Here is a 144,179-nt window from a genome sequence, read left to right as displayed (position 1 = left end):
AAAATTATGAAACAAGATACGATGTATATGATGAAAGGCAAGCAGACTTTAAACGCTCCGTTCAAACTGTAAAGGGAAATCCTTATTGCACGTTTTACTAGTTTTGACATTTGAAGACGCTATATTTTCACACAATTTAAACGAAATGCATAGTGCCGACGCTGATTGTTGTTGTGCATCAAGGTAGAAATGAATTTTGCGTCCGTTAAAGCAAGATTTGATCTTGCGACCTGCGCCGTTTCAGCTGTTGTCCAGAGACAGGCGTTCTGTCACCCGGGCAGTTTTGCTGGGTTTGAGCAAAGAGCCGCATCGTTTGTAATGCACCATCCACTTATTGGGCTCCAGAAGTTCGTAAGCTATCACCTTTGGCTGTTTTTTTGGTGAGCTTGAGCCTGTAAGCAAAATGTTAAACAATAGTAAAAATAATATTTTTGCTAAAACCTATAAGCGCCAGTTTTTACATTCTCCGACAATCTTTATCTGCATTTTTGTCATAAAAATAATAATTAAAAAAGATAAGTAGGCTATTTTTTCTATTAAAGTCAAATAACTTTTTGGAACTTTTCTCTTTAAAAACTTAAAACGCGATGAATCATTCAAAGTGGCAATTGCTTTCATCAAATAAAAGCAACTTACGCCCATTGTGTTAAACAGCAGTAATTTTTGATCGGTGTTCCGTGGAACGTTAGTCAAAATATTTAATTTCTGGCGAAACACTTGACGATCTTTCTTATAATGCTGTAGTGTTGCGCGGAACACTGGTTGAAAATCACTGCGCTAGAAGACGTGTCAAAAAATTATAGGTTTTTGAATTTGCTTGAAGGTCAATGTGCTTGCCCGATTTAAAAATGTTTTGGGCGAAAACCTGAACATGCACTATAAAAGTCCTGAACATGTAGGCCTACTATTATAGTCCAACTTAGCTTACGAATCGTATAGACCAGGGGTCGGAAACCTTTTTACCTAAGGGAGCCATAAAAGCGGAATCATTTTGATAAGAGTCATATAACATGTTTTAACATCGAGTTTATGTTGAAACAAAATGGTGTTTTGATCAGGACTGTTTGTTATGTTCTCATTTAGAAGACAGGGCATATAAGCGCAAAAAAGTGCATTGGCCAAGTGTACGAAACTTTAATTACAGAATGTCATGATACTAACATGACCTTTGGAACAATAATAGATTCAATCTAACGTACTAACAGCTACCAATAGACAAATAGGATTCGCGCAAAGCGCTGAAAAAATTGCTTCTCGTCTTGTTTAAAAAATGAAAAGTACAGATTGGAAAGGGGCCATGACGGCGTGCAGTTTTATTCGCATCATGCTAGAATGATAGTTTCGATTTATTTGCCGGCAAAATTCCCTCATTAAAAGAGCCATATGGCATCACCAAAAGAGCCATATGTAGCTCGCGAGCCATAGGTTCCCGGCCGCTGGTATAGGTAATTGTCTCACCAGCTGACGTTGTGCTTTCAATGTTGGACGACGATTGGTAGCCAGGGTTCACAATACCGTGAGAAAGGTCTTCGAACGCTTCGCCATCTGACGAATCTGATTCGTCCGAATTGTTGTCGTACTGGGTCGAGTGTAGGTTGTCCATTGATGGGAATTCACGGACTGGAACGAATTAGCAAAAGCTTTTAACAAATACTGAAATTAAAGTCATTTACCTTGAAGTTTTTATTTTTCTAAACGATAACCCAAGTTAGGGATGCCCAAACCATATGCCTATGTCACGTTTTCTGCGGCTATTACGTTTGTATTGTATTTCAGATTTTAGGAATGTAGTGTGACTCGCCAAGTCAATACGGCTAGGTCGCCAATATGCAAAAGTCTATAGTAATGAATAAAATCCTTAAAATATTGGTACTTTAACAGCCATATTGTCGTATGAGTTGTTACGTTGGATTTAATTACTTTGCTTTTAGTTCTAAACCTTTTACGTTGGCGTTAATCCTTTTTGTTCATTGGATATGTTAAGTATTTAGGCGACTCATGGCACCTTCAGCCTAAATTAACTACGAATAAGAAAGATAGAAAAATACTTTTATTCCTTTTTTTCCGATTACCACGATATTAGGGGGGAAAAACTATCCAATTGGAAAAATGTTTATTTCTTTGTGCATGGCCCTTATTACCGACTTTGCTTTCGGTATAACGCTAGGTGACTAATATTTTATTCTCGAAGCATCACGAATATTTTTCACTCTTCCGAAGTTATATTTAAAAAAACTTACAAGTTGATTTGCTACGATCATACTTTTTACCATATTAGCTATAAAAAGCGGTTTTAGCAAAAATACGGGGGACGGTAAAACATAATTTGTAATACTGAAGGCCACAGCTTAATTGCTTCTTACATTTTATAAAGTAAACGCCAGGAGGCTAGTTTGCATTTTATCATACCAACTTTTGAGTTATATACAATTAAAACTTTCTACAGCTCAGGAAAACAGTCCTGTCGACCGTCTCAAAGACATAAAAAGCACATGTGTTTTGTATATAACGCAATTGCATTTCCGAGAGAAGGGATATCACTTTTAAATCTCCACATATTTCCAGTTGTACACAGACTAATTTAGGGCTACCTTAATGACAAAAACAACAAACTGAAAATAATCCTTGTGAAATATAACTAACACTAATTAGCTTAACTATAGGCTACATATAGCTGTGCTTAAGTGTAATTCACAAGCATGTAACAACCTAAAAAAACAATCACACAGCCACCTGACACAGTACCTTTGAACTGCGTGTAACAGGCTGTCATTAGACAAATTATGAAGTTACAAAAGCTGATACAATCAAAACTCTGAAGTTGTAATGCTGAAATTATTATTAGGTTATAAATATATCGTTAAAGATAATTCACCGAATATATCGTTAAATATAATTTTGTTTTGCTGCAAACATAAAAAAAAGTGCAATTATCTTGAAATTCTGACATCACACTTGAACTCAGCAACATATAATTTACCAAGAAATAGTTGTTAATATTGTGAAAAAATTCTGTTGATCAGTGTTATTGATAGCAATAACTATTTAAGGATATAGTTCATCATAAAAGTGCAAAACTGTTATGCTAAAATTTATAAGCTGTAAGTTATTCATACTGTAATTAATGTAATTTACCGTGCGTAAATATTGGATTTGTCAAAAGGAAATACAAACTTTAATTACCAAAACCAAAAGTGTAAATTCACGCAATGAGTTTAGATTTGTGTACAAACTTAGGGATACACTTTTCAAGATTAAAATTATACGTGGTTAGTACCTTCCTCTATTGAACTAGCAAACTCTGGCGAATCCAAATCGGCACTTGGAATCGGTCGTAACGTTGTACCCTTTTGAGGCAAAATATTTAGGTTGCGCATGAGCGACGTTAGCGCTTCCGGATAGGTTCCTATGACGACAGGCAGCGTGAGAAAAATGTCGTCGTAGACTGAAGGAAGGCAGATGATGCACTGTCAAGATAAAAATTAACAAGTTTTTTATTACATCGAAATATTACGTCATAAGGCCGGTTGTCATTCAATTCTTCTAATCAAACTTCCATCATTGGACATTTTACTGGATAAATGTATGTTTTTACAATTATTTTAGTTATCCATAAATATAGGCTACGTAATACCTAAATAAGGAGTTAATGTAATAAATTTGCAGGTGCTGTGAAACATAGGCCTAATGGTTTGCATTATTAAAGGGTTAAAATTATATATTAAATTTTCCGACTATCTTAGGTGTAGCTTAAAACAATCTTTTAATATAAAGTTGGATTAAATTGGTGAATTGGGTGCAAAAAGATTACACTGACACTGGTCCAAAATAAAATTATTTGCTGTTTACAAAAAGAGACTTATTTCGATTAACTTTTAAATGTTGATCTTCCGACAATTATTTATTCTGTACCGACGTTTCGATAACCTATCCAGGTAATCTTCATCAGGGCATATAAACTTGTAACCTTGCAGAGGTATATATATATATACTGTTTTTTCGTCTTTTTTCTTCACTGAATATATACCTCTGCAAGGTTACAAGTTTATATGCCCTGATGAGGATTACCTGGATAGGTTATCGAAACGTCGGTACAGCATAAATAATTGTCGGAAGAACCCTCTTTATAATTAATATAATGCCTGGCAGCAACAGTATATTCTTTTAAATGCTGATTTCGAAAGTGGCCTTATACGTTTTCTATAACGTAATTTTTTTACAAAATGTAACTTATTTATTGTATGATAAAAAGGAAACAGTTAGGCCTACAGTAGATAGTCTCACAGGTCAGAATACATCAATTTAAGAGAAGTGCAGTAGACATAAATTATGTTCCAAGTTTACAAGGTAATTTGAAAAAAAAAACAGTTGCCTATCACCTTGCGATTATAGCTACAACTGAACGCTCTTGGGTCACCTAATTTTGTACTTATGATAGGTACTAAGCCTAGGGGCCGGGGGTTGCAGTATAAAATAGGATCAATGCTTTTTATGTCTATATGGCAGCGGTGTACAATCTTGATGACGTCAGAAAGTTACGTCAGAACCTTACGCCATGACATACTTAAACCTAAAAATGCAAATTGTTCTCTACTGAACTCGTGCGCGAATCTGAAACTAAAATCTAGTCCAAAAAATATAATAAAAAAAAAAATCGTTTATCATTGGTTAAAATAGGCAATTCTTTTCAGTTGTAAGAATGGACATTATGCACATAAAAAGAGTCGCATATTGTTATAAATACCGGCTTTTACATTCTAATTTGTCAAAAAATTGGACTTCTTAGATTTTGCTAGTCACGCGGCGCAATAGCTAGCCTTTGATATGAACGGATTTCCTTTAAACGAACCCAAAACATAATAAAGACAAATAAAAAGTATTATAGTTTGTGGGTCAATGCCAGGTGTCCCCCCGGATTCTCGCCTGCTCACATGACTCTTAGCCAGTCTGATGACCCACAATTTGAGGCTGATGTCTGCCTGGCTCATAACATAAACCCAGCCTAATTTCAGTTTAAAATTCCAATTTCATGGGGTGGAGATAAGTTTGTATCAATATTTTTTGTTGATAAGTTTGCATCAACGTACGGCTGCCAACATATGTATTTTCCTAAACACGTTCAGTCGTTCACGGCCGCCAAAGTTAAAATCAACGGCCGCAGTGTAGCGTACATGGTTACGCTGACGCCCTTTTTCGATCGACGCATCTACGAATAAAGCATCGACCGCTTCACTGGTAACCCCGCGACATCAAAACGTTCTTTTTGAAGTAGAAGATGGAAGCTGAACACGCCGTTTCGATCAAGCTTCCTACGTTCTGGCCAACACAAACATGTGTTTGGCTACAGCAAGTAGAGGCGCAGTTTGCTCCTAAAAAAATTGTCGAAGATAAAACTAAATTCTATTAGAAAGTTTCTGCGCTCGACCAAGGAACTGTAGCACATTTAATTGACCTGCTGGAGCGCCGGCCGAAGGCAAGTAATCGACGCAATTAAGCAACGCTTGCTGCAGTCATGTACGCTTTCAAAGCAGGAACGAGCAGCGCAGCTTATAAACATGCCTCCCTTGGGCGACAAGAAACCCTAAGTTTTCATGGATGAGATGCTTGCCCTACTCGGAGACCACCGTTCTTTTCTTTTTGAACATTTGTTTTTGCAGCACATGCCTGGGATATCCGGATAGTATTGGCTCACGAGGATACCACAGATCTTCGTTGATTGGCTCTGAAGGCAGACGTTTTATGGCTTTCTCGCAGTCACAACAACGATTTTGCTGTGAGCAAGGTGCAACACGGTAAGCAATTTCGCAATAACGGCAATCAAACTACTTGTATATTTCTACCATAGGCCCTTTGGAGCAGACGCACGTCTATGCAGCCCACCGTGTTCTTTTCAGGGAAACGACAAGGCCGGCTGCCTGTGATAGCGAAGGCACCGGCAATACTTTCAGTCTTTTTTTCTCTTTGGGACCGGGTTTCTGCTCGTAACTATTTAGTGGACACTGGAGGTCAAGTAAGTGCCTTTCTACCTAACGGTGGCGAACGACGCACAAACCCGAAAGGTTTAAGGCTGCGAATGGTAGCTTAATAGCCACTTACGGTTACAAAATGGTTACACTCCACATCCCGGCTGGAGTTTTTAAATGGAGATTTGTGTTGGCAGACGTTTCCCGCCCACTGCGCGGTGCAGACTTTCTTCGCGCTAACCGCTTGTTAGTCGACATTGAAAGGAAACGTCTTGTACACCATAAATATGCTGTTGCTACCAGGCATAGTATATTTAAAATAGGTTTGTCTGGCATATATTTCTTCAACCAACGTTTCGGCTTACTACACGGCAAGCCTTCGTCAGGGACTGACACACACAGCCAACAGGTCTTGGATACCAGTCGCGCAACCTCCGCCAAAGTTAAAATCAACGGCCGCAGGTTGTCGCCCTTGGTTTATGAGATAGTTGAGGTTCAAGAAAATAATTTATTCATAAGGAAAAGCATCTGTAACCAAGCATTTGCAGATTTATGAAAGTTTTGCTACCACCTTTCACATTAGGCTGTGAAGCAATATGTAAAACTCCTAGATAAGCAAGGGTCGTTTTCGAGAACAATTGCCTGAAACTTCGTGCTTTGAGGACCCGAGGAATGAAAAGTTAAGACCAGGAATATTTGTTGGGTAAAAGTGAGACGGCTAATGAAAAACAAGGTAGTTTAACACCATGAATCAAGTAGAAAAGCAGGTTTAATGGCCTTTTTTCAGGTTGTGGGAAACTTTTTGGTTAGTACACAATCAAAGAGTGTAAAAGTGCACCTTCTGCAGAGACATTTGGATTACTTTCCAGAAAACCAGATGTTATTCACGAAGATTTTGTTGAACGTTTCCACTGAGATATAGAAACTATGAACATTATACAATGTAGGCCGGCAATTTGTAATGCAATTAACTGACCAACCAACCCATAAAAGGTTGATCACAAAAGGCCGCAGAGCAGCACCGAAGGAGAGACCAGAGGAGGCATTCCAAAGAAGAAGGCAAACTATTAAAATACAATAGGAATTCGGCTTAACAGATAGAGCTACTGCTAGACAGTTTTATAGAGGTATTCGCTACACCCAAATGAAACAATTAATATGATGGCCAATACTGTTGGTGTCCAAAGAAAGATGAGGATACATATGAACATTCTCAAAAGTCAGAAAAAGAGAAAGTTATTTTCATACAATAATGTTGATTTGAGTGTTGTCATCCGTATACAAAACTATGCATATGTGCTGTTAATATTTTTATGGCTTTTTAAACATAGGCATATTAACAAAAGTCATATAATTGTAAATGTGAATAAAATTAATGCTATACTTATTGGTTCCTACATTTAAAATATTGAATTGCGTTTTGCTAAATAAATAAAGTGATAGAAAAATTCCGATGTCGTTTTCGGTATAAAAAACCCAAAGCAAACCACAACAAGGCATTTGGAGAGGTGTTATAGATTCAGTTAATTTCAAATGGTGTCTAACGACAACATAGTTTTTACCCCAAATAAAAAAGACTGGTCAACAAATATAGGCTACTGTTGTACCATAGATGTTAAGAAAAGTAATCTAGCTTTCTTAGGCACTATTAACAGTTAAGGAACGACTGTAAGTTTACATAAAAATAAGTTGTAATATGACTTCATTTTACTTATATTTAAGAATCATTTATCCCTATTTGGTTATAGTTTACTTGACTGTCTACTCGCTTTTTATAGAAATCATTGTTATTTGGTAGCTCAAAATCTGTAGATCTTAAAATGCGATCCGCGTTTATATTCATTAACTGATTAACTTTACAATAATAGTGAGCACTGAATTAAAAAGTGGCGTCATTATTGTGCCTTATTTCCTTTAATTGTTTTTTTTTCAAAGATATATCGCGCTCTGTATTATTTAAAAAAACGTAATTTGGGAGCCGCCAGGTGAAACAATTCGTCACCAATTGTTAAAAACATCGGACTCAGCAAAAGTGAATTACCACGTAACATTTTCGGATTTGTCCAGCTACCTGTATTTCGTACTTTACCGACAGGATGTCCTTGCCAGTATCGTAAGTGGGCGTTGTGGCCGGAATCGACATCTTCTTCATAGGCATTGTGTAGGGGCTGCTACTGGAAGGTATGATGATTTGGTGCAGGTTAAGTTCTTGCACCACCACTCTCTGATAGGAGTAGCCGGCGGCGCACATTATCGACACCAGCTGGAGAAGCTTAAGGTTGATTCCCGATATTTCGGATCCGCTGAAAAATGAATTTGTCCACCAGCTGTTATATACGGAAATTATTATTATTTCAGGCTACATTTACACTTGTGTGCTGTTCTAAGAAAAAGTGCCGGTACGCACGTTTTTTACAATGAAAGGCATGTCGGTACCCTATGACCCAACCGATTTTTAACATCCTTTCTACTATGAATCTATAAAGAATTCTAACACTAAGTTTAGTGTGCTAGAAATTATTAGTGTGTTCAAGAATTTCGAATAGAGGATCTAGTACAGTGGTTCTTACCCTTTTTTCTTTCGTGGCCCATTTACGTTGCAAAAACATTCTGGGACCCAATAGAATTTTTACGAAAGAAAAAGCTTTAAAATAGGTTTAGAACAAAACACAGCAGAACATATTTCAAAACAGATTATTTATTCAACCGTGCATTAGTGAGATACTTGCGGCTGAACAATAAATTTACATTCCATTTTAATTCCTCCCTAAGCCATTATTCCTGTGAAATTAAATATGATGACACAAATGAAATAAATTTAGATTTTTAAATTGGTCTGTGGCCCACCTTAAATGTTCTTATGGCCCACTGGTTGGAGACTTATATATAGGATTCATTTATCTCCAATTAGGTTGGGTAAAAAAATCCTTTGTTGATTAATACGGCATAGCGTATTGCAGTGTTAATGCTAATGGACTTTAAGAGCTTCTCTTTAATATAGTTATTTCGGATTGTTAAAAAGGGATATCTTGTACTATAAAACAAATTAGCAAATGTTATTTATGTCCCCAAACTTCAACACGGTCATGGTTGATAGTGAATGATTGAAAATGTGATGATGATATTTTGTTTACTTAATTGCTTGTGGTTGAGCTCGTTGACGTAGTATAGAACCCAGCACTAAGTGTAACGCGTGCCTGCGATGAGCTAGCGGAAGAGCGCCCATTGAAGACAAATGTCTCATTAGCGCCGTCTATCTACTAACGAGGCGCGTCAGCGTTATGAAAATGTCGAAAATAAGGGCGGTCGTTGTGTTGCTTGTCCAGCTTGTTCGACACAAACTGTTCAAAATATCGAAACAGCTGCTTATATGTGTTAATTGGGTCTACATATTGTTGTGTACAAACCAGGAGTGCCCACCCAATAGGATGATAAGCGTAGAAACCCGTATATTAAACCATTTAGTCTTTGCAAATGGCCGTATGTTTTTTGGTCCTACTTCAACCTAATGGAACACGGTTGTGCGAAAGCTTGTCAAGATTTCAATACAATTTGTCTTCACATGGTGCCACCTTTAACATTTTAGGTTAAAATGAAAACAAAAACTATTTTCAAGACTACCTAGACTGCTAATTGCCCCCCTAAGGGGTGCGAATGTCGTCAGTAAAAACATGGTTTTGGAAGTAGGTCAAGGAGGCATCACTGCAAAAGTAAAAAAAACGCACTCCTTTGATATAAGCTCACCTGTTATTGACGACCGCCATTTGAATTGCCACCTCCTCGCCAGGATAGTAACCCCGCTTGTTCAGCGCTATTCCGACCTCCACCAAGGGAAAGAAACAGCAGCAGCACATCATCGGTCTCACAGCGTGGTTCAGTTTGATTTGACCCTTTTACAAATAAGCAGCGTGACAGTTAACCGACATTCAACCAAATTTCGTCTTTAATTGCCGGTGTTGTTGTTTTTTGGCATTGGCGGACAAGCGATTTTCTTGGCTTACCTTTTGTTGTCATTTTCTAATTGCAATTGGAAATTTTTTTAATCACTTTTAGTTACTCAGGGTTAAACAAACGTTTAAGCTTGCGACGCATTACAAATCTAGTAGTTTAATAAATAGCCCCATTGGGTGGCTAACGTGTCGAGTATTTTGCCACTCCAGAGTACGCGAATTGTTCTGTTGTTGGGTCCATAACACAGTGAGTTTGAAAAAAAAACGGGGTGGATCAAAAAGGCAATATCCCCATACTGTTTTATATTATTGGCTGACTTTATCATGCAAATACTACTTTTTTATCGGTTATCAAAGATATTTTTTGTTTGTTCCAAGGATATCTATATTTAGCCCCAAAACGCTATTATGGTATATTAAATCGCTTCTGCTAAACTAGACTACGAACACAAACAATACGTGAAACGCTAAAGTTCGCTCAATAACGTTATATAGACCTTATAAAGATTATATGGACTCGGTCCCATAGCTTTTTTACTTGCTTGTTGAGGCCATTGCACTATTTTGAGTTGTGCAGGCCTGCTATACAATATGTGCTTTGGGAAGTATGATACCAACGGATGCAGAGCGTTTTTGAATCATTTAGGCCCAAAACGCAACTTTTTTGTTCTCCATCGTCCGGCTTCATATGATTAGGAAAGTGATTTGCGAACAAATAAAAATCCCTTTAACATTAATTTAGATATTGATTAACCATCTGAAACATCTTAGTTCTTCAGTTTTAAGTATCTGCCGTCCCGCTAGAGAGCATATGCCAATTAGTAAAACGGTTTCTCTTGGGAACACCGAGTCCCATGTTAACGATGATGTATAGCGATTAAAACGTTAAAGACGGCCAAGACCCAATGAAATCACGTTCAGTGCTGGCAGTTATTATTGACATCTTCCTAATTACCGTTTCATAAAGCACAAAGGATATAAGATTCTCTCATACATTAAGGTTACTCATATACAAGATGTAGCTTTTACTGGATACAGGATTACATTAAAACAACTCCACACAATAGGTTTGTCTCTCTGAAATAGCACTTCTATGTTGTTGTTTTTTTGTCAAATAAACGCAGGGCGCGAACTATTAAAATTAAAGTACACCTCTATTCCTTTAGGTTTTATTAGAAAATGCTAATGTCTTCTAAACTTATGAAGTAGTTCTTTAGAATTTGTATTATATAGTCCCTAAAGTTAAAGCTAAGGGTTTATAAGCGATAATTGCCGAACTAAGCCTAACAAACAAAGTGTGCCGAAACAACGTAAAAAATAAAAACGTGGTTATCACAATGGCAAAACCCAATGGTCGTTATTCCTGATGTAGGTAACAGTATTCTTCTGGCATGGTTTCCCAAACAAAAAAAACAGGCCTAAAAATAAACGTTAAGAACTTTTCGTTACTATTTTTATCCGACAATATTATAAATTTAAAGTAAACTGTGTTCTATTTGTTGTAAATAGCTAAAGCGAAACCTATAGACACTTGGCATTTTTTAACCGTGTACACTTGGGCAGGTCAACTACAAACTACAGTATTGCTTTTGGGGTAATTCGCTGCAAACCACATTACCATGTGCGCTTGTGTTAATTCCTGCACTGGAATGACATTAAAAGGCTTTTCGGTGCTCAACGTGATCACGCCGTCCTCCCAGTTTCGTTTAAGCGTTGCTTCCACCTTAAACAAAAATAAAATAGTCATACACTTGAACCTTCAGATAAAGTAGTTCAATTGGGATTGAAACGTTTACCCTATACACGAACAACGCCAATATCCCTGGTTTGCTAGTTTTATACAAGCGAAAACTTTAAGGATAGAAAAAAGTATTAGTTTAACTAAAAGTAGAATCATAATAAACAAATAGTTCGTTGTTTACAAACAGTCGAAAGACCGTCTTAATGCTTTTTACTTCATGTTCGTTACGGTAATTATTAGGCACAAAACATCTTGTTTATTAAAATAAAATGTTCGGATTCTGTTGTGGCACCGGCACGCCGTCTTTAAAATGCACCCGCAATTTTCCAATAGTTACAATCCATTCTATACCAGAACTTCTAAAGCAGGGGTTCTTCAACTTTTTTTACAGCGGACCCCCAATTTTTTTACGCATTGCATGGACCACGGTAGGCAATAAATGTTCAAAACTGACGTCTTAAATTGACGTCACAATCAAAAAGACTACAAAAGTAGGCTGATTTTTCATAAATGTCCGTCACAATACAAATAGACTTTCTAAAATATGCTGATGATTGAAGTAAAATAAAGTCTAAACAGATTCAGTGCTTATACGTTTTATTTTCAACTCTTTTTTTTTTTTGAAAAATTGATAATACTTCCTAAATATACACTAATATTTGTTTTGACCTTCATGTTGCCCGTAAAATTAGTTCACGGACCTACAAGGGATCTATGGACCCCAGTTTAAGTACCCCTGTTAAGTGACGCAATTTATCCTCTGCTGTTCCCCCTATTAACCAATTGCTTTGACTTGAATACTCACCGAGTAGCGAATCTGGGCGTAACTCGCTGCACCTTTGTGCGAGGGAGGGATCGGGCTGGGCAGTCGATGTTTGAAGGGAATGCGCCTTTCTCGGTCGCTCACCTCAGCCTCGTCGTCTAAGAATTTTGAAAGTTGTTTAAACATACAGTATATAAGACTCAGATGGCGACTTTTTAGGTGTTCATTGAGCACATGATTAATTGCGAGGTCATTAGTTAACCTATAAGTCGATAAAATTTAGACTACGATAATAATAATCAGTTCGTCGACACGTAAATACAAATATTTTTCAACTCAATGGAAGCAATATCATTATCGCTGAAAAAGGCAAAATATAACGCTTTATTTGGAAAGTGGTGCACTGTTCAGGCCGCATTCAGTAGCTACAACTCCTGATTTTTGGTTTCAGAGTTTTTAAATTCGGAAACCGTTTGTTCTCACCATTTCAAAGGCAAAATTAGTATGTCAAAAAAAACTACGATTGTTTGGAATAAATTAGATCTTCGAGTACAAACATAGTTTTGACCTTATTTCAGGATTCTCAGGCTTTTCGACTGTTAAACAATTCGCCTCTTAATGAAGTACACTTGATTTACAAACGTTTTATGTGAGGGTAAAAACTTAGGCAAAATTTGCACAATAACCCGATTGGTACCTATATTCGCACCCTGTCCGTATATTTCGTTTTTTCCTTTACTTGAATCAGCAATCACTCAATACTTCGGACACGCGACGCGGAAACATGCGATGCTTTTTTTTGAAAATTCAGACAATGCACCAGCAGCCTTTATGCGTTAATGCCTTAATTCCCACCGTTTTGGTTAAGGACTTGCGCCGTTCTGAAAACCTGGAAAGTCGCCTGCTGACTATTTTTCGTCATCAGGTCAACACGGCCTCTCCACTCCAACTCGATACCTGAGGCAGAGATTTGATAACTGTTTTACAATAATAAGTCAGGAAGGCTGCGATTAGAATGTACATTACACTTATAAAAAATAATATTATGGTAAATAATATATTTTTTTAAGCGATGAAAAGATTATGGTAATTAGTGTACTCTTACAATTGTTGGACATTATGATCATATCTCCAATCTTGTTATACGTATCGTAGTTTTAATTTAGGCCTCATTCGGTTAGACCAGCGTTCCCTAAACTTTTTCAAGAAGCACATAAATTAACTACATCTTAAATACACTAATATTTCAATTAGAACTTCATGGACCCCCTAAAACTATTTCACGGACCCCCAAGAACCCCTGATATAGAGTTACCTACCGTCAGTTCTGTCGGAATTTTGTGAAATGACCACCACGTGACCTGTGACGCAATCGCCCGGTCGAAAAATGGCACTTTTCTGTGCAAAGTGTATTTCAATTGGCATGATGAACTGATCTTTTACAAAGTTGTAGTAAGCTCAAGGCAGGGTGTCGTTGTTTCGTACAGTATCACTGCGATTTATGGGACAAGTTTACATACTCATAAGAATCTTAGTTTCGATCTTAGCCCACTTAACCATGATAAAAAATTCGTCATTCGTACCTAAAATTGAGTAATAAAAGTATTATTCAGCAACTGCGTACAATGTTTTGTAAATTACACAAAACCAGCCGCGACTTTTAATTCAAGATCGACAAAAGTCTGTTGTCTCTTCCGCATAAAATGTCATTTCCTATCAATTTGCCTGCAAATATTTTTCTCCCAAAAAGCATATAAAAGCAATCGATAAAAAGCAACAGTTGAACAGCACCACCAGCTACTTAACTTTTTGATGTCAAAAGTACTAAACAAACACATTAATCAAAACTAATAACGCAACCTGACTGTATGGCTTACGAGGACACCCATCCGCATAAAAGCCTGCAGTTTAAAGCGGGACATTCACACGCGACAAATAACTATAGCTGCACATAACAGGCACAAACAGCTGTTTTAAAGAACAGAAAACACATACGCCCCGCATATAAATGAAGCTACTTTAGAATGGTCACGACCCGACTGCCGCTAACTCGTAAACAAAAAAAGTGCAACTTCCGCCCATTATGACATCAGTTCCTTGCCAATTTTATCAAACGATTGCTTGGTCAGAGCTGTCACACACTTCTTCAGTATTAAGGAGTGGACCCGGCAAACTCGATCTTATATTAATAAGGTTTGATGGTAGTTAAAACTAAGCGTCCACAAACAATAAATCGCGTCGAAATTCCGTGAATGTTCTTGACGTGATTTGCGGATGGGCCACGGTTTTGATTTTGAAAATTAATTCTAAATTGCTGCATTTTTTATTAAAGATTTTCGCTTTATTGTAAACCCCAGAAAAGCTGCAACAAGTTTCCTCACTTCTTTACTAGCATTTAAACAACTTACGAAACAGACTGTATGACGTATCTGCGTGTAGATAAAAACAACGAGTGAAGTTCGTGACACTGTAACAGAAATGAAGTCACCGGATATTTCTGGTCGAATCGTGACTTTATTCTTAGTGAAATGGGTAGATAAAAAACGATGCTGGGTGCTAACTTATTGTAATAGTTGACGTAAAAAATATTTTGTGCCATAATAGGAAAAAATCTGAAAACAACAAAGCGAACTTTACGACGTTTTTGATGGTTTGTTCGGGCTTTGAATTCTGCAGACATTTAAAAAACTGGTATGTTTGTGAGATTATTTTTACATGTACTACTCAAAAAATGAGATTTTCTCCGAAGAAAGGTGTATACCGGCATTTTGTTCGGCGCACGAAACACCGCGCGACGCCGCTGGTATTTTCACATCATTCAATTGGCGAGCCACGGTAGCGCACGTCGATAAATTTCCGGAAAACGCTCTGGAGGCGTGCGAACACGTTAGCTGCTCTTTTCTTGCTTAAGCGACTTGGAGCAGGCTTGTGTGCTGGCTTCTCGAACGCCAGATGCTCCAGCTGATAGGTTATACGTGTGTTGCGACGCCTTTAAAAGGCTAAGTTAGTTTAGTCGAGGTTGGATCGCACAGCTATATCTAATTGTACAAGGCTGTTTTATTTTTACTGTACTAATAACAACCTTTCGAAAGAAGTATGGGTATTAAAAGAGTTGGAATTTTGATGGCGAATCAAACTGTTCACTGAAGTTCTAGTGGTTCTAGTGGTGTGAAAGAGAAACACGCAAAAATCTGTTAAAGCAAAAAGTGAAGAACTTGTGTCAGCATAGTGGCTATATTGATAGCCGGGATTGGTATAGCAATTATAGAAAAACTAGTTGTGCCCAAATTTATTCGCCTCACAATGGCATTTAGTGTCAAACATTCAGATATGCAGTGCAAAACTAGAAAAAATGCTTCGCATTTGCTGATTGAAATAAAATGCTTCACATTTGCTGATTGAAAGCTCATTGTCCCAACGTTTTTGGCCTTTCATACAAAGAGGGTCAATGTTCAAGTTTTGTGGATGTCGAAAATGGTGCAGTTCCTTTATAACTCTAGTTGCATTACAGTTTGCAGTATATTGTACAGTGTTGGATATATTATTCACGTTTCAAGCCGTTATTTGCCAAATTCAACCTTATCTAAAATAACGTTTTTTTGTTTCGCGACATACAACAAAGCGTTGCCCAATTGTATTTTCCATGTATTTTTACATAATACTTGTCAGTGCATTTTTTAAGGTAAAGGTAACCCTGTCCCTGTTAGATAAAAATGTACACCAGTTGATATGACAAAAGGCTTTGTTTCCTATTTAGAGAATCTCCTATTCACAAGGTAATCCCGTGGTTAGTGATTCAATATATTTTGCCATTAAATAAGATGCGCAACGAAGGTAGTGGTTGAACCATTTTGGAAAGCAATCAACCTGCGTAGGTTAACCATTGATATAATCGTGTCCTGAACCACGCGTTTCCAGTTATCTTTTTATTGCATTGATTTCTGTTCACTTTTTAGTGTGACCTGAGTTCTGTGAACTGAAAAAGCTCATTGATTCAGTTGGATAATACCGACCGATTTTGTCAATGTTATACAGATTTGGATTTGAGCTTAATGTTTAGTTCACGTCATTTTGTCGTTATGGGTAGTAATGATTGGAATATGGTAAAAAGGCTACGCAAGGTCGTTCTGTTAAAACATGGTCACGTGTTTTATTTAGACATTGCGTCACTGCTATTTCAGTATTTGCGCAAAATATCACGTTCTAAACGCCAAAACAACGAGAAAAAAACGTTTAAATCAGCAACCACGTGTAACGCGTTTAAAATGCGCCACAGCTGTGCTTCTACATTAGATTGCACCTTTTAAAATACAGGGAAAATCTACAACATGATAGTTCATGTAATAACAAAATAGAAGTGGAGAGTCAGTTGTATCAAAAGCAGCGTATGGTATAGCAGTCCACATTAACCTCGACTTTCTTTACTGTGCTTCAAGTGCCAGGGGATAAATTGAAATATGGTGTTTTGGGGTATGACTTAAAAAATAATATAGCATTTTATCTTGACAGCGAAGACAATGCTAGCCTTTAGTTGTTTTCTTTATCATACATTTGGAAAATTTCTTGTGTTTTTCTTGTGTTGTTGTGTCATTAAGTTGTTGCAGGACATATTTTTTCACATCGATTATTATGTTCGTATTGGGCTAACTGTTTCTAAGGCCATTTAAGGTAGTATAAGGAAAGAAAAATTTTCAGGACAAAGCTAAAATGGCCAAACCACGAGCCGAAATCGCCAACAGCAGCGGGTTGCCTTGTTAACACTGCACAGAACAGAAATTAAGTTGCGCCAAAAGCAATCGCCAATCTTAAAGCGAGGTGGCGAGCGCCGTCAGAAAACTTCGTTGTCTGCCGCTTCCTGGAAATTTCCAGTCGTGCCTGAATTCAATCAGCAACAGGGCTGCAGCGAAAAATGAATAACAACCGGCCAATACAAAAGGCATGCAGCAAACCAACGTGCTTTGGCTGCTCTGTGCATTTTAGTTACACCGCCTTTAAAATGCTGCCCAATGTCCATTGCACTCACCACATTCCAACAACATTTCGAAAGGGTTGTCACGTTGCATTTTACTAAAATGCTGCTCTGACGATGCGCAGTCCAGTATATACATTTGGAAAGACAGTTTACCACTGGTGTATATTAGGGGAAAATACGGAAATAAATAGCAATATATCGGGGTATATGTTCTGTTTTGGTTCACGTCGTTAAAAATTCTTATCAAAGTCGAATCGCAGTAAGCAAACTTATCAGTAGCATTAAGAGGAATCAAGTCATTAAATCTAATGTATGCTTTACTTATTTATTCTCTTTTTTTGGGGGGGGGAGGGTCTAAACTTTTTACTTTTTTCACTACGAAATTAATGCTGTTCGGTTTACGTTGGCACCTTTCTGCATAATTGCCATAAATGTGAAACGTGGCGATACGCGAAAGGTCTGAAACGTGCAGTGGTATACAGTTGCGTCAGCTGACTTCCCCGGTACGTTTAATGCGCCTATAGTTGTGCCCTAATACAGTAAGCTTTGAAGAGTGGCGCTACGCGGACTTCGGCACCCGAACGACAATATAGAAGCAATTGTGTCCATGATTGCACACAAACAGACCAGTCAGATCGAAAAAGGCATAAACTGTCGGTCATGATGGTATTTGTTGCATTAAATTTTTAGCCGGCGTCTTTTTTTCTTTTGATTTCGGTCGCTGAAGGCTGTTTGTCCTGTAAAATGTGTTCCCATAAAGTGGTAAAAAATTATTTCGAGGTAGAAAAAATGAAGTTTGGCAATCGATACAATCTGGTTGTGGAATGTAAAGGCGTAAAACTGATTAAAACAGGAAGCGAGTCGATTTCCAGCAATCCACTACAAAGGGCCTATGCCCTATAAAACTGATGCTAAAACCAAAACAAAGGCCCGAGAAGTAGAAGATTATTGTTTGTAAAACACAAACAATAACATCAGACCCCGAACATTTTCCCGCCTTATAAAACGCGAAGATGTAACCAGAGCTGGAAATAGGTTCGTTTATAAACTTTATAACGTGTTGCATTTATAGGGCAATAAAAAGAGGGCTACTGCCTAGATTTACGGTCGGTTTTGAAGCGCCGTACAAACCGGCAAAGGGATGAAAAATGCTCAGTGCTTTAGTAAGAAGCAGCTCCTGTGTGAACGAGCCTAACCCGTAACAATTAAGCCCGGTGATTCACAACTACCGGTAAAACGTTGCGAGAGAACGCGCCGAAGTCGTGTGAGCGATACGAAGTCACGCGCTCCGAATGGCGCTGGATATTGTCAGAGTTCTGGCGGATACAGGGGCCGGGCGAAGCGGTGACGCTGACTGTTATAAATGTTCTGTTTCCCGCAAGACGTGCGAAACAGCAGCGTACCATGCACGTGCTGTAAACGTTTACGCGCTTGCTGTTTCGAGGGACGGCTTTGTTTACCCAAATTGCATTGCAGGTGTAACAGGCAGTTATAGACTTTTAGACCACGCTTATTTGTAGCTATAAAGCAAATAATAAGAGGGCGAAAAGAGCCGAAAGTATTTGGCCGCGAAATCTGACCTATCGTATTTTGACTGGTGAAAGATCAAGCATAAAGTATCACTGGTTTGACGTTGCGTGTTTGCTGTCCATTTCTTGCCATACTGTGGAGCTTTGTTCAAGTCATTGCTATGCGCACTTTTGATTACGCGAACACGCAAAGAACTATATTAACATGCTTCCATGTGATTGGCGTAACGGTGAACAACTATATTAATCGCAGGACCTGCTTAAAGTTTATCAGTATACGGATAGTCAGTTTTAAGATGTCATCATCGTTAGCGTATTTAACGTATGGTTTTGCTGAACGCGTCATTCAGTGATGTATACAGCACAAATCGAGGATGTTGTATGGTTCACACCAAAAAGAGTAGATTTAAATTTCTTAAAGTTTCTTCTCTTAAATGCCCTTCGTGTTAACTCCGCGAACAAATTTAATAATATTGCTTAGATTCTTTGTGAAATATTGTTTATTGATGTACGTGAATGTGGCTCTGTCCTGGGACTTTTTAAACATTGTCGAGTACCGTACTCCTGCTTTTAATGGACGCTGCCTTATTAGCAATACAAGTATTTGAAGATGTATCCGACTTGCGGGCGCGATCTCTTTTAAAAGCCAACTGATTGCTGCCGCAAAATACAGGAAATCGAGGATGCTTGCTCTGATAGCAGTCGTTTGTTTCGCACATGGCTAGTGGGTGCATTGGTTTGTTGGTGTACTGCTTGAAAGATAGGCAAAGTGTTGTTTTTGTTTTGAGAGAGGTGACAAATGGAGATCTTATTGTGCCGGGATTTCGTTTTTTAGGCTTCTGCTTTTCAAAGCAATATCATCATTAATTGACGCATCATATGGTTACAAGTATTTCCGTGGCACCTACGGTAATTTAAAAAGTAGAGCTGCATACCATTGTTTGTGACAGCGGAACAGCCTTTCTTTAAATCAGGAAAAGTTTAGAAATGCAAAATGCGCACCATCAGACAGTTAACATCCAAACCCCAAGGTTTTACACGAGTTTACAACTAAAATGTGTTCAGTTACCCCTGATGTTAAACTTTTACAGCAAAGTTTTTTATTAATTAATGGCATCCTTTAAATGTCCTGATTGGGGCGACTTGTTCGTTTAAAAATTTACGTCATAGGCCAATGTTAAGCATATATTTTTAACATTCGAAGAATCAATGACATTTTTGGGGAAGCTTTTGTTATTATTTCTCGCATCCCTCACAGTGCACACTTCTTTACAAATATATTAACAAATCGGCTTATTTTTGCGACAAAGACATGAACAATTATTTGCCAACATTAAGGGCAATGTAAAGTAAAAATTTTCGTGATATTTTTAAAGCAGATACGTGCAGCTGCTGTATGCTAGTTGACCATTCGGTACAGTCGACCTGTCACGATCAACTTTAAGCTAAAATAAGTAAATGCTCATGCCACAAGGGACGTGTACGTACTATAGAAGGAAGATTACCACACCTAAGTGTGTGTTGCATATATACTGTTGCACGAACTTATATAATTTGTTCAAGAAGCTTGTGAAAAGAAATATGACAACGATGAACGTATTTCCCCGCGCAAGACGATTAGTCATTAACTTGTCTTTTACTTCCTGAGTGGTTTTGTATAAACAGTTCCGCATGTATTAAGATTTTGCCATTGAGGGGTTTGTACAGCAGACATGGCCATAACTACCCAAAGGGCATTAGGTGAACCGCACCGTGGCCCAAAAACAAAGGACACTTATGGTACCCAAAAAGTTGACAAAAAGGGCAGTATCATTGTAATTACTGAAAAAGTAACATCCTCAAAACTATGATGTTTCGAAAAGTCGTCCAACAGTTTGTTAGAGTTACATTGATGCGTTGTTTATACCTTTATACAGAAGTAAAAATTGGGTCTTATGGGAGAGTTTGTATCTTAGACCGTTGTGGCCCTGTCAACAGGACTTGTCTAAATCACTGGAAATCGACTAATGATCAGAAAACACACGAATTAAATTTTGAGGTGTTTGAAGCAGAAATTATCCTTCATAGACTATTTGTGTGTGCTTATTTTGCATTGTTGTTCAGCACTATATTAAGCTATACCGCTTGTTCGTTTTTCAGGTAAATAGAATGACAATGTACGCGATTATTCGTCCATTGCTGTGACCAGAAAAATGTTCGTGTAAAAAAGTCAACCGCTCGGCAAAAATCTTGCAAACAAGACTAAACATGGCGCTGCTAGGAAATTTGACAAACCTCACGTCAGAAGTGCTGAACACTGCTCTGAATAACGGACCCCTCTTTGGACTTTCTGGTAATACGTCAATGTCGAACGTTACGAATACCACGTCGCCTTTCCCCAAATGGAATCAACGCCATTTGATCGGCATGTCGTTGGCCGTCGGAGGCAATCTGTTGATTAGTGTATCTCTCAGCGTTCAAAAGACCGCCCATAACAGGTATACCATGACCCCGGATTCTTCTACTGAGGAAATACTAATTTTTAATTTGGCACCAAAACATGGCGTAGTAAAAATGAAATAAAAGCGAGGTGTGTCTAATCTCACTCGTGTCTGAATAAAGACACTTTTTATTGGATATAGCTTGGCATAACGTTAACTTTAAAGAAGCCATATTTTTTAGTTTTTTTTATTGTATAGCCATATTACAAAAATACCAACGAGTTCAAAAAAATATGTTTATTACTATAAATCTGTGCTTCGAAGTTTAATTTCGGTGTTATCTTTAAGTAATGCGTCCCATACAGCAAATTACGGTCCCTAATCGTACTACATGCGATTTCAGATTAGGCACGGAAAGCCACTGGGCGTATTGCCTAGACAAGTGGTGGTGGCTAGGCATGATGCTCATGGTGCTGGGAGAAATGGGCAACTTCATGGCCTACGGCTTTGCACCCGCGTCCCTGGTAGCGCCCCTGGGCAGCGTGGCCGTCCTGGCCAACGCCATCATTGCGGTCGTTTTCCTTAAAGAGCCCCTCACCACCCCAAGCATGATGGGAGTAACACTTGTAATAGTAAGTTTTTTGTGATTTTTGTTTTATTTTTGGCAAATAAATTATCTAAAACTATACTTCAACTTGTTTAAGTAGACTGGCAAATTACTGTGACTCGGCCGAATCGCCCCTACTAAAAACGCTCATCTTTCGTTTCTGCATAACACAAGATTTATGCAAGGTTCACTTGAATCCAAACATTGAGTGTTAACTTATATATCAAAAAATGACATTATATATGGATGTTCTTCAACGTGGTAAAGGGGTAATGAGCGGAAAATTGCCATATTGCATCTAACATCTGTTCATAATATAAACAATTGACCATAGCTTGCGAGGACAGCATCTCCATAGTTTGCAGAAGATTACAAATCTTAAGAATTATTATTAGATACATCAACGTTAACTGTACGTTCAACACTCGTAAAGTACTGGCAATTTCCATAGGCATTTCAAGTAACTATCTGACCCAATCGTCTGATTTTCGCGTTAGTATGTATTCTTTATACGCTAGCCTATACATATACATTGGTCGAATGCAATAAAACAGCTGAACAAAATTGCTTCAATATTTTAACGGTTTTCTGGGTGTCTCGCAAATAAAGTTACTTCGATAGGCATTAGTATGTGAATTTTTAATGCCGTTTTCTTGCTTTACCCGTATAGGTCGGCTCTATAACTTTGGTGAGCTTCTCGGTAAAGGGAAAACCACCGCTCTCATCGAACACTTTTGTGCAGTACTTGGGCGCCTGGACGTTTCTACTCTATCTGGGCATTGAGGCTGTCATACTAGCAGTGCTGCTTTATTTTAAGTAAGTCAGTTGTGCATTATCTGGATGAAACATACAACCATAACCATAACCTCAAAGCTAGATGAATCTAAAAGCCAAAAAGGTCAAGAAAATCGACACCATCTTGATCAAAACGTTTCGATACGTATTTGTATCATCATCAGTTATTGTGGACTAAAATGTATCCAAATTTCACTTACAAAAGGTGGAACGTTCACACATTAACTGATGATAATACAAGTACTTATCGAAACGTCTTTATCAAGATGATTTCGATTTACTCGACCGTTTTGGCTTTTAGATTCATTATCAAACTACATTACAGATCCGCGCATAGTGTATGTACTTGAACCTAGAGTTGTCCAAATATATCGCATCGGGCGTGATACCTTAGGCCAAACGATAGTATCGGTAGTCGCCCGATACCAAAATTGCATCGATACTTATCCCATTCCAAATTTGGTGTGCAAACTATCGTTTGCGATCCAATATAATGTATCATACCATAAAAGGAATATATTTTGCAGGAAATAGCAATTAATAATTGAAGGTAACTATGAGCTTTAAATTAAATAGCCAAGCTAAATAGCCTGCAAACAATAATTTTGCACATTTTAGTTTTATTTACTTAGCTCAATGTTTACAATAATGATTTTATTTGACATCGGGTCGGACCGCCGTACTTTTTGCCTAAAGTATCACCTATTGCTATCGAAATAAAACGCATCGCACATATTTTCTCAAATATTTCAAACTCGGCCTTTCGCTTTTCTCCTTGTTTCAGGTAACTCTTTTTACAGAAACTTTCTATTACCCCTGTTTAACATAAAATTAATGTTTACTCGCGTAACGCTTGCATTCAGTGCTGTAAAACGTACCTACCGCCTAATATTTAACGCCTTAAATAGTGGTTTGTATAGCGATGCTGTTGAGAATACTCGTATTAGGCGCACATACCTTTCCCCATTTTTATAACGACAGCAGGAAATATATAAGAATTAGGCCTCGGTATACAGGGTACGTCTTTTTTATCGACAGATAAACCACAAATTTGGCTTCCGCAGAAGGCAGTAAACCTTAACAAAAAACAGTAATTTTCTCGATTAAATTTAAAAAATAAAATCATAACAGTTTTTCTCAGTTAATCAGGTGATATGCAAGAAAAAGCGAAATACACTCGATTGGTTATTATGAAGTATTGTTTCGTGTTTAACATTCAGTTCGGTTCGCTGTATTTAAGTTCACAAAGGTCTAAACCAGATCATGGCTTTCGAATTAGGTCGACTTTTTGACGAAAACAGAAAATTAACCACGAACGTCGTCATTCAATTTGGGTTTCGATCCAACTCGTACGTCGTTACAAAGGATCTGTTTTCTTCTAATAGAAAATCGATAGGCAGTGATAATGCGACCTTTTGGAATCCATCGCTTAGCGCACTGGCGGTTTCTCATACTGAATTGGAATCAAGTGACGTGTTGCGGTTAACGAATGCACAATATCAAAATGCGAGAGGAAAGTCCTAATTAGGTAGGGGCGCTCCAATAAAGTCTCCTAAACCCTAAAGATCACAAGAATTATTCTTCTCTGTTGAGCCAGCCTGGAGATTTTCCCTCTATCAAGTTTATTTGCTTGTTTGTCTGAATCGATTAACCGATTCTAGTAGGACAAAAGGGACAACCTTTCTGTTTACATTAAATACAATGTTTGACAATGAGAGTCAACCCCAGTCCACGTACAGACCTCGCTGAACGATCTGTTTACTCACGTAAAACCTGCCAATTGGTTGCCCTGTATCCTCCCTTAAGCAGGAAGCAATATCTCAGCGCTATTGACTATATGTCACGAGGCCTTTACTATACGCATCACGCTGTAACTAGCCTGATTGGATATAAACTGTTTATAAGACATTAGGATATCAGGCCACCAAGCAATGTAGCCTATCCACTATGGTACATCCGCTTCAACTAAAACTGTCGTATCTTGACAACGTTAGGACACATCGGCGTGGGTTTTTGTCATATTATATTATTATTGCTGTACAAGTGTTTCCTTTGACCCTGAAAAGTGTTATCTGTCCACAAAGCGTTAATACCAAATGTTTCCTACATAAAAAACATACTAAAGTCAATCCAAGGGCATATTTTATACAGAGGTGATTTTTTATTACTTTGTTCTGACAGCGCATCTCTTGTCAAATGAAAACATAAACGGTAAATGTTAGAAAAGATACATTGGCATGATTGTGAATCGTTTTCCACTGAACGAAAGTCCAGGGCTATTTTGCTAGCAAAAATATAACGACCGCATATCGCGATCGATTCTATATCGATATCTTGTTTCGCAGGTATGTACGCGGCAACGAACACATGGTGGTGCTCTTGCTTCTGGTGGGAATTATCGCCTCTGTTACGGTCATCGCTTCTAAGGCTCTGTCCAGCCTTATTTCGGAAAGCTTTTTCCAGGGCAAGGCCCAAGTGCTGAACGCCGTGTTCTGGGTTTGCCTCGTTATCCTACCGATAACCACTGCTACACAAATTAAATTTCTAAACCGGGTAAGTGCGAGACTCTTTGCGACATTCTACCTAAACCTTTTTCTTAAATGTTTGTTCTATTACCTGTTATATTAAGTTGCAAGGGTCCCAAAGTGTAACCATGCTTCTAAACTATATCTAAAATAGTTACCATTAATTGCATTAACAACAAAACATCATACAGAGACTGAACTGAATCAATGGGCATCAACATGCAATTATACAAATACTAACTTTAGTCAACACATACCAGCTTAATCATTTTGTCCATGGTGACTCTTTGGGTAAATAACTTCGTTTTAAGGGGTGTTCTAAGGCTTTGTGGCATAAACTGTACTCACTGATTATAAAATGTTTTGCCACGAAAAAAACATAACCTGTTAAAGTTAAAATAATAAAAACAAGCTGCAAGCACTTTTTTCCGAAATAACATTGTTTCTCCATTTTCCACTTTTACTGATCCTAGCTCAATCCACAGCACCCCGTTCAGCACAGGGCGTTTTAGACTTTACCTAAATTTAAATGACTGTCTAATAACGAGGCTGTACATCCGACAATAGACATTTCCATACACGATCGCAAAGACCAGGTATCAACGTCATGGCACGACGAGTCTAATTTCTCGCCATAACATACCAGCACAAGTTGGCAGAATCGAAAAAGCAAACGTTCAGGGATGGGTCTTACGTAATTAGGGCTAAAGACCCATTGTGTTTTTTGTAACGCGGTCCCTCTTTTTTTTCTATTACGCTATACAACATTGAACTCCCCAAGCCAACATTAAACTTCGTCGTTGTATCTGAAATGTGTTTTATTAAAACGTCTGTAGAACCGTTTTCGTGTCGGCTAAAGGTAATATTTGAGTCAATCTATTGACGTGATATGGGATCAACACTAACAAAATACACCAAGATGGCACCTGCTGTTTTTTCTATTCAATTTTTGCTTTAGTAAAAAAACAAAAAAATCTTTGTTTACGTACGTTTATCGTTGGAGTGGCATTTTGCTTGGGTATATTAACGCTTTTTCACTGATGTACATTTGTCGCAATTTTCTGACTGTATTTCCGCAAATTTTATCAAAACTTTTCACAGTTTTAGAACCCTGGACAAGTTAAAAAACTTCCGGGAATAAATGCGCGCGTAAATTTCGTCAAATTTAACTTTCTCCCGGCCAGAAATAAAAACGTGCATTGGCTGTCCAAATCGCAGGCCATGCAGCTGTACGACGTCTCAGACGTGGTGCCGGTCAACTTTATCTTTTTCACTGTGAGCGCGATCCTGGCGGGCGCTATGTTCTATAAGGAGTTTAACGGCGTCGCTTTCGACCGGATCTTTATGTTCATCTTCGGCTGTATTCTCTCCTTTATCGGCGTCTACATCATTGCACATCAGTGAGTAAACGAGTGATTGCGACTTTCTTTAACGAGTCTTTCTTTAACAGATTGGAGCCCCTGGAGTCCTCAGTGACGTAACAGATTAGAAATAGAACTATTGCCGAAACCTTTTTTTCACACGTATAGCTACCAAATATTGTAAAAATTTTATGTTCCGGAATTTTAAAAGACTTTGAACTGCGAGGAAACTTGACATTGGTAAAAGGTCGACATATGTTTCGATTTTAGTTCAAACCCGCCCTGATTTTATACTGTTTTTCTTGGTTTTAAATGCACTGATTGTTATTTCTGTTTCCGTAAAATTTCTACAGAAAAATTATAAAAATGTGTGTACCGAAAGGTTGAAAATATAATATTTTTACGGCTAATGTCTGGGGTTTGGGTTACTGATTTTTGTATTTTAGCAACTCAGAAATCAAATTTTGTAAATTTTTAAACGTAGGTTCGTCATTTTATTACCAAAAGGGAAAATATTCAGATATAAAGCCTACAATATGATACAACAACTGCACTGTAAAACAAATCTCCCGCTTTTGCGAATATATCTAAAATTCTTCTTTATTTGCGCGTGCACACTTTGCACAATGTTCGTTTAAAAGTTTAAACCTAATTTATCCAAAACTAGGGGAGAGTACAAAACCTCATCCGACGAAGATGGTCGAAAGCGAACCGAGACAAATGACAGTGGACTGGCGATGGACGCCTCTTCTACTAGTAGCAGCACAAGCAGCAGCTCCAACTTCAATTCCGACATCGTGTCGTTGAGCGACGACGATGACGCCGCACTGACACCGAGCGGCAAGCCGCGTTTTCGAAATTTGTCGCCGGGTGGCACTAGTGAGCGTTCCAGGCTGGCCAATTTCAGTAGCACGATGGTGCCCACCACGTCTTGTAGCCAGGCGTCGATTTTGAAAGACTTGGTAGCTGATTTAAAGTCTACCGAAACCATTCACCGGGTGCAGCCAAATCTATCGGAAAACGAAGATGCCCCGCCCTGATTTTTAAGTAAATTAGGCCCTCAAAGAGATGTTCTGCTCAAACTTCACATCTGTCTGTTTACCTGTTTAGTATTTTGAGGTTATCGCAGAATATGGCAAGCAAAAGCTGCACGCATGCTAACAAATGTTTCTGTAGCGTATAAGCAATGCGTTGCATTGTATTGTGTTTTCGACATCAATTAGGGAAATTACCGAATGCCTTCAATTTATATATGTCTGCTGTTCTTCAAAAACGTCCTTCAACTAGAATATTACTTGTAACACGTAACACACAACGACAAATATGTCTGCCATAAAACCCTTTTTTCTGTGCCACATCAAACTGCGCGTTCTCATTCGTGCGCGCCATTTTATGCCTTAGGACCTGAGAAGACATCGCCCTTATAGCTGTCTGCACCCTTGGAGACCGTTTTTTTGCTTAATACTTGACTACTCCATAACTCAAAAAAATGAAAAAAAAATACCAACTTTGTCAGCCCTGTTTTAATTGTTTCATGCTTCTACACGCATTTGTTGGGAGAAACGTGAACTTTTTACAGTATAGAGTTAGCTCCACCAGGCAACATATCAATAGATACAAATCGCTTCTCATGACAACTTAAACTGGTAGAATGATGCACTGCAGGCGTTTGGGACTGAAAGTAAACGTTTTGTACTAATTTTGACCTGTATCAAAATCAAAATTCCCATGGCATGGTTCTCTGTAGGTCCATCGCAATTCTTACTCAAATGAAAACAAACTTCATAGGACATTTTACATATGAACGGCAACATGTCAGCAGATTTATTACGTTGCTGCAGTGAAGAACTATCTATTTTTTGGCCTATTACGACTAAACAAAAGACCCAGCGTTAGATTTTTTCTGGACGCTACAGCCCTAGCAAAATCACACCAGCAGCAGCACCATTGGTGATAAGTATTGCAAAAAGAAAATTTACCATTGGTCCATAGGCTACTATATGTTTTGAACCGCGGTGCTCAAGATATTTGGTACCAGTGCTTCTCGTCCATAGTAAAGGTACGAATTGTATTTCTATTTGCAGTGCAATACGCCTGTTTTTCTTTGCCGGGCCGCATTGGCCTCCTTATTACCCATTGCTAAGATTTTTTGTATACACGTGTCCAAACAAAAAGGTTGATGGAACATGATTCGAAATTTCAATTAAAACACTATACACGTTTCTCCATGCGTTTCCACCACTGTTTTCTTTTGGTGCCATTAGAATAAAAGTATGACGTAGAGTACAACTTTAAAAAAGTGAATTGGGATTTTGAAATAGTTTTCTTTAGTAAGCAAATCAAAAAAATATATATACCCTGTGTCTTCTTTTGTTTATTTTTCACGCAAGAAACTTACGTTTAGGACCTCAAAAAGGCGTATCGCTGCACAAAAATGCTGTCATAAATAAGCCTTCCTTCTACATACATAGATGGTATTTAAATATTTCGTTTATAACTGTTTAACGCAATCAAAATGAAACATTGACTAAACAGTACTAATATTTAAGTGTATTTTTCAAATAATTATGTTTGTTCTTAAGCCTGTCTAACTAAAACGTCACATTCACAAATGCTTACATCTAATCTCAGCATGACGCTATATTTAAGTTTCTTCAACCTAAGCGTCAGTTTTGCTATTTTAAAACAGAAATTCTGCCGTTCTGTTCTCCCTCTGTCTACTATACCTGTTTCCACGTCACTACTTTTTATGCTTTTCAAAATCGCCAAAATAAAGCGGTTTCCAAAAATACCATCTGTTATGTGGAAAAAGTAATAACTTTTAAAACCCAATATTATCACTCTTTTCCAAAAAAAACTGCCGACAAGTGTAGAAAACTGACACTTTTTTGACCAAACGTTCCCTGCTTTTAAGTCAACAGAAAAATACTTCTCACATACACTTTTTGCGATTTAAAGTTACAATTCTACATCAAAGAGGAACACATTTAACTGCTGTTGCTGGCCAAACTTAGCAACTGCCAAGAAACGCTAATTGGTTGCCAAGTTTGTTAACGCGAGATTCAAAGACCTAATCTTTTTCAGTTCCGTTTCGTGTCGTTTTACGCTAAATGTTGCGTAACGGCATAACTTTTGTTGTTCAATTATATGCGTCCAATTGTGGATAAACTATTTATGGGCAACATCACTAGGTTACCCCCGATTTTAAGTAGCGGATGCTTGTCGTTATAGGTGGTAGGGGTAGTTGTTTTTTTGCGAGCAGTCTACTTATTACCACGTCAAAAATGCCTTAGTATCTGTAGCCTTTATTGCGGAGGTCAATGCGTTCTTTCGCAAAGTTGCATAGCTGGTTAGGCTTCGTGCCTAATTTTGTTTATTAAAATTGTAAATTTAAAATATATCTCTTCTCGCGATTAGAAAAACTCGTAGATTGGTACAATGCAGGCGTTTGGACCAATGTTGACCAGTATCAAAATTCAAAATCTAGGCTTCGTATCTAATTTTCTTTATTAAACTAGTTAAAATCAAAATATAAACTTGTTGGGACATTGATAAATTGCTTAGTTGCGTATTTGTAATACAACGGCAGATATTTAACTATCCAATATGCCATTAAGCTACATCTGTTTATAACTATAACTTGTCGTTCAAGTTGCAGAAATTTGTTTATTCCAACTATTATAACCGAGTGAATTTCACCGCAAAGAATGGTGTCCTGGGCAAACAGTTAAAATCAATTCAAACCGCAACAAAATAAGTGCACCAAAGTTTATTCGAAGTCGCGTTTTTAGCGTTTCGCGAAAAGGCACATAAGGGTGAACACTGAACAAAGCAAAGATCAACAAACACTCACAATTTATTGCAACTTCAGAAAATCGGGATATCAAGCATTTTTTTGTATTTACAGAACAATATTTTTTATTTTTCTCCATGTAAGGGCTTCTGCTTAAGAGTGTACTAGTTCAGCTCTGGGTAAAGGCTGTAAGAATTAATTTTTCGCTCTATGTAGGCGTGATAAACATAGTACGAAAGCGACAGGAAAGCGGGAATAAATACAGATGCAAAACAAAGGCAACGCATACGCGCGAATATAGATCTTATTTACACTTGACAACACCAATAACAACAAGTATACAGAAAGCCCTTTTTCGGAAAGAAATTTTGCCGTCGTACCGTATTATTATAAAGTCCAAATAAACGAAGCTGCATTTTTGCATCTCGCTTCTGTGCATTTCGGCGGTTCAGGCCGCCGGTTTCGACAGCGCGCTCCAGCGGCGCGGAGCGCTGCTGTATGTCGCCGCACGGTGGTGGCTAGGCCAAACTGCATCTGCTAAGCCTAACTGCACGAACAGGTGTCGGAACGCTGAAACTCGCCGGATATCTTGGGCACGTACTGTGGGCAAGTCTCGCTGCACTCGGAGAAGTGGTTCATCAGGCATGGATGGTAGGTACCGGACGTGAACATGCGCCCGTCCGACTCGCCCGGCGTCTTGACCCACGCGTATGCGTCCAGGCCGTCCGTCTCGGTGGTGACGCAGAGCGCACTTGACGTGGCGGTGCCGTCGGCAGTGTAGTCGTAGTTGGTGCCGGTGTTGACGCCCGTGCCGGCCGCGCCGCCGTACGAGTAGAAACTGTCGCCGGTGCCCGTGTTTACTGTGGGGAAAAGCGTTAGTATTAGTTTCGTTGCTAATCAACCCAAAAGTTGTAAGCTTGGGATTGATTACTCTCCCACAAACTACGACGTGTAATCGCGCGGTTGTGGGGTGGCCCTTTGTACACTACTTTTCGTGTGACAAGTTTGCACTTTTTAAATCTCATTAAATGACTGTAGGTTACACCTAATGTACGAATACGGCTTCATTGAAGTATCAAATCAACGTTTCTCTACAACCAGTTGCGATTTGGAAAGTATAGAGAGATACGTACCAAAAAAGGTAGTTGGGACATTTAAGTCCGACAACCTTTGGCTAGCAGTTTAACCAATTTAGTCAGAACTTGAATTTTAGTCAGAGTTTCTAGTGGCTTACCTGCGCCGGCTGCTGGACCTTCTCCCAACACTGGCTCGTTTCCTGTGTTGCCGCTTTGCAGAACCCATCGCTTTCGCCTGGCCGCTGGGACAGCTGGAAATAAAATGCAAATTTATTCAGTCGCTCTTTCGCTGGCATTTGATGCTGCGCGTAAAATTCGTGTTAGTTTTCAACGACGAAAAAGAAAAGTTTGCTTTTTGCTTAACTTTACGTGGGCATTAACGTACCGAGGTTTGATCTATTGGATAAAAAAATGTTTTTTGGTTTTTAACAAGCCTGTAAACGCGCGAAGTATACTAGCTGTTATATTTTAAAACTCTTGTACGGCCTGAAATTTGAGGCGGGAACAGATTTGTTAATAGCTGACATGCTACTTTAAAACGTTACAAGCAGCATAATGTCTAATGGGTTATATGTATAATATAGGGCTATAAATTCCCAAACATAACCGCTATTATTACAAAAATCGATTTCAATATTTTCTGTCTTACAAGTTAGAACTTTCGAAATCAGATTTTCGTTTTTTTTTTTTCTAGCAAAAACTGGACTGTAAAACAAAAGAGTGAGCAAATAAAAGCATACCTTCGGTTGGAGTTTCAACTGGTTTCACGGCGCCGGCTCCCGTTAAGATGCTCTGCGCTGTCAGGGTCTTGGTGTTCGCTCCGACCTCCCAAGCCGGGTGACTGCCGTTGATGACAAAGGGTGGGTCGTAGGTGCACAGGTTGATCTGTTCAAGGGACCTGCAGCAACCAAGGAGAGCTGTCAGTTTCAGCGCATTGACTTGCATTATTGGTTAGAAAAAGGCGTTAGAGTTAGATGATTCGCGATTAACTGTTTGCTCCTGCCACCGTATTAAGCCTTTCTCTGTTTCCTACAATACCGAGACCCACTGAATAAGAATGGGTTTGAGGGTTTTTATTTAAAGCCCATACAAAAACCTATGAATATATACATTTTATTTTCTATACAAAAACCTATCAATATATTTCTATCTCGACCCTGTCTGTTTAATGATAAAATAAACTAAAAAACGTAAATAGTTCGCAAGATCGGATTCTCGAAATAGATTTCATTAAAATAAAAACGTTGTGTGAAAAAACGATTAAAAAGTGGTAGCTCACTTTTAAGGGTTGGGATGGTTAAAGAACCTTGTGTAAGAACAACGATACACGTTTTAAAGAAAGTAGCCTCGACAGAATTTAACGGCTACTCAAACACTGGTCTCACCTCTCCGAAAACTTGCCGCCGTTACGCGACGTGTCAATGATGTAATGCAGCCCGGTCTGACAGTGAATCTCCTCGGCCAGGTTCTTATTGAAAGTGCTGTTCACGAACGAACCGACGTTGATCGAGAAGCCGCGGATGTCGGGCGGCATGCTCTTCATGACGCCTATCACGTGGTCCAGGTTGACCTGCCACTGTAGGTACATGGCGTTGCCAGCGTCCACGTAAACCCACGACTTTGGAAACATGTTCACCACGTCGGCGACGCGCTGCGAGAAGGCAACCTGCGGAAGACATTCATATATTGTTGAAAAAGTTGCGTTATGGGAATGTATTACAAATACTAAAACATACTCTGGCGATTTTAATATTCTAAGATGATTTTGCTTGGGAACTGTTAATCAGTTGTATAACTTCCTAGTGCTGTTAGATTTGTACCACATGCTGTACCATTATACAATTTAAACATTGTTAACGTGATATGCTTACACATTTTTTGTACTTGTGTTGGCAGCAAATTTACAAAGCATGTTACTATTCAATTTCAGAATTCAGGCTATAAGCCGTTACCTGATAATCAGTGTTGTGGTAGTCCGTTTTTGAGTTAAACGTGTGCATGAGCAAGGACGGTTCCATGACAATTAACGAAGGAACGTCCGACAGATGCTCGGCGTAGTTCAACATCTTTTTGTCGTATTCCTCCCAAGTATCTGTCAAATGTCACAAAACTTGTAAATTTTTGTGTTTATATATCCATAAAATGTAGGTCTGATAACTTTTCGATTTAAAATTGACAGAAACTTTGTTTTAATATTTTAATTATTTGGGAAACTGGATATTTTGGTATATTTTAATCGTTGTCGATGGCAAATTTACTTACAGAGCATACAGTATAAATACACAATATGCCGATAAACGCAAAGTTTATACCTCACATTAGGTTTCTTTTTTTTCTCTATTAAGATGTAAGTTAAAAAAACGGTTTAACCGGTTTGGGCCACAGTACTAAAAAATCTGACCTACATTCTAACTAAGGTAGCATGCACAGCAGTAACTCCAGTTCGTTATATTATAGTATATGTCGCGATTTTTACCGGTCCTGTAACTTAAGTTACAAGTAAGCTACTGCACTCACCAATTCTGTGCTCGGGCATGTAATGACCAGCTTCTGAGTCGAGGGCAAGTCCTTGCGAGGGATGCATGAAAAATACGATGATTGGCACTTCGTCCTTCTCGCAAGCGGTCCTCTTGATTTGCTGCATCGTGTAGAAATCGTCCTTAAGCCCCAGCAGCCAGAAAGAGTTCCTGCTTACTTGAAGCTTGGAAACCGCGTCCATTGTCTTCACCATAGCCAAAGGACTTGAGCCTGTAGGGAGTAAAGTGTTAAAGAGATCTTGCTAAAATACTATTTTTAGCCTATAAACGTACCAATCAATGAGTATTTGAGTTCGACTTTTCAGAATTGGTGTATAAGTTTGATAACAATATGTACGGATCTGTAATGTAGCTTGATAATGAATTGCAAAGCCAAAAACGTCGAGTAGATCGACAGCTTCCTGATTAAGATGTGACATTAACTGAAAATGATACAAGTTCGTATCGAAACGTCCTAAATAAGATGATGTCGATATACTCGACCTTTTTGGTGTATAAGTGCGCATACATTAAGTTTCTGCTGTGCTTGTCTCTTGCGTTTTATTTATTGTTCTACATATTTGATCCTACGTATCCTAGTAGTTATAGGCCTCACCTAATACTCCTGTATATTCGTGGGGGCAGATAAAGTTTTCCGTCAAGTTTCTTGTGGTGAAAGCCTGTACCATGATCAGGGCAGCGCAAACCAGACGCAGCAGCAGCTGTACGTTTCTGAAGCAAGCGACGATCAGGCCCGGGATTCGAACCCGGTACCAGCAGTAGATTACCACGATCAGGTACGGGGTCATGTTGATCAGGGCCCAGGACATACCGATCATGTACATGTAGTAAAAGTAGAACTTCACGTCCTTGGCAATGGCGGCTGTGAAAAAAATCAGTGGTAAAACAAGGCGTCTCAGGGTACTAAGAGTTCAAGGATACAAGATTTAGAAATCACTTCGATGTGCTGACAAGAAGTAGTGACCACGTCTAATAAACTAACCTAATTTAATACTGTTCATTTGAAAGCAGATTTAGTACAGAAATTAAACAAGCTGTTCCACGCAATATACTACTAGGTGCCATTCGTTTCGCAATAAAGGTAAAAAATGTCTTATCGGACGAACAAAAACAGCAAAATTAAGCAATTTCGGATGCTTGTCCTTAACGATGGTAACAGAATTAAATAATGTCAGCTACTCACCTTGGACGATGGCGTAAACAATGGTGACCAACATGATGAAGAACATAATGAAATGCATGTAACAGGCACGCACGTCCTCTTTCTGAAAACCAACGTTGGAACCTTCTTCGTCCTCGTCTGTCTTCTTCTTGGTCGTTTTGAATGTCAGCTCGCCTGAAATAATTTTAATTTTATTTGTGTTTCTAACCGAATTTAACCGACACAAATTAACGATAAATCAACAATGTATGATGTGCACTGTACATTATATACGGAGTTTCAGTAATTGAAAAAAACGCCCTCCTAAACCAATTCTTATTAACTTGACCAGTCATTTTTGCCCAGAAAATAAGCGACTTATACTAATTATATAAAAAGTATAAGCCTAAGACAGATTTACAATACTAACTCATTGAGAACACGTTCTATTACAGCCGTTAACCAAACTGACATACTGTGGATATGAAAAGCGTACACGGGTACATAGTTTATTCCTTCGGCATATTTGCAAATCAGTAGTAATAGGAATTTGCTGTCTTACCTTTTCCTTTTAGCAGCTTCGTTCCCACGATACGGCGCACACCATTGAAGTAGGTGAACCAGAGGTTGGTGGAGGCCAGCTCACCGTTCCACATGTCACGAATGCCGAAGCCGGGAGGTGGGAAGAGCAACAGAACGTTGCCCAACAGGTAGTAGATGAAGAAGGCGAACGCGAACTCGAGTCCAATTTCCGACACGGGCCAGAGACCGAAGAAGATAGCCCAGGCCGGCACCAATTGGAAGAAGGGAATCGAGATGGAAGCGCAGAAGTAGTTGAAGCCGCACGAACTGTAGAAGATGCGCTGCGACAGCGACAGACCGGACTGCATGAGCGGGAATTCGTCGAGGAAGATCTGCAAGTTGCCTTTGCACCAACGAGAACGCTGCTTGAAAATCTCGGTGATCTCGTGGGGCGATTGGCCAATGGCGAGTACTTCGTGATGGTAAGCCACACCCCAGCCCATGGTACAGAGCCTGAGGGATAGTAGGGTGTCCTCGGTGAGACAGCCCACCGGGAAGTAGCCCACGTCCTTTAGGGCGTCGGCGCGCACCACGAAGTTGGTTCCGCAACAGTTGACGGCGCTCCAGCGATCCAGACTCGGCTCGATACGATGGAAGAAGGAGACGTTCAAGTGGTCCCACACATCTTCTTCCGGGTTCACGTTGTAGAAGAACTGCGGCGTTTGCACGAGGGCCAGCGGCCGGGTACGCTTCTCCGAGAACACGGGCAACACACGCAGCAGGTAGTTTCTCCTGTGAAGGCGAAAATGAAGTTTATGCTTTTTTTTTATGGATAGTAAAACGTTAGAAAATGATTGGAGATTGATGTCACATATGGTCAACAAAATTGCCATACTTTGTCTCTAAAAAGCGTCTTCATATATTATGAGATAGGATATACCTTGCTGTATTTTAAGTATCGCCGTTCTAACCCAACGCTATCCCCGTGCACAGCATATTAAACAAAATTACCCAATAGTCTCACCCCACAATGACAGTCAAAAAGATAGAATACCGTCTAGTGGAGATGTTTGATTGTGATTTACCTAGGCATAAAGTCGGCATCGAAGATGATTACGCACTCTTGCTCGGGGTAGGCGTCGTCGAAGATGTAATGTAGGGTATGGTTGATGTTTCCGGCCTTAGCGTGGTGAGGCACACCAGGCAGTTTGGGTCGGGCCACGTAATGCAGGTACACGCATCTGGATAAAAAACAGAAGAGTTGTCATTGCTGTAATTTTATTACGCAGCACACATATTTGTCAAGTTGACTCAGTTTGGAGAAATGAAAAGTTCGACATTTGCCTCAAATAAATTAAATTCTTGAACCAAATCTGTTTCCCAAGTAAACTTTTTGATCTATTGTATTTAAAACATGGAAAAAACCGTAGTTATCGAAACCTTGTCCATCGATTACTACGGGAGCTACTTTATATATTTCTGTAAATTTACTTTTATATGTTTTAAGACTAACATTGGACTTATAGACATATAAATTTGAAAACAACGTGTAAAAATTTCACAAACATAAAATATAGTAAAACAATACCACTTTGAAACTATTTTCATCACGGAAGACTTTTTTTTTCGTAAAATAAAACATTTTCATGCATTAAAAGCACACACATGGTATTCTAAAATGACGTGCTATCACCAAACAAATCTCACCTCTTTGTTCGTTTCGAGAGGACCCAGTTTTCAAGCATTTCTCTTCTTCCGTCATCCAGCACATAGACGTGAACGTGGAAAGACGGAGGAAGATCCATGTGAATAATCTCGTGCACTGTTCCGGCTACCACTTCAAGCGGTTCCTGCGTAGCGACAACGAAAAGCGGCCGTTCGATTAAACTTAAGTATTCAAACGAACAATTAGTAAGGATAGATTGTAAAAACTGTTTTAGAACAATTCGTAAAGCTTAGGATGGATTGTAAAAACTGTTAGATACTTAAAACGGTTAGTGAATTTGGATTCGCCAATTTTTCTTTTCATGAATTCAAAACTTATTAAATGTCTGTATAAATTCTAGAAAGTATTTCTACTCGTTACCCTTTTGTTTTGTAGCCTATAGATTGATCTAAGTTAAAAACAAAAAGTTTCCTCTACATTTTATTGTATGTATAGGAGTTTTTTATGTATAGGACCCCTTCATACACAATAAATTTTCTCATGATTTAAACTTGTTTCCTGGTGTTATTTTAACTGTATTTTTTCTCAAAACAGGGTACAATTGCTTGATCAATTACCTTGTAAGTTGGAACCATGATACGGGCGGTATGGAACTTGGGGTTTTCGAATGCATCTTGTGGGGGAGGGTCACGTGAAATCCAACGCCACAGACACAAACCCTGTTAACAAAATGTTTCAATTTGTACGTCCTATATCGGGAAATTTATAGACTAAATAACACTCACATCTTCTAAATATAACACGTTGAATTTTTAAGGTTGAAACTGTTTATGTAAGAAGCTCAATTAACAATTTAGATTTGTTATGAAAAAAATCCTTTTATCGGAATTGTAGGCTTGCAATTATTCACAGTTCACTATATTTCTTATTAACTTTTAACAGGTTTGCATTTTTTTAGTTGCATGAATCGCTTTACAAATTAATAGCTCGGTATCCTCCCAAGTATGTGGCCTTTCATAAATGCTAACACGCCGTCAAAATATAAAAAACAAGCCAGGTTAAAGTTCACCAGTGGAGCATTTACTTGGAAATCTCGTAATCCGAAGATATAAACCAAACAGAGCTGAGTCACAGCTAAAACCCATATACGTGTTTTGTAGCCTGGGGCGCTTATATGGAAGCGCAATTAGTTGGCCGAAATGTCAGCCGCTATAATTTCGGCACGTCTACTTCCAGTTTGTTATGCAATGTTGAAGAAAATTTAACGCGTTACAAGGGCGGCGTAACGTGGCTTGTACAACAGCATTGCACAAATAACGAGTAAATGCTTTATACAAAGTGGGTGATAATTATGTTTAATCTCTGCTAAACAACTCCGATTAACTTACGCTTCAGCCTCTATATACAAATTATATACTATACTAAAATTAAAGGCGACTTGGTCTATAAATATTAACTGTTGCGATCGGCAAAAATATAAAAAATCAAATATTTTTTTTTGAAATCATAATTACGAAGAAAATAGAAAAACGGTTCATAAAAGATTTTTACCTGGAGAATGAGCGATGGGGCGGTGATGATTTCCAAGATGGCGACAACAATACAATAGATCCGATTCAATCCGGGCGCGTCCAGCGTAAACTGGATTCGCACGTAGACGTAGGCGAGAAACGACATAATGTACACCACGTAGACCACCTGGTACATATAGTTGTTGGTCTTGTGCGTGATCTTGGGGACAGGAATCGAGGTTTCCGGAGCTGGGGTGTCGTCGTCGATAAACTGCGTAAAGCACGAAGATGTTAAAACTCGTGCAAAACTTCGACTATATGATAAACGTCGAAGGAAAGTTTTTAACAGAGGTAATACGTTGTTTCTTGTCAAATTTCGACTGTATACTCGCAGTGGCTATTTGTTTTTTGTTGACCGTTTTCCAACATTTGTATTTGAATATACGTTTTGATTGAGCTTTTTGTTAACAATAAGTTTTTTAATGCAGCAAATTAAACTGCATTGTGATCTGTATATGGCAAGTTCATGGACGTATGTTAAAGTTTCCTTAAGAAATCGCCCACTTTAGTTTACAAATCCTAACAATTAGCATCAGGTTTATCACCTCTTTTGAACTTACTGGATCCGTCTGGATACCAAAACCTAAAAAGGTTATACTCCGTAAACAATTTTTCGAAATTTTGGTAGCCGAGGAGCATTCAAATCGCTAACCACTATATAAATGACACAATGTAACTCCCACTTCATCAAATTCGTCCCAAAACTCCTCGTATACCCGAGAAGCATTCAAATCGCTAGTCCCTATTTAAATGACGCAAAATAACTCTCACCTCTTCAAAGTCGTCCCAAAACTCTTCGTCGTCTGATCCGAGATCGTCTGCCATCATCTTGTTCCTCGGCACCGCGTCCCGGTACACCGGAGGCGGAGCGGCCATCTCCATCTTTTCCTGCGGCATCATGCCGTCCATCCTGGCGAACGATTCCTGATCCTCGTTGGGATGCATTGCCATCGGAGGATTGTAGTCGTGGCGATCCGAGCGCTGGTCGTGGCGTCTTCTGGGAGCTGGAGGCGCCGATGGTGTGACGATGGCTGGATAAGATTGAAGGTCGTTAAAATGGTTTGCGCGTTAGGAATTATTAACACAAATAGGTCGAATTGCGAAAATGATGCGTTAACTCAGTGATTCGTAACCTTTTGTACCTTACGGCACCCCTAAAAAATAACAAATAGAATTTCGGCACCCCGACTGGAATTTTTGTTGAGTATTTTACTGAAATGTCACTATAAATGGAACTGGCAAAACACAATCAACTTTAAACATGTTGGAAAATGTCATCTGATATAATGGTCTCTAATCGTAAACAAATAGTTGTACCAATTGAGCAAAAATCAGGTTTTTAAATATTCTCAAATATCTATCGGCACCCTTGAGCTGTAGAAATGGCACACCAGGGCGCCGCGGCATCCCGGTTAGGAACCACTGCGTTAACTCATTGTGACATACTGAATATCTCTCTGAACAACATTTAAATAAATTTAATGACTATGTTATAAAATGACTGCTACTTTGGCCAACGAACGTTGTTGTGCGCTGAACCGTACTTAAAGTTAATCCACTGCACATAACTGCGTAAAATGCTAACTGCACTAAAATCGCCGGGGCCGAGAGTACTTTTAAGACGGGCACAAATACCAAGGGAGAAATTACAAACTCACAAGCGTTGTTAACTGCTTCGGCGTGCGCCCTGGTCATCGGCCGGATGGTCAAGTTTCGCGGACCGATACCGCTGTCGCTGCTGTCGTAGTATTCCTCCTGGCTGGCGTCCCACTCCCCTCCACGACGCCCCTGAAACGTGCGACACGCCGATATTTAAGTGACGGCAGAGGGTAAAAATAAACGCTCGATGAGTGGACCTTGTGACCAAAAATACTACTTCGACGTGTTAAGACGAAACACCTTTCATAGAACAAGTAGTGGTCAATTTGTGCAAACCAAATTTTCAAGTATTTTAGGTTGTTTCAGGAGAATGTTTATTTAAATTCAAATTGTCTTACCCTTCCGGAAGGTGCTTGTTGCTGACGCATTTCTCCAACCTGGCCTTGAACGTGATTGACGGCGCTATAAACCTAAACAACAGAAACGATTCTTTAAACGATTCAAAACACGAATAATGTACCTATAACTTTGCAGTCTATTTATTTGAACTAAAATCTTGGCACCTTTAATGACCTCTATTCTGTTGAACAATCTGGAAAAGTTGTGCAAACAGAGACAGATATAAAAAAAAAAAAAAAAATTGAATACAGTTTTTGACAATACAGATCTTGACAAAAAGAAAATCTCATTAAGGAATGTAACAAAACTGGGAAAATACAACATAGAGCCTTGTGCAGTTATCATCAACGCTATAGTTAATTGTTCATACCTGCTTCTGGCATTCTTCGAGTCTCTTGCTGAAGTAATCGGCCATCTCTTCCATATTGTGCGACGACGCGCCCTGGCTTTCCAAGTTCTCCAATCCTTTCGACAGCTGGAACTTAAGGCTGTCCAGTTCGTCGCGCACTGCCGAGATGCTGCTCTCCGTTTGGTTGGACGACTCAGTCTAAAAACATAGAAGTTGTGACTCTAAAGCGCTGCAATGCTGTTTTCCAGAGTGTGGCATTTGGATTAAGTTAAGCTTAGCGGGTCGCCAATGTCTTACAGACTTAAAGTTTCTTCCAGAGAAAACAACAGGGTATTTTTTACCGACAAAATATGTATTGACAAGTCGAAAATCTTTAAATTCGTCACTTTCAAAAGTGACAAAACCCACATTAAAGTACCACGCATACCTTTTCATAGGGTAATGCTATGGAGATGTTAAGATAGAGTTACTTAAAATTGCATTATTTCAGGGAAATGACACACTTTTCATTTAATGACCGTTTTTTTCTCAAAAATTATTTGTTAAGCTTAAAAGACATAGCGAAACCTCACAACATCCTTAAAGGCTCTTATCATTAAAACAACCCACATGCACATTCATAAGTTATGGCCAAACTCAGCTCGGGCGAAAACTGACCGGTCTAAATGATCTGCTGTTCGTCGGAGTGATGGTGGATGCATCCGACGAGATTCCAGCGGCACGGTTGCTGGGACGAACTGCCCTGGAAGAAGGCTCTCTTCCTCTCCTGTTGTAAGATCCCCCTCCCGGAGGACCCCTGTTGTAGCTGTACATTGACGAGTCGTCGGTGACCGACTGTAAAACAGCGATAAAAGATTTTACTAAGGTTAGTTAAAGGGATATTGGTATCTCGTTTTGCACTTATATACACGTTGGTATATTGTTATTCTCGTTTTGCGCTTATATACACGTTGGGAGAACGTAATTCTGTCCGCCAAACATTGACCGGTAAAATAGTGGTTTTGTTTTCGAAGCAATAGTTCCTCTTTCAGTAAGTCTTAAATTATTCTATATGACCTTAAAAAACGTACATCACACTAGAAACTGTGTTTATTACAAGTTGTATATAAAAGGTGTCAGTTTCTAAAGTTATAGCAGAAGAATAGTCAAAGAATAGTCTAATATTAGCATAATTCTAAAATATATGTGAACGAGGAAACCATCCAATTACATTCAAACGCTAAACAAAAACTGTTGGATATAACTGTCATTTAAATTAACGAAAACAGCTATACAAATCAAAGAGCATGCAATCATGGACACATACATACATACACATCTAACAATTGCTATCTATAAATCGACTGGTTGTTCTTACCCTATCGCGTCTACCATCTTGCAGCTCACTTAGAGCATGATCCGCTTGTCTTTGTACGTCGTCAAGTTTTCTGCACAATCGATAAAGAATGTGTCAGCACAAGGTTATTGTTACTTCTTGTTTAGTTCTAAGCTTTAAATGGCAATGCTGGGTTGGCCATTTTTCTTTTCGATACAGCTATTTTAACCAGTTTTGCTGTAGTTAATTAGCCACAAACGATTAAAAGAGCTTACTTGTTGAAGTACTCTGCCAGCTCATCGATATCAGTTGGGCGATTATCGCCGCCAGTCAAGGTTGTGTTCGTGTCTTCAGAGTACCCCGAGTGTAGTCTGCTCATATCGGCGCTCTAAATAACATTGAAAGTTTCGTGTTACCCTTTGCATTTTAAACTAGCTGCTGTGCAAGTTATTCTCTGCTGGTACAGTTTTGGTACAATATAGTAGGCCTACACTAGTAGTCATAACAAATCTGTAAGTGGCTCTCTCTTGTGCTTTTGCAATGCTATTCAAATTACCGCTTCAGAGTTACTATTTTTACAATGACTACCCCCTTAATGTGTTTGTCTATAACACATTCCAATTGCTGAGTAATTAACGGACACACTCCACGCTATTCCTAAACATAATTATAAAAACAAGTGAAAATGATTTTAGACACGTTATCATCCTGCACACGCAGATTCAAGATAAAAAATAACAGGTCGTTTTACCTCCATTGGATCAGGGTAATACTGCCCCGTAAAGTTCGAAGAAGACGCATCCCGCTTCATGTACTTTTCCTGCAGAGATAAATTGATCTCATTAGATTAGGGTTTAGGCAATCCAAGGGCATTAGTATACCAGCTTAAAAAATGTTCAAGAAAATTGAAGTACATATCCATTTTTTTACCGGCTTTGGTGGTCTCGGTGGGTATCTTCCGTCGTGGTCATCTTGAGAATCTATTAACCGAAAAATGATTTAAAACAACGGAAAGTTAATAACTATTTTGAACCCACTTTAAGGAGATTACAATATTGTGTTAAACACACAACTCCGATAAAGGGATGTCAACCTCACCATGCATAATCGGTAGTAAGGAGTGCGCTAGGTTGCAATATAGAAAACAACCTATGCTAGCCTAGGATTTTTAAGGGCGAGTTTTTCTTTATCGCTAGTTCTAGTTACAAAGAGCAGTAGTTAATTTGCATGTTGCTCTGATCGGGGTTGAATACTCAAAGACAATAAAGTTTGCCAAATTGACACCACCCAAAACATAGCTCCTATACTAGTAAAGGGGCATATCGCCGTTTTTATCTTACCGAAACTGTCGGCGGAACTGTACACGCTCGAACCGTCGGAGCCCATTCTGTGTTGATCCTCGCTGGAAAGCGTTCGTCTTGTTGAATCGCTGATCTGAAAGCAAATAATATTTTTGGATTTTTTTTTAGATTTAAAAGATTTCAAAAAATTATAATGCCCTTATGTGAAATATACAATGCAACCTTAACAAACTGCCGTCGTACAAAATGGCACATATGATAACCAGAGTGTCATTTGATAAATACAACTCTAATTTAGGTACAAAATGGAAGTGAAAGTTTTTGGTTTTTATTATTCCGTTTTTATACGAAATAAAATGTTTTTCATGGTGTTTTTTCAACTGGGAAAATTTGCGACAAACCAACAGCAACCCAAAGATATGCCACGCAATATGGGAGGGTGTCAGGAGAAGAAAATCAGATTACTGGATTAAAGTTTAGCGTTTCTAAAATATGTCCTGCGGGCAGCAAAAAGTGATTTAGTCTCATTAATGCGTGGTAAACTTTTGGGCGTGCTCATTTATTGAGAATCTGGATTTACTAAGGCGCAACTGCTATTGTGATTTAATGGTATTCGCATATTTTACTGTCGGTTCTAGACCTGTAATATAAATTGAGTGAAGCTCTTGTTTAATTTTCTATTAGGTAGCAACCGGCTTTCTTTTGTTTTGCGTTTTGGCGTTTGCAAAATGTGATAAGCTTTTTCAAACCTTGCTTATTTAGTTTGCACTGTGCGTTGTCCTATAAAAGCGGTTTACTTGGAAGACCTTCATTTTTATTTAATAGTTGTAGCTTTCATTTTTTTGTAACTGTTTAAGTTTTTTGTAGGCGTATTTAGCTCTTTATTGTTTTCTTAGCTGGACGGTTTTATTAGCATAATATTCATTGCAAAGTCTACTTAATGTAGCAAAAAGGTTTGTTTGCTTGACGCCTTTATAAACGATTAATAAACGATTCAGATTCGCAAAAGGTACGCCATGCATTTACGAGCCTTTTCAATTTGATTTACGGCAAACGTGTTCCGCTTTTCGCGTAGGGTAATTAAAGGCGGGCCATGAACTGGTACCCGGGGCGTTCCCAGCATAGATCAACGTCAAAATCGATTCACTGCTCCAACGTGGCCGTTATAAACCGTCGTGTTTCTCGCTGCTGTGTCAGGATCGGAAAAGACGGGGGCAGGAGTGTCTTTATGACGTGTCGCGGGGCCGAAATATCACGTCACGCCTTGATGTGAACTAATCGGTGATTATGCGCTGTTTCGTCGGCAATTAACTGCCGTCGGTTTCTCTTGAAGTTTTATTTTGCCTCGTGTACGGCGGATATTTGTATCTTGTTTACGACGAAGAGTCAATAAACGTGTTTATCAGATGAAACTTATTATAACATTAAACATATACTTGACGCCCATGTACCTAAATCACCGTTACTTACACGAGACATTGCTTTGACTATTTTTTCCCTTATAATCGCATCTAAGTTTTTTTTGTATAAATTAGTCAAAATTAACATTAAAAAAATCGGTTTGGTGATTCTTTTGCAAAGTTGTCACACTTTGCATTTTCTTTTAACTTTACATTTAGTTTATTATGGTTACCAAATTAGCAAAACGAAACCAAACAATCACTACAACAAAATATTTCATTCTAATATTTTCCGTCCCTTGTTTATTTAAGTCAATAAGTTTTCCTCCTTTTTATTTAAACAAAAATGCCCATTTCACTTACTGTATAAGGCGGTGGCTGATTCCTGGCGTCCAGTGTCCTCCTGCGATCGCGACTCCTCTGTCTTCCGGGAGCGTGATGGTTGGCTCCCATCGATATCGTTCTCCTCTTGCCCTCCGGAATCGGAGCTGGTGGCTGTGAGCTGGCGAATGAAGACCCGGAAGTCGTGTGTCGTGGATAAGCGCTGCTCGGCAACGTACTGACATTGCGAGATCGACTGTGATGCAACAAACAGCACTGTTATGTCACAAACAACTTTTAAAAAGTAAACAAAGTAAAATTATCGATACATAGTAGTATCGATCATCGTTTCCATATTTCAGCAGCAATATAAAACTTTGATCCATTGTAATTTATTGTAATTGATGCAATTAATTACAGTTTTAATGTAATTGAAACATTTAAGTTTAAGAGATGAATTGTAATTGCAATTGAACTAAATTAATGTAATCAATCCAACTCTGGTATCGATTTGTAACTTTGGATGTCTTACATTTCTCCTTGGTGAAGACGGTTGTTTTTATGTGCGCGACAAATGAAACAAACCATAGTTTTCCTCAGCATATTTAAATTGTTCCAATTGCAGTTTAAACATTTCTATAGTAATTACTAATAACACCTTGAGTTCGTTATGATTTTAATTTGATGTATTGGTAAGCCTCGTGATTTAATTCTTTGCGTACAATTAGAGTGCAAAGGCAATCACTTTGTCATGAGGAAATTTGTTCATATATTTAACCGCGATGTCTTACCTTCCTGAAGTGTCGCTGTCGTCAAAGTTAAAATGCCCTGGACCAAAATCGTCAGAGTTGGCCTGCAACAATAAGGTACCATTTAGTTTTTGCACATGTATATGAAATAAATGAAAAACTGCAAGTAATGGGTGGTTGCGTCATACCTAAAGAATATTTGAGAACTATAGTGATTTTTAAACCCAACAACTTCTAATAGAAAGCGGTTTTCTCTAGCATGCTATGTTGGATACGCATTTAGAGAAATCAGTAATTTGGTAATTGGGCTTACATTTTCTATTTTGATGCGCAAGTTTGTCCTATCAATATTTATTGGCCGACGCGTTTACGTAACAGCAAGGCTAGAGAGGTTGCGTAAGCCGTTTTTCTCCTAGCGTTTTTTTTTTTGGATGGAGACGCACCCGCGACGCGCGTGATCCCTCTCTGATTAGCCGAGGGCGTAAGAAATGCTATTGTGACGTCAAAACCGGTCGAACGGCATCGGGCGTCCGACAACGATGAACTTGAACGCTATGAGAGAAAATTTCGTGAACACTATCGTTAGAAGGGCGCTTCCATTTGGCGTCGTTTCACGAAAACAAGTGTCTCGAGTCTCTTTTTGTCACAATCTTATCATAACAAAATTTGACGGATGGATGTTTACATCAGTTTGAAAATCGTTTAAGGGATACCCAAGTGTTTGGTAAACTTTCCCACGCAATGCGTCGTATTCATACATCCCTATTTATTCTTTAGTTTTTTGTAATGTCGACGTTGGGCACAGGTTCTGTGAAAGACCAATACCGCATAACCTGCCTTTAGGTAAAAACACAAGTTGTTTTAACAGTATTAATCTCATTCCCGCTTTTATACACTTTTTCTAAACAATTTTAAGATTCTTTAAACTAGAAGCATTTTAAGTCAATTTTATCGTCTAAGATGATTTTTACGAAGGCTGTGTTTGTTTATAATATATTTCAGACATAACCAGCTGTGTTACCAAGGTTAAAGTAACTTTAATGGATATTAGATTAGCCTTATTAACTCCCTATAGTTTTGGACCAGCTAAAACCATGGCAATTCGTTATAGCTATACTCGTTCAATATTGCGATTGGGTTTGAGTGGAAAGGCTACTTACAAAGGACGAAGATGTATATCTGGATGGCTTTGGTGGGAATGCACTTCTTGGCAAACTTCTGCTCTCGTTCTTTCCAACAGATCGCTTGTAAGCGCCAGGAAGCTGTAAATGCGGAAAAACAAAGTTTATAACCCCCGTTATTTGTGATCGCCCTTGTGTGTATTTTCATGAGAAAAGTCCCGTTTCTTATTCGTGACAAATTAAACTATAATACCACAATGCTTTGGTCGACTACTCAATTAAAAGCAGACAAAATTATCTTATTGCGAAAAAGGTCTACAAGGTAGTTAAAACGTTAAAATAATTTAATGTCGCCAAAAGTTATTTTTTTAATTCTTTACACTTAAGTTTAATAACATTCTCATTTATCTGAAAACAACTATAAGTCACTCACATCCTGGTCTCTGCCGGAATGACTCATTTCTTTTTGGTTAAGAAAAAACAAAAAAAACACTAAAACAGTGCAAGACGCTTTTCTGAAAGAATTGTCGATTTTGCGTCGACTTTCTTTCGCGTCTTGGTCTAATAGATGATCAATTAAACAGCGTCAGTTATACGCTTTGCTTTGTATTTTTAGTATTCCAGGCAAATACACAATGCGCCTAAGTTGATTCTAAGTGGGTAAATATTTTATAGTTTAGTGTGGTTTGTAATTCAGAAGTTAACTATTTTGATTTAAAATACACGAAGTGACAAAAAACAATTACAATGAACCTAAATAGTTTTCTCGGATAATAGGACTAACTCTAAAAAAATCTGACTTGTTTGACATTAAATACTATGGAATAACTTAACCCTGCACTAAAATTCGTTGAATGGCGTCTTATTCTAACAAAACTGTCTGTGTTTAATACTGGCACTGCCTATTCATACCCTTTCTCTAAATCTATGTTTGGCTATATTCTTCTATTGATTCATCCTAAAGCTGCAACATGTAGTAACGCTATACGGTTTTTCACCGAGTCTACTGGTCAGCCCAAATGACATTTACCGGCCATCCGCTCTTTAACGCTGTTGTCGCTACACCTGTCCAACATTAACTGGACCTGAGAAGTTCGCCAGCCTTGTTAATCAGCCCGACTTGCGCGACCACATTCTGACGTACGACAGTCGTTTGGCAAGTCTCAGCCAGCAGTGATATGCTCCCGGGGAAAACGGCGGCGCTTCTACTTCTCTTGATCGCGAGACGTCGAACCAAAAATGAGCTGGTAACGTGGCCCCGGGCGTTGGAAGACGATACAAACGGCCGACCGTGCGTTGTCCGGCATATAGGATGGAAAAGTCGCACAAGCAGTTTGTCGAATTTGGGCACGCACTGTCGCACTTACTATCGTTGCCCAGTCTTACGTGAACTGGACAACATGCCAGTAAACGCTAATTGCCTTCCACAAAACGGCGATAGCTGGCAAACCTCGCAATTAAACTGCGGAGTTATTATACTTTTACGTTGAAACACTCGATCGGTTTCCTTTATGTGTTGTATAACACATTTTACATCTCCAACGTAGCCTAACAGCAATAAATTTTCATATCGAATAAATCGTTTGTATTACTTGGTACAATTTATCCCTAAAATAGCAGTCTTAAAAAAAGTAAAATTGGTAAGCTGTAGGCCTACTATTTTGCAAAATTAATAATTTTATTTGTTTTGCAAAAGGTTATCGTTTGATGTAGTGCAAAGATCAATCTGAACCTTTTTTACCGATACAGCGTAGGGCCTAAAAAATATTTTACCCAAACGCAATTCCAGATCAGCTTACTTTCATCACTGCAGCCAACACAACCAAAATTATACTCAGAAAAACAGACAAAAAACATGGAAGTAACGCCCCTTTTTTCCGTATATGATATTTACCCGTCCGTGTTCGTAAAAACAATTCATTTACCCTACCGTACAATGCATTATACTCTAACCCAGGGTTTCTCAACCGTGGCCCTTTGCCCCCCTGGGGGCCACGGAGCGGTGTTTGGGGGCCCACAGGCATAACTCTCTAGCTAGGTCGTATTGTTGTGAAACCCAACTACCCAATTGTCATTATTTTCCAAATTTTCCAGTTAACTTAAATTTGTGTTGTTTTTATTTCGAATCCAAATTTTAATCGAATCCCATCTGTCGTTTATATCGGGTGAGGCTAATATTCAACGAGGTGATACGCCACAGCGTAATTGTCAAGTTATATAGTAACACATTACTGGAAGTGGTAGCTTGTATATGTTGCAGCATATTATTTGACTGTCTAATTAACGTATCATATTTGTTGTCGTAATATGCGTCTAATTACTTATTTTTGCGAAGCTTTCTAATCTGGCAAAACGAAATTCAGAAATCGTCTTGACGTATGTTCGCTTGTCTTAATACAAAACAGAGCTGAAGAAAAAAAGTTGGCGGAGTAGAAGAAAAAGCTTTGAAATGACTTAAAATAAATTAATTTAAAGTGAAATGACTTCATGATTTATTAAATTAATAAGAAGTAAATGCTTTTATTTGTTAGACTTCGTTTAATGGCTCCATTGGTTCTTAACATGGAGTATAGTAAAACAAGTGAAAACACATTAAATACAATGCTAGTATTTTTAAAGCAAGGGGCCACGAGGGTTGAGAGCTTTTCAAAGGGGGCCACGGAGCATAAAAGGTTAAGAACCACTCCTCTAACCTAACTATTTTTTAAATGAATATTAAATTCATATTATAGCCAATTTATTTTAAATTATTTGCCAATTACTACTCCTCTGGAATATTGTATTGCAATCATTCTGCGACACCTGGCCGGTTTCTTACATAAAGTCGCGTTGCAATTTACCCGTATCAAACATTTTTATGCTTTCCACAATTCAATACATTTTTCAAACGAACGTAAAATCTCGGTTTGATTTACTCAACAGTAGTTGCAATTGCATTAAGGGGTAGCCTTGTGATGGCTTGTAAGTTGTTTCTAAATATCTATGACTTTTTTTTGTAAAAATACATATATGCTTGAAGTTGGCTGACTAAATAGGCCGATCCTCTATTGAAAAATGGCGGAATCTGAAATCTAAACCGACTCAACTGAAGGGCACTCAATTGTTTGAAGTTACCCTGATGCCATGAGAGGGCCATGAATTTTTTCCAGATATGACGTCACAAAAGTATGTCATTGCGTGAAGTCATAATTCAGGTAAAAATAACATCGGTTGTCCGAACAAACGAACTCGTACAAAATAACATTATTCAGGTTGTTAAACAAATCATTCCGCGTAACGCGAAAAACAGACCTTTTTGAAGCACGAAAAAGTAATAAGATTAGCCTCTACAGTTGGCCAGTCCTAGTGTGACCCGGTATGAAGAATATTGCTGAAAGACACTACCATGTCTATTGTCTACACATTAGTCAGGTTCACTATGTTCAATTTTATGGTTTCGTTGGATTTTTGTGGAGATTTGCAAACCTATACATTTTGGAAAGCTTAGGACATCAGGAATCCGAAAATCGATGTTCCCATTTGCACAAATGTTCCGAAGGCGGCCATTTCGGATATTCAAGATGGCCGCCAACAAAAACCTATTTTTCGCAATATCTCGGCACACGGGCAACCTAGAGTGTTGATTTCAAGACTTTTACCTACATTTTTGGGGTCAAGGAATCATTTGAGATCATTTAAAATAATGTACAAGCACCCAGATGTCTCTTGTGATGATTTTTAAAAACTTCATACCATCCAAACACTATCACCGTCACTGAAAAACTGTTTCTCACAATATTCCAAAAACAATGATTTTAATACTGTGTTATTTTATCATTCATATCTACGATATTGGGGATACAGAGTCACCTTAGATCACCCAAAATGATGCAAAGACACCTGGCGAGTCTCTAAGATGACTCTCTCAGGATTGGTTATATAAGTACAGATCTTAAGGAGATTGTTAACAAATACTATTTACACTGAATGACGCACCAGCAAATAAAAACAAAATCACACTGTCCATTTAAGATCTATTTTCAGGTGTGGAGACATATGAAATTCTGTTTTAACTTCCAGCTGAGATTTAATACCAGATGGACCATCATGGAATAAATGATCTACTTGTTTTAGATCATTATTGTACATAAGGAGCCAGTGTAAGTTTCCATAATTTCAGGTTGTGAGACAAATCAACGGCTGAAAGTTAACAATATGTATTACAAGATAAATAACTAATATAAGGATATTTCATTTAGTGTTATTGATACTTACCCTGGTCATAATAATGGTACAAATTCATCAGATGAGATGTAGATTGAAAGCTACTCATCTCCCTTTTTATATTTGCAGGTTTTAAGTCAAGATGAGTGAAATTCCTGCACGGCATTCATACAATCCACCTGGATCCACCAACTGGCAGCAGTGCGTGATCTGTCAAACATTTTCAACTAAAAATGGAACGCTTGTGAAACAGTCCAAACTGGACTCATTTGATTGCTTGCTAGAAGCAGTTCGTGATAGGGCAAACTTCCATGATGGAGAGTATGTTCAAATAGACAGGCGGTTAAAGGATGAAACAAGTGACAGCTTAAAAGCTAACAAGGCAGTTTGGCATCGTCTTCGCTATTCAAATACAACATGCAAAGTAAAGATAGAACGTGCCAAAGAACGCCATGAGTACAATATGTCAGTTGGAAGCTACTCGGAGAAAAAACGTGGACAGAAGAGAAAAAGCATAGATATGGATGAGGCATCAACGTCCACCTCCACAAGTCCATTCACACGCTCTGCAACAGCTCCGTTCAATAAGGAACATTGCTTTTTTTGCCAGGAAAATAATGAACAACAATTATACACTTTAAGAACAGAGAACTGTGGGAAAGCACTACGTGAAGCTGTGGAACTTTCAGAAGATCCCATCTTGCAGACTAGATTAAACACATCCATCTCGCCATCTGATGCACACGCGATAGATGTCCAGTATCACAAGCGATGTTGGACCAAAAAGGTATTCCATGTTCTGCGAGTCAAAGGTAGCAAGGACTACGCAGAAAAAGGCTATCCATTACAAACATCCTGTTTGATTGAATTGATAAGCCTCATCGACAGCCAAACCCAAAATAAAGCATACCTATCCATGCAAGATATAGAAACAACATACATGAACATGCTCGGTGGACCAGATGCGTTAGCCAATCATTTCCCAGCATACAGTCGACGATGGCTTAAAGATAGAATCCTTTTGGAATTGCCCCATGTAACTTCTGTTCGACAAAAGGACAGAAGGAAATCCTCTATTCTATATTCACCAGATGCATGCGAGTCTGATATGGTTCAATCTGTTATAACAGAAAATGATATGGATGACTTGAGCATCATCTACCAATCAGCAAAGGTGCTGCGGAGATGCATTGACAAATTTGATCCCAAGGAAAAAACATCTAGTTCCATACAAGTGACCAGCGATGAGGGTGATGTTCCAGCAGAGTTGTATGCCATGATCAGATGGATTATGATAGGGTCGGCAGAGGCATTGGAGACAGAAAAAAGAACAACTGTCGTCAACAGAGCAGTGCTCACTGTGAACCAAACCCTTATGCATGGCTTCAAATCCGAAAAGCAGGTGAAATACAAGCCCAAACATGATGCAAAGGTGCTCCTGCCGTTCTAACAACCTGACCTGCACTGACTTATGTTTGTGCAGCTCTCAGTGTGACAATGATGAGGACTGTCAGCCAGGTGGTTGCTCTGACGATAGTGATGATGACATTTGAGTAATGGTCGGTGTGGTGCTCATAATTATGTTTATCATATGGAGTGTTGTAAGTTCAATAAATGTAATTTCAATTGAAATTTGTTGTCTTCTAGTTCATTAGTTGTTCACCTAAATCACCACAGCCTGCAGTCTGATGATGTTCATGAATAGAGTTGTAGTCAAGTCGACAGACTGGGGACAGGTTTTCGGATAATGTGGAATATTGCTTTTAGCATATGGCTACAGTTTTTAGCAAACTGTTACAACCAATCTCCATGTGCATATCATGTTAGATGATCTACTTGAAAAGAAGTAAGAGTAGATGGTGAAGACATTAGATTGCTGATGCAAAACAGACTTTTAACTGTACCATTATATTCAACCGATTTGTTGTTGCTTTAATTTTTACCTAAAATCATCATAGGGGGAATTTGTGTACCCGTACACCCTTTTATATGGTCCCAAATGATTCCTTGTCCCCAAGAATGTAGTTATAGGTCTTGAAATCAACACTCTAGGTTGCCCGTGTGCCGAGATATTGCGAAAAATAGGTTTTCGGTGGTGGCCATCTTGAATTTCCAAAATGGCCGCCCTCGGAACATTTGTGCAAATGGGAACATCGATTTTCAGATTCCTGATGTCCTAAGCTTTCCAAAAATGTATAGGTTTGCAAATCTCCACAAAAAACCAACGAAATTACATAGTGAACCTGACTACATCATGCTTTTTCCCGAAAAGGCGGGAGCAATTAGGCTATGGCGGACGAAACAAAGGATGGTGCCAAAAAAGAACAGCTTGTTATTGTCATCCGCTATGTTGAAACAAGTGCTGCTACAACAATTAATAAAGAAGACCCAGTTGCCATTTTAGATTTGATGCGTGATATCGCAATCAACGATAAAATGTGTCCATCGGAATGTTAATCACAACGAAATTAAACTTAGTGGAAATGCAATAGGAGAGGCTATAGTTTGTAATGTACAAAAGCTTGGGCTAGAACCACGATATCTTATCGGACAATGTCCAGTGAGCTAGTTGGCGTCTGTTCTATAGTTAAAAATATCGCTCCTTTTGTATGCATGCCCTTAATCTCAGTCTTTGCAAAGCCACCAAGGTAACTGCGATCCGACACTGCATGGATGGTATAAAGACCTTCAATTATTTTTCAAATATGCTAAGAGAAACAGTCACCTAAAACGAATAATTGAAAAAGAATCCCATCAGTGGTTCTCAACCGCCGGTCCGCGTCAACTCTCCTGCCGGTCCGCCAAATATATTACAAATTTATATCTCAATTGCAAAAAGCAAGATGTTGAAGGCGTCTTGTCCATCAAATTTAGAACATAGCCAGTTCCGTAAATTGCAGCATTGTGATGTAACATACAGTTAATCGTCTACTTTGGACTTTATTGTACGTCACAATGCTACAAGTGTTGTGTGCCCAACTGTTTAAAGTAGGCTAAACTTGTTTAAGTCTTAAACTTGTACGAGAAAAACTTCAACAGAACCACGTATAACACGTATGATATCAAAAAGACAGCAGGAAATTTCTCATTATATTGAAGTTTTCGTTATTTGCTTTTAAGTTGCATACTTTTGTCATAATTACATTTTGGGTTCATTTTAATTTTTGAAGGCCACCGGTCTGCAAAAATTGTTTTAAAATTTTACCGGTCCGTATGCTAAAAAGTGTGAGAACCACTGTTCTACATTAAAAGTAAGCACGTATGTTTTTGTGCGACTGAGAAACTAACAAAAACGAAACTGATAGTTAACACTTCTAGGTATCAGCTGAAAAGCATCGAAGTATATTTCAGAAAAGACACGTAAATTAGATGTCAGATCACAGCAGGGCTGCTGAGTCGGACTCGGGACTCGAGTAAGACCAAGTAAAACTATCCAAGTCCGACATGTGCGCATGCGCAGTACCAAATTTCGAAACTGATAAGGCAGCGTAAACTGTAAATTGTTAAGGTGGAATAGCATATGCTCGTGGCATATTTTCCATGACCCTATCAGAGTGGATTGAATATCCACCTTAATTTAATTATTGGTGAAATACAAAGGCTGATTCGGACTCGGGACGCGATGAAACCTCATATTCGGCCCGAGTCGGACTCGGGTTGTTTTTAACCAACTCCGCAGGCCTGCTGATTGCCAGTGCGAAACCAAACATAGAAATATAAAACGCATTCTGCTTTACCAAATTCAAACGAATCCACAAAAACCATTATTACTTAGCATGTACAGTATAGAACGTTGCTTTAGCGGATGTTGTAACAAGAAAGGTTTTTATTTATTCCTAGAGGTTTTTTCAAATCTTAATTAAGTTTGTAGTATCGGCTTTGTCTTAGCTCACTTTGATAAAATAATTTTAGCCCAAAGGCGGCACATCTGCCTCAATGCACCTCTCCAGCATAAAACTTTTACCAAAATAAAGAAACAATGTGGGATGAAGGACGTCACGTTTCAACATAGCTTTGTAACGTAACGTTATGACGTAACTTAGTGACGTCTTCGCGATAAAAGAATATGACCGCCCCAAACAAAACCCGAGGATCGCGCCTGGTCCAAACCATTTTATATTTCCTAAACCTATCAGATACGCCCTTAAAATCCATTAAATTAGTCTAGTATACGTCGTCAGCCGTGCCCAAGACAATGCCTGTCTCACAACCGACTACACAAAATACGATATGCTCTCCAAGAATATAGGCCTATATCCCTCTGAAACAGAGGTCGGCATAACCCACGGCCCTCCAGTGAAAATCATCGGTCAAGCCCACGTTTTCAACAGTTCTAACTATACGAAAATGCACAAATATCGTATTTGTTTTGTTTAGCGCCCCGCGCGTATCTAGTTTGACTTTGGATTATATTTGCGTTTTGAGGGAGTCATCTTAGGCCAAAGGTGACGTGCGCATGACAGCTATAAGTAGGAAATTTTTCGTAGCATAAAATTCTCTAAATTGCAATTTTCTACAAAATTATTCGCTGTTGTATTCTTTTGTGATAAACATTACCAAAAATAGTATAAGAAATATGTTCATATTTTATTTTGTGCGTGCCAAATGCGTAAGTCTGCTAATTTAAACCAAACAAAAGCATTTTTCGCGTTACGCGCGTTTCTTCCTGTTGTAGTATATTAAGTAGACTCATTTCTACTGAATCAAACATTTATATCCGTCCCTGATTAAGAGTTATTTTATATTAAAGTGCTTAAAAGCCACCAATTTTTATAACAAAATTGTTAAATACGGCCCGCCGAGAACTTTTGGTTTAGCCCACGACTTGGTAAAGGTTGCCGACCTTTGGTCTAAAAGCTCCACCACTACAATTTTTCTTTTTGCAATCGGTTAACAAATAAGACCCTTGCACGTATATAATTAAAATAGTTGTTTTTATTATTGCACTTCAACTAGGCTATAGCTTTTTAAACGAACCAAATCTGTTTAATAAAAAGTGTTAAATAAAACAGAACTTTAATGTTCAAGAAAGAAGACATCAAAGTTTTGATTACCTTTTATGCTCATGGTATCAGGAAATGCCCTCCTATGTAACCCGACGCGTAGCCTACGCGGTTTCCCCGATCTCCACGCAGGCATTTTATACATTTTTTAAAACCTCTACATAAAATATGTCGACATGCACTTACAACAAGATATTGGAAAGTGTTTTTATTATAAATTTCTTGCAACAGAATACATAAACCCAAAGAGTCTCTTTGCATAAACCTAAGGATCTGTTTGGTTTTCGTTTATGTGCCCTTACTTAACATGTCCTAATGATAAATGATGTTAGCCAGTAGCAGCAGCCGTATCCACCCTCGCTGAAACACACCTTTAAACGTGTTTCATCGTGCATTTATGATACATCTTTAAAGGGAACGTGTTTCGTCATGCATTTATCAAAAATAAGCTAAAACTGGAAGAGTTTGTGTCTAGATGTAAAGTTTCTATGAAATATATTTGATTTAACACATTCAGAAGCCTCAGGCACTGGTCTGAGTTTTGTGTTTTGTTATGTAAGTAGGAAGATTGTTAAGGGAAATGTATTTCTCCAAAAAATCGTAACGTAGTAATTTTTATGTTTCCTAATCTTTCATTTCGAAACAAGTTATAAAAAAACTACCTTAAAATAAATTTAACCTTGCGACACAACAGACAGCACACGGGTAAATTTTACGGGTTTGTTCTAATATATATAACTGGTTAAGTGCAAAAATGACTACACGTTATGAAACATATTTGGGCGCTGGTCTAGAATCCTACCACAGTTATAAAATCAACGCACAAAATTTGAGTTAGGGTGTCGGTTAGTGTTTGGGTGAGGGTAGGTCAAGTATTATTATATTCTTAATTTAATAATAATACTTGACCCACCCTAACCCAAACGCTAACCCGCACCCTAACCCAAATAATGTTTCGTTGTGGTAGGATTCTAGACCAGCGCCCATATTTGTGAAAAATTAGAATAATGCAAGGCTAAATAGTATCTGTCAGAAAAACAAGAATTTATGGAAATTTGCGCACAAGTTTAGGCTGGTTTAGAACAGCAGGTGTTTTTCGGGCTAGTCCAGAGCAACAGGTGTAAGACTTTGTGACAGCACTCTAAAAAAATCTTCTGCGTTAGACACTACATGTTGAGAGGCGATTTAGCAGTCTCCCAATTACACAATATAAACAGCAGATTTTGATTTAAGTATACAGCCTATTTTACTTAAAACCTCTCTACCTGTAAACTAAAAGTTATCTTACAATCGATTTTTATGATTTACAGAACAAAATAACAATTTACCTGTGGTGGAAAATCATGAGCTTTGCTGTCACACTGTTTCAACCTGTAAAACCATGTGATGATGTTGGACCAACAATAGCTGGAGTTTTGGAAAATCTTAGAACTTGCAATATTAGTCTTGATAATGTTGACACTTATGAAGATGTGTTGCAAGAATGCCTAGAGAAATGTGAAATAACCCCATTATATTTGTCACATTTTGGTCTGTACGATCAAAAAACAGAAACTTGGTTAAACTTGGCCAATACTGTTCCAAAATCTAATGGATGCAGTGTTATCAGTGAAATCGAATTGAGGATTCGTTTTATTTTCAATAACGAGTTTCCGCAGCAAAAAGGAAGACACCATGCTTACCGAAAGTCGGTCGCTGGCCAAACCAATCACATTGTCATCAACGAAAAAGTAGTTAGTTATTTACGCAACCAAAAGCGTGATGACTTCCAAAAAGGACATTTAAAAATATCAATAGACACACTTGATGAGCATAGTGCCAATCTTGGCATTGCAGTGATGGATATGATTTGTCTTGCGAGTTCTTTAGGTTGGGAATTGCCACGTATTAAACAGCATATCTCTTTAAAAAAACTGGTTTCTCATGATTATGCCCAGCAACTACAATCCAAACATCTGGTCAAGAGAAAAATCATTAAAATCCGTTTCCACAAATATTTGGAACACTTTGAGGTTAAATACCGCAGGTTTGTGGCCTCTGGATTAGGTCTGAATTACTTTCAAGTTAAGTATCTAGAAAATCTTGACACGGTTGTTGGGTTTCACAATGCTGAAACATACATACTTCTTCCAGTTGATGAAGATCAAAATAGTTTCACAAAAGTATCTGTAGCCTATGATGGCAATGTTTCATGTGCTAGTGGCAGTGAACCAGAACAGGTTTGGTGCAATGTAGCGGAAATCAGCGATGTTCGGATCTATCAAAAAAGCAATGACCAGTATGAAACAATATGGTCAGTTACAATCACCAAACTGAACGGTGAGTTCCTGTGTTTATCTCTTGCGTCCAAGATTAAAGCTGAAAATCTAGCTTCCTGTATTAATGGATACTACCAACTATTGGTTGATGCACATCATTTTCTGTGTAAAAGTGTTACAAGGCCTTCTTTGATAAAACAATTAGAATTGTCTTGTCATGGCCCTATAAGTGCCTCTTATGCTGAGCACCTCCTATGGCAGTTGCCTCACCCAGGTTTGGGAGATTGTGTTTTACGCTGCAGTCCAGAAAATTACCATGAATATTTCATTAACACATTACTCCTAAACAATCACTCTGACCAGCTGGAAGTAAAAAACTTTAAACTGGACTTCGTTAACGGAAAAATTGGATTTTTTGGCAGTGATAACCATCATGTTCATGACACCTTGGAAGACTTTCTTAAGCAGGGCATGAACGAATTTTTTGACATATCTAAACTCTTGCACCCTACAAGAAATCAGCAAAGTACTCTGCTTGTTCATCTTAGTGAAACTAATACAAAACCTCCAGACAAAGGAAAAATATCGCAAATTCAAATTATTAATCAGGGAGATTACAAATGGCAAAAGCTTTTGGGATCCGGCCGGTTCACAGAAGTAACACTGTATGCCCACCGAAGTCAACCAAACACACGAGTAGTAGTTAAAAGGTGCTATGAAGATCATGTTGGAAGAAAGCAGCACATTGAAACTTCCTTCCAAGATTCAATGCTCAAATTCAGCTGTTTAGAAAGCCTTCACTTAATTCATCAAAAAGGAACAATGAGTAACATGCTTGTAGTGGAATATGTTCCCTATGGTTCTATTACAAAATATGCAGTTGAAAATCCTGCAATGCCAAGCAGGGATTGGTTTACAGCTGTGTTTTGGCAACTTGCCCATGCATGCACATATCTAGAGGAGAAAAATTGTGCTCATGGAAATATTAAAGGTGTAAACGTGCTTTTGAAACTTGTCAGTGACCCCCCTTTTATAAAATTGGCTGATCCTGGAATCACGACTTCAAAGGAAAAACATGATTTCGACTTAGTTGTTGAACCTACTCTAACTGCTCCTTGGATTGCTTATGAGTACTGTCAGGTGGTAAGCAATCCAACTTGTACCTCTCCAAGTATAAATGGAGATAAATGGAGTTTTGCTACTACTGTTTGTGAAATAGGACATTGGCATCAAGCACAATATGTTTGCTGTAATATAAATGCCTATGGTTTTAACATTGCTTTGAAGGAAAATTATGACAATGGAACAGTCATGTCCATCCCGAACATTTTGCAAGATACAAAAATGAAAGGTTTTCTTGATTTGCTTAAAAAGTGTTGGAGAAAATGGCCCAGATGCCGCCCTGCATTTCAACAAATTCTCTGTGAACTGTCAACGCACCTACATGGGGACTTTCATTTTGACGAAAGCACGCTGGTCGAACCTGATGAAGAGCCACAATCCGAATACCAGGTTTTTGATGACGAAGACCTTATGCAGTACCAACAATTGGGCAAGGGTCACTTTGGCTACGTTGATCTTTGTCGTTACCTTCCCAAAGGCAGGGGTGAAGAGCATGGAGAGCTGGTGGCCGTAAAATCACTAATTCGGACTTGCAACACCCAACAATCACGCAATGACATGTTTAATGAGATACAGACAATGAACCAAATCAACCACCGTCATGTGGTGAAGTTAAAAGGCATCACTGCTCCAACTGTTAGAATAGTCATGGAGTATTTAGGATGTGGTTCCTTGGCTAGCTTTATTCACAAAAGAAACAAAGATAATTTCCCACTGGCTGACCTATTTCCCAATTTTTACCGCTTTTCAAGTCAAATTGCAGATGGGATGCTTGCGCTAAGGAGGCATCGTCTGATTCATCGCGATCTTGCGCTACGGAACATCTTGCTTGACCGTGACACAAGTAACGGACCACTTTACGTAAAGATATCAGATTTTGGCCTTTCACGAGTCCTAAATGAGGACAGAGACTATTATCGTGGCACATCTGGTTCAATGCCCTACCGTTGGCATGCCCCAGAGTGCCTTGAAGGGAACTCCTTCCAGTTTGAATCAGACATTTGGTCTTTTGGGGTCACAGTATGGGAGATGTTTTCCTATGGAGCCTGTCCAAAATATGGAATATCTGATGGAGATGTACCAGGTCTTTATAAGCTTATCAAGGATGGCCATCGCCTTGTGAAACCTGAAGAATGTCCTCAGTCGGTGTACGATTTAATCTGTAAATGCTGGGAATATAATCCGCAAAATAGGATGTCATTTGAGGAACTAAGGACCAATTTTCTTTCTCTTGCTGAACCTGAATAGACTCTATTTTGCTTAAAAATCCTTTTTTGTATAAAACATATGAACATTGACAGTAGGGCTTACAGACTCTTGTATTTTTACTACCATACTGTGTGTAAACATTATTTGTGAATTTTTTGATTATATTTTACTTTAATTTATGAAATTAAGTGTGACGTATTACATCAGTGCTCATTTTGTTTTTTACTGTTTTTCCTCTGCTAATTTTATTTCTGTTGCTATTGACTATACATTTTACAATGCCTTAAACTTACCAGAGACAGGCCCTGGTATTGTTCCATTTCTACTAATTTATTCCTATAATGCTTTAAAAAAATAAGTGATTATTTTGTAATGACATCAGTACTAAGTATTTTTATCTCGTGAGCTGAAAATTTTTAGTTGGCTGGTTTTGCAGTTGACATTTATTTGTGAGTATTTGTAAATAACTATTGCTCTTACAGACTTGTGTACTTATCTTTCAGCTCTTGTAATTGTTCAATTTAAGAGTACTAAGAATATTGTACTCTTTACCAATAACTTGTGGCTTCTCAAAGTACCAATTGTGAAGAGATTCATTGCTTTTTTACTTGTGTAAATTTATGTGTGTTTGTTTTTATGCTTCTTATGCTGCTGGTCAATGGTCATTACATTTGTCAACATTTGGAAAGACAAACATAATGTTATGTGCAGTTTTATTTCTAGTTTTGTGAAATAATAATTTATTGGCTTTGGTGCATCAGATACCGTTCTCAAAATGCCCTAATCAAGTTCACAACCAGATCCATCATACTTCTAAAATGTTTTTTAATTGTTGCTTAAAAAATGTGAATGATTAATTTCTTACTAACTAGTGCTGCATGCATTTTTTGTGCAATCACAATATTCCGCAGTTGCTTCTTTTTACCGCCAATGGTGTCACCTCGAACTTGTGTTCTATTGTATACAACCCCGTGTTGCTCATTTCAACCACCTGCCTGATTGTTGGGTTTCCGTTAGAGTATTTAACACTGCAACTAATCAGAAAAGTTAAAATAGCAGTGAACATTGTAAACAAGTCATTTTAAAAAATCCCAGTCAGGTCATTTGTAAATCCAAGTAAGTCTTTTCGAAATAATAACAAGTCATGTCCCATTCAAAGTCATCAGTTGCCCAAGTCGAGTCATAATTAGAGCAGGTCAAATCCTTGTCTAAAAAATTAAACTTTAATTCAGTGTTTCCCAACCCTTTTTGACACTAGTGCCCCCTTGGGCTCAATAATATTTCATATCGCCCCCCTCATCTTGTTTTACAGCGGGGGTTCTTAAACTGGGGTCCATGGACCCCTTGGGGGTCCGTGAACTAGTCTTAGGGGAAGGCCTAATTAGTCTTAGGGGAAGGCCTAATTGAATAACTAGTGTATACTTAAGAAGTAATTAATTTTTCAAAGAAAACACTTTAATCATAAACTAAACGGTTTTGCACTGAATGTATAGTTAAGACTCCATTTAACTTTCACATTTTGCGGACCGAAATAAACAGAGTTATGAAATCTATTTGTATTGTGACGTCATTTTGGAGCATTTCTTGCCTACCGGGGTCCATGCAAAGCAAAAAAAAATTTAGGGGTCCGCGGTAAAAAAAGTTTAAGAACCCCTGTTTTACAGTAAAGTATTATACTCATCGTTGTCTAACATCATATTGTCTTCACTTTCGTTTCGATAAGCTGTCAGTCATATTTTAGGTTGTCTAACATACATTCACTATGGGAATTTGTAGATACATTATTTCACCAGGTTATGTCATTACTAGGAAAATTTGAACTTTTCTGCACCAAGAAATTTTCAGGGTCGGCAACTTTTTCTAGTCGCCAACCAAACTCAAAAGGGTTTCCGTTGGCCGCATTTTTTCATCCATACTACTAATGAAAAGTGTAGTAAAGCTACTTTGAGGAAACGCGTTAACCTTAATGGATAGTGTACTGGTAGTGTTTGTTAATCTTTTTAAGTCCGGGCCCACCTGGAGAGCGCGATTTTTTGCGGTATAGCGGCATTTCTAAATTTCCTGCTAGTTTTTATTATTACATTGCCAAAAAAAGGTTAAAAAATATATGTGTAATATTTTTTAATGCGTTTTCCGTTTTTCCGTGACGCACTTCGTAGCCTTCCACGGTGCAACGATAAAGAAGCGCTGATCTAGCCAGAAACAGCTTTAAAATGTGTAAACAAACTGGACGTAGAAAGATCATTTCGCGCGAAAGGTAAAATAGTCAAAAGTATTTGAAACAGGGAGTCGAACCGGAACTTTATGAACCGGTTTTGGGTCAATTTTTTTCGAACCGAACCTGAACCGGATTTTATAAGATTTTAAGGAGCCGAACCGGAACTGAACCGAATAATGTGAAAGTACCTTAACCGAACCTGTAAATAAAAGCGGTTCGCTCCTGTATGACGTCACAACTTCTATTTTACAGAATCAAGTTACACCATGATAAAATTTTATAAAAAAAATAAAAATATTGAGTGAAAAAATCGTTGATTATTTTTTTTATTTTTTAGATATTTCAATAATGAGTTACTGTTTTTTTAATAAGTCACGTAACTTGGATTATATGACTTTTCAAAGATTATTCTCAACATTTATCGACCCACATTTTGAGATTTAACGCAAATTATATTGTATCTGAAACGGAACTTTATGAACCGGTTTTGAAATAACGATGGTTGAACCGAAACTGAACCGGAACTTTTAAATTACTCCGAACTTAACCGGATTCCGAAAAAATCCTTGAACCCGAACCGAACCTGAATTGGAAAAGTCAAACGGTTCGACTCCCTGTTTTGAAATGAACTTTACACAAAGCTATGCGCAGCAGAATCAGTAAAATTTGTAAAACTATACGAAAATGACAAGATTAACATCGCAGTTGGCTGGGTGCCTATCCCTTTCCCCAGTGAACTCATGGCAGAGGAAATATCGGCAAAATATGGAAAAGTTGAAAAGGTGACACACAGGAAGGACAAGATTGGGTTGCTAACCGGAATGAGAATTTTGACAATGAATTCAACGGACGTGGAAGAAAACCCTTTACCAAGTTATATTAGGATGGCGGACTGTGAATTTTACGTAACATATCATGGGCAAGTGTTCACTTGCAAGCATTGTGACGAGAAAGGTCACAAACAAGCAAACTGTCCCAAACGTCAAAAAGATTTTCCTCGGCTAGTAAAAAGACAAGAAGAGCACAAGCAAGCCAAAGCACACGGAGAGACAAACGATAACGCAGTTGCCACCAACTCTAGCGCTGGCGTCAACAATGCTGATAACAATCCACACTCTACAACAGCTGTAAGCAGCATTCTAAACGATGCTGATAAGAACTCCCCGGACTTCAACTCTGAAAACAACGCCAACATCAAGTCAAGCACACCGAAGCTTACCAACAACTGGTCAAGGAAAAGGCTGCAACGAAGCCCAGACGAGCTTCCTAACAGCAAATCTATTAGCCTATGTGCGACCAGAATTTCGCTGACATGCCCTGGCTGCCAAGCTGAAGCTGTGGTTTCGGCTCAGTCGAAAACTTTCGTTTGTTGGAGTTGTTCCAACAAGTATTCCGTAGCAATGAAGTTCTGCACGGACGAGTTATTTCTGGTCGAAGAGGGTAAAGAAACATGTCAATGTCCTTCATACGAAGGGACATTGAGACGTATGCCGTGCTGCGATGAGCTCCAGCCAGAATACAAGACGAAGGAAGATGTGCTTGAGTGCATACTGTGCGAAAGGTACTCTGTTGTTTGTAATTGTTTTACTGTTAACTCGCTACCTAAGGTTATCATGTGTAAAGCGTGTAGTAATACCCATTGCAAGTATAATATAGTCAACTGTAGTTGCGGGAAAAAGCATTCCTGTCTTATGGGTCCCAATAAAGCGTTTAGATGTGATTGTGGCATGGAGTACGAGTGGAACATTGATATTGGTGTTGAACGCGTTTAAATACTATTTTTATGTCTTTAAATATTATTTCACACAACGTTCGAGGTTTAAACATTGCTATGAAAAGAAAATCGATTTTTAATTTTTTACGTCGTAAAAAGTGTCACGTTGCCCTTTTGCAGGGTAGTGCTAAGCACGAAAAGTTATGGGGTATGGAATGGGGAGGGGAAGCGTTTTGGGCGCACGGCACCTCAAGCGCAGTAGAGGGGTGGCAATACTAATCGACAAAAACTTATCCTATTCCGTCTCAGGCACACGGGTAGACCAAGAAGGTCGATATTTATTGGTTGAAATGACAATAAATGCAACCCCAATAGTAATTGTTAATGTTTACGCGCCGAATAAGGACGATCCAGAATTTTTCATCAATTTATTCGCCGTACTTGACAGCTTTTCCGATGCCCCAATAATCATGGGAGGGGACTTTAATCTAGTTCTGGGCAATGTCCTAGATCAAAATGGAAGTAAAAAACATCGTAACCGAAAAGCAAGAGAAAGTCTTTTGCAATATATGACACATTACAAACTAACAGATATTTTTCGCCACAAATTTCCAACCGTTAAAAAGTTCTCAAGGCTTCAGAAACTACCAGAGGCATCATCGCGTTTAGATTTCTTTTTAATTGATGGATCTCTCGTCGAAAACGTTAAAAATGTAGACATAGTCCCCGGTATTATGTCCGACCATAATATGGCAACTCTAGGGGCTGACATTAACCCAGCACCACGCGGTAGAGGCTACTGGAAATTTAATACATCACTATTAAATGACCAGCGTTACAAGGATAAAATAAGAAATGTAATCACTTATTATAAAGCAGAAAACCATATAGGCGAAACCGACCCACATGTAAGATGGGACGCCTTGAAAGCAGTTGTTCGGGGAGAAACTATTAGATATGCGGCCGAACTAAAACGAAGGCTAAATATTGAGCAAATCGAATTGGAAAAACTGATTGGCGAGACGCAAGACGCTATTTTAAAGAACTCTGAAACAGAATTAGGCCCCTTGCACGAAAAATTATCCAAACTTAAATCGGAACTCGACCAACTAATGCTGCGCCAAACTAAAAGCGCCATAACGCGAAGTAGGGCTCGCTGGGCAGAGGAGGGCGAGAAAAATACAAAATACTTTTTAAATTTGGAAAAAAGGCATTGCGAAAAAAGGGTTTTAACAGACTTTTTGTAGATGATAAAATAATAACTGACCAATACAACATTTTGGACGGTCTAGTTGACTTTTACAAGCAACTCTACAAACAAAACGGAGATCTATTGAACAAAACCTTAATCGCCTCAAAATTAAAAACACTAAATCTCCCAAAAATTAAGGCAGAACAATCAAAACTATCAGAAGCGGAAACAACAGAAGCGGAATTCTTCACTGCTCTCTGCAACATGGGTAAAAATAAATCCCCTGGGCTAGACGGTTTTCCAGCAGAGTTTTATATCACCTTTTGGGACAATATCAAATGCGTCTATATGGCAGCTTGGCGACATACAGTAAATACAGGTAGGGTATCAGCTTCTCAGTCCGAAGCAGTGGTAACTCTACTTCCAAAAGCTTATAAAGATCCTCTTCAACCGGGAAATTTTAGACCGATAACGCTTTTGAATGTAGACTACAAAATTGCTTCAAAAGTAGTTAACACCAGGATCCGAGGGGTACTAAACGACATTATCTCGCCTGCGCAAAATGGTTTTATTCCAAAACGATACATAGGCACTAATATTCGTCTTTTGTTCGATATCATTGACTGCGCCGACTATTACGATATACCTGGCGCGATACTGTCTTTAGACATGTTCAAGGCCTTCGACACGGTAAACTGGGACATCATATATACAGCCTTAGCTGCTTTCGGGTTCGGGGACAAGATTATTAAATTGATCGATTGTTTTTACCAAAATCCTTCGTGCGTAATTGTTAACAACAACTTTTTATCAAAATCGTTTAACGTTGAACGTGGCGTACGCCAGGGAGACCCTCTCTCTCCAACTTTATTTGTCCTGTGCATTGAATGCCTTGCCGCTGCATTAAAACAGGGCCGCCAAAACGGCATCACAATAAATGGCAAAGAATTTAAGTGTCCCTATTAGCTGAGTACACTACAATATTTCTATCGGGTAGTGATCAGGATTTTACAGAAGTCTTTCGGATTATCGACGACTTCGGCGAAATGTCAGGCTGCAAGGTCAACATGTCCAAATCAAACGCCTTTTTTATCGGAACAAATCGTGAAAACTGTCACAAACTCATGGAACAAAGTGGACTTCTATGGCCATCAGGTACTATTAAATACTTAGGCGTTGAAATTCCCACTAGCTCGAGTAACGACGCCGAGCTAATTGAAAAAAATTTCACACCACTTCTGAAAAAAATTAAAATAGTATCAAATATTTGGTCCGCGAGGGGTCTCTCTCTTCTCGGAAAAATAACGGTTATCAAGACCCTCATGATTCCAATCTTAACCTTTAAAATGAGTGTTGTCCCGGTTAATATACCCAAATGCTTTATCTCAAAAGTTAAACGAATCCTCTTTACATTCTTATGGGGGTCCAAATGGGAGAGGGTGAAAAGAGAGACTTTGAGTGCGAGTATTGCAAATGGGGGTGCAGGAATGATCAATATAGATAATTACTTGTTAGCCTTACATACGAAATGGATCTCTAAACTACTTGACGAAAACGCGGAAGCTGATTGGAAACAAATCGAAGGCCCCTTTATCCAAGGTAACAGATTAGAAGCGCTTCTTAATGGGAACATAGGAACAAACAATGCAATCACAGGGCGCATACTTCCTATGCGAACGTTACGTTGCGCAATAACGGCGTGCAAACAACTCTTGGAAATTATAGATTCAAAGTCAAACAGCCGTCCGCTTTGGCTAAACAAAAAAGTAAAATTCCGCTCAAATGTTTTTTTTATGCCATCACTTATAGATTCCAATATAATTTTTCACCAGGATTTATTGAATAGAAACGGCGAGTATCTACAATATGACACATTAGTAAATAAATTTAACTTTACACCTAACAACACAGATTTTTTCCAATTCATAAAATTGATACCGAGTCTCCCAGAAGAATGGGATTCGGGTAGCGCAACAACGTCCCATTCGTATAGAACCCCAACATTAAAATTATTTATCCAGCAGTATAACTCCACCAAATCGGTTTACGAAAAAATACAAACAACAATTCTCTTTCCTCCAAAAGCTCAATTAAAATGGCACTGGACCTTAAATTGCGGGAGGGCACGTCTGCCATGGGAGAAAATTTACCGCAACCTCTACAATTCAACAATCGAAAACAAACTGAGAAGCTTTCAGATAAAGTTTAACCTGGGCGCAATTGTTACAAATGACTCCCTTTATTCGTTTGGTAAAACCGAATCTAACCAATGTACTTTTTGCAAAAAGGCCACGGAAACCCTGTACCACTTATTTTATTTGTGTCCTGTTACGTGTCTATACTGGGAAAACGTGAGTGCGTGGTTAAGTACTAAACTACGAATATCGTGTGTTTTTTCCCGCGAGCAATTACTCTTTGGAGTGCACAAAAACGAACCGTGCAAAACATTTGTGAATTGTGTCCTTTTATTGGCGCGATATGCTATTTATCAATGTAAATATGCCGACACTGTCCCGACTATGTTACGCTTTTTACTGTTGCTATCTTCTGCGCAAACTTCCGAGCGATATTCGGCTTTTAAAAAAACACAAAAGTAAATGGTCGTTAGCTGCTTGAGAGCTTCACTATTTTGATTTGGTTTTCTTGTTCGTTTTTTTTTCGCTATCTATTTTATTAATAAAAAAAAAAAAAACTAAAAAAAACTAAAAAAAAAACTATTAAAACTGGTAAACTCGTCCAATAGTGAGCATTAACTCAAGTAGAACATAGCATTAATGCAATATATAGCTCGCAAATTGTTTTGTGTGCAACATTAAGATACATAACCCAATTTTAGAAATAAATTGCTTAATGAATACACTTTATTTCAACCTAAGTCATTAGTCCAAAAGCCTTGGGTCAAGTCAAGTAATTTGTCTCAAGGACTTCAGTCAGTCATGTCAAGTCATTGGCTTAAGTCATAACAACACTGCAAAATAGGTTACGTTTTCTTGTCAATTTGACTCTATTGTGGGGCACGAGATTAGTTTGTTGAAGTTTTTGGCTCTCGTTTGAAGGTAACTTGGAGGTTGCGTGCGTATAACTCGTAAGCCAACCACAAAACGTATAGGTTAATAGAATTGTATTATCTGATAAGCGAACAACCAGTTAAACTATAGAAAGCGGACAAATTAGCAAATAGGAGATGCCACTTGCAATATCAAAGTTGCGAACAACAAGACGATAACTGAGAAGAAGTTTTTGTTTTCGGGCAGATAGCGGTCTTAAGTACACAAATCCCTGTGCTGACAGCACAGAGATAATGCAAGCCAGTAACTACTTTGCACTTTGGAGCGAGTATAGGCAATAAATCTGTGGCATAAGCAAATACATCACAAAAGTTACTGTAAACACAATCTCTTAGTCGGTAAATTATAGTCGTGCGCTCTACACTATCCCCCTCAACCATAACACAATCCTGCGTTTTGTTGTTTCGTAAATACGCAGCCGCAGGTACCTACTAATCTCGTTTTCCTGAATGACGTCTGCAGATTACATTGTTTACCAATATGACGTCACAGTATTGCGTTGTAGTTTCGCAGCTGTTAAAACGGCTAATTAAAGAAAACTTTAATGAAAAAAAAAACTTTCACGAATACTGTAACACGTAATCAATCGACGTTTTGCGTCGATTTATTTCGAAAAAGTTAAGGGTCTAATACTCTGATCTCAACGTTTTGTTTCGTCATAAGACGAATATGTCCTGTTTGCGAAAAAGTATGGCAATATAGTTATTAAACATTAACTTGCATTTATATATTAGTTGGTCTACTTATACAAAGAGATTGTATTACTGTTTTACAAATCGTGTTACCAAAATTATTTAGTGAATTGCGTCAAAACTAAAATAATTGAAAAACGGCGTGGACTATCCATATATTCAATAACCTGTTTCGGTGTCCATGCCCTGATTCCTGAATTTAACGAAATATCTGCTCGTGGTTACCAGGTTATAAAAAATACTTGCTCCGTAACTCCTGAAAAAATGCAACTATAGTATAAATCTAAAAGCATTGAACCATTGCTGTCGGTTTAGTTGGCTTAGTGTTACAAATGGGACGCACAAACTTAATACGTCAGTATTCACAAATTTATTGACACAAATAACATCCGATGGGCAGGACAGAGTTGAGCTTGGAAAGAATTAGATATCTGGATTAACACTGTCATATACGGTAAAAAGCATACACTTGAAATTGAAATACATATCGACGCGAAACAAGGGAACATCGTTTTTCACCCTGAAGAAGACGATTTGAATAGGTTGCCGTAACGTTGGTTAACAATATTACAATTACCGGAGGAGCTGTTTTTTTAAGCGAACATTGCTTTTGAATTTTCACGCTGATAAACAAACAATGCTGTTTTAATCGTTGGTATGTTTCGTAGGATGGTAAGTTACAAGCAGTGAATACAAATGATTTTTTGGAACACATCACAAGAGCTGTTTGGGAAAACATCCAAACATCTGGGAATAACCGCTTCGGATTGGCGGGGTAAAAGGCACAAAATAGATAATCTCATTCTGTTTGATGTGGCATTCCATTGCTGTTTTTCTTTGATGAGTGAACAACCGCTATCTCATCGTTTCCATGTCACATACTTAGCCGTTTGAAAGGCAGGTAATAGCAAATTTAGCGTGGAAACAACGTTTTCGGTCACCGACCCTTTCTTTCAAGTTGTGAAAATTATTTTAGTCACCTAGCGCACTCACACAGCAGGCGAGTTAATTTTTGACTTATCTGATTCCCTGTGGACACGCTGCTTGTAAAACATATATATACCCTTGTAATCAGAAAAGGTAGATCTAATTTTGCGGAAAAATTAAACTATGCTGTCTATTGTTATGCGCGCATTTTGTGGTTAGATAAAGTATTCGATCCAAGCGATTCGGTATAGCTTAAACTCCAATTGCGTCCTATTCACATTTGCTTGGCTGTGCCAGGTAAAAGCAAGGTTCAAAATGCGATGAGTAACACAAAGTTTACAATACGATGTACCACATAACATTTCAAGCTCTGCGCCCGCCAATCCGTGAGAACGCTGTAAAAAAAACAGTAAAGAAAACAGGGAAAATGTTGTATGTTTGTATCACGTCCCCCAGTATAAAAGTTGACGAAAAGCGAAAAGCTCCCCACGATTAAAAATTTAGCTGTGATAAACTAACAGACCATGCGTTTACAAGTCGGTCATAACCAGTCCCGTCGCTTCGAGCTCGTAGGTATTGGACAGCATTTCACGGTCGCGGTGACCGGGAGGGAGGCACAGCTTCTCGGACACAAGTCGGCGCGCGCTCAGTTTAGCCTCGCCTTCTCCCAGCGTGGGTAGCGGCCTACACAGTTTGTCGAAGTTCAGCTGGTCAAGGGGTTCTAGCAGGCGATCTGGCTGCCCGCCGATTTTCTCCAGCAGGTCGGCGGGCAAACGGCTGAGGTCTACCGGCAACGTGCCGTATTCGCAGATGTAGCGCCCGCCGCCGCCAATGCTCCACTTGCGGCTGGCCTTGGGATGCCGCGGACGGGTGCGTGCCGACTGCGGACGAGCGGTTGCCGGAACTCCGCTGCTGTTTTCGCTCTGGTGCCGCGTCTTGGGTGGGTGCTGGCGCCTGGCGTTGGCCGATCTGCCGATCACCGATCCCGGGCCCGCCCACGTCGCCTGCGAGTAGATGGGCATCTCAATGACTGTTCCACCGCTGACAGGAGTGGTCAGCGACGTGGTGTGGTAGCGCTTTTTTGCTGGTGACCGTCTTCTCGTGGGCGTGTTGTCCTCTGGTTTTGAAGAAATTTTGGCGGTTTTTCGATCGGCCGGCAGCGGCTTGCGATCGCGCGACTTGCTCCGTCGTTTGGCAACATTCGTGCGCCGCTTCGTGTCGACGCCGGACTCTGACTCCCAACCACTCGGCACCGTGCTCTTCGGTCTGCGGCGATTCCGGGTCTTGATTCCGGCGCGACTAGTTCGACTTGGCCGGGGTCCGCCGTCGCTGTCGTACTGCCGCATACGCAGCGATCCACCGCCCTTTGCGGTGATGCAGGAATCGGCCATGCTCTCGGTGTCGCTGCTCTGGTTCTCAAGGGTATCGTTACTGCCGCCGACGCTGCCGATTCGCAGAGCGATTTCCAGCGCTTCAGGTCGCATCGTGTTTTGTTGCGACTCGGTGCGGTCATCGACGTTGGCGAAAACCGAATCAGAATCGAGGTGAAGTCGCAGTGCTTGCATAGTCTCGAAATCTCTTTCGGGCGCCTCGCCCATCTCGCTTTCGTACACTTCCAGGATACCCTCGTTCTCGATAAACGGGCAATCCTGGAAGGCCGAGTCGCAGTCGGAGGCTCTCTTGCGGCGGTCAGTGGTGCGCAGTCGCGAGGCGTTCTTCCGCTTTCGCCAGTGGCGCCCTTCAGCGGCCTCGACGTCCGACACGTAATCAGAAGTGTTGCTGGGCTTGCTGCTCAGCTGCGACGGGGCTACGGCGAGATGCTGCTGCTTCTGAAATCTTCCTATGGCTCGCTCGCCCGAAAAGTCGTTATAGACCTCAATGTTGACGGAGTACGGCCGCGGCCGTTGGAGGCCCGATTTGCCGTTGATCGGCTTTCGCAGCGTCGCCGAGTTGGAACGCTTCAAGTCGCTGTTTGCGTGCGAGAACTTCTGCTTCTTGGACTCGTCGGACATCATAAGCGTGGCGGGCAACGTGCGGTCGTCGTAAAAGCCAATGTCGCTTGGCAGTTTCTGCGAGCGCTTGCTAGATCTGACCGAGTTGCGCACGCTTTTCGCTTCATGTTGGGGAGACTTCTCGCTCGGGCTTTTCACTTTGCAAGAAACCTTCGCCGAAGCCGCTTCTTTGGGTTGTTGAACCCTTTTAGAAGAGGCGGAATTCGCTACAGTTTCGGCAACGGTCGTTACGCTTTTTACGTGGTCCTTTGGACTCGGAAGTCTGTAGTCGGCCCTGTGCGAAGTAATCTGGCGAACGGGTCCTGGGGCGCTATTGTTGTTGTTATTTTGCCATCTAGTAGTTGCCGACTTATCGCCGAAAGGCCGCAAGTGGGCGGGCGGGGGACGTTGACAGCGCTTGCAGAGATGTGGCCAGTGGCCGGTTTTGCGACGGTAGAACCTGGTAAATAATAGCCACGGTTAAGAATCTTTTGCATAATATAGTTCCCAATAAAACATAACCTTTGCGAAATATTTTTACAAACTAAAATTTACGTAACATAATAAGGTTTCGCTGAAACAATACTGTTGAGGATGCTACGCAATACGATATCAAATGACGACAAATATATAATGTGAATAAAAGGTGACCACAGTATTTTTTTAGTTCAGCTAGATTGATTTCAACCAAGAATAAATCTTAGAAAAAACAATGTTTGTTAAGTAAATTGACAGACAAGGGGGATAATAGAAAATTGCGAAGTGTTGTTTCAACTCAGTTTTGTTGTTATCGTCGTAAGTCTAAAGGTAAGAATTTTTTTTTTTTTTAGGAAACATGAACAGTTTCAATTAGACATGCAGTTTGACACCAGAGGTTGGACCAGCGTGCCCTGATGTACATCAAAAACAACGACAAGAACAAACGACGGCGAGCGTGACATCAAAATATGGGTGACATTTGATGACGCGGGTGTCAGCCACATCAGGCCTGGCGTGATTGTGATGATTGATTTGCTTTTTCTGAGGGACAAAGCACGCCACCGATGAAAAGGGGTTACCCTGCTTTGTAAAATCACCCGGCAATTCTCCCGTGCGCCATCATGCGGCCTGTGTTTCGTTCTGAATCGTAACTTTTCACTTCGGCTTGTCGGCTTCCGCTGTCTAAAGCAGCGCCTAATACCACCAGTGCAAGTAGTGTATGTTCCCTCGCCTAGACTCGGCGGCCGCCCTGTGTGACTTTTTCCAGCGATTCCTGGTGGCAAAATACGGTTTTCGCCAGCCGTTCGTATTTACTACTCAGCAACGTTTTCCTACATAGAGTAGAGTAAAACTTCGCCTTGCAGGTTTGAGTTTAATTGCAGCACTGCAATACAGCAAGTTTTTTTGTAAGCCAATTACGGGAGGTTGCGTTATGTAGGATTGCTGTTTGTATAGTCGCATTCAGAAGACTTGTTTTTGCAACCCATTAATGCAGGGGTTCTCAAACTTTTTTAACGTTTTATTTTTAATCAAACTCTTTTCTTTCAAAAAGTGATTACTTCTTAAATGTACAGTAATGTATTAATTTGGTCCACGGACAACAGTTTAAGAACCATTGCATTAATGTGACGTCATAATATATTACCCTATTCCCAACTTGGTGTAATGTAGCATGGTATGAAGCCATCACAATATAAAAGTCAATTACGAAGAACATTTTACGTAATTCACTGCTAAAACGCACGTCCTACATGAACGCCGCAATCAGTCGTATAAAAAAGGATACAACATTTTAAGTTATTATACATAGAGCAAGCGGGCTTTGACATGCACATAAGCTACCAATTGAACAATATACTGCACCCTATGTTGACTTGCTTTTCTCATTCAATTATTTCGAAAACGTGATATTCGTCCCTTCGCCATCATTGAGTGCCGTGCGTTAAATGAGCACCCACTCAAATACACGCCAAAATAGCTCTACGCAAATATCTGACAAAACACCTACGTATACAGTTGGCAAACTAGACAGATACAAGGCGCAACAGCACACCACAGTGTAGAATACTTCGGCGGAAAAATACACGCATCATAACAATTTTGGCAACATTTTAAAGTGATCCGGACAAAATTGACCGCAAGTGCCAATAAATGAGAACGGTAACCGTAATTTTAGTCAAACTGCTTCTAGTGATAATGGATTTCGTGTTTTTGTTACCATTCAGAATACTGTATATTAAATGCGGTTATAGTAGGAATACAAATTGCGTAAGCAGGCAACATCGCAAACAGATACTGATAGTCACGATAACCATCTTCTCTACATGTTAACCACGATGTAATATTATTATGTTTTTTATGGAAACAACACAGTTTTAACTGTAATTTGACAAAAGTAACGTAAAAACATTTTTAGAAGCGCAAGTGTACAACTCATATTACGGGACATGTTAGAATTGTCAGTCTTTAAAATCCCTAAAGTATTAAGGGGTATTTCGCTGCTGTACAAATATTTTTTTAACAAAGCACAGCGCCTTACCAAATGCGCAGTCCAACAGCTACAATGATCAAAACGCCGAAGACCACAACCAAGGTTATGATTATAGCTGTGTTGTCGTCTCCGCCACCCGAACCTGCAATGCAAAGCAAAGTATACTAAGGGTATTTTTCAGTTAAATTTTGCCCTAAAGTGTTTCGCATGATGATGAAGTATAATTGTGTGGCTGCATTTTCAAAAAAGAAAGCGGCACGTTAAACGCGAGCAAGTAACATATTACCGTTTACAGCCCACAAAAGAAACACTATTTTTTTAGTTTTACCATTTGACTAATTTTTCTTTTATGTTACATGGATTATCATTAAATCCCCTACAATACATGTGAAGGGAATGTACCCCAACGAAAATTGATTTTTAGTCGATCGAATAAAGTTCGACTGAAAGTGTTAAATGTCTCACGAAGGGCGCATTAATTATGCAGCGATTCAACGCGCCATTAGGAAGAAATTTAATAGCTGTATTGCATGTTAGTTTACTGTAACGCTGAAAAAATAAGGAAATTAAAAGCGTGAAAATTAAATATTGCGGCTTTATATGTGTTTTGATTTTATGGATAAATTACGATCATATAAACCAGTGGTTCCCAAACTTTTTTGGATCGCGGCACACTAAAAATGTATTAACTATTTCGCGGCACACTTTTAACAGAACAACACTAGAGTAGTTTTACAGTTGCTCTTAACACACGACAAATCTATATGTTAATGTCTCAAAATTAGTAATTTGTAATAAATAGTGCATATTTAAGTCTAAAATGCTTGCGTGTATGCGCCTATTGGTGATACAAATAGTTTCTTTTCCAAAATTACAAAAAGCATAGCGGCACACTTGACAAACTCTCGAGACACACTATTGTGCCACGGCACACAGTTTGGGAATCACTGATATAAACGCTTGTTTAAAATTATGTCTAATATAGGGCAGATAGAGCTTTTGCTACCTTCGTAATGTATGCCCGTGAGTATAAACGTATAAAATGCTTTCTTCATAGGAAAACATTATGCAGCCTGGCAGCAAAAACTGTTTTTTCGTTAAAATCAGTTCTTACCTGGACTTGCGGTTGTGGTAGCAGCAGCAACTGGTGGTTCCGTGGTTCCGTTTTTGCTCATACTGCTATCGCCCAGTGTATACTTGTCTTGCTTCACGACACACTAACTTTCAAGTTGGATACAACAGGCTTGCTCAAGATTTAAAAAAATTATATTTCCACATTTTTTTCTGGTGAAAAAGTTCAGTTGGTATTTTATTTTTGGACTTTAGTTTACCTAAAATGTCTAAATTTTGTGCCCTCGAACAAAGTCAACAACCAGCACTGGAATATAAAACTATATTACGCCAAATATCTACCCCAGTTATCTGCCGACTATACCAGTGGTTCTCAACCTTCTTTTCTTTCGTGGCCCATTTTCGTTGCACAAAAATTCTGTGGCCTAATTAATTTTTATGAAAGAACAAACCATAAAAAAGGTTTAGAACAAAAAATAGCGGAGCATATATTAATACAGATTATTTATTCAACCGTGCATTAGTGAGGTACTTGCTTCTGAACAATAAATTTACGTTCATTTACATTCCTTCTCAATTCCTCCCCAAGCCATTATTCCTGTAAAATTAGGTATAGTGACACAAAAAATGAAACTAAATTCTTTAATAAATCTAGCTTTTTTTAAATTGGTCTGTGGCCCATCTAAAAAGTTTCCATGGCCCACCAGTGAGCCATGGCTGAGAACCGCTGGTCTATAGTGACACAATCGCCTTAATAGTGAAACGACAATGGCTACGAGACAAACAAAAAATCTATATGCTTTCGTTTTTTTAATATGCAGTAAACCACTTCTCTGGGACAAACGAAAGTCATTTTAGGTTAGCGGCATTGCTCGTCGAACAATCAGTTTCGGTACAGCTGATAGTACAACCTATTTTTTTCTGCACTATTAACATTGTCACTGCTGACGACGGATGATGACGCAACAAAAGTCACTATCTCGCTCATCGACACTCACTTCAGCCATTGCAGCCCACACCGACCCTACAGTAGGAATATAAACTGGCAGTATAGTTTTGACACCTTTTGCATCGTAGGAAGCCGCTGTGCCGCTAATCCACGATCAAAAACATCTGTTTCACCGGCTTTGGCTAAAAGCCAGTGCGCACGTGCCCACGCTCGCCCACTACACAATCGCCCGCCACGTAAGCGCGCCTTCCAATCCCGTAATTGGGGCTTTTAGCTGCGGCAGAGCCAATTAGCGACCTGGCCGTTGTTTTCGTCGGCCACTGTCCTAAGCTGCGGGGCGTCTGGTTTTGTCTACGCGCTTACCTATACAGAAGCAGTCATACAGACTACGCTTTATCTATTGCTGGCACACTTTCGACAATTTCCGACCAAGATTACAGGACGTGTTGCGTTTAGTGACAAGAAAAGCGATCCGGCCAGTTTACGAGGCCGTTTTTGACGAGGCCTGTTTAACTTCTTTAACCGTGTTTTTGCGCCTCATAGTCCTCCCCGAATTGTAATATTCCCTGGCTTTCTGGCTTTCATTTACATTAAAAAAAATTTATTCGTTGAAACGTGTTATCTTTTTCAATACTATATGTGAATAGAGCTTGAATTTAGAAGGCAAATCGGCGTTCAATACTCCTATATATTCAATCGACTGCTTTTAAATCATGCACCCCGTATTGATTGTATCAGTACTGAATTATATTGTATGTGGTAATAAGACGCCAAACAAAAATCGTAAGTGCTAATAAGAGTACCATATTAGCCTCGTGTACAGTGCCCCTTTAATATCGCCATTGAAACGAACCTGTATTCAAGTTCAATATTTTACACTGTGCTTAAGCATTATCGATGTGAAAGTGGCATTGGGTGAACGACAATACCATGGTCTTTACTTGTGTCAACAACTGGGGCCATTGTAGAGTAGGAAGCCAGGACCAAGTGAACGTCGGCTCTAAATAAGCGAAGGGTTTTGTTTGGCGTATCTGACTCTCTGTTATTAACGGAAACCCGGTAAAGTTTATTCGCAAGATAGCAAGTCAATTAAATTTGCTTTCTATGTCACGAGGCTTGCTTTTAATCTGCTTTGTGTACCACCAGTGTTTGCCAGATAGCGAGACAACAATGGCGTTTTTTTTAGTTTGTTGTACTAATTTGAAAACGCTATTGGGGTATACCTAACTTTTAATTTAATTCAGAAGAAAAAACAATATATAAGCTACCGTTTAAAATCTTGCAAATGTCAAACATTCACATTTAATTTTTTATGTTTTTTCCTGGTATCTGCGTAAATTTTACTGCAGCATAGATCCGCAGTCGTATAATTTATGTTAGCTGCAATAAAAAAGAAATAGTAGGATTACACATGCAGACTTTTTGTCGCCCTCACATTTCAAAAAATTTCCTAAAAATGTTGACTTTGTTTAATCACAGCATTAAACTTCGATTTTTTTGCTAACCAAACCCATAGATATTTCTTTACGCTTAACGCTTACTGCTTTACGTTTCATCTCCAGCTTACTCTTGTACAATACACAGTAATTGTATAGTCTATGGCACGTGGCCTCTATCAACTCCATTCCGCTTAATCGAGGCTACCTCTTTTTCCGCTTAACCTTTACAATGGCCATCGCAGAAACAACGGGCCATTCCAAATAGGCCAGTCAAATTGCTCTAAAACTCGGTGCGAAAAACATACAAACGTTACAGCGGCCACGTAAAACGGCCTTCGCTTCGTGTCTTTCAGCAACGCTTCGGGGAGTGGCGTCGGCTTAAGGAAAATCGACACACTGAATAGACGCAGGAGCCGTCGCTTTAGCCGACGATGTTGTTACAACGCGATGGGGGTCTTGGTGCGCGTGTCGTACTCGGCTTTAAGTAGGCGTTATGGGAATGTTATTAGCGGCCGCATTGGTATTCCCCGAAAAACGATTTCGAAGGCGCGCCAGCCGCCAGTGTGAGTTTACCGCAAGCGAGACTGCATTCGACAAAATCTTTAGCGGCATGTAAGCATGCAAGCTGGAGAGTTGGTGAGTGGTTTATTGGATAATTGCTGGCTGAAACTATCGATATAGTAGGCTAACATGGGAAATTATGAAACAATGCGACGAAATATTTTAACAGTTTTTCCACATATTATGCTATAATTTTTTTTATTGCAAGCATCACCATGTTAGACCAGCGTTTCTTACTCGTGACCCTTTCCCCCACCACCTAAGAGGCGCGGAGCAGTCTTGGGTTGGGGAGGGGGCACAAGCATACAATATTTTTATTATTATTAAGTTAAATTAGAACTTGAGGTTCCCAATATGACTATGTAGACTTCCTTATGAAGTTCCATGACGCATTTTTTCAAAACGCCATTAAGGGATGCACAAAATGTTTTCATGAAAGTAGGTCCCCATACATGAAAGGTTAATTTAATCACTTTTTTATGCAAAAATTTGACACACAAAGCATTTCAAAAATGGTATCAGTTTTAGGATAGCAAATTAAAAAAAAACATTGGTTTATTCTACAAAGTTTTGGTGTCAAACTATTGTCTTTCATGCAAAACGTAAAGAGGAAAGGTAACGCATTGGTAAATATATTGTGGTGTGTCTTTTTAAATTCTTTATTATATTTATCGTGTTAAATCGACTAAAGTCAGACAAGGTTTGACGAAGAGCGATTAAAGGTAGTACTTTCAAGAAAATATTAAACGTAACAAAAAAATTCATTTAACAATTAATTTGTATTCTTTTAAATGTGGGTTGTTTGAAGAGTTCCATTATTGCATTATATCTTATTCATCATCGCCGATAATATTCAATTATACACAAAATTTTGCCTTTCTAAAATACGGCGGCAAAATATAAACGTAAAGCATTACACAGTTCTGTCAGTAAATCTGATAAAATTACTCGCGGCGTATTACTATAGCCTTACAGTAAAATACCTGCCTCGCTTAAGACACTTTAACCACCTGACTGCGCCAGGTTAAGACAACAACGCAAATCCCTTAAGCCTGGATTTGGCATAAAACAATTACCCTTCGCCTGAATAACTCGTCTGCGCTTGCCTGTCACAAAGCCATCCAAAGCGAATTGATTCCTTTGGACGGAAAGTCAACAGAAATTATGATGTATTCAGAGCTCGCCGGAGCTGTACGCAACCGTCTTGCGACAGTCCAAGGCAGCCGCTGGACCATCAATATTTCATATCGACCAGGAACGAGCCCGCCGAGAAAAAGTGTCAACCGTATACTGCCCGTGCAACGGAACAGGAACATCTGGCCTTGCGTTTTCGCTACGTAAAACTACACGTTGCCGTATACGCGAAGCCTCACACCCAAGTGTAAATCGACGGTGGCGCCTGATCGCCGCTTTATTTGCGCGATTTTATGCCGACGGTACGTGCGAATTACTGATGAATTAAAAATAATTGCACTGTTTACCTTTTAAATCAGTGACCAAGGAACTATACAGCCAATATGTCAAATAACTTGCATCGACACTGTACCACATATTTCAGTTTATCGAGAAAGCTTCATTTTGAAATAATTATAGGCAACTTTTTAAGATAAATTATTGCGGATGCTATATATTTGTGCCTGACTCAAAAATAGAAAACACTTCAATTAAAACCCTAAATTAGATGCACGACCTGTTAAAAAAGGCTACATATTTCGGGTTCGTTGCAATTAAGGAGTGTTTACCCCGAATATGGGTTAATTACGACCTTAAACGCACCAAAAGTTTGACTTGTATATTGTCTGTAATGAAACACATTACCCAGTAAAGCACTTTATCTATAAAGCCCACCAAAACGAGCGCTCTCAAAACCGCGATCAAGTGCTCTTTCAATCCGAACGCGAAATCACTCAATCTAACTTGGTGCTGGCGAACCAGTGTGGGACCGTTAACAGGAAGCCTAACAACACAGATCAGGCCGTAGCCGGGGTCAGATCGAGGTAACGCGCGACTATGCCTGAATGAACGACCCCGAGGGTCAGATGGGTCAAATGCCATGTTCGCGCGTCGCCTTAATCGCGTACCGACGCGGCGAGAGGTGGGAAGCGACGCGACTAGTGGTGTCAGTTTCTTGTGTTATCGGTGTTGGTGGAACGCCGACCCACGGCGGTCAGTTTGGTGGGAAAGTTTTTTAAAGGGGTTTGTTATTGTTGAGAAGGAATGCTTTTGCAGCACGACTCGGCGGTTCGTGCTCATGCGGCGACTCGACTTTTCCTTTTGTTTTCCAATTATGCGGTTCGGGGCTCCTGCAACTGGTGTGGTAAGCACCGTCTGCGGTCAGAAATTACCGCCGGGCGGGTAAACATTAAAAAGCGATACGAAAAGCAGCCCTATGTATCTTGTCTTATTGGCCTTGGCGGCATTTTAATGTTTGCTTGTTTCAAAACTTGAAAATGTTTACGCTGATTTATTACGTTAAAATAATCTTCGTTAAAAAGAATGCTAATTTAGGAAAAATAAAATTGTTTGGTATTAAGTCGATACTTCAAGCAACATTTTTGCTACAATAGGGCTAAACTGCACTTTCTTCATTAATGTTACCCTATCTTATTATGAAGCTTTCTAAACGTTAAGTGGTGTATAGCACGATTCCTAACAGTCTTGATTTAAATGCCTAAACTTCCGTTTTATACGAGCGCTTTTTCCTGTACAAGTAATGTCTGAAACACCTCTGTGTAACTGATTTCCAGCTAAAACCACCAGAACGGCTGCCTTTCTTGACAAGTACTCTAATACACACACCGGTTCCATTTCCCAACTTAAAAAATAAACTCAATCCCTCTCATGATGCTTTGTTATATATAAATATTCGCAAACAATTCCAAAGGCTTTGTAATGGCCTTTGCATGTTGGGCTGTCGCCGTAGACAGTTCACGTGGAGTTTTAAGCAAACAATGAGGCAGAAGAAAGATAAATCACATAAGCGAGTAGCCAAGACTATACGTGACTATTAACGAATTTTATTTTGTGTAGGATTTTCTTTAGTGTAACTTGGGCTGCTGTAGCCTTTTGGTTTAACACGCTGCACGCTTGCTTAAACAGATAAAAACGTGTTTGGTGCCAATATTCTACCAAAACTGCCATAACCTCACATCCCTACCTTGTCTACGCAAGCAGTTCTAAAACAATTCCTTATTTCATTTATGTTAACTTAAAACTAATGGCTAGAACGTGCCGCATTTAGTTGACACGGCTTTTATCGCAGCGTGTTTCATCAATATCGCACGTAAAAACCCAACGCTTATTGGGAGGAATTTGGTCAACTGAAAACCAGCTGGTGTACCCCTTTCTTTTTTCCTATTTGCTCTCACGGTCAATCGCTTGTAGCATTGTTGAGGCATCGTTAGAGGCCGTCCATTCGACAAATGAATAACACACAATGGCATACGGCCAAACGTCGACAATGTAAAGAATGATAACAACGTCTGAACAGTCGCAATACCCAGGAATTCCGCGGTTGGCGCTGACAATACACGAGACGCAACCGGTCACGAATAAATGCAAAAACAAAAAATCAAATCAAACACTCAAGTTTTACAGGTTTAAAATATATTATGGTTTTACTTCTTGTCTATCCGTGCGGCACCAATCAAAAATCTAATCGATTTTCTCCAATTGAAGATTATTACATTTAATCTTCTAATTTTTAGGTTTAAAAAAAAGAAATACGCGGCAATTATGTAACGCTCAAAACAACACTGATTTATAAATAAGTTGAATCGACTGTGTAGCCCTAAATTTGACTCGTTCACAAACGATATTCACGAACAAGGGGTTTACTAAACTGAGGTATTAAATAATTTTTCAATATGATGCAAAAAATGTACCAGAATAAATTTATAAGCCACAACTTTGAAAACTCTTTATAAACCACAACTTTAAAAGACTCTTACGATTCAGACTTTTGGTTACGATTCAAAGGCTTTGGTCAGTGATTTATCACAAGCAGTGATTTTGCTTTGCGAAAATCATTTGAGCAGTAAAACCCTTGCAAAAACGCATTTGTCTTGCATAACTCGACTGTTGCATACAGCTCTAAAACTTGACGTCACTTACAGAAAATGATTTATCGGTTAAATAAACTTTTCCTCAATTTTCAACCACAAAATCGTTTAATCTTGATGGACTGAATCAGTTGTTATCTTTGCCAAGCGAATACGGTTGGAGCGCCAGGCTATCAAAACTTTGGGTTCATTACAGTTCAAGATTAAGCTCTTTCCGTAGCGCTGCGCAAGCTACACCTTGGGGCAGAATATTCGACCGACAATGCTGCTGGCACTCGATAAATCGTTTTGAAATAAAACTTTCTCATCTACAAGAAACATCAAAATTAATACCGGCGACAGGTTTTTTTCCTGAAAATTATTGCATACTGTGTGGCGTTTTGTAAAACCTGTATCGATTTGTTTTATACGTGAAACTATACCACATTTTATTAAGCCGACTTCGGTATTTTTTAGTCAAAACTATAAATCAACCAAACTCTGGCAATCACTGGAAAGTTTAGTCTTGTGTTGAACGCTATAACTAGAATAGATCCTAAACAACGTATTATAACCACATTACGGCTTAATGATTCTAACAAAACGGTTTTCTCACAAACGCCTGAAAAATAGCTTCAACAGTAATGCGCATACTTCAGCTCTTCATAACAGTTCGAACGCCACGGTGTATCCGCCTCCGGAATACCACGGCTTCAAAACGTCGATTTTCAGCACCCCGAGCGTAAACAGGCAGCCCCAGTACAGCGGCACACAATGGACTTCGTTTTCGGTCGCGAAACGTAATTGAGCGCTTGTGGGTTGAAGGGTGCTCCACGGCGAATGGCCAGCCGCTAAAGTTCCCATGCCCTTGTTTAGCGTGAACGCCGCGTGTTGTCCTGTTCGAGACCGAAAAGAATGTGACCGCTTAACTGATCTTTTTCAACCTTATAATTCGGCTTACTTACAACTTCGAACTAAACTTAAACTAAACAATGATTACCGAAAACGTGTGATACTGAATTATCGTAAGCCAGTTGTTACGTCACCCTCACTCGTTACACCATTGGCCAAGTAAACTGATTTAACAGTAGTTAACGCTGACTTCCGAGTGTAACTTATTGTATACTAGCCGTCTTCAAAAGTTTGAAATCCATGAAATCTACGTCCAATCTATTTGTGGTGGCAATGTTATTCAAAAGAGTCCAGAGGGCTTACGTACGGGCCGCTATAAATATCCCAGTGGACATGAAAGGGGGGGGGGGCAATTATTTTCGGATTAGGATAAAAAAAGATTTTTAAGTAATATTTCTCAAAAGATGTTTCGCCTAACAACAACCTTGTATAATTTTGATATTTTTTTACACTGCCAAATATCACCCTTTCACGCTAAACTCATTGCAGCTTTATGATAAACAAGAACTGGACGTTCCTAAAAAAATTGGGTGCCCATGAATGTTGGGACGATGTTCCAACGCGTATCCTTCACGATAAAGAAAACAAACCCGTCAAAAACGCGTACATTAAACGGTTGGACAATGTGCACCGCCTTCGCTGCCGTGACAGATCCGGCCGGTCGTGGCAGTCTAACAATAGCCTATTTGATCGCAACAATGGTCGTCGATGATAGAAAGGCAATAATAAATGTGTCTCCAATACCATGTTCACGTGGTTCGGTTTTCAGGCTGGCACGCGTTAATAGGAAAATGAAAATGAAGAAATTCTCAGCACTGCCAGACTCCATGTTATCGTTCGTCAATGCGTGTTTCATTAACGGTGGAATATAAAAAGATGTTCGGCCAACAGAAGTATATTGAGAAATTTTAAAAACAATTCGTCGGCGTTGTTTATCAAAATTTACTACCATCAATTTATTTTGAACCAAGAAACAATTGTTTTTAGGTTATTAGGTTGTAGAAAAGAGTTGTTTTTAGGGTCTTCAATAGTAACTTTTTGCGCTGGATTAACAGCACAACATATATATATGTTTGAATAAAAGCAAAGCATTACCAAAAATATTGCCTGCAATTCAATTTAGGTTACATCCGGTCAAAAAAAGAGTCGAAATCCCCTTTTATTCTCAATAAAATAGTTAACAACACCGGGAATATTTTTCTTGTTAGCGTTTCACCAAGCAACAATATGACAATTTCAATTTAAGCGTAAACAGCTGAAGTACGTCAAGTGAGCGCAGTAAATCCATGTGCGAATGCCTGCCAACACAAGTCCTTAGGCCAACACAACAACGCTATACACACTGAGTGGGCAACCTTACGACAAAGAGGGGGCAAAACCTTGAAATCGATCGGCCGCTTGTCTGTTGGAGAGCTTTTATTGATTTTATCCCCTTTGCGCAGCGTTTAAAATCCACTGACTTTTCTTTCCCGGAAAGCCGCGCTATTAAGTTAGGCGCCTTGATGAGGCTTAATCAATTTCCAGTTGTCTGTCGTCAAACACACAAACGGGAATTCGGAAGGTTGTCCTTTTGTCTTGGCCCTTTGAGCCCAACCCCTAATCGATATGGGCTTGACGCAATGGATAAGAATTGCGATTTGCCAGTAACATTTGTGATCTTGTAAGACAGGGGTCTGTAACTCGACCCTGGCTGCTCGTCAATCGAATTTCGGGTCGACGAAAGTTTAAGGGAAAAGTCTAAGATCGATCGTTTGTTGATTTTGTTTTCATTACTTGCGAAGGTTGCCCGACTTTAATAAAAAAATAGCTAAGTGGCTTTGTTCCTCAACAAAAAAAAACAAAAAAACTTCAAACTCAATTTGCTCCGTTTTGTTTACTTGATGGCACAAGCGTAGGCCTTACACCGATGTCCGATAGCTAGGCATCTAACTAAACTTGTTTGCGAATAAAAAAGTAAAGCGACTGAATGCAACGCAATTGTTCCTTGTGTGCGCATTTAGTTTGACAGGAAACGTCGTAGTAGGCCTATAGACAATTAATTATATATCCCTTGTACAAATGGACTTGTCGGTCAGTCACTAATTATGCCAAATTTTTAATGTACGGGTGTTTATACTCCTTCAACACAGAACCTCAAAATATATTACATCAGATGGTCTTGTGCCTGTTGAGTATACTGTATCGTAAGAACAAAATAAAACAAAGTGGGTATAGGGCAATTAACCTGAAATTTGTAGGTAAACAAACATTTTGTTTTTGATTTATCAAGAAGCATTGTTTATGTTGTTTATCTCTAACCCTAATTGTAAAGGGCACTGCTGTTTGTGCAAATATTGAGTTGTTAGGCTCATTCGTTGCAATTATTTCACGACCCCCGATATGATTGGGACATCAAGCTTGCAAAACTGATTCGGGAGCCTAGGTCTTGAGAAATAATGATTGGAATATACCATCTCTCTCCACAGTCAACATAAATTTAAAATTTTAGACAAACATAACTTATTTTCCAATATTTTTTTCTAAAAATTTCGATGAATGATTAAAATTTTTTGTATTAGAAATCTCGTCTAAGCCGAACTTCAAGGTTTTTGACTATTTTTGTCAAAATTATAACTTTATTTTGAGGCGACGCCATCTATATGGGTCCATAAGCGTTTCAAGCAATGAATAACATGATTTTAAATTAAACGTTTGACCGATTGGTTTAGGTAGTAGTTGTGTGAGAGACTTTTGCCAACCTTTTGCCACGATTTCTCACGAGACGCAGCCCCGTTAATTTGCACTAGTTGCTTCAAGATATATATAAGTTTGTCAAGTGTCTTTGTTGCTAAACTGTAGGCCATTGGCGAAAGTGTGGCGAGAGTTGCACGCTTGGAAGGTGTACAAAATTTTGACCGGTCACGACCCCATCTTGCTAACCTGACAGCACATGAGGAGCTGCTATTAACACACTTCCTAAGTTCTCATTAGTGCCCCGCTATAGTTAGCGCACATCAGGGACGACAGGTTATTATGATTCGCGTTGGTCCCTATACTTGGGCTATACCGCAAGGGCCAATTACGCCTGTCGTTGGAAAAGCAAAACAGGCGTAGGCAAATGAGTTACGTCGTTCGAAATTTCGGGCGTTGCTGCACATAATAGGGCTCGATTTTTTCAAGCGTAATTAACTGACCACACGTTTTGGATACAAAAGTGACCATAAAGATAAATAAACCCAACGTGGGCAAATGTGATTGTTAGCTTTCAAGTTCGCATTCAACATTTCTTGGAGATGAACGCGCATAACAAGTTCGCATTCAATAGGGCACAAGTCATTTCGGTTTACCTCCCACGCCGTGCTTCAATTTCTCCTAATCTCTTGACAATTCTGCCTAATCCTACAAAGCTAGCAATCCACATTACATGGCGCCCAAGCACGTTCGCCCTCAGGTCGAACATGTATAGAAAAGAAACTTATATAAACGTTGCCAGGTTTGCCAGCCTTGAATGAACACACGAGTGCACGTCTATACTCTAGAGCAGGGGTCGGCAACCTTTTTGGCCGGTTTGAAACTAAAATTTTTCCGCGGCCCGGCCTTAAAAAATTGCAATGCAACTCATACGGCCACAGAACACTGGTTGTTTTGAACCTCACGAATGCTTAATACTAATAGAGATTTAATGTGTTTTGAATAGAAAACTACATTTAGTTATTTTTGACTTTATTTTATTGTTGTTTCCGCATTTTCCGCACGGTTTGGGTTTAAGTCAAAATTTTAATCTGGCAACCCTGCTACGGACCGGTAACGAACTCCTCGCGGACCGGCCACTGCTCTAGAGTAGACTCTATACCCATTCTAGACTAGAGCCTTCATTATTTTGTGCGAAATGGAAATATAACTCAACGCTAAGCGATTAAAAAAAATAGGCGTTAACCTCCGAACCTGTTCGTCCGAAGACTGTTCAACATGGCTTTGCCAACAATTGAGAAACCGACTCTATTCGTTTTGCATTCCCTATATAAGCCTACCTATATTTGGAAGATGTAATGCGCTTAATGGTTCGACTTAATTCCACTATCTCCACAGTTTTACTTGCGATTTGTCCTCCGGCATTTTCCACGAAAAGACAAATGCATAATCCTTTCGCCATTTAAATTGCTTTATCGACTTCACACAAGCTTTTAAACTGGATATCTTGCAACTTGCAACTGTCTAATTCAGACTCCCCTGTGCTGTTTTCTGTCGGACAAATAAAAAAATTGTCTTCTGTTTTCACTGGTTGTGCTACAAAGGCTTGAAATTTGTAGATTAAACTTTTTAAAACTTAGCTTGACTTCCCTTAATCAGTACTGTTACCGCGCCCATAAGGTCGCTACATTTGTCGATCTCGGATGGTTGTGGTGTTGACCCGCGCGGCGTTTGTTGTTATAAAATTCGAGAGTGCCCGTTTTCGCCGAACAAAAGTACCCAGCTCTAGTTTCCGGCGCCTGTTTACGCCGTCAGGTCGCGCAGATGTCGTTTGGGAAGGCCGGGGCGTCGCGTTACCCCGGACGCAACGAAAAGAGAACACGCTAGCTAATTGTAGCGACTTGCCCCGCGCAAAATAGGCGCTGTTTATCCTTGGCGGAAACGCGACACCCGTGTTGTGTGCCGAGTTTGACCGAGCAGATCAATCGAGTTGTAAGTGGATTTGATTTCCCTAATAGCACTGCGTTGAAAGTAAATCGCTGTTATAAGCTCTTAGTGTAATTGCGTCTGAACCGTCCAGATTTTTTTTTATTCACAGGCGCTATAGTTTAGGACTTTAGCAGATCACTTAAATCTTGAAAGAACACGAAATAACCCTATAAAACAGTGAAACGTTTCGCGCCTTATGTACTTACATCTGAAAGCGTTTTACCATTTTTTAAATCGCAATATTTTGGTCATTTTCGTAATCGAGTTTTAAGGTAGTTTAGTTTCACAATGACAACTTCCGCATGGTACAGCTCTTTTAAATAGATTTCTTGCCAACATTAATTAGATCCTGGGCAAACTAAATATTGTATTATTGCCCTCCAATATTACTTGTGCGAACCTAAAAGACATACCCATTTTGCATTCCTAAACAGATTTTTAAGCAACGGACTAACGCAAGAAAATTGAAAAAAAAACACTAGAACAACGAACTTACTTGAAACAACTACATTTCGTTAGCGCGAATAAAATTAACCCCGTTGGAGTGGTGAATTGGCATGACATTCTGTAATCTGTATCAAATTATCTTTTTAAAATGTGTGCCATGGCACACTTGGCACCAAGAACTCATGTTTGCTGAGTGACTTTTTGTTCTTTTGAAAAATACTCTGATTGAATTAGGACCCAAATGCACACTGTCCACAATAATGTGCCCCGGCTACTATATAAATGTCAATATTAAGACATTTACGTATTGCCTTTCCGTATATTATACGAATAGCCTAATGGTCAAGTTGGTAAACTTTGCTGAAAGTGAAGCGCAAACATTTTTGCATTTACGTAGTTAAAATACACAAAAATGCAAATGTTGGGGCATAGGCGCCCCTGGATCCGCAAAAGACTTTTATGTAATTATGTCAGTTAATGATGATCCGTAAAAGGGCGTTCGCCGTTCGCCCACGAAAAAACAAAATGTTGTAACCGGGGCTCCATGGCGCATAGTAACACGGGACGCGGCGTATGTGGCAACTATCGTGGCTCATTACATAATTATAATCAGCGACTCGCTATGATTCATTGGGTATCAGTTCGCCTCGTAACACTGCACCGACCAACTCGCGTAAACCTACGAAACACCGAATCTCTTCACAAGGGCTGCTGTACAATTGAAGGTGGGCACCTACACGTCCTGTAAGAGCACCGTCCTTTGTCGAAAAGTGTTGTAACCGACCTTACCTACAATCATCAATCGGACATTACCACATACCTATTGTCTTAAAACCTCGAAATACTGGATAAGACTATTGGGTTACAACATTACGCTTTACCGGTTCTGCCTTTTTTAGCAACAGGTATTTCAATTTATCAAACAATAAAATTATATTCAATCTAATAAACGTTTTACATTGTTTTGTTTTGGGTTTTTGGAGAACAAGTACAGCCTTTAATTGTTGGCACAAATATGCTTGTCTGATATCAGATGGGAAAGGATACCCGATGCCAAGTGGAAGTTTCGGTACTCGTTTGAAACCACTGTGGTATGTGTGCTGATCCGATACCAAAGTTTTAATGTAGTTCCTCCTTTTTTTAACTTATTGGCACTCGTGCATTTTTTCCACTTTTGTAGTTGGGTTTAATGCTGGCCACCAACATTTATTGTAAAACATCCTTCTTCCATTGGAAAACCATTTCACAATTTTTTCAACTTCCATCTGGGTAACCCTTTCTTGAGTTGATTTTAAAAGTGACTTGTTTCCAGTATATTTCTACTTTTTTACACTGTTTGTCATCAGAAGTTTGCTTTTCTAAGTGCCAGCAATCCTGTTACGGTGTCACTGGAAAGATGTTGGATCTGTCTGTATTCGTCTGAGTTTGCATACCTCAGTTTGGTGTGTGGGTCGGTGTACAAAGCCTGTACGAGAAATAATATTACAATCAGAAACAGCTTTATTAAAAAAATACCACATAATAAATATATATGTGCTTACATTTTAAATTGTATTTTTGGCATTAACAATAATAATTAGCTTCTTCAAAAAGAGTTTAAAGTTTTACTTGACATGTTTGAAACTAGTAGAAATAATAATATCATATATTTATGTTCTATTAAAATACTGTTATGCTTTTACAGGTAGTCCAGAAATGTCTGAATATTTCTTGCTTGGTTTTGACGAGGCAGGGGCATCAATGCTTGCATCTGCATAAAAGTATTCCACAGTACTCAATTTTGGTTTAATAAGGATTTAAGATAGAACATTATATATATCGGTTTAATGAATATCAGATGTCATTTCCAACCTACATGTGATTTCTCCTGGCAAAGCCTGAGATTTTTGAGTGTTCATTATTTGTTTGAGATTTTTCCATACTTTGGTTTGTAGAAAATATCCATTTTCTTGGTATTGAGGAGTTTTGAAACAGGGAAAAGTCTTTTCTGGTGGTCCATTTGATTTTTCTTAACACAGGTGTTTTATTAATTTCCGTTAAGTCTAATTTAAATGTGTTTTTAATTATTACCAGATAACAACATTTCAATATACATAAAATGAACAATGCAAAACACTGATATGATTTTATATTTGTTATAGAATGTATAGGGTTCTACATTTTATAGATACTTTTTAATGGATTTTATCAAGCTTTGCATTTAATTGTGGTATATATTTATATATTTTTTTCCAATACCTTTATCAGTATTTGCCAATCTAGTTTTGTTATCTTCAGATGTGTCTTTGGGGAGAGAAACAACTTCCTAACGAGAAAAATCATTAAAAAGAATATATTTATACACAATTATTGTAAAAACAGTTTTTAAAAATTTACCACTCAGATGAAACAAATACCTGATGGTTACTTTTTCTTTTGCGCCCCCTTGGTACACTAGAACTCTTGGAACCTTTACCAGCCTTTTCCTTATCAAACTGTCTTGATGTTTTAGGGTTGTTTTCCATTGTAGCGATGACAAGACTTTAAATGTAAACTCAGCAAAATTTGTATTCCACGCCTAGAATGCACATTAACGGCTTTTCTACGTATTTTTCAGGTTCCAATAAGATGAAGAAAATGTACAAAATGTACAGACAAAAGAATATTAACGAAACGTCAGCTGAGTCTTCGTATCGCTAAATAAACGAGTTAAATAACTGTTTTATTTGTATTTGTCATTTGTTTTTTATGATTTAATTTCAGTTACGCCACGTGCGTTTCGAAAGCAGTCAAGTGGAAATTTTCGCGCGTTTGCACAAAACTAAAGTTGTTTACATCGATGTGTGAACATGAAAGTTTGGAAAGTGTTTTTAAACTATTTTAACCCTACAGCAGAACTTTTTAACTGAAGATTCAACGAACGAATTGTATGCTCTATCCAAAGGTTTACGTAGGTTTTAACTAAGGAATGAATTCAGAACTGTTAGCAACTTGCAATGCCCTGGGATATCTCGAAGAAAATGATTATTACAAAGAATCTGATTGTCTTGGTGATTGTTTGTTGTACTTTCGGAAAGCACTATGCACTTGCATTTTTTTAAAAGAAAATTTGTGGTTACTTTTTTAAATAATAATAGACCGATATTGTATTTTAGTTTTGTATGACTTAAAATTAACACTTTGTTAACCCTAGCAGCCAATGTGGAAAGTGTGGCAAGTGTACAGCCTGTAAGTTAGTATGAATCTGTAAAACTCGTTGCATTATACTGCCATTTTCCATCAAATATGTTGCTGCAACTGAGAGAGAACCTCAGAAAAATACTCTGTGCAGACCAAACTTTCCGACCTGGTTGTCTCCCAGAACCCCATATTTTGAATAAGACATCTTGTGACTCTTTCCAGACTGGCTAGGGCCCAATTGTATTTCTGTGGATTCTTACCAAAGATCTCTGGAGTGAAATGCTTAATCAAAGCCAAACCAGTGACATCATTTGGCACGAAACGCTGTGTTACGAGCATTTAAGGCAGGGATGTCCAACCTATAATTCTAGTGGGCCGCATTGTCACTTGAAATAATTCAATGGGCCGCAGAACTTGTTAAATTCCAAGATAATGTTTTGTAAGTGGGCCTTAATTGTTTATTGTTTATTAATTGTTTTGTAAGTATATATATATTACCCATACTATACTATTAACGCGCCTCTAAAAGTTGACTGTTGCATTTTAATTTGGCTAATATTCAAAGTTTAAAACAATACTTAATGTGAAAATGACCAACGGGCTGCACACAAATTTCAGGCGGGCCGCAGGTTGGACATCCCTGATTTAAGGCCTATATGTCGCAGAATTTTGGCTTAGGATGCCAAAAAAATTTGGTTGGAAACTTTGACAGTCGCAAAGTATGGAATGCAGTCGGTGCCTCTGAGGTGCTTTGATATATTGAAGATTTTGGTTATACTTGCTTAATTTTTGGCAGATAACATCAAGTGCTTGATAAAGTACCTTCACAATGAAGATACTACAAGGGATGTACGTACACAGCTTGGATCCGTACATTTGGTTCAGAATGATCTCATCCCCATACTTAGCCAATACCCTGATGAAAGTGATCTTTTTCATGCCGTTCTGAGGTTATTTCTTTAGAGTTAAAAGTTACATTAAAAAGGTTATTTGAACATGTTTAAACCTTTTATAATCTTCAGGCTGTTAATAAATCTAACACAACCAGCACTTTTGTGCTTTGGTGGTAAAGCCCCAAAAGATGTCACTATGAATCATCACTTCCTAGAAGTTGTTGCACATAATCAAGCTTATAAAGAGGTAAATACATAATTTGACCATTCCTGTTTTTGAGCTTGTCACTAAACATAGTTTTAACTTGTCTTGAAATGCAAAACATAAATATAGATCCTGTAACAGTATACTTTTGGAATAATATATATTTTTCCTATTTATACCTTATATTTTGTAACCTTATTTATACCTTATGCTTGGTAACCTTTAATTTTTGTGTGACCAATTGAAACCTAAACTGTCAAGAGAAATCATGACATTTACTGTAGCACCTAACTGTTTTACCTACAGTAAGTTTATCATATTTGTGTAGAGCAGTGGTTCTCAACCTTTTATGGCTTCTCAGAAATAATAAATAGATTGTGGCAACCCTACAAGATTTTTCAATATAATCACTAGATTGTCACAATAAAAAAAAATCAGATTCTTAAAGATTCTCAAATATCTCTCGACATCCTTGGGCATTAGAAATGGCACCCCAGGTTGCCGCGGCACACCTGTTGAGAACCACTGGTGTAGAGCCTTAAATATAGATCACGAAAGCCTTTGATGAAGGCCTGGCACCTTGTTGTTTCCAAAATTATAATTGAAACAAGTTTTTAACATTTTGCAGGCTTTTGGCAACCAAGACAAAATCTGGGATGTCTTCACACAAAAGGTTTACGATATTCTGGAAACTGATTGGGAAGACCGCAAGCCTGAGGATGGACTGGTTGTCGAGAGGTTTCTCATCCTGCTGAGGAATTTGCTTCATGTTCCTCCGACAGCTGACGACAAGCGAAAAGCCGAAGATGATGTCTCTACGCATGACAAGTTGTTGTGGTAAGATCAGTTATTTTACATGTGCTTTTCAAATAGGATATAATTCTGTTGCAAGGAGTACACTACAATTTTGGAGTGGTTTATATGTGGGACATTGTAAATAAAAGCACTTTGTTGTGTCATATAAGGAAATGGTTGTGTTTTTTATTTAATACAAAGTTGTTTTTTGAAAATAAAGTTTTTTTTAAAGATTACTTGGTTTTTCTTTATTAACATATAAATATTTATATTTACTCTGTAGTTTTTTTAGTTTGGTGTTTGTAGACAGCATAAGATTCTCTACGTTGCTTTCGGAGATTTATACAACATTAAATTTTCAGAGAAAAAGTTGTTTTAAACTTGTTTTGATGTTTTTCATAAGTTATTATTTTTTAGATTGTAAAATATACAAATATGTCTTTTATATTTTGCATGCTTATAATTTTGCTGCTTTTTATGTTATTTCAGGCAAATACATCGGGCTGGGGTAGATTCCCTTCTTCTGTATATGTCAGGCTCAACTACGGAACAAGAGTTTTGTTTGCATCTCATGGAGATAGTGTGTCTGTTCTTAAAAGAGCAAGTATGTACATTTTGACTGGAAAGCTGTTTTATACCTTAATATAAGATGTTAAAAGTGATATTAACAACGGTCAAAATTTTTACTGAGCTACTGATAACAGGTACACAAAATCATTATAACAAAACCCGTTGACATATCTCAAGAAAAAAATAATGCTGGAGCATACCAAAATCCGACACTTTTTTGGTAAAACTTGTCATTAGTGTATTGCGTGTGTAGAGCTGTTTTAGAGTTTTTAATTCTGTTTAACTATTTATGAACCTCATGTCCTGTTGGATTTTCCCTGGTTCAGGGAACTTCATACAGCTCTTTCTCTTTCTTTGTTTTTTTATAATTGTATTTATGTATAATGTACCCAAAAAATCGTTTACATAGGATGCAGAGCAGCTTGCCAAAACTGGTAAAGTACCGAGTATATCTGAAAGGCAGAAAGAAGGAAACCAATTGCTGGAAATGAGAAAAGCAGAAGAAGCCAAAAGGAAACAGCAGCGGGCAAAGATGACACCATGGTGAGTTAGTCAGATCATATATTTACATTAAACCTATCAAACCTATGAATTTTTTATTTAAAATAAATTATTATTTAAAAATGTGTATGATCAAACTTATACCTATTGCCCTTAAGAAGATTGGCCTAATAGGGATTGAAACGTTGGCACTGTAATCAAATTTCGATGGAAGAGCAGTTTTATAATGAAAACTTATACCTATTTACCACAAGAGCAAGGACCAATATGACCTTTACCGGTTGTTTTGCTGTAAATCGCAAATTTTGCTGCGAATTAAAGACGCAACGCCGACAGATAAACCTTTTGTTGCAGGCATTCTCGATTCGGGGGCTCCTACGTCAAAGTCGGAACAAAGGCGCTTTCGGACGGCAAAGACCTGATAATTCACAAGTCAGTAAAGCACTGCGAAACGTTAACCTTCGACGAAGGCAAGTCGAAACTGAGAAAGGCGCGCAACAGGAGAGCTCTGGTAGAGGACAAGACCACAAGGTGTTGTTTCTTTTATCGCTTTTCTTGTAAGGAACAGTTTTTTGAGTTGCACATATGATGTAAACCGGTGGTTCTTTTATGAGTCGTGCTCGTGGCCCATTACATGGGTTCTCAACAATTTGCGGCCACTTACCTTTCAGGAAAAAATCGTCACCAGGTAGAATTTTGATTCATATTCCAAACCATATGTGAAGTGCAACTAACAAATAGTTAAAGAAGGGGTTCTTAACTTGAGGGTATGTGTACTAGTTTTAGCGGGTCAATGAAGGCCTAACTGAAATATTAGTGTATTAATTGAAAAGTTTATAACATTTTCAAAGAAAAGAGTTTAATTAAACAAAAAACGTTTTTTTGTACATGATTGTATTTAGACTCCATTTCAGTCATTTCAGTTTTAATGTACATTTTATGACCGAAAACAGCGGACTTCTGAAATGTGATTGTATTATGCCGCCATTTTATGACGTGATCTCTTAAAATTTCAAGCTTAACCACGTTAAGCCAAAAAGTGTTAGGGTCCGCGATAAAAAAGTTTAAGAACCCCTGAATTGAATAATTAGATACTCTAGCCCAGCGGTTCTCAACCAGTGGGCCATGGAAACTTTTTAGGTGGGCCGCAGACCAATTTAAAAATGATTTATTGAAGAATTTAGTTTTATTTGTGTTGCTATACCTAATTTCATAGGAATAATGGCTTAAATAAAACGTATATTTATTGAGCTTAAATAAAACGTATATTTATTGATATATGCTCCGCTATTTTTTCTTTTTAACCTTATTTATAGTTTGTTCTTTCATCAAAATTTATTGGGCCACATTTTTGTGCAACAAAAATGGGCCACGAAACAAAAAAGGTTGAGAACCACTGCTCTAGCCCTCACAAAACCACTCTGTGGCGTTTTTTTTGAATTTATGTGCGTCATGACTTGTTTAAATTTGTGTGCGTCATGACTTGTTTAAATCTTAACCCAAAAATTGCCCTACGTTTTTTCTACGATGCAATTCCGTTAAAAACGTCGTGCTTTGGATAAAACCTTAAACACTGTTATCTGACACCGCCTCTCTATGTCAGACGTTCTTCTGTCAACATTCGCCTGATGCTGAAGACCTTCTGCGTCGGTTTGCTGGAAAACGGCTACAATATGTTGATGCGATCTGTCAAGGATCGCATGTCGCGTGAGAAGGCGCAAGACCACGACGAGTCCTACTTCTTCTGGGCCATGAACTTCTTCATGGAGTTTAATCGGTAACTTGTTTTACTTTACGAGGTGTTGTTGCCCGTGTTAATAATATGGTGTTTTTTTCCTTGGGCCTACCGCGGTAAAAATGAGTCTCAGTTGAGTTGCCTTGTTTTTTGAACACTGAACAGCCTTTCAGTCAGCTGTGACTTGGGCTAATTAGTAAAAAGCGTATTACTTGAAAGGCGATTTATAATCAACTTAGTTGAGATTGACAACTTATTCAAGTATAGCTAAATACTTCAACTGTATATAAATATTTATGAAAATCTATTGACACCAACACTAAGTATTTAACCTTGTCCGGCGTTGTCATAATGGGATGACGAAGAATACTGTTACGTGTATTCGTTGTTAAGATTAGCAGTGAGTTTGCTAGCGCATTTTGATATAAGAGCTTTATGACCAATTTAATTTTTGAAGCATTTTATTACTTGCTCGCCTTGTTAGTTACTTGTAATGCATACAGTGATGTTGTTTCTGTTTCAAAACACATTGTTTTGTATTCATTCGAATTAGGATGTGAATCTACTTGTGTAAGCCTTTATGTTATTAATAAAATCCTGTACACTGATAAAGACTTGTCGGATCGGATCCATTGGTTTTCGTCATCCCCTTTGACCCGACCTAGGCTTAAAATGTCAATCACAGTAAATAATAAAACATCCTCTTGTACAATAGGTTCCACAAGTTCCGGATCGAGCTTGTGTCGGAAACGATGCAGCTTGCCACCCTGCATTTTCTCGACGTTAAGATGATGGACCACTTCGAATTGATGACCACCGACAAACAGGAGGCAGCAACATGGGGAAAAAGGTTTTTAACCTTCCATTAAATTACATCTACCTACATATACTCTCAATCGATTTAGCTCAACCCGTGCAGTAAGTACTACGTTGCCTTTCAGTACTAAGATTACAATTAAAACTTCTCGACAAGCTGTGGTTTTACAATGTAATTGTAAACATGTGTCGAGTGTGATAACAGCAATGGCTCGTTTACATTTATTAATAAAAAATTACGTACAAGTAAAAAAAAAAAAAAAAGAACAAATTGTTGTGTTATGAAGTGAAAATAATGCGTTCTTGAAGTTTATTTTTACTGTTTGCAAATTTGTTGCAACATGCCCAGCGCCTCTCCTTGGTTTGCCTGAAGGCGGGTCGGGCGACAGAAAACAAAAATCGTCGGCAGTTTGACGTTAAAAATTATTTATTTTAAACAGGATGCATCTGGCTTTTCGCTGCTACCATCAGTTCCTGAAAACCATTTACACGATGGACAACTCTAAAGACCCGTCTCTGAAGGAAAGCGCAAGGGTTCTTATGAGTGAGTTGGTTCCTATCTTGGATTGTACATTTCTAGTATTTAGATGACATGATGCAATAGAGCCGACACAGCCCCTGGTATTTTTCAATTCGCTAGTTAGTCGTTTAATTGTTTGATTTTCTTTTTAAATGGTAATTTTACCTATAAAGAAACTAAGGCTATAAAAAGTCAGTTTTGTAATTCACCGTATTGTTTCACTGAGATATAGGGTAAACATAAAAGTTTTTGCAGTTTTGCAGTTCAGCAATCTTTGTCTGTCAAATTCTGTTTTTTTATCGAATGTTTTAATAAAGCCTTTTTGCTTTCAACTGATGTTAAAATACGATATTTTTAAAACGTTCACATAATGTTGCTGCACCCCTTGTTCGTGGATTTTCCATACCTAGCGTGTGTCTGTATATACTTAAATGTCCACAAATCTATTTGCAAATAGCCGTCGCTTGTTCTTGCAGACAACCTGTTTTACATGGTCGAGTACCGAGAGGTCTTTCTGACTCTGCTGCGAAAGTTCGACGAACGTAAGCAGACTCGTGCCTTCCTTCGGGATCTGGTGCGCGGAACCCACCTCTTCCTAAAGATGTTTGAGTCGTTCTGCAAGTAAGCTTACTTAAACAGGCACTTGACTTGTAAAGCATAGTCGGCTGAAATAGTTACACTGGATTCAAAAATTCCACCTGCCTACAAAACTGTGGCATGACGAGAAGAACATGTCACCTAAATTTTTTTGAATTAAAAAAATTGTATCTTTGTTAACTAAAAGTGTGGCTGTGTACTAAACATACTTTAGAAAAGTCTTAACCAAAACGACGAAAATCGCATGACTAAAAACCTGCCGCTTGATTCGAAAACACCAAAATATATTTTAATAATAATTAACTAGAATTAAATTATTGCCAATCACCTTGTTTACAACATTGAATCATGATTCGATATGCCCTCCGCGAATTGGTATGCCTCATTTCACTGCTTTCCAATTTAAAAAATATGAAATGACAACGCTATTAAAAACAAAGATACAACCAGAGACTTAAAAAATTAGCTATGCGCTAAATCAGGGGTTCCCAACCTTTTTACGATCTAGTACCACTTGGACATTCTGTACTGCTACGCGTACCACTTCTTGTAGAACAGTGGATTTAATATTTTTTCTACCTCAAGTCTCTTTGTGGCGCAAAGCGCGAAAACAATTGCGTTTATTTGGTTTGTATAGTCTAAACTTTAGTTTGGGACACACACAAAAGTTGCTTGTGCTCGATATAGATAGGTTTTCATCGAGCTGATTTTGACAGACATGTTGTAAAAAAGTAACGCATTGCGTTAATCTGTGATAACACACAATGCTAAGGGTATATGCTGCGAATAACAATACAAATTGGCGCAATAAAATCGTGAGTTCCCCCCAAATAGTGATGCGCAAATAAAGCAGTTCGTAGATCTTCTTCTCAACCATATCGCACTGTTCTGACTAAACACAGTCTCAATTGCGGTAATAAGTAGCAAATATTGTCCAAACATTCGAGAAACTATATTAAAACATAAGTAGCCTCAAAGTTCGCAAATCGCTAAATTATGAACCGTTTTTCTTCAGTTTCTTTTTTAAACATGTGTAATTTTGATGTTATGCACAGGACAGCATACAGGCAGATTTGGTTTTATGACTTTAGCATAAGTGCAGGAATATGCGGTATAGAGTATTGTACTATCATATAGATCTAACAACATGTTCTAGTAACGTATAGATGTAGGAATATGGCCATGTGTAGTATTTCTAATGACATGTGTATGATTTAATCATACTAACATATAGGTGCCTCGCGTGTTTAACCATTTGCTTGTCGCCAGGGACAACAAGGTGGTCGTCGAAAAGAAGGTACGTGGTCCCGGCAAACGCGCAAAGAAAAAGAAAAAGAAATGGACATCGGGCGGCACAGAACGACATGTTTTCACTGAAGAGGAAAAGGCGAACAAGTGGACCGAAATTAGGGACGGTCTGGCTACAGCATTTGGCTCATCCGGCCAAAACGACGACGCTGGCGACCAAATTTCGGCCTCGAGCGTTTTCGATCCGACCTCTGATTTAAGCGAGGAGGTGCAGCAACAAAGAGCTCTGCTGAAAATTCAACAGTCTCTGCTTGGTGGCGACGCGAGCGGAGCAGTACTGACGCTTCGAACTGCGAGGTATTTTTTACGCATATTGTCATATTTTATATACAATGGGTAAATTTGGATAGTTTCTTGTTGCCGTTTTCGGCTTATCATTATATTTAGCACTCGCCCGCCAATTAATTCCTAAAATGTATGTTATCAAGCTTGCCCCTTGATTGGTTAGATCCTTTCTTCTTAACCTGGGGTAAATTTCCTCGTTTAAGGGGGTAAATGAGCTATCAATCAAAATATCCACATCAGTTGACCGGACAGAAAAATTGTGCCAGCTGTAGGTATTGGTAACCTACTTTCCTAGTTTAGATTAATTACCTAATCGAAGCTAGCGTAGGATCTTATTGATTCTTTATCGTCAAGTGTCGGTAACGTTATGCTTCGCTAATTGATACTTGTTATCTTTTAGTTACTTCTTTGATACGTCATGCATGAGCAGTTGAGCACCATTTTATATATTTGGGGTAAATTTAATATTTGTCTTTGCTAAAACATACAAAAAAGGTTGAGAACCCCTAGAGACTTTAGATTAACGCAATCTTAAACGTCGCTTCTTGGTTTATTTATTTAGCTTGTTTTTTATCTGTGTGTTATTCATTCCTGTTAAATACCTGTATTACACTTTGTGTTGATTGCATTTATCAAAAAACTTAGCCTATCGAACAAACCCTTGTACGGTTTTAATTATGCTATTGTTTTGCGTTTGTGACCCGTTGTTTCTTTCGAATATTAATTGCAGTTTAATACAGAATCCTTTGTTTTAATTATAGCCTGTACGCTTAGCGCTGTTTGTAAGAAAAATTATTTACTTTTGTTTGCAGGTCGGTTTGGCCCGAGCGAAACATATTTGGCGCAGCTGAATCGACCGATGAACAGGCAACCAACACCTTGCACGAAATCTGCCTCGCAGATCTCACAAGTAAGAACTGCTTAAGTTTGATTTAGCCTAATTTAATCGATTTCAATATTTGTTTGTTCTATATCGTCAGGTATATATGTTTGGGTTATATGTTTTGATCAAAATGTTATCCCTTAGTTTCCTTATTTTTAAGAAAATATCCTCTAACCCAGTGCTTTCCAACCTTTTTCAGTTCGCAACACACCCACAATGAGATATGACCAAACAATGGGGATAGACCCATATCGGTTTATCAATAATATCGGCGGATATCCCGCTCCTACCGATGTTTCGGTATCGGTCATGTAAGGCCGATATTTTTGCCGAAATTTAATTATTATGAAAATATGACATAGTTTTTCCTTAAAAATAGCGGTATTGACTGTAAAGAAAAATATCTTTACTTAAATCACTTATTCGTAGCCGACTGCAGCATTTCACTTGCTTTTAACAATAAATTAACTTTTTTTACCGTTTGTGCCAAAAATGCAGATAAAAGATGATTTTGGAACTCAGTATTTGAGTTTCAAAGCTTTACCATCACCTTTTTTTGTCGTATAGAAAATTAGCTAAATATGTCATAGGTCACAATATATCACAATTATATATATGTCACAATGAGATATGTGAATATAAAAGCAAAATAAGAGAGTTCAAATAAGTTACATTAACTCTTGTTTGGCGATAATTTAAAATGCAACTCATTTGACATTGTCGCAGACTAGATCGGGACACAATCACCAAAGTAGCTGCTAAGGATAGGAATGACTTTACTTTCTCGAGCAAGACGTTTATTGGACAGAACGATAATCAGTACAGCAAATAACCATGCACACCAAGTGCTCGCATAAGGCTACAGCTTGTCTCTAACCAACGAGATTGCAAACCGTTCTCAAAATGCGTCCGATTCTCTCGGTATCCACCCGACGAATAATATCAAAACGACACCACGCAATAGCAAACGAAATCGACACAAAGATATCACGCAGCGCCGAGAAAACCGAGGCTGCGAAATTCACACAATGTCCTATTCCTGAGGGGAAACCGTGGCGACGGGTAGCCGACCCAGACGGCAGTTCCCGCAGCCTAACACATTAGTTATGCTTCAAAGGGTTACAATAATTAAATTTGTGACATTTACCCCCTCTTAAAGACAATCCTTGCGATTGGCTAATTTAACGGAAAACAAATTTAAAGCGAAGTAAAAATAAAGTACAATACACACTTTAACCCAAGTTAACTTCGCGATGGCACACAGTAAATTTACAACACAAATTTCCAGCAAGAATTAAACAAACTGCAGTCCACACTTTACCCCAACTTAAGACGACTTTGCAATGTTTACATTTTAGCCAGACACAAATCTAAGAAAACCAGCAAAAACAAGACAAACATACTAGCAAATTCGCATACGAGAGACGAAATTTATCTCTCTTTAAAGCTGTCTTATGATACATACACGTCAAAGCACAAATTGTAAAGATCACAAAATGAAAAACAACAGACGAGAAAACATCGCATGCACATTTACAGTCGTTTAACTTTAAACAACTCTGGTCATCGCCATGACCCATTTTAACGCGCGCCGCTCAATTTTGTCTCTGTCCGGTGAGGGCCGCACATATTGCGCAACCGGTGACATGTCAAAGATCCTGTTGAGGTTGTTCGGCGTAATGACCTTGCTTCCAACGTGAACCACCTTCGAAAACGCCCGTAGACCTTCCGCAATGCACAAGACCTCCAGCTCCACGTCATCCTCAGAGTAAGAGGTGCAAAGTGTGACCCCGTTTCCTGCTTTTCGAACATAATCCGCTTCTACGCACTCCAATACCTTCGAATTGTCGGCTGCTTCTAATGATTCGAAGCCCAACTGAACGTCTTCAACCCTACGTTCGTTTGTCGCTTCTAAAGCCTCGCTGTACAACTGGGCGTCATCACAACGCCTTTCGTTTTCCGCTTCCGAAGCCTCGCTGTACAACTGGGCGTCGTCAGAACAACTTTCGTTTGACGTTTCCAATGCCTCGTTATACAACTGACCTTCCTCAGTAGAACTTTTCTCGGTCACTTTTCCGCCGACCAAGCTTCCCGAGTTGTCCTTGCTCAGCGCGGTAATTTCTTTGTTGTTCATCACATTTTTCGCGACAAGCGACGGATGCAAAGCGTCTGTGTATCGCATCCTTGTGTCACATATCCCTGTGGTAGGCACCTCTTCAAACGCTTCTGCTTGCTTGTCCACTTTGACTTGTCGATCTCCCCACTTTTGTTTCGTAGTCTTCTCTTGACTACCATCGGAAGTATCCGGCCTATTTTATTTTTTCTTGAATTCGACCAGCTTTAATAGGACTGGGCTCCGATGCTCAAGTTGAGCTATTTCAACTTCCAACCGATTCATTTCTAACCGAAACTCGTTTTCTCTCCGAGCTTCTCTGGCCCGCCTTTCTTCGGCTCGCCTTTCTTCGGCCGCTGCTTCGCGATCCAAGCGACGTTCTTCGCGTTCTGCGGCCTGCTGCACGAACTTCACCAGGTCATTACCTGTGAGTCCCATGCTCTTTCCTGCCTCGATTATCTTGTCCATTTCTACCACGTCTTGAAGAGGTCTCTAAGTCAAACCTTGTTTAAATCCCGGACGAGCCCCCAATTGTCGCAGACTAGATCGGGACACGATCCCCAAAGTAGCTGCTAAGGATAGGAATGACTTTACTTTCTCGAGCAAGACGTTTATTGGACAGAACGATAATCAGTATACGGCAAATAACCATGCACACCAAGTGCTCGCATAAGGCTACAGCTTGTCTCTAACCAACGAGATTGCAAACTGTGCTCAAATGCGTCCGATTCTCTCGGTATCCACCCGACGAATAATATCAAAACGACACCACGCAATAGCAAACGAAATCGACACAAAGATATCACGCAGCGCCGAGAAAACCGAGGCTGCGAAATTCACACAATATCCTATTCCTGAGGGGAAACCGTGGCGACGGGTAGCCGACCCAGACGGCAGTTCCCGCAGCCTAACACATTAGTTATGCTTCAAAGGGTTACAATAATTAAATTTGTGACAGACATAAGATTAACAGTTACATAAAACCTGCATCTTCACTACTAGCATAGGGCTACTAGTTAATGCGACCCAACACAAGCACAACACATCTAACTGCTACATTGTTGCATTAGTATTATGTAATGATAATGCAATAATTTCCCGATCGTACCATTTAGAAATGCTTTACAACCCACCTGAAATAGCTTCACGACCCACCAATCGGTCGCGACCCACTGGTTTGGAAGCACTGCTCTAACCCATAGTCGTGCAACACACAGCCAGCAGGCCAGAGTCGGCCCGCGCCACACAGCACCTATTGGTGTGACCAGCACAGCCTTCGCCAAGCTAAACATTATACAAAAATATATTGTTGTTTCTTTAACAATCATTTACATTTTTGACTTACTAACGGGACAAAGCAGTACCGAAACTCTTGAAAGTTATAACAGGCGAAGAAATACGTTCTTATCAGCTCTATTTAAAAAGTTAAAGATAGATAGTTAAAGTTTCTGTTTTGGGTCATAAAATATGGCTTTTTGTTTCGCCTTTAAAACGCACAGGCTTGACCCGAGTAACTTCGTAGATGTATAGTTCAAGCAGCCCCTGTGGACATTGAAATTTAATAATTTGTGATAGAGGGAGGCAGTGAGTTGTAATGTTGAATTTGCGGCATACGATCAAGTTTCTGAATACCATAAATACCTGCAGTAAGCCTTTACAGTCAGTGATAAAACAGAAATATACACTCTATGGCAAGCCAGTGCTAAAATCGTTTTACAAAAAAATAGTTTCCTGCTTATTACCGCCCCACCACTGTTTACCCTACTGCGGCTATCCCAATTGTTACGTCGTAGATTGCATAATTACATATGGCTCCTTTTAATGAATTGAGTAACGAGTTCAAAATCGATTGCTGTAAATATGAAGATGAATTTGTCTTCAACTTGTTATACTAAATTCCTCCGCAGTTTATTTATACCTTGTTTGTTGTGTTAACATAGAATGCTTGTGCAATTTGTAGTTATTTTCACTTTTTTTCGATTTATAAAAGCAATGTGGCCCAGCCAACATTTGATCTGAATTGGTTTGGAAATTCAATACTGTTGCACGCCCTGCATAAACCTCTACTAATGCTTAGTTTAATCTAATGTTTCATATTGTACTTATCAACTCTGGTATACTAACATTTTGTTTATGCAAAACAATATACTGCTTCATTGCGCCCTGTTAATGCTTTGTAGCCAGCATTAAGCGGTATTTTATATGTATCTTATAACAATGTTCACATTGCAATAGCATTACAAATTACAATCACAGAAGATACCGAAATTTATCGTTCAAAATTGTCTTACAACCTTCTAACATTATGCTCCAAAATTATCTCCACTTCAACATTTTGTTGTTATCTTTAGATGTAGAAGCCGTAGCCGATCCGGAGGGTGAAGATCAAGATGGTGAGGGCGAGGATGAAATGGAAGAAGAAGAGGAAGTTCAGAGCTTGCCTCAGAGAACGAAAGAGATCGAATTCAATCTGGAGGAGTTTACTAAGAAGTTGGTTCCGCTTTATAACTATAGCCAATTATATCTATATCGCTGCTATTTAATCGGGTATCTACCGTAAGTGTAAACCGGTTCACCACTGTGGTACAGAACTGACAAAGGTTAATTAAGGAAATACAGAACTCCGCTATTTTTCGATAACTTTAATTAAAAATCTTCTAAATTTTCTTTCTCGTTAAAAATCTAGTTTCTTATTTGTATTGCTAATTGGCCTTAAATAAGCGGTCTCTATTTATCTAATTTTCAGTTGTATAAACTTTTCAGATAACACAAAAAACTTAACTGAAATAATAAAAACAAACACAGTTAAAATGTTTTCGGATGTATTTCCAATCGATTTTTTTCTAATTTGTAATTAAAAATACACTTCCATACAGCTCACTACAGTTTTTGTTATTAATCGTTTATTTTATTTTTAGTAATAATAGTTACTTTTGGGGATAAATTGGCTTTGAAAGTTTATTTAGATTTACTGTAGTGGAAATGTATACTGTGCTGTCAGCGCAGGCAATTTAAAGCGCTGCTAACCTTTACCATATTTACTAGGTGTGCTCTAGTTCGGCTTATTTCCTTTTGAAGCAAACCAAGAAAAAAATAGAGACACACCCCGACACTCATACGTTTAACCTACTAAATTGACCGCCCTGTCCTCATTTAGGTTCGCGGATTCGAGGTTGGTGATGGCCTATTCCCATCTGCTGCAAGAGTTCGAGACCAACGACGCCGACACAAACCACTGCGTCGCCAAGATGCTTCATCGGATCGGCTTCGACTTGAAAATGTACGGCCTGCTGTTTCAGGCCTCGATCTTTCGCGTCTTTCAAAAGGTATTTTGGGATTTTAGCTTTAGACTTGGAAGATTTTCTCCCAGTAACACGTTTTGTTCTTTTCTTACTTTAAAAAAAGCCTTTAGTTTAGGAGGTTTTGGCGCGGATTTTTTATTCTTACGTAGGTCCGTGGCTGAGTGTTAAGTGAGAAGATTTAAAATATATTTTGAGAATAAAATTCCAAGGAACTTTTTTCTTAGGTTTTGTGTTTATTATTGTATTTATTGTTTCGGTCAATGGAGTATTCAACCAATTGTTTCACATCACAAATTTCTATACGGGTTTTCTAAGCGGGCGTCAATATTCGTTATTATTTAAGGTTTCTCATATACATCCGTGATGCAAAATATGAGTTACGTCATTATCCAGAAAGTTTTCTTATAAACTTTTACATTGCACCAGGCGTTTGCTTCGAGCAACAAGGCGCACAAGGAGTTGGCCGCCTTCGGTCGCTGGGTGATCGCGAAGTTCTGCGAAGTTTCGCGAACCAACTCGTGCGTGTTCGCTGAAATGCTCTTCTGGAAGCAATCGGTCGCCGAGGTGTACGAGCTCACAGAAGGATACGGGTCCTTCGTCGATCCAAAGTAAAATTTAGGATTTGACACCACTGCTAGTGTGAAGTAACTATTCAGTTTTGTTGTTTAAAGTATAAACAAAGAACGCTTCGTATTTGGTATGTTCGCTTATTTAATCTATGATTTAATTTTTTTTTGAGTTTGTAGCACTTAAAAATTACTGAAAATTTTTCCACTTGGTGCTATCAGGTAATAAACTATTTAAAGATTTGGGACTCGGGATTTGCAATGTTTGTAAAATTCCGAAACCTTTAGCCGATATATTGGGCAAAAGTCCGCCGATCCTATTTAATACATTCATTTTTATTGCAAAACAAGCAAATTTTTAAAACTGCAACGTGTAAACGTAATGTTTACGGGTTGTTATGTAAAAAAAAAGCGATGGAAAACCTAGTTAGCTGGATTGTTAATATGCCATTTTTGAAAAAACTACCTTTTCAAAGTAAAAATGGTTCAGTTAGAAATTAAAACCATGGATGAAATGCTCAAATTCATTCGGTATTGGATCGGCACCGATACCGCCCTAATATCGGAGTACCGATAATACAATTTGGCATCGAGTATCCACTTCGATTCGAAATAATTGGAAATCCCGGGTTGGGACATGATTTATTTCAAAAAATGGAGTATTCATGATTTTAGAACGATTTATGACAGCAGTTTTAACGAGACAACTTATAATTTTTTTTTTTTTTTTTTTTTTTTTTTTTATGAATAACAAGTGGTTAATTATCGTGTAGTTTTATTTTAGGAACGCATAAAAAACTCGAAACGGTTAGGACTTTTTTACAATTTTTGTTTACATTTTTTTTATAAATATCACTTTTAGAAAGCCGACTAAAATCACATGGTCAGAAGAAGAAAATCAAGAGCTGTTTGATCTCTTCTACAAGTTTAAAGACCAGGAGATTGGTAAGATGGCCGGAGAATGTATAATTTAACTTTACGCCCGATGCTGTCTCCATTATTTGCAATTGATCGTTTACCATGTTATACAGTGGTTCTCAACCGGGGTGCTGCGGCGCCCTGGTGTGCCAATTCATAAGCTCAAGGGTGCCGTTCGGTATTTTAGAATTTTTAAGAATCTGATTTTCGCTCAATCGGTAAGCTTCTTGATACAACTATTTGTGTACGATTATAAACCATTGTACCAACTGAGATTTTCCTACATGTTTTAAGTTGATTGTGTTGTCCTAGTTCCATTTATAGTGACATTTCTGTAAAAAAAACTGAACAAAATTCCAGTCGCGGTGCCGAAAATCTATTTGTTATTTTTAAGAGGTCACGTAAGCCATAAAAGGTTGAGAATCACTGATATAATTCAATCGTGTTCAACCAGATTTCCGCAAGAAATTTATAAAATTGACCGATGTTCTATGGAACACTGATCGAAAACGTTTGATTTAACCCAATGGGCGTAAGTTGCTATGTGGTATGATATAAAGTCATCGCTAGTTGGAATGTTTCATCGTCATTCGATCCATTGTTTTTTTTGTAATAATAGGACTCCTTGTTTAGTGATAGGATTTTGTAATTTAAGTAAAAAAATGTTGTAGTGTTGTTTATTTTGTTGGCTTGTTATAAACTTTCGTATTATATTCCGTAAAACGAAAATGAATGATAAATACTGCAATAATCAAACATCTCTGAAATTGCCAAAAAATCGATTCAACCGCCACTCTAACTTTTAAAGTTTTTAGTTTAAATTATAGTGTCGATAGCTACTAATATTAGCCCCAAAATTATGGTATGCCAAGACCAAACTTTTACACTGTTTCCTCAGACACCGTGGACGGCATATTGTCGTGTATTACTGATCAAACACGCACAAGGAGGCAGATTTGCAATCAGCTTGTCAACCGAGCGCTGGTTGACAGTGTGGCCGATTTAAAACGAACAAAGGGGTTGGTAACGTTCATTTGTAGTTAATTACTGGCGTAACATCTCAGAAAATTAGTTTTCGAAAAGGAGTTTGATTCCATAAAACAGCGATCATAAGCTTTTTTGGCTAAGAGCGCCTTTAAAGCTGCCTACTAATTGTAATTCCATGAAAGACACGCAAGAAAAAATTTAACATATAATTTAAGTTGGTAAAAATTATCATTTAAGTGAGGCCGGCGTATATTCTCGAATTTTAGTTCTAATTGAAACTTCATAATAAAAAACATTCGTTAGTTTGGCGATACTTTTACTATATAGGGCTGAAAGTTTACACGTCACGGGGGCTTTTGGATAATTTTATTTTATTAGCGCGATTGTTACAAATGGATTGTGACGGTATGGAAAATTACAGAGTTTCCTTCGCAACAATTATGCTAATAAATGCTAGTCTATATAGACTTATCTGCGAGCCTGATGCTTCCATCAATAAAGCCACGTATGTCTTGCGAGCTATAGGCTCCTGAACTATTTCTTACAATATTGTTATAACAAAAATTAATTAACTAATTACCATACTTAGCTTCTTCTAGCATATTTGTTTTTTATCATTTCGTAATGCTGTTGGCTAACTAGTAAAACTGATGTAGCGTATCATTTTTGTGTAATCACTACCAGCACTAAAACTCGGAATAACGCTGTATATATACAATTATACATTATGCAATCACTTTTTTCTTTTACTTAGAGGAAAATCAGCTGTTTGGAGAGAAGACGACATTGTCGAATTAGAACGTCTTTACGAGGAGTTTTCCAACTCAGAAGGTGCGATCTAATATTTATTCAACTTATAGAAAGTATTTATGCTGTTTATCAGAACGATCAAACGAATCGCAAATTTCCATAAATCGCATTTAAAGCAGTTTAACGATCTTGTGTGTTCTTCTGACTATTTTTCATTTTTATGAGCTCATCCACTACCATGGTATTTTAGCTCAGTTAGATGTGATGTTGTCTGACATCATGTTTCCAATTTTGTTTATCTTTACGTCACCCAGTATATACTTTCCCCTTCCAGACCCGCTGGGTAAAATAATTCAAATGATGAGCAACAAAAAGTCGAAGCCCAAAGTAATCGAAAAGCTTTTAGCTCTCGGCATTGTAACAGACAGGTAACTTGTATATTTTAATCTTTTTTAGATTTTAATCTATAGGTTTACAATTTACATGCTTCATTGTGTACAACTTTGTCTTTGGGCCTTGTTTTTTCTACGTTTTTTAAATGAAAAAAAGTCGATGACCCTGCTTGATATAAACTTTAGGCCATTTTTGGTCGTATAGTTTTTGAAATATTTGCCTTTTTATTTTGAAAAAATCTAGCGACTCCTATTCTTGTCGAGATTCGTTATCCAATTATTATTATATTGCAGAAAAGCGTTGTACAAAAGGCGATCGAAAAAGCCTCGTTCTTCTAAACCTGAGCCGGAGTTGATGCACGTGGGTAAGAGAGAGCTCGTTATTTATGACCTTTGGAGGTAACACAAGTAAATGCGTCTACTATTAAAACTTTGTCGACTGTACACTACAGCCTGTATTTCACCTATTTACGTAATATAAGGGTGTCATATAACTCATCCACCCGCCCCACAATACATGTTGGAAAATATTCCTCCATATGCTATTCAACATTTACAACTCATAGTTTACGCCCTTATCAGTTTTAATTTTTTTACTGCACATGATTTTTTTACTGCACAACTCCGACTTCGCAGCCCTTCAGGCACCGGGTTCTAAAACCAGTATTTTAAAACAAAAGTCATTTCTGTATATATATTATCAAGGCCTTTCAAAGATATATAACTTATGGCCAGAAAACCGTAAAATAAAATTCACGGTTTACGTTCTGCAAAACAACATTGTTAAAACCTATAAATCGGTGGTAAATACGGCAAGACATCAGGTAAACGCGATAGTACTATCAGTGACTAATGCAGGACTTTTCAAACTTTTTAGTCTGCACTCCTTAGATTTTATTGACGAATTTCGCGACCATATAGTTTGACTGAGGTTTAACAAATCATTATTGTTTGCTGCAACATGCTCTTGTTGAAGTAATGCCCAACATAGTGATGGATTGTGTTCTGCATTAGTTTTGTCATTGGTATGTAAATTGTCAGAAAATTGCAACTTAGAAAGGTGTAACACCTTTGTAAAAGTGTTGAAAACCGATACTCGCCACCACCCCTTGTTGGGTTCAATCCCCAGTTCGGGAACCACCGATTTAATTGATAGCGTGCATAAACGTCTCACACGTTTACGTTTCAAAAATGTAAACCCCAGGGGGGCACTCACCGTTAAATCGCTGATCCAAAAGAATACCGGAAACCAGAATGGCAGAATGCTGGCGACTTGGCGACTATGTCGCCGAAGAATCAGCCAGAAAACCGAAGAAATTGGTGCAAAAAAATTTGAGTAAAAAAAAAAAAAATTGAAAAAAAAAAAAATATTTTTTTAAAAAAAAAAATTTTTTGAAAGTTTTTTTCCAACATCCAATTTACAAAATACCTTGTGGTTGTTTCCACACATATTTAATCACATCTATTTTTGAACAGCGGAAATATGTAATACATACTACAATTGGCAGAAATTAATTTTGTTTGTGTCATTTTGAAAAAAGTTATGGTAGTGTGAAGCACATTGTTTGGTGAGAAAAAGCTAGTGTAAGGCATATAGACTGTTTATTATTTTAAAAAGTACACACTTTTGATCATACTAGTGTTACGTGTTGGCAGTTTTACTTTGAATTGACAAGTACTTCTATATTGAGTTGATTTCCTGTATATTGAGTTGAATTCCCCATTCCTGTTAAATGTACAGGTATAACATTTGCATCAGCATATTAACGTTTATTTTTGGTTGTTTAATTACGCAAATGCAAAAATTTCAACTTTAGCATGAACTTTAGCCTGCTTTTGCTAGGTTTCTGTGTCTCTTTTTTTCAGCAAATCTATCCCAAAGGTAATATGCACACTATGGGGCATGTTGCACTGTGACTGTGGCCATTTCTATAAAATTTTATTATGAATATCATTATTTCGAGCAATATAAATTGGAAATTTATCCAAAGAAAATATCTATGTAACACTTTTAAAGCAAGAAAAGCAAACATGTACGTACATCCCCAGGCCCCAGGTTGTACCTTCACATGTGTACTTGTTAATGACTTAATGTCACAAAAAATTTTGCGCCTGTGGCGCTACGTTTTGTTGTCTAATTTACTTATTAATAGCCTTGTTTATCGCCTAAACATGGCAAGGTTCATAGATTCCTCAGGCGAGCACATCATTAAAGTTTAGGGACGCGACCAAAAGTCGAAGAATTTTCGCCAAAAATGCTTGTCACCAGAAGGCTGGCAAGATTCTGCCAGCCTGCCGGAAACAGAAAATAAGATGTCCGCTAACGTTGTTGTTAATCCTAACTTATTCCTTTTGTCGCATATAACAAAGTTTGTTAAGAGACACATAATACAATTCGTCACTCACTGTTTTCCTTATTTTTTTGGTATTTTAAGGCGGAGATGAAGACAGCGATTCAGAAGCGGCGAACCGTGACGATTCCGATGACGATGCTTATTTGTCGAGTGGTGACGATGCGCCATTTAATAGTAAGTTATTGATTTACTATGTTTCTTGCTCTGATTTTGTTTGCACCTGTTTTTGTTTTTTAAGGTGTTGTTTTATGGTCTTTTTATTTGATGATATTGCGGCCATGGAGCGGCTGACTTTGATGACCTAGCGTTTTTTTCCTGCTCCCTGGGCACCTTCTTCCCAAACAAACACATACCTATATATCTATGTAACACTAACAGGGACAATGAAAAAATTGTTTGCAGAAAAAAATTAGTTATTCTAATTAAACAACAAACATGTGGGGTCGATTTTGTTGCTCTGTCGGTCAAGGCACTCAACCAATAAGCAAAATAATGTACCCCCAAATTGGTTTCATTGCAATTAGTATCACTCGACAAGTGGGACTAGAAAAATGGCGTAAAAGCCTAAAATTATGATTCTTTTTCGCCCTTGTTTTAACCGAAATTGTTTTTCTTCTCCAACGTCATACCAGTTTTCTATTTAAAATCCTATTGCGAAGTCTATCTAATCGTTTGTTCACAATTAATTATAAAATACTAATGAACGTAACTATTAAGTACTCTATTACTCTGGTGATTTTAAGTCAATGGTTGCGTGTTGTTAAATTATATTTTACGCTATTGCCCGAGAGCAATATAATTAAAGAACTTTTGTCGCACACAATACCAAACCCAGTGTTTTTTTAAGGTGTTTTGGCGGACCGAAACGGTCCCCAAAATTTCTCCAGCGGTTTCCCAAATTTTGGACTTGCAACTTTTTGGTATTTAAATGAAACAGTTGCGGTCTCTTAAAACTACTTAGCGGTCACCCAAACCAAACCAAAAAAAAACTGACCAAACCTAAAAAAAATTGTAATAAACCGCCCCCCAAAAATTGCACCTTACGTTGTAAACAAGGTACACTCAGTTTGAACAACCCCAAGGATTATTAACAGATGAATCAGTTTCATATAATCCGTTATACGCATTGCACGACACATCCAAGCCTAACACACACATTATACCACCTGGTTTTGCATTTAAGGTTCTCGGATCCAGTCTGCTGCATCGCAGTGCTTCGTCGCCAATCTTCACGATGCAGTTTCCTGGTTAAAAGCAAACCTTTTGTCTTTCAAGGAAGACTTTACCGCTGCCTCTTCAACAGGTTCCCTTTATTTGGTTATTTATTGTGAAATGATTGTACCTGTTCGAATTTCATATACTTTAGGCTGGTAAGTTTTTTAATAACCTAAGTATATTGTTAGTTTGTGTTTTAAGTTGCAAGGCGTTGGGCACCTTCTGAAGTTGTTATTTCAATAAATTTGCAAAGTTACCATCCGATCATACCGAAACGAATGTTATGCGCAGAACAGCTATTACTCAAGTTTTGTTAAGATTTCAATGTTACATGAATTATTTCAATTTTACATGAATATACCCAGCCGACACAAAACCAAAAAGCAAACGTGAAGCATTTATAAAAATTAAATTCTGTTACGTTAAAGAAGATCTATTTCGTTTAAATGATAATACTTACCCTTCGAAACCTCTATTAAACTCTTTCTAATTTCACTATTGCCTGAAATGTGCATTAAAGGCTTCCACCTAAATCATTTTAAATCGTTAGATGACCTTGAACCCGTGCCCTTGGTCCCACTCACGGAAGAACAAGAAGAAGCGATGAGCAACAAAATTTTCAAGAAACTGTTGAAATCAATCGGAATTCTACCGCCTGCCAACGAACAGGTTTAATGTTAAGGGTTACTATATTTTGCGCCTTTTACACGTTTAACTTGTTTAGCCTTGCCTTAATCATTATGAATTATTTATCTTTGCTATATTTCGAACCACATAAACCAGATATGGGTTTACAACCTCTTCCAATCGTTTATCATGTCTGTCGAATTTTTTTTAACAGTTATTATCTTAAAATAAATTCTCTCTGTGACAAACGGCTATCAGCAAAGACTTACCTTTCGTCAAAAAAATATATGTTTTAACTGATCGCCCTTATATCAAGCTATCTTACCCAGCGTTTTTTCTTCGTTTAGGAGCGATTTTGGCGAATTTCGTCAACGCTTAAACCATCGAACATCGAAACGGCCATCGGCGCCTTGAGCCAGGTTCATAAGAAGAGAAAGCGAGTTGCTGAAACACTAGAAAGGCAAGTTTGTTTGAACGCTGTTAACTAGGATTATAATCTTAAAGTAAGTTTTGTTTCACAGCTGTTTAACCATGAACTTACCTATACCGCTCAATCTTGTAAAATAAGGTGTTGTTTGTAGCCGGTAGAATTAATTGCAGCATACCAAAATTTGTTAGAGTTCGCAAGTATTGCAATAACGACTTTTGAGTTTCTATAGATACCTTAAATTAATGAAATAAGTGTCAAAAGTGCGTCTCTTTATGGTTAGGAACGTCATATAAAACTGGTTATTTATAAGAATCATTTTTGAACGTTTTGACGAAAAACAAATAGTATATATAAACCGCTTAACAAATCCGAAAATCGCGTTTAACTACAACGTTTTCGCCCATGTTGTTTGAACAAGTTTTCAATGCGCAGTTAATTACAGATGAAATGGCAATATTTTACCTGAATGACCAGGTATAGTTACTTCTCCCAGTACGAACTTTTCCCTTGGTCATAACTTAATAACGAATTTTTTTTACTTTACTCCTATTTTTTTAGGTTTTTCAGTTTTTTTCTTTTTTGGTAGTGGTACTCACACTATACTACTATACCTAGATGAGTGTTTCTCAGCCTTTTATGGCTAGCGGCACCCCTCGAAATAATAAACAGAATGCGGCACCCCTATAAGATTTTTCCGTAGGTAATTCACTAGAATGTCACATAAAACGGAACCGGTACAACACACATCAACTCTACACAGTGTAGAAAGGTATAATTGGATTTATTCCACTCTAATCTTACACAAAAAGTTGTAAGAGTTGGGCAAAAATCGGATTCTTAAAGATTCCTAAATATATCGCGATACCCGGTTAATAACCACTGTCCTGGCTGATAGTGCTTCTCGTAGTGTCAGTATCGGGTGACATCATAATAAGAGCATTGATTATTAAATAGACAATTTTTTTATTATTTTAGTTTTTTCTCATCCTAGAAAATAAACTTGGTTGTTGTCAACTCCTCGTCACAGTCCAAAATCTTAGATAGGTAAAGTATCTCATTTTGCCAATATTAAGTCAACGGAATTTTACAGTAGTGACGATGAAAGTGGCAAGGACGATGAACCAACGGAAAAACGTAGAAAAAGTTCGCACCAATCTAATACCGATGTTACCCCCAGAATAGAAGCGACATCGATTGACGACAACGAAAGGTAATGTAACCTGCAAATAAACATTATTAACATGTTTACCTTTTCATATTTTAAGCATTATTTGAATCAGCGCCAGTTAGAAACGTGGCGAACTAGCTATACGAGTCAATTGTGAGTAAACATCGAAATAACTTATATCGATTAAGTAGTTTGGCTGTTTTTCCCAACGCGTTATAGACTATAGTTAAGGTAGAACATCAATATGCGAAACGACGTGGTCTTAATACTCATTAACAATTTTAATCACGAGAATGAGTATTCTCATACTTTTCATGTAGCTTCGGTAACCTTAACAACATTCATCTTTTAATCAATAGCTCGGACGAGGATCCTTCAGACAACGAGTTACCCGCTGCGTCACGAAGAAAACACGCCATCATTCTACCAGACGATGATGACAACGACAGTGCTGATGACGTTAGAAGTGAAGTAGAAGACAAGACAACACATAATATAGATGGGTAAACGTTAAGTTGGGAATTCTAGCCATTTGAAATGTTTGGTTGTAAAGCGCACCACTAGCTGTCCCGAGTATAAAACACCTCTATACCACTGTGACAAAAAAGATACTCAAATGACCAAATATATCATCGTTACTAAACCAGCCTGGCTGATATACATAATATAGAAATTGCCTGCTCTTATTTCACGCCTACATAGCCGGATTATGGATTATTTATCGTCAAATGCATTCTTCTAACAAACAACTGAATAATCCTTTATAGTTATACCATTATTATTTTTTTTCTTTATAAAGGAATATATTTCATTTTTTCAACACTTTTCACCTTATTATAAATATTTTTCTGCCTTGATATCATTTGACAAACAATCAAATAATGAAGTTTCATTTAATTTTTGATTAGAATGTTTACTGCTATACACTTCTGCATTGCTAAGAGATGGTAATTGGCGCCAGTCAGAAAAATGGTGAATAAGCTACCAGTTAATTTGAGTAAAAATTGAAACAACTCTTTGAGAATAAGCAGATCGACTTGTTTTTTCCAGCGCGTGATAGACTATAGCAGTGGTCGGCAAACTGTGGGCCGCGAGTTACTTTCGAATAGCTTAAGTGTTAGAATGTAGTTGAGGGCCGCGTGATAGGCGTATATTCTTCGTTTTATAGTATGTTTTACATTATGCTACAGCAGTGTTTTGGACACCAATGCACCGTGTAATATTTTACCCTAAAATCAAATATCCTGAATACGCCACTTTTTCGGAGTGGGTCTCCTAAAGCTCTTTGGGCCGCGACAAAAAAAGTTTGCCGACCACTGGACTATAGTTTAGGTAAAACACTTATATGCTAATTAACAATTTTATCCGCGATAATGAGTATTCTCATATTTTTTATATAGTTTCGATGACCGTACAACACTCATATTTTAATCGATAGCTCGAACGAGGACCCTTCAGACAACGAGTTACCTGCTGCATCACGAAGAAAACACGCCGTCATTCTACCAGACGATGACGACAACGACAGTGCTGATGACGACAAAAGTGACGTCAGAGATGACATTGCTATGGATACCGGAGCGGCAGCAGAAGATGAGACAAGCCATAATATAGATGGGTAAACGTTTAGTTGGGAATTCAAGCCATTTTAAATAATGTTTTCTTGCCAAGCGCACCACTTGAGCTGCACCCCAATACCACTGTGACAAAAAAGATACTCAAATGACCAGATATATCATCCTTGCTGATATACATAATATAGAAATTGCCTGTCTTTACTTTCCGCCTATGTAGTCGGATTATTTATCGTTAAATGCATTGCTTCTAAAAACCAACTGAATAATCCTTTTTACCATCTTGTTTTTCTTTATGAAGAATATTTTTCAGTTTTTTATATTTCTCACCTCTAGCGATATGTCTTGTGCATATTAATTGACACCAGTTTTCCAATATTATAAATATTTTTCTGCCTTGATATCATTTGACCAACAACCAAATGATGAAGCTTCAGTAAGTTTTGATTATTATGTTAGACTAAACAACTATACACTGCTATTAAGAATATTTTGCACTACTACAGTTTGGAACGCTCTGTCGCACGTATGGGTGTTAAAATCTGAAAACTTAAAGTCCTATGCTTTTTAGACCATGGCCTTTGTTTGGCCAGAAAGGAATAAAAAGAAAAAAGTTTTGAAGTCAAGTAGAACTTTAGAAAAACTATTTTAGTGAAACAAAACACGTATAATAGCATTTTTTTAAATAGCTCTTTGGACCATGGACCGCAGTTTGGGAACCACTGGCCTAACCAGTATGAAAATGACTCTTAAAATATGGGAACGAAAGTTGTGTTACACATACAATGGTCAGACAATTATCAATCGAAACCAATAAACAACAAACTTAGATTGCTTATGGCTTAGTTTACCACCGCCGTGTTTCCAATTCGTTCCACCTGAAACGACTTGGATGTGTCACTTTTAAAATTGTATTAACCCGTATAGATGCGCAATTTTATTTGAAAAATGTGCAGGGGCGGTGCTAGCAGTTCAGATGAAGACAACCCAGTCCAAAAACGACGAAAGCGAACCGCAGTTTTAAGTGACGACGATGGTGAAAGCGACGCTGAATTGGCTGCATAGTGAATTAGTGATGAACACAAACCGTATTGAAATTATGATCAAACCCACCATGTATTGAAATACTATTGTTTTTCGAGATGCGAACAGCACGAAATTCTCTGGTGTTGTAATGTTCACGAATTGTACTTAACTTGTCGGTTTAATTTCTTGATGACGGTTCTGTTTCTTGATGCTAAAAATATTAAAAAACACCCAGTACAGTTTTTCTAAATTTTTTTGGCAGCGACCCAAAAACTAAGGCAAAAGTACAACAGCAAAGCTGTGGCAACCCAATTACTTAACTTTTTGTACTCGAACGAAACATAAGAAATTAGCATTAATCATTGCGAATTCAATTAATATGAGCCATGCCTTCGTTCGCAATTTCCCCCTATTTAAAAGAAATCTTAATAAATCTAAGCATATAAAACTGCTGCATTCGGCGACCACCCAATTTGGGTCGCGACCCGTGTATTCAGGAACTTGCCTAGTATATCCTGAGTGACAAGTATTGGTACCGGAAAATATATGTTTTCCACTTGGTTCCCCTTTTCGTTACTCGCTTGCATAAACAGCGAAATACATTCTTTCTTGCATACCGTATATGGTAATTGGAAAACTGTTTCTTTTCGCAGAGGCCTTGTTAAAAGTGCGTTTAAAACCTTTATTCAAAAGCAGAGAGTGAATGGTTATGAGCTAACATTTATTTATAAGCTTCAGGTGTGTTTTATGTAAAATACTTAACGTTTGCAGATTCGTAAGCTGTTTTTACTTTTTTTAAATCGGATAAATCTAACATATAAAGATTGGCTATATGGTTGCTAAGAAAGCTTGGATCATTCTCGAAGTACAATTCGATCTGGGCGAGTGTTTGTGTGACGCCCGACTGGCGATTACCTTAAAAATGGTTGTGGGTCTCATATCTATTGACGATTTTAATTTCTTCATTGGTTTTATTTTAACGCGCAGTACTAGAGGTCAATCATTTCGTTTAACCGCGACAAATCACGCTTGCGCAAAATACGATTTTAAAAAATTTAACTTTATGGCTCTTCCACACAAAGATTACCAACCCTTATTAAAAAGTCAAACTTACCGTTAAATAGAAGTCAGATAAGGGATAGTTTAGACCAGGAGTGTCAAACACACTGGTCGCATGTTTCCTGTGAGAATATTTTGTGCCTCTCGCATCGCGCTTTGAAGAATAAAATAACTAATTTTCAATACATCACGTTTCAGTTTTCTTAGGTCATTCAGAAACCTTCTGCGTTTAATTTAAGCGTTTTATGGACAGTCTTTTGAAATTATTGGCATCAAGTGCAGGTTGGTTTAAACCCAGACCCGCGGGCCACGTGTGGGCAGTAACATTTTTATCTTTGGCCCAAAGCATTGTTTAATTCAGTGATAAGCTTATTTCTCTGAGGTACAGTGTTCGTGTCCCACCTATAGAAAGTTACAGAAAATATCAAACATTTACAAGAAAATCAGGGCGGATTTGCGTGTGGGCACCAGGTCCTCTTAAAATTAAAGCTAGTTTTCAACTTCGCGCAAATTGTTTCAGCCAAAAGGTCCCTAACTATCATGGCATGTTTGTGCCCACTGCGAACATACGATAAAAATTAAGGGGTGGGGGTTCGGACACACCCTTTTTGTAAATGATATTATCGTTTCTGTCATGGCTTAACTTTAAATCACTGTTTAAAGCTGTAATGTTTTTAATGTAATTGGGTCACGCATTCAAGGTTAATGCCAAGCCAAAATCGCAAAACGCCTTTTGTTTGCATCAAGGTATTTCATCTCTTGTTTGCACAAGGGTCGACCGTATACGTAGGATATATTTTCTCTTTCGCCTTTCGTTCAGGTTGGCTGATTAGCAAATGTGTACTGTACAATTTACAACGCTAAGTCAAGCTTTCTTATCTTTTTCTCTCGCTAAAAACGTTGAGCTAGGCGCATTCAATATTCCTGGCTATTCGCTGTCTTTCACGGCCTTGGTTTAGTTTTTCTCGTGAAGTTAACAATTGCGCACTAAGTAGTTTCACAGCTGGCACTTGGCAGAAGTGTTAACGATGCACGTGTTTGCTTTTGCCGGACGTTAATTGGCTGTTTCTGAATAGTTTTTTCCTGTTTGTGACGTCATTACAATCACTTTTTTTATTACGTCATTATTCTTTAGCGTCAGACGCAAAATAGGGGAATTCCCTAAGTTTAAAATTCGGGACCTCTATGGATTTCTCGATACACCTCTGAATAACTAATTTAAGCTACCACCGGTCTGCATTGTGTGACAGTTCCACACCCGATATTTTGTTCGCAAGAAATTTGTGCACACATAAATTTTTATATTAAACATTTAAATTTTGAAAAACAGTTAAGTTGTGGTAGGAATTCCAATTCCAAACTAATGTGTGCAAATAACATAATTTTACACCTTAAAAGCTGCACAGCACACCCGAGTGCCACAAAATTCAGACAGGGCTACCATTAATTAGTATATTTTCCTTAATTTTATCATGGCTTATATTTACACCATTTATCACATTTTTATTTTTGCAAATATATTGTATTTAAATTGTTCCAAGAGTGAATAGCAATATATGCAATATATATTGCTATTTTGCACACTGACATAACTAAGGTTTCACTTTTACAGTACAATATTATTAAAAGTTTGTTTTATACATCTTAAATACAAGTATGGAGCTTCTTATTATCAAATTAAAATAACTATATGGATTGATAATTCTGTCCTTGTTTAGTAAAGAAAAAAATTAACCTGATTCTTTTGACTATCTTATAGTGTAGACTTTATTACATTCTTTTAAAACCTGTGGTGTTACTGGTGTATACATTCAACAAAATAAGCACATTTATTGAAACAATTAAGAAATTTTAAATAACACATTGAAACTGTAGCCTATTTACATTTAATTGATAACCAACATGTGGTTCATATTTATTAACACTTTTTTGGAAAAATGGCTTAGATTGTCAACTATACTGCCTACTCTGTTGCTATGCTTGCTTAAGAAGTGTTACCAATGATAGATATTACAATTTTATTACATAATAAGCATATTGCTGAAAACACCAAATGCCCAAAATCTAAAAGTAATGGAGGTACAATATGATGAAGGAAATTCAGGGTATATCGTTCTCAAGCACCTCCAATCACATAAATATGATGAAGGTATGCAATTAAATCTCTACACATACCACAGTAAATATATATTAAGTAACAAAGTATGCAATAACTTTTGAAGTTAAATACATATATAGTATATAATGTTTTATTCATTAGTTGATAGTGTTACTTTCACCACCTAATATATATATTAAGTTTAATGAATACTGGTAATTTGTTGAAAATATACTGTAGAATTTATATTGGCTATTTCTGTGTTTACAGACTATTTCAACGTCCTTCCGTGGATAACATTTTGTGAAGTTGTACGTGTGATTATGTCACAAGTCATTTACAGATCAGCAATGCAGGAAGATTTATTTATGAAACATCAAACATTGTATATTGTTCGTGAAGACGTTGTGTTTACATCTGAAGGTTTGCAGTTTTTGAAGCATGTTAAACTACAACATGGGAGTCTGAACATGCCAGTAAAAGTGCTCCACACAACCTCTAAAATTTTAAATTCATCTGTTATTTATGAAGTTGAAATAATAGATATGAGAAATAGCAATGTTTTGATGAAAGGTACAATAATTTCGGTCTTAGTAAACCAGCTTACAGGGCATCCTAAAAAATTTTCAGAAAAATTTAAAACTTTTATTAATTCACACACAAATACAAAACTACAACATCGTATGGCGGACCCCCCTTTGAAAAGTGTACCAGCAAAAACTCCAGTGTATTCTTGGTCTAGAAATATAAACATGCTAGATACTGATCACAATGGCCATGCAAACCATACCTTGTATCTTTTAACTGCCTTACAATGTTTAGAGGCTGCCTGGTTTGAATCTTTTGTTATTGGTTTTGACAAACCATTTACAAAGTATATGGTTAAAAACATGTCACTTGTAGTGAATCATGAGTCCAATAATGGTCAAACAATCACTGTTCAACTTTGGCAAACTGAAAATAAATTTAATTTTGTTTTAAATGTTGCCAAAAAAGTTGTTGCTTGTGCAAATATTTTCCTTAAAGAAGCATAATTTAACATTTTTCTTTAATGTTGTTTTGTTGAGCAATGTGCATATTTATAATTTTTTCATTATTTTTGATTGTACGCAATTTTTTTCCTGGCATTATTAAATGTTATGGTCCAAAGTAAACCTGAATTTAAGCTATAAAATTGTAAACAAAATTTTAGAAAACTGCAGGATTGTCATTGAAGTAAAATAGCACTTTTTAGTCAAAAGTGCTGCTGGCATGCGGTCTGGAATTTCCGTTGTACCTAATGGTTTTTCAATTATTTAACCTGCCTTACTATTTCGGTGAGTATACGTTAGTATTCTAAGGCAACAATAGGGTGTATCTTTATAGAATCGAAAACCATCGGCGGCAGGTTTTAGCCAGTCGATCACTGCTCCGCTGACGCGTATATTAACAAGTAAACTATGAGTTTTACTTATTCTACGGCAAATCAGCCTGTTATGTACTCGTATCCATAGATAAATGAAATGTATGCTTAATTGTGCTTTGTTCAAAGTTTTTACGTGATTTCAGTAAAGCAGTTCAGGTGTGGGGATAACAAAGTGCTTTTTTTATGCGCCCAATTCATCAACCACTTTCTATTAAAACCAAATACAAGCCATTTTTTCTCATATTTTAATGCGCCCACCATGCAGTTTTATAAGATAAATATACGTTTTCCGTTGAAACCAAATAGGCGCATTGTTTTTCGCGCTTCGCGCATTAAATTTAATTTATTTCAACAATTTTACATCAGTTATTCAGAGGACAGCAATTTTAGTAGGATTACTTAAAATATGACGTAATTTGTTATGTCATATTTAAAAAATTAACAATAAGAGTCAGGCCCGCCCTTGCAACATTGGCCCGGTCACTAAACAACGGCGTGGAATACATGCCTGTGGCACATTTCTTTAATAAAGCTATACCACGGTTATTAACAGTTTATTACAGAAAATTGTAGTTCAATGCTTACCTAAACAAAATTTTAAAAACGTGTTAAATTAGACGACAGTTTTAAAAAAAATAAAAATCATCTGACCACAAAGGAGTTTGTAGGGAGCGAGCATATTGGTATTTCTATTAGTAATTGTAACGTGTTTGTTGCGCGTGTGTTTTTAAAGGTGAAAACAACCGACAACCCAGTCCGACTCCGGGCCTGAATAAAAGGCCCGAGTTCGACTCTAACGAAATGGGCGATTTCGTCGAGACCCGAGTCTGTCTTAAACTCTACATTATTTCACCCATACGTAAATAAAGTAAGGTTAATATTTAGCAATCCGCTCTTACAGTTGTCAGTGTCACATAATTCATCCCACCACAATACGTGGTTGACAAAAATTGTAGGCCTACCCAGGGGCGCCCGCAGAAAATTTTCCAGGGGGGGGCAGTCAGGGGAAAATCAAAAAGGGGGGTCCTGAATTTTCAACTTAGGGAATTCCCGTCTGACTTAATGAATAATGACGTCGTAAAACAGTGACAGTATGACGTCATAGAATGGTGATTGCAAGACGTGATAAAAAAACTAATCAGGAACAGTCAAATACGTCCAGCAAAAGCGACCACGTGCGTCGTCAACAATCCTGTCAGGCGCCAGCTGCGAAACACGGTATAACTTCAGGCAAAAAAAACAAACCAAGACCGTGAAACATCTGTGATTGATTGTGGTAGAATCACACATAATTCGACTATCAGCAGCACAGTTTTCAAGTTCCATGAACGGAACGAGCGCTAAAAAATTGTCTTTCACGACCTGCAATACTAAACGAAGATCGATTTTTCCTGGTGTTATTATGCCACGATTAACGCAACAATTGCGCCGAGCTGTGTGCCAAGTCAGCTAAATTACAAGCCGCGGTTGAGGGAAAATAAGTTGTGTCCATTGCACACTTAGCACGTGGTCTAAGAGTATGCTTAAAGAGCATAATTTTGCGTTAACGATCATTACTTAAAAATGGAGACTTTGAAACGCGCACGACAGTCACCATTACACCTCCTTTCAAGAATCTGCTTCAGTTAAATTAAACAAATGAAACGGTGTTACACTAACATCGGATATTAGCGCAGAGACCGAACAGCGAGGAACATACTGCGTATAACTCGACGTTTTTTAGCGAGAAAAAAGAAAGAAGGTTTGACTTAGCGTTGTAAATTGTAGAATACACACTTGCTAATTAGTCAACCTAAACAAATAACGAAAGAGAAAAACTTCCAGCGTTTACGGTCGATCAAACAAAAGACGAAAAACGGCGTTTTGCACTCGAATTTGGTTTCGCATTAGATTAAGACGCGTGACCCAATTACTTTAAAAGCACGCCGCTTCAAACAGTTTGTTAAACCATGACAAAAACGAACAAAAAACGATAATATCACTTACAAAAAGAGGGTAATAACTCCAGCCCCCTGGATACGCCACTAGGGGGCAATGGATAATGTATAATATTTTTAACCTTAATATACATATTACACTTAAATATAATACTAATAATCGCATTTTGAAATTCCAGGGGGGGCAAGTGCCCCCCCGTGCGGGCGCCCATGGGCCTACCACATGCTATTTCATCTTTACGAGATGAAAATAGCATTTCATATATTTTACGACCAGTTTTCGAAATTTGGTACCGCGGTTGCACAAGTAGGGACTCGGGACTAGTTTTGCGAATAGTCATGGGCGCCCGCAAGGGGGGGCACTTTCCCCCCTCCCCTGGAATTTCAAATTGCGATTATTAGTATTATTTGTAAGTGCAATATGTATTACTTATGAAGGGTAAAAATATTATACATTATCCATCGCCCCCAGTGGCGTATGTAGGGGGGCGGGAGTTATTACCCCCTCTTTTTGTAAGTAATATTATCGTTTTTTGTTCGTTTTTGTCATGGTTTAACAAACTGCTATAGAAGCGGCGTGCCGCTAATATCCGATGTAACATCGACATTTGTTGAACTGAAGCAGATTCTTAAAAGGAGGTATAATGGTGACTGTCGTGCGTGTTTCAAAGTCTCCACTTTTATGTAATGATGGTTAACGCAAAATTATGCTCTTTAAGCATATTTTAAGACCACGTGGACACAACTTTTTTCCCCTCAACCACAGCTTGTAATTTAGCTAACTTGGCACGCAGCTCGGCGCAATTGTTGCGCTAAACGTGGCATGATAACACCAGGGAAAACCGATCTTCGTTAGTATTGAAGGTGGTGAAAGGCGTGCTTGTAATTTAGCGCTAGTTCCGTTCATGGCACTTGAAAACTGCGCTGCTCATAGTGGAATTATGTACAATACTGTGGTTTTGCAGCTGGCGCCTGACAGGATTGTTAACGACGCACGTGGTCGCTTTGCTGGACGTATTTGGCTGTTTCTGATGAGTTTTTTTATGACGTCTTGCAATCACCATTCTATGACGTCATACTGTAACTGTTTGATGACGTCATTATTCATTAACGTCACACTAAAAATAGGGGAATTCCCTAAGTTGAAAATTCATGACCCTCCTTTTTGATTTTCTGGTTGCGACCCTGATTGTCCCCCCTGGAAAATTTTCTGCGGGCGCCCCTGCGAATAGTCTAGACGTCATCCTAGATCCCGAGTCCGACTCCAACAAAGCAAACCGGCTCCGTCGGGTCCCGAGGTCCTACTCCGCAGCCCTGATTGCAATAAAGTCATATTTTTTATGTGAAACGAAAAGTAGGTGTTTATTCTTATTATAACATTTTCGTAAATATTTTTAGGTCTAAATGATTTGTTTACTTAAATATATAATAAAGGCGTCGTGGCTTAGTATCTCCAATTTACTGCGCAATGTTGTGAGCTGTGTTAGGTCACTCGTGGACAGGGGCCGATCTAGAGATATAGTTTAGAAGTGGGCATGGAACCCTACGCTATAAACTGGCGTTTTAACGGGATGTCATAACATAATAATCCAAAAAACAGCCACTGTTCTCGAGCAAAATCATCCTTAATGCGCATTTTAGATATCAGGCTAACGCACGAAAAATTGGAGTTTTTTGGTTTAGATTGCGTACTATTAATTCAATGGATGCCTGGCGTCTTGGGCATATAAAGCTATTTGCCTATTTGTAGATGTAACATTTAAGTAGTTTGGCGAAAATTTCAAACTGTTTTTGAGATTATTTAGAGAAAAGTTTCATAGCATCATATAGCATTGTGTTTCAAAGACTATGCAAGTTTGCACCTTGGGCTTAAAATATTTAAGGGGCCCTATACCACATTGTGCGTACAATGTGCACTTGCGATATATGTATATCAAACATTTCACATTCGAAGATGCACTACGGAAAAATATCACCTTTTATAGCACAGTTTGGTAAACGCTATTTTAATTTGCTCAGCAACCGGTTACCAAACTTCCAAGTGCGGTAGCCGACCCATTTGTCATATATGTAACAATTAGCCAGCCCCGGAAGTTCAGTAAACGGCTATAAGATTAGTTTGCAACTATAAAAAGTAACTCCTTGTACTACACCTTAGCTTACAGCAGGGGTCGGGAACTTATGGCTCGCGAGCCATATAGGCCTATGGCACTTTTGTAACGCCATGTGGATCTTTTGATGAAAGAATGTAGCTTGCAGAAAAAAAAGTTATCAATCCTCAGCATAATCTCAAATAAAACTGCACTCGGGCACGGCCGCTTTCTTAACTTATTTTCTGTTTTGTTACACATAGTAGCAATTTCGGCGCTTCGCGCGAATCCTATTTGTTTTTCGACTATCCAGTTGAAATGAATCCCTTAGTATCCATAAGATCCAATTCCTTCAATGGAACTCCGCAATCAAAGTTGTGCAAACTTAACAAGATCATTTTTGGTCCGGCTCAATTTACCATTTTGTGCCAAACCAACAACTATAAGTGTGTTTAAAGTAGGCTAGCCATACGTCCCGGTTTAGCCCGGACAGTCCCGGTTTTAAGGCCTTGTCCCGGTGTCCCGCGCGGTTGACCAATTTCAAATTTACAAAAAAAAAATTAAAAAATGTAAAAACTCATGAGTTAGCCATTAAGCAAAACTAAGCAATGCATCTTACTTTTCTATTTTGGTTTGTAAGGCTGTCAAGCATTTTTTTTTTAAACATCAATTAATTTTTTTCCAGCGGGTTGTTGGGGCTATAGTTCCTTTTTTGTGTGTGGTGAGTAAAAACATAAAATGGATATTATCCGGCGAATCCTGGATAGGCCTATCTTTTTAAGGAAGATAAGCGAGCGCCGTCGTTCTTGATGTCTGTTTCGCACAAAATTTAGGTAGAGTTCGCAAAATTTCGCATTTAATGCGGCGGTTTTAATAGTAACCAATTTTCAGTTTCAAACGAGATTTTACTTACACTGGACGCAATATGATACAGGGATTAGGCATTTGCTTAAGCAGGGGTTCTTAAACTTTTTTTACCGTGGACCCCTAAAATTTTTGGGGGGCCTTACGTGGACCACGGTAGGAAAAAAAATCAAAAATGACGTCACAATACAAATAAACTTAATAAATCTGCTGATTTCGGTCCAAAAATGTTGAAGTGAAATGGAGTCTAAATACACAGTGCAAATCCGTTTTATTTTTAATTAAACCGTTTTCTTTGAAAAAATGGAAACTTCTTAAATAAACAGTAATATTTAAATAAGGCCTTCATGGACCCCCTAAAACGAGTTCACGGATCCCCAAGGGGTCCATGGACCCCAGTTTAAGAACCCCTGGCTTAAAGGTTTTACGTTTGTGAGTGTTTCCAAAATTGCTTTTTGGTTGCATACCTTTTGTTGCATTGTATAAAAAAATGTGTAAAGATAAACATTCGAGGCATATTGAGTGCACATTTCGTCGATGCACATTTTTTTGAGCCAGCTTAATTTCCTGGTGGAGATGGGTTGTCCGAGGTCTGGGCTCAGACACATACTGACTTGTTCAGAAATTCGTGGTCTTCTTTTTGCCAATAGAAATAATTCAGCCAGAACCCACTTCTACATTTAGCTTTCTCAAAATTCCGTTCACCATTAATTGGCAAAAAATAAAAGACCTTGGTATGGCTTGTTGTCCATTTGTGTTTTAACGTATTTAACTGCCGATTTACCAGATAATTCGTAAACCGAATATTGTCACATTTTTCGAAAATAATTTAAACGACAATGTTTTTCATTATTTTGGAAATCTTTTCTCTTATTCGCGTTCAAGCAGCAGACACCCCTTAACGCAAAATTACTAATACAAATTTTCTGTTTTGGGAAATCCCGCATCTCAATCGACTTGCATTTTAAGTAAAATTTGTGTTTGTTTCATGCCGTTACCATAAGTCAGTGTTGTAATGACTTAAGTTAATGACTTGACTTAAGTCACTGTTTTTAAATAACTTGGCTTGACTTAAGTTTTTTTGGCAAAATGACTTGACTTGACTTAAATCTTTTGGGCAAATGACTTCACTTGACTTAAGTCATTTGGACAAATGACTTAAGTTAAAATAAATTGGGCGCTCGTCTAGAATCCTACCACAACAAACATTATTAGGGTTAGGGTGCTGGTTAGCGTTTGGGTTTGGGTGAGCCCAGTCATAGTGTTAAACAATATTACTTGATCTACCCACACCCAAATACTAACCGACACTCTAACCCAAGTATTGTGCATTGTTTAATAATTAATTTAACGTTGTGGTAGGATTCTAGACCAGCGCCATAAATTGTTTTAATTAAGCAATTAATTATAAAATTGCGTTATTTACCGAATCTTTGCACATAAAAGAATTTGCTTGTAATATGTTACTTTTATGTTATTTTTTACTTGAGTTGCTCATAATAATTGAAGGATTTTGCCGTTTTTTATAATTTAAAGTTTTTTTTTTTAAAGAGGGCTGGACTTATAAGTTGACTTGCTCTATTATGACTTGACTGGGACTTGACTTGGGCAACCGATGACTTGAACTGGGACTCTACTTGTTATAAGTTGTTTAAATTAAAAAAATTGTTTTGCAACCTTTGGGTCGCATTCATAACATCATAAACATATATTTTTTGAAAAAATATAGACTTCTTGGCGCTCCTTCACTTCTGCACATAAAAAGTTGCGCAAAATAATACCGCATACCATAACGCACATTATTTGGGTTAGGTTAGGGTTCGGGTTAACGTCAAATTCCCCGCACAGTTTCCCACTCAGCCGCGCATTTCATGTAAAATTAACGTAAAATGCGGTTAGGCGTAAAAAATCGCTCAAACGCGCAAAACTTTCGTCATGCTAACGGTTTTCAGTATGGTAATCCATTTTCAGCCGTGCAAATTTTACAAATAACGTTATTACAGCCGCGCAATTTTAAGCTGCAAAATCGTCTTCCCCACACAAAATATAAGGTGTGCTTGCCTGAAAAATTGTTATCAGTGATTTATATATTACCAAGACATAAATTGTATTTTTGTTATCTGCAGGTAACTAGACAGGGTTTAGCTGTCTAAAAATAAAGTAATGGAGGTACATTATGATGGAGGAAATTCAGGATACATTATCTTCAAGCACATTGAGGCACATAGATATGATGCTGAAGGTAAACAAATAATTTTTCTCCTGTTGTAAATTATCCATCACAAAAATGTCCCACATATATTCTTTAGTTTATGCAAGATTGGGAATCAAACATTACTGTATTCCCAAAACAAATTATATTTTTATTTTTAACAGACTGTTTCAATCTTCTTCCTTGGATAAAATTCTGTGAAATTGTTCGTGTGATTATGGCCCAAGCCATTTACAAATCAGTGATGCAAGAGGATTTGTTTATAAAACACCGGACATTGTATATTGTTCGTGAAGACGTTGTGTTTACATCTGAAGGTTTGCAGTTTTTGAAGAATGTTAAACTACCATCTGGAAGTCTGGAAATGCCAGTAAAAGTGGTGCACACAACCTCTAAAATTTTGAACACATCTGTCATTTATGAAGGTGAATTGATAGATGCGAGAAATAGCAATGTTTTAATGAAAGGTACAATGATTTTGGTCTTAATAAACCAGCTTACAAGGCGTCCTACAAAATTTTCAGAAAAATTTAAAACTTTTATTAATTCACAAAAAGTAAACATTAAGCTACAACATCATATTTTAGATAAACCTTTAAATAGTGTACCAACAAAAACGCCAGTGTATTCTTGGAATAGAAATATAAATATGTTAGATACTGACCAAAATGGCCATGCAAATCATTCCCTGTATTTAGTGACATCTTTACAGTGTTTAGAGGCTGCCTGGTTTGAAACCTTTGTGGTAGGTTATGACAAACCATTTAGAAAGTATGTGGTAAAAAATATTTCACTTGTGGTAAATCGCGAGTCCCATAATGGTCAAATGATAATTGTTCAACTTTGGCAAACTGAAAATAGATTTAATTTTGTTTTAAACGTTTCTGAAAAAGTAGTTGCCTGTGCAACAATTTCACTTACTGAAGGATGAATTTAAAGTTTTTCTTTAATGTATTTTATTATTATTTTTTGAGTTGGCAATCATTATGTTTATACTTTAATTTCGAAATTGTTTATGTATTTAAAGTGTTATAGTGCAATGAAATAAAAATGAAAAGTCAATTTATGGTTTGTGAACATCAAGCAAGAACAATAAATATATTCTTAGTGATCCATTAACAATTAATAACATTTTATTCTAAAATGGTTGAAGCCTTAGAAAAGTATTAAGCTGGCTAACGGTTGACAGTAATACACATTTAGAAATGTGGATGTTTCAAGTATTTGGAATGTAAACAGGACAATGATAAATATCTTGAATTGAGGGTCATTACTTGACCTGGGAACGTAATAAAAGTTTTCCAGGCCAAAAGGCCCACAGGTATTTACCAATGGCAGCAAAAATATAACAAAGATACAGAGATATTGTTAAAAGCAGGCTGAGGAAAGTGGAATTGTTGCAAACCATTTATTGTTAAAATAATAATAATATTCCTACTAAAGTTTATTTGTTGTTTAAAACTATTTTCTGACTAGAATTATTGTTAACAGGTTTTTCTGTGCAGCGCAACAAAAACTTACAGGATTTCTAACTTTGCTTTAAAGTTTATCTATGTCACAAATACTTTGCAATAAATGCTTTTATATTGTTCCAAAGGAGTTGTGGTATAGGTCCGAGATTTAGATTCCGTTCCCACTTGCGCTGTTTTTTTATGTGGACGAGCAGTACGTGCAGCATATTTTTATCTCGGCATGGTCTAGAATCCTACCATAGCGTTGAAACTATAATTGAAGCAACGCACAATATTTGGTTTAGGGTGCAGTTTAGTGTTAGGGTAGGTGTGGGTCAGGTTTTATTACACTTAAGTAGGCTATTATTTAATAATATTGCTTAACCTACCCAAACTCTTACCAGTACCTCAACCCAAATAATGTTCGTTACGCTAACCAGCACGTTAACCCAAATAATGTGGGTTGAATTAATTACTACATAAACGCTTTAGGTCCCAATACCTCAATTTGTGACGTAACAATCCTATATACCAGGGTGGTCCAACTTCTTTTCATCGCGGGCCAAAAACAAGGTTTATTTTATCTTGCGGGCCAATGTTTTTAAATTGTGATTCTTAGGCTTATTGCTGGCAAATTATACATAGTCTATGGTAAGGGTCTCAAACTCAAATTGCTCTGGGGGCCAAATGAGGACGTGCAAAATGCCCAAGGGCCGCAATTTACAATGAAATGTCAACCAACAAGAACAAAATAAAAGATAAACACAAGTAGGCTGATGATTTAGACTAGTTTTTTGTTTGTTCTGGCTATAACTGGCAGCGTTTTTCATGGACAAGGACCTCGATATTGGGCCTTCAACTTGTCAGCAGAAACTAATCTCAGAGTTGCTTGTAGATGTGGACTGCCTAATATTGGCCAAGAAACCTCTTTGTTTGCAAAATGCTGGTTTTAGTTGTCTCTGTCTCTTACTTTGCCCTGGTAAGCATCATATTTATCGCGGTGCATTGTTTCGAAGTGCCGACACATGTTTTACTGTACTCCTTCATCACAGTTATTTTGGCGCTCTTTCACTATTGTACGTGAAAAGTTATGCAAAAAAAAAATAATAATAATACCGCATACCACAACGCATATTGTTTGGGTGAGTCAAGTAATATTATGTTTATTATTAATAATAACTTGACCCACCCTCAACCAAACGCTAACCCGCACCCTAACCCAAACAATATGTGTTGTGGTATGCGGCATTTGAAAAAAAAAATTTTTATTAATTTTTACGTACAATAGTGAAAGAGCGCCGTTATTTTTTGCTGGCAAATAAGGCAATGACTAGTATCTCTGACCGCGGTGACAAAATATAACTCCGGCGCTGGTCTAGAATCCTACCACAACGTTGAAATGATTATTAAGCAATGCATAATATGTGGGTTAGGGTGTCGGTTAGTGTTTGGGTGTGGGTAGGTCAAGTAATATTGTTTAACACTATTACTGGACTCACCCAAACCCAAACGCTAACCGGCACCCTAACCAAAATAATGTTCGTTGTGGTAGGATTCTAGACGAGCGCCATAACTCCTCCTACTTTTATCTTAAAAAACTTTGTTTTCGTCTGTGATTTCACTCATTTTCGAAGCAGAAGACAAGGTTAATTCAATACTAGGCTAGCCTACACCTCGACAATCAATTTGAACATTATGACCATTTTGACTAACACCTGGCCGGCGCAGTTTCCAACGTTATTGTGACAACTTTACAGATGCGAATAGGCAATGTGACGTAATAGCAGATCTTTCACCGCATAAATGTTAACGTTTAATGGAGAATGGATGGTGAAGTTTAATGATTAGTTTCAGTTTTTTTGGGCATTTTTAGAGGGAATTTTAACTTTTCAAAACTGAAAAAAGATATGTGGCACTTAAGTATTGTCAAATACTTGAAAATCCAAAATTTCGACATGGGCCGCACAAAATGTTCTCGCGGGCCGCATGCGGCCCGCAGGCCGCGTGTTTGAGACCCTTGGTCTATGGCATATATACTAACTTCATGAAATGTATACCTTTGTTCAGTTACGGTAGTTATGAAATAATTTCAACACAAAAAAATTAAGAAACAAAATATAAAGTGCTATTGCTAGATTGAAGCAAAGCTGACTATCAGTTCGCGGGCCAAAAAAGCTGAACTCGCGGGCCAACTTTGGCCCGCGGGCCTGCAGTTGGACCACGCTGCTATATACCATGGACGAGAAACTATTTTATGCCCACCGAGTTTGTTTTATTCCCCAGCGTTTAAATAATTATTACATTAACGCACTTTTTTGGGTTGGGGTTCGGGTTAGTGTTTGGGTTAGGGTGGGTCAAGTGTTATTAATTCTATCTCACACTTTTTGTAATCTTTTGTGAATTTTCAGCGAATATTTTCAATTAATCTACGCCGGGAGTTTACCAAAAGGTCCACATTAGTGCATTGCCAGGACCTCAAGGTCTAAAAGTCTAGACTTTTCTGCCATTGGATGCCCTAATTGTCGTAGATCTTTTTGCTTGGAAATGCACTAATCTCTAACGAATCGAGTGTCTCCGAGTCAGCCTGTCTTGTAAGGCAGGAAGCTGTTGACTAGAAACATTTGCTGATGTGTCAAAACAGCTGTGCCGCAGGGTTATTATAATTTGTTACATGTTGATAAGTAGGCTAATGTTTGATATTTTGTTAAGGCGATTTTTAAAAATAATTCGATGTTACCCGTGATGTACAATTATGGTAAACCGCTTAAATGAAAAAAACAAAAAAACGCTAGAATGGTAAATAGCAGGTCACCAGTAGCCTCCGCTGTATTAGGTAAAATGGGATCGGCCCGATTGGGTGTATATCATTTAAGTCGGTGTTAAAAAGGCCTGTTTGAACTTTCTACAAAAAACATTCTGCTGCTTCACAGAAAACAGGTTTAAAAAGCAAGTTAATTTTTTAAACAAGTAATAAAAACAGACAAGCACTATATGTATTGCAGAACTGTATTAACAATATAACAAAGCCGTGTCGTCATTTATTAACGGTTTATTAAGGTAATTTATCTAAAGTATAGGACTCAGATAATTAAATTGCCCAAATGACAAGCCTTAACCTTATTTAAAAAAATCAGGTGTGGAATTTACTAATTCATGTGTGCACACGAATTGCTTTTTGTGCATGGTCTGCCACAGAATACACACTGTGCTTAAAAATTCACTTTCATATCTTTATAGGTTTCTTATTAGGGTTAGACATAAAAACTAATGGAAGTACATTATAATGGTGGAAATTCAGGACATGTCATTTTTAGGCACATCGAAGGACACAGATTTTATGAAACAGGTAAGAAATTCACACTTTAAAAATGGTAACCACCATAGATTCATGGTTTAATATGTAAAAGTAAAATTTTTTTTTTCTGTCTAAAACAGATTGTCATCTTCTTCCTTGGATAAAATTATGTGATATTGTTCGAGTGATCGTGTCACGAGCTACTTATAAATCAGTGATGCAAGAAGAGTTATTTACAAAAAGTCGAACAATGTACATTGTTCGGGAAGACATTTGTTTTACATCTGAAGGCTTACAGTTTTTAAAGGATGTTAATCTACAGAGTGAGACTTTGGAAATGCCAGTAAAAGTTGTTCACACCACTAGTAAAGTTTTGAATACATCTATCATTTATAAAGTTAAGGTGACAGATAAGAATGACAATGTTTTATTGAAAGGTACAATGATTTTGGTGTTAATAAACGATGTTACTGGGCGCCCTATAAAATTTCCAGATACATTTAAAACCTTTATAAATTCACAAACAAACATCAAACAACAGCATGCTATGATGGACCAACCTTTGAAAATAGTACCAGCCGACACACCAGTGTATTCTTGGTCTAGGCACATCAACATGTTGGATACTGACGAAAATGGTCATGCAAATCATACTTTATATCATACAACTTCTTTACAATGTTTAGAGGCAGCCTGGTTTGAATCCTTTGTAGTTGGGTATCAAAAATCGTTTACAAAGTATGTGGTAAAATGTCTATCATGTGTAATACATAATGAGTCCCATAATGGTCAAACTATTTCAGTTCAACTGTGGCAAACTGAAAATAAATTCAACTTTGTTTTAAATGCTGGCGAAAAAATTGTTGCCTGTATTACCATTTTACTCACTGAAACCTAATTAATTTTTTATTTATGATTTCCTTTTTAATTGGTTTATCAGCGAATTTTTGTGATAACATTTTACAAGATGTTTATATACAGTTTTTAACTACTTTTTATTTATTTATTTTTTCATGATTATTACAGTGCAATACAAGTAAAATTTATTAAAATAAAAAAAAAACATATTTGTGAACAAAAACTATTCAAGTTCTTTAGTTAAGTAAAGAATTCAAGACAAATTTTATTTATTCTAGGCAGGGGCCAGAAAAATCCAATATCCAGAAATCCAAAAATGGGGGTGTCCCGAATTTTCAACTTAGGGAATGCCCCGTTTTTTCGTCCGACGTTAATGACGGCATAAAATAGTGACGGATATGACGTCATAAAATAGCGATTGTAATGACGTCATAAGTAATAAAAAAAATCATCAGAAACGAAAAACGTCCAGTAAAAGCGAACCTGTGCGTCGTCCACACACCTGCCAGGCGCAAGCTGCGAAACCGCTTAGTGTGCAATCGTTAATTTCAGGAGAAAAACGAAATCTAGACAGTGGAATATGTGTGATTGATTTTGGTAGAACCATGTACAGGACTACGCTAAATTACAAGCACGTCTTTCGCCACCTGCAATACTAAACAGAAATCATTTTTTCCCGGGTGTTATTCGATTAGCGCGACATCTGCGCCGAGTTGTGTGCCAAGTCAGCTAAAATACAAGCACGTCTTACATACACCAAGGGTCGGCAACCTTTTTCTAGTCGCGGGCCAAAACAAAACGCGCGATTTTTTTTGGTATAACGGCATTTCGTTTATAGAACAAAAACGATAATATCACTTACAAAAAAAAGGGGGGGGGTCCGATTTTGTAGGACAATGAAAGGGTAAAACGTAACAATTAAATGTGACGTCATCACATTACAAAGATGTTATATATTAGATTGTTCGCGCAGTGGCGTAGCCAGCCGAATTTTTTTTTTGTGGGGGGGGGGAAAAGTTTAAAAGTTTAAACATTATTTGTTCACTGAGTGTTAACATAATACCCAAAAAACATTTAAAGAGCAAAAACTGTCTAAAAGTAGTAAAACTACACTAATAAATAGCAAACGTATTATTAACTCCATCGTTTGTGAGGTAACAATGTATGATAATTGAAGGTGCGGCATGCCTGTGCTCGACTGTTGTAGTACTTCTCATAAATGCTAAAAAAACAAATTATTAAGAGGTGGGGGCCTCAGCCCCCCCTGGCTACGCGTTAAGCGTCAACTAATTTCTTTTAAACTAAATAATTTTGGCGAGAAATGTGTTTTAAAAAGATTCATTGCCTTAGATAAAAAAAAAAACGGCCGTTGTTTGTATCCCAGAAAAAAACAAAAACACTTTGCGATCAGTGCGAACAAACACATATATGGCTTCCGGGGCAATTCAGTGATTCCATTGGGCTTTTAATGAGGTCGCGATATGACTTAACTTTTGTAGTCACGTTAAAAATGTCCTCACAATAAATTCTGGATCTATCCTGGTTGCTGTGCGGTAAGTGTACAATCTGCAAGAAATATTATCGACCCAGAAAAAATCTTAAAAACGCATATTATTCTCGAGCAAACTTATGCACAAGTATGCAGCAGGGTTCAATTTTTTCTCTTTTCGCAAATTTTTCTTGGTCATTTTTTTCTCTTTTTTGGAATTTTTTTCTCTTTTTGTGTTAGTATGATCTCTACTTGACATAACACTCATGACATTTTAGAATAAAACAAAAAAAAGCCTAAAAAAGCCAAATTTTATTTGGATTTTTTTTTGAAAAATTAAAATCCAAAGAGGTTAAAAAAAAAGCCTAAATTTTCAAATTTGGCCTCAAAAAATGGCAACCCTGGTATGCAGCTAAAATTCAGTCTAATTGGGCAGAGCGTAAAAAATCGCGTTATTTTGTTTTAAATCAGGGAGTCGAACCTAGCTTTTCCGGTTGAGGTTCGGTTCGGGTTCAAGGATTTTTTTGGAATTCGGTTCAGGTTCGGTTTCGAGTAATTTAAAAGTTCCGGTTCAGCTCCGGTTCGACCATCGTTATTTCAAAACCGGTTCATAAAGTTCTGGTTGGGATGCAATATAAGTTGCGATAAAAAAAATGTGGGGTCAATAAAAAGTCATTTAATTTAAGTTTACGTGTTGTATTAAAAAAACAGCAACTCATTATTGAAATATCTGAAAAATAAAAAATCAACCCTTTTTATTTAATCCATAGGCTATACCTATTCATATTTTTTCATAAAAATTCAAACATGGCATAACTTGAGTCAGTAAAATACAAGTTGTGACGTCATGCTGGAGTGAACCGCTTTTTGTGTACAGGTTCGGGTTCGGTTAAGGTTCATGTTCCTTCAAATTATTCGGTTCAGGTCCGGTTTGGCTCCTTAAAATCTTGCAAAAACGGTTCAGGTTCGGAAAAATTGACCCTAATCCGGTTCATAACGTTCCGGTTCGATTCCGGTTCGACTCCCTGTTTTAAATTGGCAGGACTTTAATTAAAAGGATATACGTGAAACATGAGACACATAAAATAGATTGAAATATTGCTCGAAATAACGGGATTAATAGTCACAGAAATTGAAGAATGTTTGAGTCACATGACGCACGATTCCATAGAGAATACTTAGCGCATATGAATAAAATAGTTTTAATTCCAACGGCATAAGTTTGCGTAAACTGCGAAAAAAACCCTCATGGATCGCTAGTTCAACTTGACTAAGGGTATATTTTGGATAGGTCATTGCCTGGTGGCCCGTCTGAGGCAGCAATATGAGAAAATTAAAACTCTTACCCACACCAAGTTTTAAAAGGCAGTACAATAAATGTTGACTAGGCTATCATTGGCGCATAACTACATTCTAAAACTGAAATCAAAACAATAGCTTGCGCACTAAAACGGCGAAAAGCCTGCATTTGAGCCGCGACCGACAGTTTGCCGATCACTATGGGCTAAAGTAGCCTATAAGGCATTTTAGCGGATTTAGTGTTTAAACACGTTGAAAATTGCGTTGTGGGCAAATTTCAAAATCTACTTATATGTCCGAGATTAATCCGTAGGCTACTCGGTATGAAATATAGCGCCAATACATTCATCACGTCGAAAACAATATTTGTATACTAAATTATGTGTACTGTTTTGCAAATGGCCTACCTTGGTACTCACAGGAAACAACTCGTTCGAATAAATTTGATTCATTGTTACGCCATCATTGGTCAAGTTTATTACTTCGTAATCATTTTATTTTCGCTCTGGAACAGTTTTTGAGAATTAAACTTACGTTCTTGTTGAGTCAATTTTGGTTGGAAACGTTAAACCAGCATGTGTATTCATTTTTATACTACAATTCTCACCAATATTGTATAGCTTTCTTACCCAAATATGAAATTGTAGTTACAAACACAAAATAGACCTATGGGTTACGCCTTCTATGGAAAAACTTCTGCATTCAAAAACGTTTTACCTGTAAAGCGGCTGTTTATTATCCTACCCTTTAATTGTTATAATAAACATCATCTCCTTTAAAGAATCAAACCAAACTTTGTTAAGATTAAGTTATTATTTTACGGTAAAAAATGGTGAACAAAAAAAATGGTCAGAAAATGTAAATTCACGAGTGAAATGCAAGCAAAATATCCATGCTTCTGAAATAGTAGAAAATAAATAGGATTCAAATTTCAGTTTGCAACCTATAGACACTTATATTCCAGTTTCCTACAGGTAGCGTGGATTTAAAATCACATCTCTCTTCTGACAAACATAACGAAGCAGCCAAAGGAGTTTCAGGGTCAGCTAAAAGCTATAACGTGACTAAATATTTTGCCACAACAGGAAGTAAGGCGGAAGGCAACGTCACTTCTGCTGAGGATAGCCTACGTCTGCTTTTCACGCAGTTTTAAGCACCACAATGGATTTTTATCAATAAATTTTACGTCATCTTCGCTGACAAAACAATGCTCATAACTAGGGCGATAATTTTTTGACTTGTCAAAAAAAGTCAAAATTTTGTCAAAATTTGCACGTTAGGTCAAAATTTGTCAAAATTATTTCAAATGAAAATCGAATAAAAATACATACAATCGCTTATAAAATTAAAAAAAAAAACTATATTCAGCTTTTTTATATTGTCCATCAGAAAAAAATTAGTTTTGAATTAAATTCAATGACTTTTTAAGTGTATTAAAGTAAAATACGATGTACGCGAGCCAGCAGAATTCACCACGCCAGCCAGGTTTATCGCATAAAGTTCATCTCGAACTTCGTTTTTGCTTTATACAGTTGTGTGTCTCGGATTTTGTGCAATGTATTGAAAAAAAGCTGCCGTATATGTTTCGCTTGTGATCCAATTATTTATCCCATTTCCTGTTCCAATAATATACTAGGTTTTTGTTATTAATTGTATATACGTTGTATTTCAACTATACACAACATTTTTTTTATAACCAGCGCCTTGTTTTTCTTTGTAGTAGTTTATCTTTTTGAAATGACAAAAATGTTAACTAAGCGTTTTCATGAGTTTTGCATAAACCCGAAATAGGCCTATAACCAGGGGCGCCCGCAGAAAATTTTCCAGGGGGGGGGGGGGGGGCAATCAGGGGCGTAACCAGAAAATCAAAAAGGGGGTCCTGAATTTTCAACTGAGGGAATTCTCCTATTTTTCGTCTGACGTTTATGAATAATGATGTCGTAAAACAGTGACAGCATAACGTCATAGAATGGTGATTGCAAGACGTGATGAAAAAAACTAATCAGAAACAGCCAAATACGTCCAGCAAAACCGACCACGTACGTCGTCGACAATCCTGTCAGGCGCCAGCTGCGAAATCACGGTGTGCAATCGTTAACTTCAGGCGAAAAAACAAATCAAGACCGTGAAATATATGTTATTAATTGTGGTAGAATCACACATATTTCAACTATCAGCAGCGCAGTTTTCAAGTTCCATGAACGGAACGAGCGATAAATTACAAGCACGTCTTTTACCACCTGCAATACTAAAACAAAGATCGTTTTTCTTCGGGTGTTATTATGCCACGATTAGCGTAACATCTGCGCCGAGCTGTGTGCCAAGTCAGCTAAATTACAAGCTGTGGTTGAGGGGAAATAAGTTGTGTCCATTGCACACGTAGCACGTGGTCTTAGAGTACAGTATGCTAAAAGAGCATAATTTTGCGTTAACCATCATTACTTAAAAATGGAGACTTTGGTCACCATTATACCTCCATTTAAGAATCTGCTTCAGTTGAAAAACTGTAGATGTTACACCAACATCGGATATTAGCGCAGAGACCGAACAGCGAAGAACATAGACCAGTAGTCAGTAAAACATCAAAAACGTGTGGTTGACGACGGCAAGGCACTTATGCAGTACTTCAAACAACATTGAGTTGTTTAAATCAACGTATACTTAAAAAGGTCAAAATATTGTCAAAAAAATATTTTTACAGGTCAAAATTTTTCATTTTCTTGGTCAAAAAATAATCGCCCTAACGATAACTAATGGTGCATCTGTGTATTTCACTTGTACCGTATTTGATTTTTCTATCATGATGGAATAAAGTTGTTTCCAGTACTTGGGCAGTAGTTTTATTAAAAGAATGGTGGTACAATATTAAAATTAATCGAATTTAAGGGGGATAATTTCAATACAATGAAGGACTAAGGCGTATAATGAGCTTGAAATTAACGTGTTTTGTCAAGTTGAAGAAAACATTATGCACATCGTTAATTAGATTATAGTGTTGCCTAGCTCACGTTTTAAACAATTGTATCTATTGTGGTGCTGAAGGAATGAGCATATATATAATTATCATTCTTCAACAAAATACCGTACATCAATGTTTATTCGTTAGTCCAGTTGTAACTAAACTGTTAAACAGAAATTGCGAATTTGTAAAGATTGAAAACAGTAGCAGGCTAAGACTCGTTGGTTTTCTCCATTTTCTGGAATTAAAAAATTACCCGGGAAACATTCACCTACAACCATCAAGAGTTGTTTTAAATGAAATGGGTGAAATGAACATCTGGGATTTGCACACACTTATGTCTGTTTTTTTTACACACATTCATATCGTTTCAATGGAAAACAACTATAGGGATGGGATTTATAATTATTATCGAATTAAAACCGGCAAACTTTGTCGTTACGTTGTAGCAGGCATATCAGCGAAGGAGGACCCAGCTGGGCCTTGGGGACCCAAACGAAATGTTTTGACAAGTTTTACTATGCATAAAAAGTAAATGCACAATATTTAAATTAAACGCATTTTTCGCGCTTTGTGCGATTAAACTGAATTTCGGCTGCACTTTTGTTCACGTCAGTTTTTAAGATTAATTGTTTCATGGTGTCACATTATGACGTAGCTTTAAGTCGTCTTTTCCGATTTTTTTTTGATATTTTTTATCTTGAAAGTTTGGCTTTCCAAATTCAAGTAAAATCAAATGTTACAAAAATTTCGAACGCCAACGAAGGTAAATTGCTTAAAAGAAATGTTTTAGTTATTAATTACTTACTTAAACCAACCCCTATACATGGCATTATATTATTTGAATTCATTGTTATAATTCGGAGCTAAAATTTTTGAATAATATGTGTCGCCCGTGACGGGCAATTCTCTATAGGTTGGTTACAATGGAGTTACATGATAAAAGCTATCTGAATAAATGGTTTGAATGAGTGACTGAGGTACATGAATTTACACTTTTAGGCTAAATTTTGTTAATTTAAGTAGGCCTACCAGGACAACTAAAAGGTGTTTCTGGTTTTATTTTTCGATATTATTAATTTTATTTTTTGTTTTGAGTCAAATTTACTGAGTTTAAATGCTGAAAGGTTTTGATTTAATTGACGTTATTATGGACTCCAGCCATAAGACCGAAATAATAGCAACATTTCAACGTCGGAATAAAGCACAGTTCGGAATAAGATCAAAATAGGACTATTATACCTAATAGTCATAGTACCGTCTAAATCAGGACGAGTCGCAAAATCACAATAAGAGCTAAATGGACAAATCCAGGCATATACAACACTTACCTAACCCCAATAGGCCTACCTAACTCCCCTAATAATATCAAACCTACCGTACCTCAAAAAAAAAACGTGGCAAAACAACAGCGATATTCAAACTATAAGGCGCCCAAACCTCGACACAAAAACGGCCGATGCTAGGCCCATAACCCCCGATCGTCCCATACCCTTTCCTCGCAAGAGGCTAAACCTTCTTGTAACCGTGGTACTCCTGCCATGTTTAAAGTTTATGTAAGTAAACGTGTTGATTTTATAGAGAAATTGTATGCCAGCCAACACGATGGTTTGTTTATCCAACTATACCAAATTCGGTACCAACATTTTTATTTAAAACGCGCAACATACTTCGAAATGTGATATTTGTTTTTTGTCATTAACTGACGAGATACAGCTGCGAATCAAAAAGTTTTTTTAAGATGATGTCGATTAACTCGACCTCTTTGACTTGATTTCACCTGCATAGTAAACCTTTAGTTGTTTACCTAAAAAATTAGAGTGTTTTCATTCCCACCCAAAGT

At 38.0% G+C, this 144,179-nt stretch overlaps 10 protein-coding genes and 1 pseudogene across 10 annotated transcripts in view; 7 read left to right on the top strand and 4 right to left on the bottom strand.

Annotated features, from left to right (window-relative positions):
• The window catches only part of LOC146145263 (uncharacterized), a 14,746-nt gene extending 904 nt beyond the window's left edge, over positions 1-13,842 (bottom strand). Inside the window, exons 1-9 of the mRNA XM_083390231.1 lie at positions 13,737-13,842; positions 13,273-13,374; positions 12,460-12,575; positions 11,532-11,636; positions 9,708-9,853; positions 8,035-8,266; positions 3,278-3,467; positions 1,459-1,620; positions 1-392 (exon numbers count right to left, since the gene is read on the bottom strand). The exon at positions 1-392 is cut by the window's left edge and continues 904 nt beyond it. Coding sequence (XP_083246357.1) covers positions 241-392; positions 1,459-1,620; positions 3,278-3,467; positions 8,035-8,266; positions 9,708-9,853; positions 11,532-11,636; positions 12,460-12,575; positions 13,273-13,374; positions 13,737-13,842 — 1,311 coding nt within the window. The 3' untranslated portion in view covers positions 1-240. The remainder of the gene's footprint in view (positions 393-1,458; positions 1,621-3,277; positions 3,468-8,034; positions 8,267-9,707; positions 9,854-11,531; positions 11,637-12,459; positions 12,576-13,272; positions 13,375-13,736) is intronic.
• On the top strand, positions 5,276-5,921 carry LOC146145264 (uncharacterized; annotated as a pseudogene).
• A 7,284-nt stretch (positions 13,843-21,126) lies between the features above and the next one.
• LOC146145262 (NIPA-like protein 2) lies at positions 21,127-29,331 on the top strand. The gene is made up of 6 exons (XM_083389978.1): positions 21,127-21,395; positions 21,742-21,970; positions 22,616-22,761; positions 25,086-25,293; positions 26,484-26,665; positions 27,294-29,331. Exons 1-6 carry the CDS (start codon positions 21,166-21,168, stop codon positions 27,664-27,666), a joined length of 1,368 nt encoding a protein of 455 aa, XP_083246104.1. The 5' UTR covers positions 21,127-21,165; the 3' UTR covers positions 27,667-29,331.
• A 1,049-nt stretch (positions 29,332-30,380) lies between these two features.
• Positions 30,381-47,946, bottom strand: LOC146145261 (uncharacterized). The gene is made up of 28 exons (XM_083389613.1): positions 47,920-47,946; positions 47,526-47,627; positions 46,408-46,469; positions 45,659-45,872; positions 43,935-44,028; positions 43,525-43,574; positions 43,346-43,414; positions 42,870-42,982; positions 42,637-42,706; positions 41,937-42,113; positions 41,698-41,706; positions 41,301-41,477; positions 40,930-41,001; positions 40,591-40,720; positions 39,704-39,963; positions 38,913-39,143; positions 37,979-38,080; positions 37,403-37,545; positions 36,781-36,936; positions 35,736-36,487; positions 35,216-35,368; positions 34,628-34,894; positions 34,013-34,243; positions 33,448-33,587; positions 32,881-33,161; positions 32,236-32,393; positions 31,654-31,746; positions 30,381-31,279 (listed from the first exon to the last, which is right to left on the bottom strand). The coding sequence occupies exons 1-28, from the start codon at positions 47,944-47,946 to the stop codon at positions 30,963-30,965; spliced, it is 4,650 nt and encodes a 1,549-aa protein (XP_083245739.1). The 3' UTR covers positions 30,381-30,962.
• Positions 47,947-58,011: 10,065 nt separating this feature from the next.
• Positions 58,012-62,427, top strand: LOC146145260 (tyrosine-protein kinase JAK2-like). The gene has a single exon (XM_083389434.1). It carries the CDS (start codon positions 58,036-58,038, stop codon positions 61,318-61,320), a length of 3,285 nt encoding a protein of 1,094 aa, XP_083245560.1. The 5' UTR covers positions 58,012-58,035; the 3' UTR covers positions 61,321-62,427.
• Positions 62,428-70,534: 8,107 nt separating this feature from the next.
• LOC146145259 (uncharacterized) lies at positions 70,535-76,831 on the bottom strand. Its single transcript, XM_083389818.1, has 3 exons — positions 76,668-76,831; positions 75,602-75,695; positions 70,535-73,543 (listed from the first exon to the last, which is right to left on the bottom strand). The coding sequence occupies exons 1-3, from the start codon at positions 76,726-76,728 to the stop codon at positions 71,623-71,625; spliced, it is 2,076 nt and encodes a 691-aa protein (XP_083245944.1). The 5' UTR covers positions 76,729-76,831; the 3' UTR covers positions 70,535-71,622.
• A 13,966-nt stretch (positions 76,832-90,797) lies between these two features.
• On the bottom strand, positions 90,798-92,321 carry LOC146145258 (INO80 complex subunit C-like). The gene is made up of 5 exons (XM_083390224.1): positions 92,028-92,321; positions 91,870-91,936; positions 91,487-91,639; positions 91,314-91,381; positions 90,798-91,096 (listed from the first exon to the last, which is right to left on the bottom strand). The coding sequence occupies exons 1-5, from the start codon at positions 92,133-92,135 to the stop codon at positions 90,974-90,976; spliced, it is 519 nt and encodes a 172-aa protein (XP_083246350.1). The 5' UTR covers positions 92,136-92,321; the 3' UTR covers positions 90,798-90,973.
• A 216-nt stretch (positions 92,322-92,537) lies between these two features.
• On the top strand, positions 92,538-119,912 carry LOC146145257 (protein timeless homolog). Its single transcript, XM_083389640.1, has 28 exons — positions 92,538-92,660; positions 93,587-93,740; positions 93,813-93,930; positions 94,517-94,725; positions 95,173-95,287; positions 95,663-95,796; positions 96,109-96,285; positions 97,358-97,531; positions 98,205-98,339; positions 98,746-98,849; positions 99,302-99,446; positions 100,692-101,027; positions 101,828-101,925; positions 106,363-106,501; positions 107,169-107,337; positions 107,740-107,921; positions 108,742-108,824; positions 109,696-109,816; positions 110,539-110,615; positions 110,869-110,962; positions 111,221-111,291; positions 113,362-113,454; positions 114,464-114,583; positions 115,046-115,164; positions 115,470-115,579; positions 117,080-117,223; positions 118,159-118,338; positions 119,251-119,912. The coding sequence occupies exons 1-28, from the start codon at positions 92,579-92,581 to the stop codon at positions 119,357-119,359; spliced, it is 3,792 nt and encodes a 1,263-aa protein (XP_083245766.1). The 5' UTR covers positions 92,538-92,578; the 3' UTR covers positions 119,360-119,912.
• Positions 119,913-122,421: 2,509 nt separating this feature from the next.
• On the top strand, positions 122,422-123,511 carry LOC146145256 (uncharacterized). The gene is made up of 2 exons (XM_083390524.1): positions 122,422-122,528; positions 122,748-123,511. The coding sequence occupies exons 1-2, from the start codon at positions 122,453-122,455 to the stop codon at positions 123,509-123,511; spliced, it is 840 nt and encodes a 279-aa protein (XP_083246650.1). The 5' UTR covers positions 122,422-122,452.
• Positions 123,512-130,898: 7,387 nt separating this feature from the next.
• Positions 130,899-131,990, top strand: LOC146145255 (uncharacterized). Its single transcript, XM_083390306.1, has 2 exons — positions 130,899-131,015; positions 131,150-131,990. Exons 1-2 carry the CDS (start codon positions 130,937-130,939, stop codon positions 131,914-131,916), a joined length of 846 nt encoding a protein of 281 aa, XP_083246432.1. The 5' UTR covers positions 130,899-130,936; the 3' UTR covers positions 131,917-131,990.
• A 3,683-nt stretch (positions 131,991-135,673) lies between these two features.
• LOC146145254 (uncharacterized) lies at positions 135,674-136,759 on the top strand. Its single transcript, XM_083390281.1, has 2 exons — positions 135,674-135,782; positions 135,872-136,759. Exons 1-2 carry the CDS (start codon positions 135,704-135,706, stop codon positions 136,627-136,629), a joined length of 837 nt encoding a protein of 278 aa, XP_083246407.1. The 5' UTR covers positions 135,674-135,703; the 3' UTR covers positions 136,630-136,759.
• Positions 136,760-144,179: the final 7,420 nt, after the last annotated feature.

This window comes from Ascidiella aspersa, chromosome 5 (assembly GCF_963924565.1).
Source record: "Ascidiella aspersa chromosome 5, kaAscAspe10.2, whole genome shotgun sequence".
NCBI lineage: Eukaryota > Metazoa > Chordata > Ascidiacea > Phlebobranchia > Ascidiidae > Ascidiella > Ascidiella aspersa.
This window is presented reverse-complemented; position numbering and strand designations above follow the sequence as displayed.

Excerpts from the sequence above, each read along its gene's own strand:
- LOC146145262 (XM_083389978.1), top strand. The coding sequence starts at position 21,166 with ATGGCGCTGCTAGGAAATTTGACAAACCTCACGTCAGAAGTGCTGAAC. Across the intron at positions 22,762-25,085 it reads GCAGTGCTGCTTTATTTTAA|GTATGTACGCGGCAACGAAC; the intron begins GTAAGTCAGTTG and ends CTTGTTTCGCAG. Across the intron at positions 26,666-27,293 it reads GTCTACATCATTGCACATCA|GGGAGAGTACAAAACCTCAT; the intron begins GTGAGTAAACGA and ends ATCCAAAACTAG.
- LOC146145261 (XM_083389613.1), bottom strand. The coding sequence starts at position 47,946 with ATGAGTCATTCCGGCAGAGACCAGGAT. Across the intron at positions 47,628-47,919 it reads ATTCCGGCAGAGACCAGGAT|CTTCCTGGCGCTTACAAGCG; the intron begins GTGAGTGACTTA and ends CCGCATTTACAG. Across the intron at positions 46,470-47,525 it reads GATATACATCTTCGTCCTTT|GCCAACTCTGACGATTTTGG; the intron begins GTAAGTAGCCTT and ends TTATTGTTGCAG.
- LOC146145260 (XM_083389434.1), top strand. The coding sequence starts at position 58,036 with ATGAGCTTTGCTGTCACACTGTTTCAACCTGTAAAACCATGTGATGAT.
- LOC146145259 (XM_083389818.1), bottom strand. The coding sequence starts at position 76,728 with ATGAGCAAAAACGGAACCACGGAACCACCAGTTGCTGCTGCTACCACA. Across the intron at positions 75,696-76,667 it reads TACCACAACCGCAAGTCCAG|GTTCGGGTGGCGGAGACGAC; the intron begins GTAAGAACTGAT and ends TTTGCATTGCAG. Across the intron at positions 73,544-75,601 it reads GCTGTTGGACTGCGCATTTG|GTTCTACCGTCGCAAAACCG; the intron begins GTAAGGCGCTGT and ends ATTATTTACCAG.
- LOC146145258 (XM_083390224.1), bottom strand. The coding sequence starts at position 92,135 with ATGGAAAACAACCCTAAAACATCAAGACAGTTTGATAAGGAAAAGGCT. Across the intron at positions 91,937-92,027 it reads AAAGAAAAAGTAACCATCAG|GAAGTTGTTTCTCTCCCCAA; the intron begins GTATTTGTTTCA and ends TTTTCTCGTTAG. Across the intron at positions 91,382-91,486 it reads TTTGCCAGGAGAAATCACAT|ATGCAAGCATTGATGCCCCT; the intron begins GTAGGTTGGAAA and ends ACTTTTATGCAG.
- LOC146145257 (XM_083389640.1), top strand. The coding sequence starts at position 92,579 with ATGAATTCAGAACTGTTAGCAACTTGCAATGCCCTGGGATATCTCGAA. Across the intron at positions 110,963-111,220 it reads CTCGGCATTGTAACAGACAG|AAAAGCGTTGTACAAAAGGC; the intron begins GTAACTTGTATA and ends ATTATATTGCAG. Across the intron at positions 115,165-115,469 it reads TACCGCCTGCCAACGAACAG|GAGCGATTTTGGCGAATTTC; the intron begins GTTTAATGTTAA and ends TTCTTCGTTTAG.
- LOC146145256 (XM_083390524.1), top strand. The coding sequence starts at position 122,453 with ATGGAGGTACAATATGATGAAGGAAATTCAGGGTATATCGTTCTCAAG. Across the intron at positions 122,529-122,747 it reads ATCACATAAATATGATGAAG|ACTATTTCAACGTCCTTCCG; the intron begins GTATGCAATTAA and ends CTGTGTTTACAG.
- LOC146145255 (XM_083390306.1), top strand. The coding sequence starts at position 130,937 with ATGGAGGTACATTATGATGGAGGAAATTCAGGATACATTATCTTCAAG. Across the intron at positions 131,016-131,149 it reads ACATAGATATGATGCTGAAG|ACTGTTTCAATCTTCTTCCT; the intron begins GTAAACAAATAA and ends TATTTTTAACAG.
- LOC146145254 (XM_083390281.1), top strand. The coding sequence starts at position 135,704 with ATGGAAGTACATTATAATGGTGGAAATTCAGGACATGTCATTTTTAGG. Across the intron at positions 135,783-135,871 it reads ACACAGATTTTATGAAACAG|ATTGTCATCTTCTTCCTTGG; the intron begins GTAAGAAATTCA and ends TGTCTAAAACAG.